The 118,733-nt window shown below is 40.7% G+C and overlaps 5 protein-coding genes across 5 annotated transcripts; 2 read left to right on the top strand and 3 right to left on the bottom strand.

The window, feature by feature from the left end:
- Positions 1-8,197: 8,197 nt before the first annotated feature.
- On the bottom strand, positions 8,198-39,581 carry SYCP2L (synaptonemal complex protein 2 like; the record flags this gene model as incomplete). The annotated part of the gene is made up of 33 exons (XM_080364165.1): positions 8,198-8,257; positions 9,452-9,521; positions 10,001-10,059; positions 10,139-10,238; positions 11,623-11,717; positions 12,950-13,146; positions 13,993-14,124; positions 15,831-15,894; positions 17,876-17,925; positions 19,013-19,169; positions 19,742-19,796; positions 20,602-20,657; positions 21,774-21,822; positions 23,481-23,545; positions 24,481-24,526; positions 25,163-25,284; positions 25,867-25,982; positions 26,199-26,218; positions 29,250-29,409; positions 29,846-29,906; positions 30,000-30,092; positions 30,974-31,019; positions 31,376-31,428; positions 31,977-32,119; positions 32,865-32,899; positions 33,002-33,090; positions 33,221-33,306; positions 34,322-34,346; positions 35,611-35,742; positions 36,930-37,040; positions 37,128-37,265; positions 37,746-37,811; positions 39,405-39,581. 33 exons carry the CDS (start codon positions 39,579-39,581, stop codon positions 8,198-8,200), a joined length of 2,928 nt encoding a protein of 975 aa, XP_080220291.1.
- On the top strand, positions 39,580-44,561 carry GCM2 (glial cells missing transcription factor 2; the record flags this gene model as incomplete). Its single annotated transcript, XM_080340611.1, has 5 exons — positions 39,580-39,621; positions 40,950-41,202; positions 41,746-41,858; positions 43,360-43,485; positions 43,680-44,561. The coding sequence occupies 5 exons, from the start codon at positions 39,580-39,582 to the stop codon at positions 44,559-44,561; spliced, it is 1,416 nt and encodes a 471-aa protein (XP_080196737.1).
- Positions 44,562-58,414: 13,853 nt separating this feature from the next.
- On the top strand, positions 58,415-80,610 carry MAK (male germ cell associated kinase; the record flags this gene model as incomplete). The annotated part of the gene is made up of 14 exons (XM_080340389.1): positions 58,415-58,515; positions 60,272-60,326; positions 61,241-61,362; positions 62,410-62,489; positions 64,268-64,400; positions 64,497-64,668; positions 66,976-67,143; positions 68,518-68,838; positions 69,892-70,082; positions 70,622-70,752; positions 72,422-72,553; positions 74,475-74,549; positions 77,298-77,426; positions 80,456-80,610. The coding sequence occupies 14 exons, from the start codon at positions 58,415-58,417 to the stop codon at positions 80,608-80,610; spliced, it is 1,965 nt and encodes a 654-aa protein (XP_080196515.1).
- Positions 80,611-84,453: 3,843 nt separating this feature from the next.
- On the bottom strand, positions 84,454-87,713 carry LOC308037657 (transmembrane protein 14C-like). Its single transcript, XM_080339588.1, has 4 exons — positions 87,508-87,713; positions 86,893-86,990; positions 85,013-85,097; positions 84,454-84,786 (listed from the first exon to the last, which is right to left on the bottom strand). The coding sequence occupies exons 1-4, from the start codon at positions 87,585-87,587 to the stop codon at positions 84,732-84,734; spliced, it is 318 nt and encodes a 105-aa protein (XP_080195714.1). The 5' UTR covers positions 87,588-87,713; the 3' UTR covers positions 84,454-84,731.
- A 6,232-nt stretch (positions 87,714-93,945) lies between these two features.
- GCNT2 (glucosaminyl (N-acetyl) transferase 2 (I blood group)) lies at positions 93,946-110,166 on the bottom strand (the record flags this gene model as incomplete). Its single annotated transcript, XM_080339744.1, has 3 exons — positions 93,946-94,136; positions 95,270-95,362; positions 109,245-110,166. 3 exons carry the CDS (start codon positions 110,164-110,166, stop codon positions 93,946-93,948), a joined length of 1,206 nt encoding a protein of 401 aa, XP_080195870.1.
- Positions 110,167-118,733: the final 8,567 nt, after the last annotated feature.

Raw genomic sequence — 118,733 nt, 5'->3', positions numbered from 1 at the left:
ACAGTGTGTCTCTCACAGGAGCCAGTCACCACCTTTGCTGCTGCTTCTAGCTGCATCTACTTCCCACTTAAATGATTAGAAGTGACTACCCAAAGTTAGCTTTGGGGATCTGCCCCTCACTCTTGTCATTTAGCCCCCTTCAAAGCCTCTACTAAAAGTGAACACAGCCTTTTTCCTCTCCCTGTTCCTAGTTCTGGTGTCTTCCAATCTGCTGTGTATAAATTCTCTCAACAGAGAATCATAGAATCATTGGGTAGTTTGGGTTGGAAGTGACCTTCAAAGGTCATCTAGTCCAACCCCCCTGCATGAGCAGGGACATCTTCAACTAGATCAGGTTGCTCAGAGCCCTGTCCAGCCTGGCCTGGAATGTCTCCAGGGATGGGGCATCTACCACCTCTCTGGGCAACCTGGGCCAGTGTCTCACCACCCTCACAATAAAAATCAACAAACTCTTCCTTATATCTAGTCTAAATCTCCCCTGTTTTACTTTAAAAGCATTGGCTCTTGTCCTATCACAACAGACCCACAAAAACACCTTTCAGAATCACCTCAGCTCATCAAGCCCCCCAGACCAAGGCAGCTCTGCAGAGGGATGATGTCCTCTCTCTCCTGTCACCCTGTGAGGTCCCAGGGTGGGAAGGGGACAAACCATATGCCCAGCCAGCACCAAGCAGCTGCAGAGGGCCCACAGGGAGAGGATGTTGTCCCAAATCCTGCTCCTCCAATTCTTCTTCTCCATCACCTCACAGCTCAGTTAACCTCTCTAGATGATCTGTCATTGGGGGGTCTTGGAGACTGCAGGTGCCAAGGCAGGAAGGTTTATCCCTGCAGGGCAGCCTGCCTCGCTGGGAGCAGCCTGAGAGACTGCTGGCACAAGGGCTGGTGCATAGAAAGGGGCTGAGGAAGTGGGACAGGACGGGGGAAGAACAGACTGGTTTGTCCAGCATAAGCAAGAGGAGAAAGAGGTACAGAGAAGGGTCCAGTTCGAATTTGTGCTTGAAAGTCTCACTGGATCCCCTCTGTCTCCAGTCAGTTCCATTTCCTGCTTCATTACAATGTAGGCAAAAGCCTTCTGCTCCGGCAGAAAACTGAAAACCACACAGTTCTGCAGCACAGGCAGGGCAATTGAGCAGCCTGGCTGCTAAACTGCATCATTGTGAACTGGGGAATCAGAATAACTGCAATATTCACATACTTTAACACCATGTCAGACCTGGTGCATATTTGCATTTACTCTCTCTTCATGAAGCCAGTCACAAAAAGAGTCAATATTTGTTTTATTTAACATTTGATAAAGAGAGAAGGCAGCAAGCAAAAAAACCCAACAAACCAACCAAAACAAACCCACAGCCACAAAGCCTGGACTCTGTGCATTTACTAGTTCTCACTGGCCCTTTCATAAAGTTTGCTTTGCAGACCTCTCTGGTTGATACTGTAAAACTCACAAGTTGTAAGAAATCAGCAGGTAGGACTAAATGTATTGTACACGGCCCCATGTAAAGGGAGATCTTCAGAGCCCTGCACCTGTCAGTTTGGTGCTGGAAACCAGAGTAAGGGCAGAAGAAATCAGAAGAGCCTACAAGGTATCACGCAAGGCAAATGTCTGAACCATTCGTCTAAGGCAGGCAATAAAGTGGTTGTGTGTCCTAGGGTGGGTTTCTGGCTGAGCAGAGTCCATAACCTTTTGTTGGCAAAACATGCATTTGACTACCAAGGTGGACAATGTCGGCGTGCTAAGTGTTGAAGTTTACTACGGCAACCAAACCCACAGATACTGTCTCTTTTGCTTTGTTGAAACCTCATTAAAAAAAAAAAAAAGAAAAAAAAAAAAGAAAGAGAAAGAAATAAATGCCTTACTTGAAACTCAAAGGGCTGGGTGGAGGAAGAAAGGGGGAAGAAAAAAAAGGCAAAAAAACCAAGATGGTCTCACCTTGCAGATCCAGATCAGCCAGGAAGGCTGGAATCAGGTATGTTTTAAATTCTTCAGATCTGTCTTAACATCTTCAAAATGCTGCAACTTCGAAGAAAGAGAAGTGTTGACTTTTTAAACTGATTTTCCTGTAATACATAACATTGTAAATAAATAAATTTTACTATCAGAGTGTCTCTCCTCCCCTTTATTTAACACATCAAACACAGAAACAGCTTGCAAAGGAATCCTTGACAACTGACTTCAGCCATTAAGGGAAACCTGGAAATTGTTAAGATACTGAAACAGACAACATTAAAGCAGAGATGCTCTGTCATTACCATATTCACTCTCAAATAGATAATGAGTCCAATGCTTCTCTCACCATCAAACCCTCAAAAAAAAACCCCAATCTCAAACTTGGCTAGAGCAGTTCTGAGCGCTGCTATAAAACCGTGTACTGCATGTTACCACACAGAGGCGGCATCTAGCGCTATAGATGGATAAAGTCAGTGTTATTCCTGGAAAGAGATAAGAGATGTAACAGCTGATAAAGGCAAAGAGAATCCAGTCTGGAGGCTGCTCCTACCAACAAATAGGCTGAGAAGGGATTTTGGCAACTACATGTTCACAGGGCACTTCAAGCTACATTCTTGGCAAGGTACAGTCTCTATATTTGACTTCTTTGCAAGACTACCAGTCCTTAAGTAGTTTAGAAGGAAATTCCACATTCTGTCAGCTGAAAATTAAGTATGTCAGGCACATTTCCAATTGGACTATTCCAGAGAAATAGGAGAGGAGGAAGCACCTCATCCAGCCCAACAGGCAAAATCACAACTGAACAATGCCTGCGTTCACTAAAGAATGTTTGTTGTGTGGAAAAAACTAACAAAGACCACAAACAAAAAAAAAGTGTTTTGCCAAACTCACCTTCCAGTGATACTCCAAACAATAAGGCAATTGCCTTTCTAATGTGCTTTCAGGGCATTGCCTTGCCTCTGAATGCATATAAGAGTTTTAAGCAGCCAGCAGTTCCCCTTTGCTACAGAGCACCCAAGCCTAGGAAAGGCACTCATACCCACAGTAAGCCTAAAGATTCTCAGATAAATAAGTCCCTTGGTTAGGTGTCAGCATGGACTAAGCAGAGATTGCAGATGAGTGAAGGGACTGGATACTGCACTCAGGTTCCCTGCAGCACTTCTAGCGTCACTCGTGATCTGCATAACAGTTTGCCACAATGGTTCTCCTAAATTTCTGTTGTTTGTGAACTGTGTTGGTGACAAGTATTGAAACCTACTCTTTTCCAAAATAAACATCAAGTCCCATGGGTGCTTTGAACATCCTTCATCCACAAATAACCAGCATAAACCACAAGTTCAGCAGCATTCCCCACCTTTGCAAATGAAGGCTGAAGCAGCCAAACCTGTACTACGACAAGATTCAAAATTACTTCCAATTCATTTACTGTGAAACAAGACACTCATCACAAGGTATATCTGCCACTGTAGTTGGCTTCAAGGCAAGATTACTCATTCAGGTAAGTCAGGCTGATAGCTAGCAGCTTTGTAAAGACTGTGGTGTCAGAAACCAATAGACAAAAAGGATAGCTCCACAGTCTAATGCCCAAATAGCTATTGTTACAAGGAGTCATTATTGTCAAGAACAAGGGCTGTTCTCTAACAGGATATTGGAGTTTTAAGGAGTTATGTTTAACTAACATTCCAATTTGCAGTTTCCAGACTTGGATATGGTGCCCATTGAAATGTCATACACATTGCATTTCATCCAACTTAAACTGGACTGAACTACCAAGTCAATTAGCAGTTTCTTCCAACCACACAGTACTGTAGCTGGGAACTGCTAGTTCTCCATACACAGCCCCACTACCTGTAAAAGTTTGTTTTTTGAATGAAGCAAAGGTTGCAATAACTTGCTTGTTCAAAGCTCGTGTTTACATAGCAGGTTATCTTTTGATTCTCAAATTGATTCTCCATTGTCTCTCTTCTCAGTTTTCTACCACCAGATCCCAACTGAAAACAATCTCAAAAATGTCATGCCTTTCATATTGAAAATACAAACACAGGGGAAGATATGTAAACACTTCACCTTGCAGTTTTGGGCTCACCAGAGGTTGTGTATGGAGGACAGAGAAGTAAAGCAGAAGTGAGAAAGCTATTGAGTTTGATTCACTGGTTTTGAATATAGTTAGCCTACCAAAGAATGAAGAGAAAGGAATGAGCTTTACTACGGCCCTTCTAGGAACACAGGAATTAAAGGAGAGAAAGCAGGCTGCTTACACATGCCAAGGCTCAGCTTTAGAGTGTTTCTCTCCCAGTCTGTCTACAAGTAATGCTTTCTCAACTCTTACAATAAACAGAAAACACCCTGTAATACATGAGCAGGAGAGGCTCTGTTACTATATTTGTTTCCAAGGTACAATAACTCTCAGCTGTTCTTGGAAATGAGTCTGTTTTCCAGGGCACCACTCTTTCAGACAGCTCTACCACGTGGAGAAGGGGGACCTATCCCAGCCCACTCCAGCCTACACCAGCACACCTTGAGAGCAGGGCAAGCTGACCCCAGGTCAGGGCAAACACAACGCACAGTTCTTCTGGTGACTTTGCCTGTTTCCAGCTACAGAAGGCACCTCTTTCACTGGTGTTGTGGAGCCTTCGTGTGGCCTTGCCACTGGGTAACAGTAGCCCTCTAGACCTTGGACAGATCATTACATTGATACAGAGCATGCAGGTAAACAAGCACTTGGCACAGCATCATCCCCTGAAAGATACACGGCATAAAGATAACAGAGGTTATAACAGGGTTTAATATTAAACAGATTAAGAGCTTAAAAATGCATGAAGCGCTTGTCCTTAACTTGCACTTTGTATTTCCCATTTCATTTTCTGGGTACTGATGTATGATTTTTGCACTTCAGGACCTACATCATCTTTGCCATTCTGGATCAAAAGAACAGGCTGAAAATCAGGTTTTATCCATTCACACTGAAAGAGAAAAAATAAAAGAAATAGCTGAATAAATAACACTTTATAGAGTGTAATTCAGCAGGCAAGCGAAACCTGCCAAGGTCAACTAACTACCTTCCAAAAGGAAATGTTAGAATAACCCAGTTACAGGGCTGCACTGCCAATACATCATCTGCAAAAGCCAAATGGACTTAAGACCTTCAGGGGATTTCAGCTCAAACATGCTAAACTGACTAAACAGTGCAGGAAACAGTATAAGATAGGCTGGAAAAGTCGTTCTGACCCCAGATGTGGTCATTCCAACCACATTGGCTACTGGCCACAGATAGAAAGACCATTAGGAAAGGCTAAAACTTCCAGTATGTCCTCCCAACTTTGACAGTTCACAGGTTATCAAGCTAGAACTCACTGAGCTTTAGGTAAAACATTTTATATGAAGAGACAGAAAAAGAAGTGCAGGCGTAAAAGACATCTAAGCTGTATGTCAACTTTTTCTCCTATCCCATACCTATCACTAGAAGTAGTCTTTTAGAACTCAGACATTTTCAATAAAACAGTCACTATTAAGTGTTACTAATTGTTATTAACAGTTATTAAGTTTAAGGAGAAACTTCTTTACTTTGAGGGTGCCAGAGCACTGGAGCAGGCTGCCCAGAGACGTTGTGGAGTCTCCTTCTCTGGAGACATTCAAGACCCACCTGGACACATTCCTGAATCCTGAATTATCTTTTATCCAAACCCTCTGAAGAGCTCAATACTCACCTTCCAGGCTTCATAGTGACAGGTTACATGGGGATTCAACAGTAAGACATACAGTGTGCAGTCTTGTTTCTGTAAATCATACACTTGGATGGAAAAAGTCCCAAAATCATTTACAGTCGCAGGAGATACAAAGAGAGCATTCTGCTAGCACACACAAAGAGTGGGGAAATGTAGTGAAACAAAACTCACTGCACATCTGCTGCATTGTGCTGACAAAGCTTAAATGCTTAGTGGCTCCAACACAGAGAAATAAAGCCATCAAACATCTCAGAAGTGAAAGATGAACAATTATCACAGAATCACAGAATGTTATAGTTAAGAAAAAAAAAAAAAAAAACCTTAAACAAGCAAGCCATCACAATTCACCCTGTCTCTATTTCAAACCTTCCTTTTGGGCGGCAAGCTTATTGCAGATGCAGACAAGCAAGCCCAAACTGGCCAAGGTAACATTCACCCTAAAGGAGACAACATATGCCCCAAAGATACAGGTTAACAATGTGGTTTCTGTGGCTTTGCTGAATTCAATATACAAGAGCAGCCACAGTGTGGGAATCTCCTCTCACTTCTTATGTCTTAGGCCTGGTTGTATCCATCACGTTTGGCCAGGTCATGGGGAATAAAACCATAGGATGCAGCATTTAGCCAGAAACTACTGAAAGGTTCACCCTGGTACAGGGAGAAACACCGCTCAAAGCATCCCCTTAAACTCAGTAGCATGAACTCTGAGTTATGACGACAAGCAACAAAGCTGTTCAATCCTTCACCACAGTCCTACACCCAGAACTTCACATTACTACTGAGGGAATAAAAGCTCCAAATAGTATTCTGTTTTGGCCCTGCCACAGCCAGACAATAGGAAGGGAAGCCCAGATCACTCAGGCAGATAACTGAAAGCCTGTTTTAGTTAATGACACTGCTGATGCAATCACAACGTAACACCGCATTAGTGCGACACGAGACATGCTGAAAACTGTTACTGGACTGCAAGACTGAACAGCTTTACCAGGCACAAGCAAAGCTGTTCACAGAGGTTACAGCTTCATCTTCCAAAAGATGCAGCCACTTTGGCTTGGTGACTTGAGAGACTGGATTCAAACAGAAACTGGAAAGACCCTGAAGAGCAGCAGGAGGATGCAGCATAGCCAGATCACCAGGGCCGGCCCTCAAAGTACTAAGTGGATATAAAATCACAGCTTCAGCCTTTCACATTATGAACAGGGAAGGGCAAGCTAGTGGATCTGGAGCTTTGTGAAGGGCAGGGATGAAGATGTCTTTCCTTTTAAACCAGATAAGAAGAAAAAGAGCCAGCTGCCCCTTAATGTGGGTGAAGGTGGAGCCTCAACTCATGCCAGCTCTAGTCAGGACTACTTAAGATAACAGAATAAACATAAACTCCATAAAATTAAGTGATGGTAAGAGCAGCTTCTCACTATTCTCTATGCGGGCACAATCCTGGCATGGTCTTCTTAAGAAGGAGCAGTTTCAGCTCCCCAAAGACATTCAGTGGTGAAACAAACCCTGGCACAAGCGGGCTTTCATCATAAAGGTACGTTGTGTGCAGGGAACAATTCCCTTGACTCCACACAGTAATCTGAGGTCAGTTTTATGAATACCAGTAGATAGAAACCCAGATCTTAGGAACGTGCCACGTTCCCACAAATTCATTAAGATGCACTAGAGCATGTGAAGTCTGCCGCAGCATTAAAGGCAGCTTGTGAAGAGCAGCCGTAACTTAGGGAACTCTGTCAAAGCAGAGGATGATACTAACTAGTATGGTTTATCTTGTTCAAGAGACCTTTGACACTATTTTATCTAAACCTAACATTGTACACCATACTCTAAACTCTCCTAAAAACTAATTGTCACCGCTTGTAAAAATAATTTCTCCAGCTTCACTTGCCATTTTCTCCACAAAGTTCCAAGTTTCTTGCTCTCCACCGTCTCCAGTTTGTCATCAAGCATCTGGCCAATATCCAGTAGATGCCTTTGTGCTTTCACCTCTGCAATCCAGAATTAGGTGGCTCTGGTTTCAAGCCAGCAGTTCCCACACTGCTGCATGCACACAAGAAAGGCTACCCTTAACATGCCCCATGCAGGGTATACAGGACTCCAGAACAATTTCTGGACGTGCACCAATTTGAGAAAAAACGAGGAGACTTATCCTATGCAAACAATATTTTACTTAGAATCAGTCATTAAATGGTTTTACATTTGATAAAGGTATCAGCAGAATACCCAAAAAAAGCCAGTATATGCATCAGCTTTGGTGGCTAAATTGTGATATTTAGTTCATTTTCTATTTCTTTGATATTTAATGGACCCATTTTCCAAGTTTACAGAAAACCTTGATGTTATGAACATAGGGGTCAAAACTGGACCACTCACCAGCGTGTATAGTTTTTAGGGGGAAAAAAAAGCCTTAATAACAATGTTATTTTCTTTCATTTTTTCTTCTTTTCATTTAAAATAGATTAACATCCTTCACAGGACCATCTTCTCTATGCCACTTAATGTGCTCAGATCTTGAGAGCACAAGGGTTTGCTAGTCAGAAGGAACAACGAACACGTTGTTTTCTACTGCCTTCTTCACTGGCGGTTCATACTGCAGAGAAGGAAAAGAAAACAAGTAAAGAAAAACACTTCAAAAGTTTATACAAACATATATCACTTAAGAAATAGAGTTTTAAAGATCCTAGAAGCACATTAAGACTCAGCTTTTAATTCTCAAGCACCAAGCCTGGAACAAGGTGCTGCAGGATGAGCAGCTCCCACAATACGATTGCTCCTTCCTCAGCCCTGCCCCTCTTTAAAAATGTCATTCATTAGGAGCACCTGTGGTATGGGAAAGGCCTGGGATTCCAGACTTGACAACAAGAGGAAACAAGCCCTTGATTTTCAGTATATTTTCTAAAATCCCAGGCCTAGTCTTCCGTAGCAACGGCAGACATGGTGTCCCTTTGACCCAGGGAGCTCTCTTCAGCCCCAGGCAGTGCAGACACACAGCATAACACATATCACAGCAATCCCCCAGTCTTACTGTGGGAATGCCAAACTCCCAATGCCATGAGGTCTGTGCACAAAAGCTGGAACAGCAGCAGTAGCAAATATACACGGGCATGCACACATGATGTCATAGACAAGACAGAAACTAAGCAGTGTATCAAAGATAACAGAATATTCTGCTTAACCTGCAAATCAAAGAGGGCGTACATTAGTGATTAGACTCTGAAGAGTTTAAGAACTTAAACAGAATATTTAACTGGGATCTAAGGTAAATGAATAGATTTGGGTTTTAGAAATCAAATTTGGAGGCATCAAGGCCAGATATTGCCAGATCCAAAAAGCAGATGAGAGAAAGCATGCACAGTGTTGTTAGGGTGTAGATCTCCTAGGCACAGGATGTCACGAATAGATAACAAGGGCAAGTTGGACAAAGTGACAGAAGAGAACTGCACTAACTACACAGAAACAAGCCTCAGGATGAAGGAATCCCCAAGATATGAAAGCCAAGAGAAGTATCGCTACCTGATGGTCCTTGTCCTTACCTCCTCTATTAAGCGAGTGCTTTTTGACCACTTTCCCTGGTCCCTAGAAGGGCAAACACTGCTTTCTTGATGCTTTCCATGCATCAGGACCAGGGTTTCCACAAAAAAAAAAAAATAGCCCCACAGATCAGCTAACCAAATGTTTCCCCTTCCAGGACTTCAGTTTAATTTTCTCACTTCCAACACTTCTGAGTCAAAGCCAGAGCTTGGAATCTACCACCCATACAAAGCTGCTTGGATACTGCACGTACCGTTGTATTCTGGGTAGTGTTGGCAAAACTCTCTGCTGATTCACCCAGGGCCGAATCAACAGACTGAATTCTGGAAGAAAAGTGAGCTTCGCTAGTTTATCTGTGAAGCAGTAGTACTCACTGATAAAACTTGAACAGAGATATTTATCAATAAAAATGAACCTGAGGATTCCCCTTTTTGCAGCTTTTTGCCCAGCATTTGCACCAACGCTAGCTCTTATCTAGGACACGGTTACCTCCTTCTACCTCCTCTGACACCCTAATACAGACGTAACTGAAGGGTGCACCTTGTTGCAGATCCCAGTACACATCTCTTGAGGTATATGCCTCTCCTGCACAACTTCCCATGCAGAGAACCCATCGCTGCACTCTAGCCCCAATTCAAAAACCTCATGCATCTTCAAAAGCTCCATCAATGAACACCAAGTGAAGATGCCAGATGTTCGGAATATTTCCCAATACACCTGCAAGAATACCACCGTCCCAGCTAGTGCCCTCTTTAACTATCAGAAGACTTGTGAGCATGCAGGACAGCTGTTAGACTCATACCTTTGCTTTTGCTGGTTGCAGAATGAATTCAGTTTGAGCAACTGTGTGTTCCAGAAGTCCTAAAAAGAGCCCCAGAGAAAACTCCTATTACTTGGGAAGAGGTACCTTGTGGGCTGGCACACAAGAAGTCGTACACACCACTGCATCCTTCTCCATGTTTGTCAAGATTTGGGTTTCCTTCTCAAGATTGGCAAGCTCTTCAGCAACAATCTTCTGTAAGGTCTCCAGCTTACTGAGCCTAGTAACAGAGAACAAAAACAAGTCTGACACTTTAAGGTGCAGCAGCACAAGGTTAATGACAACCCCTTCAGCAACAAACCTACCTTTAGGCAGAAGCAAACATCCTTGTTGGACTACATGGGAAAGTTTTGGTCTCTGGTATCTCACAGAGCATGTGAATAGATGTACCAGGTCAAACTGAAGATTAATTTAGCTAAATAGCCTGCCTCAAATAATAGGCCATAATGGAGGCCCAGGACAGAGCATAGAACAGGGTTCCCAGAGCAATACTTGCCCAGTGTAGTCTCCCAGCCTGCAGGGCTTTCAGCAGAGATTTCCCAAGCTGAAGACAGCATCTTAGCAAAAATAACCTCTGATGGGTTTTCCTACCATGGGTTTTATATACACATACAGTGTTCTCACAAGATGCCAGTGATTTCTAAACCTGAACCAGCAACATTATTCACTTGGGTTAGCTACCTTTCCCCTAGCAGTAGGATGCCAAGATACCATTTGATACTGATTTTAGAAACTACCCTTTTAGGGTAGAACAGATTGGGCACAGCTCTGTCCCCACTATCCTGTAGGTCTGGTTGACTCCAGGTGACTTAGTTAATAACATCAAAGCATGGCAGCAGCTCACCACCATCAACTCTTACCTTCCACCCCCAAACATGCCCTGGTTTTGTTTTTGGAACACAAACCTCTCCATGACAAGCAAATTTTTCTCATAGATATTCTATTGATACTAGCGATTTTGTGTTTTAAAGGCTATTATTTCGTACTATGTTTGGTCTAAATCCTGCAAACTGAACATGTATGGAGAAGACCTGATAGACTTACATCTCAGGCTGTGCTTGTATTTTGCTTATAATAAATCCGTAACTATTATACTTGAGTCTTTTATTTGGCTCCCATCTGAGAAATTTGACAGCTCATAAAGCAAAATGACCCCCTTAAAGCCCTTTCTGGTAAGCTCCTGTAAAGTCTGCTATAGCTGACATTTATTTCATGCACATGGAAACAATCTACAAAAATTAGTCTGTAACAGACCCCTTACTTTTCTTCTCCCTCACTTCATTAAGTAAATCAGGGTCTGTCTTTTTTCTTAAAAAAACCTAGAAACTGAAGCTACTTAGTGTAACAAAAGGGTTGCTTGCTTTTCATTAATTAATCTATCCACTCTCCTCTTGCAGGAAAAGTGGGACAAATCACAGGAACTACACTTCTGAAACTCTTCTTACAGAAAAGCAGAAGAGACACAGATACACAAGCTATTTTGACCTACACACCAAAATAAGTGCAGTAGCTTACTGTCAGGTTTGCTTACAAAGGGGTATTCCTTTTCATATCAAAACTGACACCCAGCTGAAGCTGTTTTCAGCCAGCAGCTGACAGCTTACCTGCTCTCGAGTATCTGGTTCAGCAGGGTGGACACATTCTTCTCTGAAGCCCTCAGGGCGTTCTGCGCTGTGGTCTCCATCCTTTTGTACCGGGACTAACCACAGGAGGTACCATTAGGAATGGGAAATGGCCCAAGGCAAAACCTAGAAGTCTAGTTTGCATTTCCCTGGAAGGCAAACGCCTCTGTGGGCTGCTGTTCAGCTTAGTGTAAACCATCCTAAGTCATATTTAAAGTGAAGGGAGAAGAGACGTAGCCAAGATACTGCAAATATGAACTGATTCTGTTCAACCAGACTATTTACACCAATAGACCTCTATGTAACCCATGAGACTTCAGATCAGGGTTATGCTATCCAGCCAGCAAAGGAGTGAGTTTCACCCATACTCCACCACACTGAACCACATAAAAACAGGTCTTTGTTAGTACCACTTCAGATCAGCATTAATGCAAACTGCCTACATTTTAGTCATAACTGATTTGTAAATTCAACCACCTACAGCCTTGATTCAAGGATTTAGTGCCAAAAGTTTAGTGTGAACACCTAGCACCAACTCAAAAAAAAAAAACAAAACAGGTTTGCATGATAAAAAGTGGTGATCCAGTATAAATCTGCCCTGCTATGTTTGTTTTTTCCAAAGCTTTTAAATACAAGATTTTGTGATGGGTCAGATACTGTCCTCTAATATTAAACTTGGTTTAATGCCTACATTACTTGTTATAGCTAAATTAACAGCAGCAGCTGGTTGCTTGCACCACATCTCAAGCATGTCTATACAGTTGAGTGAACCAAGAATACACAGCTTATATATTACTAATTGTGGAACCAACACCCCCATATACGATTAATCTCAAAGATACACATGTGCCCTTATGGGTCTAAACATGTTCTAGTCAACAAGTGCAGCCTGTATTGATTTCTGGTTTTCATAATGGAAAAGTTGCATAGTCTTACATCACAGTGAAACTGCTCTGTATTCCAAAAGGGAGTTTTGGTATTTTTGATGCATGCCCATGAGGACAACAAGCCATAGCTCCAATGTAGGTACACTGTCAGTACACTGGGTTACCTTTCCCTTCCCTCTGAGTATTTAAACAGCTTAACCAAATCTGATGCTTCAACACACAGATAAGACCAAAAGGAAAAAAAAAAAAAAAAAAAAAAGAGGCAAAAAACTAATTAAAGCTTTGTTTATGCCTCGCCCATAACACTTCTTGGAGTATACAAGTTGTGCAGAATACTTCTAAGAGCTTCAGGCTAAGAGGTGCTGCAGCCAAAAAACCCTGTTATTTGGCTCAAAATATAGATGGGATATTCACACCACTACCCTGGTGATAAAAAGAATTTCATATACTGTGAGAAAATGCCACACACAGTGCACACAGACAGCACACATTACCCACAACGATTTCTTTAGTTGGCCGATAAAGTTTTCAAATACAGCAATCATCCCTGAATCAGTGAAGTCTTCATTTAGCATCTTGGAAAAAGATGCATTATCCACACTATCATCCATTTCCTGACCTAGGAGAGTATATGTCAGTTAGTGCTGTGCCAGAGGGCTTACTGGAATGTAAATGCTTCTGCTACTGAAGGATTCATCATTCACATCAATGACATTTCTTACAGAGATGGAATTTGACTCTTGCTCTTCTTGAGCTCATAAGCAGGAGGGAAACTGTCCCAAAATGCATTGAGAAAGACACGTTAGAGAGCAGCTTGGAAGAAGCAGCACAGTACTAACCAAACATGAGGAGTGACACATTTACAGATAAGGAGGCAAAAGCACAGCACAAGGAAAACAACAAAACAACCAGAAACAAACCAAACCACACCAAAACAACAAGCAAAACAAATAAAACTAACAAAAAAAGCCCACAACAAACTAAACTAGGCTACTCTTTTCCTGTTTTCTACTTATTAGTTGCAAGGAAGGCCTAACCTCCTTCTCTTCAGAGTTAGCAGTGCTTTGCAGTTACTTTGTCCATTATCTGCATACTTTTTTCAGGTTGTTTGGGGTTTTGTTTGTTTGTTTGGAGGTTTAGGGGGGATTGGGGGGCGGGGGGGTTGTTTGTTTGGCTTGGGGTTTGTTTTAATAGCACTGGACAATCACTATTCAGAGAGACTAGAAAGCGCTATTGAGCAACTTCCCAAGCAGATTGCGGTTAGGGAACCCAAATATCCTGTTCACACCTCTACATAAGTGGTCTCCAATGGGAGTGCCACAATATGTGCCTTTTGCTACATTTTAGAGAAGATATTCTCCCTACAGATACTCTTCAAGTTTCCATATGAAAGTGATTTCCTCCATCAAAACAGAAATACTAAAAGTATTTAAATACTTCACATTAATTGCCAATTTGACTTCACCTGGTTGGAGCTCCTCTTCTTTCTCTCCTGAATTAAAAATTTTCCTTGGTTTAAGGGAAATGTCAGGAGACAGATTACTTGTTTCCCAGCTGGACAGTTTAGGCTTTTTTATGATAGTGCCACTTAATATATCTAGAAAGAGAACAGATATTTCAGAACAGACCCATTCTTTTGCATGAAGTACATAGGAACACCTACCAGACACTCAAACAAGAGCCACCACTAGAGTTCTGTATGAAAGCAGGCAACTTTCTTTTAGGGCCTGGCATCACAATTATAGGACAGAACAAGACTTCCCCAAGTAAGCTTCTTCCCTCACAAAAGCAGGTAAATAGGCTGCCTAGTGCTATGCAGGTAACTGAAAAGCCATTTATCTCCATCTTAAAGACAACTTCATTTCTTACCCCACTATTCTAATCAGAAAGAAAACTCTTCCCCAGCTTCTTCCCCTTCTCTTTTCCAGCCCAAGGTCACAACCTGTTTATGCTCATTTGTTCATGAACTTATTTCAGCTGCTGCTTTAAAATATATATATATATATATATATAAAATATATAGGAGAGAGAAAACCTATTTGTAACAGCCTGTGTTTCTGCAGCTTCACTAGAGTTCCCACACAATTACTTTTAACCCAGGAAAACACTTAGGAACACAGTGAGGGAGGCTCCAGAGTATATTTTAAGAAAAACTTGCAAAAAATAATCCGTTTGTTTCACTGTTCACTTTCTTGAGCTCAGTGAGGTGCTTGTGTTTGACCAGAATGGAGAATCTCCAGATTCTCCATAGGGCAAGAAGGTGGTAGAGCCCAGGAAAAGAGGGACAGATTGACCACGAGGAACACACTGAAGTAGTTATAGGGTTCACAGAGCAAAGTGTTCAAATGCAGTCACAGACCACACCTGAAATTTCTGAACATCACCCTCCTTCTGCCTTTGCATAGTATCATCTCTCCAATTGTACAGTAAACAATGTTAAAAATTAAGTCTTCAGCACTTTTCTTTCCCCACAATTAAGCAAATGTGTTGGTGCGGTGAAGGTATATTCTGCAAATACTGGACAGGTAAGAGACGTATCAGAAATATGAACACAAGAAAGGGAATGTTTTTTTTCCCCTCAGACTAAAGCTTCGGTGACTTAGTTCATAGTCACAATAATAACTTTAAGACAGTCTCTCTCAGAACTGCATCAGCATTTGGAATATTAGGATAAAGACAGCCCATTACTGCTTGACTTTCTTGAAGTTCATTTGTTTCCAATCACAAAGAGAATGTGTTGCAGTTTTGAATTAGTTTGTGCAAGTTTTGTTCCATTAAAGAAATGTCCTTAAATGCTACTTAGCTAAAAAATCTACTGCAGTAATAAGCATCAGTACCAGTCACCATTTACCAAAAGCTTATAAAATGGTCTACCATCTGTATTGTTAGGTATAAAGAAAGTCAGCTTTCAGAGGTACTTATTTTTCAAGTTAAAGTTGTGCTGCATTTTCAAATAATTAAAAAATAGCTTTCATGTTTTTTCTCTTTTGCATAATTTATATATTTTTTTCTTAGGTCATTAGTTTGTAAATCCCCGCATCTGAATAGTTGTGCTAATAGTTCTCCCGTGACTAAGGACAGGATTTACAAGTTAGTGATGAATTCAGGAATGTATGTAAAAGCATCTTGCCATAGCCTGTCATGATATAGAAAACAGAGAAATTGAAGATATTCCTTATGCAAAAAGTATCCTTCAAATATCAAAAGTATGGTGTCTACTTGTCCTTGAAAGATCACGACAACTCTGTCAACACCCCTTTCTACTTTTCAAACAACTCTTTCATGTTATCAAGACTAACAAACCTGAGTCCTTCCGCTTAGAACTTTCTTCTTCTCTTGATGATTTGCCAGATGGATCAAGAAACTTCTAAGGAGAGAAGAACAACAAAGTAAGAAGGTACCCACCCTGCACTGTAGACAAGTTGTCAAGGACATGTCAAGTTACAGGTAGCAAAGCCAAACAATGCACTGGTCTTAGATGAGAAGTAGCCTGACAGCAGACTCTAAGGCTGTATACTGCACCTGCGTGGCCTCCGCATCACTGGAAGAGCCCTCATCAGGCACATCAAGTAATAGCGGACTTCCTTCGATCTCTGAGGGTGTTTCATCTGCATGAGAGATCAGTCAAGCGACACAGGCAATAGAGGTAGAATCCTGTATTGACTAGAAACCTCAATGTAATGACATATGGGGGGGAGGCGGGGGTGGGGGGACAGGGAGAAACAATAAACACATAAAACAAACCAAAAAAACAACAAAACCACCAGCACCACCCTTTCCTTTATTGCTTCACACAAGGAAAATATAGTGGCTCAAACTCAGTCCAAAGGCTGTTTTACTTCTGGTTGCCAGTTAAGTTCATTCCTTCACCCTCCATTAGCCAGAGCTAAGTTCTCCCTGCTCAAGAGACATTCTCTACAGACAATATCCAGTCCTCCTAGCCATTACAAGAATTATCATGAGGTAGAAGGCTTATGAAGAAAATATGAATGAAAAAAACAAAACAAAAAAACCCCAACAACAACAAACAAAACAAACTATCACACACACCCAAAACAGCCACCACCAAACACCCAAACCCACACATTCACACACATCAAAACAACTTTTCTAATGCAATGAAAAATAAAAATAAATACCAGCAAGATTCACTGTAGGCAAATTGTCTCCCTTGAAGCTGGATGTGCTTTTTTTCCCTGGCATCTCCTCCTTTTGAGCTTTTCGTCTTGATGCTCTCTGATAAAACAAAACCAAGTCTAAGTATGCATTTTATTTAAAGATTACTACACAGAAGTGGGGTTTTGAGTTGTTTGTTTGGGGGGAGGGTTTTGTTAGTTTGGTTTGGTTTTTAAACACACTAAGAGCAGAGATACACTTGAAATATGCCTAACATACTGGTAACTTCCTCCAACAAGGAAGGAGATCTGCGCTCTGAAGCTCAATGCATGCATAAGTTCTCCCTTTAGCCATTAGGGTCATATAGCATATGAAGCTTTTTATAAGCAGAATCAAAGCACTTAAGAGAAAAAACAAAAGGTTTCCAGGAGAAAACAAAAGTTTTTAATACAGGTACCAGTTGTGGAATTTTTCTCACCCAAATGTTCTGTATTTATGTGGGGAACTTTCCAAAATGTTTGATATACAGTATATAATGACTGGGCACTAGAAAAATCTGGCATTACTAAATTGTGTTTTATTTTGCTCCATGTATGCCTGGTCCACTAATTCACCCATCAGTATAATCCATAGTTAGTTATCACAGAACTATATCTGGAAGTGGAGGACAGTCCATGAACTATGACTCAGCACCAGCATAGAATTGGAATAAAAACCCTGAAAACTGCCAGCAAAATAAAAAGGAGAACATGAGCTTTTTCAAGACACCATCTAGAAGGACAGGTCAGAGGACAGTGTGGGGACACAGCTTGGTAGGACCCAACTGGGATTTCTGCAGGTATTTGAATAGGCAGCTCTAGCTCTTGGTATGGTCCCAAAGCCAAATTTGTTCCTGTTGGAGAGACATCTGCATCAGCCAAGGCAGGTGCTCCAGCAAGCACACCAATTCCTACCCAATTTTCCATCTATCGCAGGTAAATATTATGGTTTTAGAATAACTTGCTTAGGCCTCATGCACTGTTGTTTCTGTGAAGTTTCACGTTTTCCTAATATCTCCTTGTTTCCCCAGCCTCAGTAGACCAACACAGTTTCAGCAACACTTAGTACACAAATTAGTCCATCAGAACATTTAATAAGAAAGATACCAGTTTATTTAATTTGCACTCATTTGTACATGCTTTGCACATAAAATGTTTTTAAACCTGAGGCACCCAATTATGACAGCTCCTTACCTTCTTCATCTGGTCATCACTGCCACTACTTGCGGAAGACATTGGAAGCACTGCAAAGAGAAAAGCTTAACTCATTACTGACAACATGACTGCGTGCCTTACCCATTTAAGGTTTGCATTATGGCTAGCTTGGTTTACAGTTTGTTTTTCTAGGCATTTACAAGAGAAAACCCCATAAGACTTGCATTAAGCTTCAAAATCCCTTTCTAACAAAGCTAAATGATGCAAGGGTACACAACTTCCTGCATCCAGCGCAGTTGCCAAAAAAGAGGCAGGCTCAGCAGCTTGTCCAGTGGTCCCCAGGCCCCAGCTGGCATGCACAGGCTGGCACTGGAGTAAGAACTCTTCCTCCCATGGAAACAGAGTATAAAGTATAATTTCTTCCTCAAGTTTCTTTTGCTTTTTCATCACTACAGAAATCAACAGCTAACTAAGCAAGACTCATCCTCTATGAGGGGGACAGACAGATCTCAACTCTTTCAGAACAATCTAGTTTGAATTTGGAGGTCCCAGCAGCCAACACAGCCATGGACCATCACCACAGGGGAGCTTTGTTGTTGGTCAGGCATGACTAAAGAATGGTATCAGAGATCATCACATCTGATTTTGTAAATCACTCTGAGGATAACTGGCTGATCAGCATATAAAAAGTACCGTGGTGTGCACACTGTGGTTTTTCAAGGTTTATTCCTCAAGTCAATGGCATTTCTGGAGAGATGAGGAGCAGAAAGTTCCACAGGGAAAGTATAGCAGTTCCAAAGAGATCTTCCTCCTCTTGTGTTCAAGAGCACCAATGCAGCCACCAGCTCAGCACCCATGGGACCTTCAGCCACACTACACAGAGGGCTGCACCCACACAAATATTCAGATATTTAGGTGCCCAATTTCCACCTGGACATTTGAACCTCAGTATATTCACTAGAGGGAAGGGGACATGAGACATTTTTTTCTTCCAAGCGCGAGGATCTGTGATCCACCTCCTCCACTGGGCACCCCTCACTGCCGGCCTTGAGATTGGCCTCTCCCACTCAGATTAGGACTCAGCCAAATCTTCCTTCTCAAACCATCATCAGCCACTTCCTTATCTGCAGTGCAGTATGTCATGATAGCTAAGCATCAACAGGGGATCAAGCTTACCTTTTAATCTGCTTCTCACCCTGGGTCTTTTCCGGGTATAGTCAAGGGATTTCGGCAATGGCTGTTTCCGAGCATTGAGGATCCAGCTTTTTTCACTCTGACCAGTGCTTGTATTTTCATTGTTGCTTTCAGAAAAAAGATGCTTCCTGTAACTGGACTAAAGACACTATTAAGAGTGAGTCCTGCTCAGTCAGCTCCCTGTGTCCACTCAGAAGCCCACCAGCCATTCCCCTTCATTCACCACCAAATTATTCCGTTTCTTCTGCCCCACAGTGCAATACCCAAAGTATTTTGAGCTGTGAAATCTATCAAAACAGCAACAGTTAACTGTCAAACAAGCAGTATAAAAACCCCTGAGAAGCAGATGCTTGCCTTTTGCCAACATGGGGCTTGCAGCATCCTCCATCCTCATCTCCCCCTCCCTTCTGTGTCCAGATAAAAGAGCTCTTATGAGGAGGAAAGCCTCCACATGCCTGAGCTGCAGCCAAGAGCACAGCCAGAAAAAGTGAACAGAGACATTCACTCGCTGCTCTGGCAGTCCTGGCGCACCCTTGGCACTGCTTTCAGTGGCAACAAGCAGACTGTTTGGAGGGTACGAGGCTCACATTCCTCCACCTCCACACTGGGTAAGACTTAAACTTCAGCCTCTTTAAGGGTGTAACCAATTCATACAGGTGGGTACACAGAGCAATCAAAGGCTCTAGGGATGAAAAAGCACAGACAACCTACCTGCCTTCGCTCAAGCTTGCTTGATTCCTCATTCCTGTTTCTTGTTTCATCATTCCTGCCAAGTAACCCATACAGACAGAGTTAAACTCACAGAAACTCCGATAGGACATCGCAGTAGTGCAGAAGGCGCACAGCCAAATAGCAGTAGTGGAGGGGCTCCTTCAGAGATCAGGAGGAGGACTAAACCATTAATGAACAGTCAGTAGTCAAGTCTTTCTTCTTTGGTTGTTTTCTGAAAGTAGCCATCCAGGAATATCTGGAAATTAGCACCTTTTAAAAGAAAAAAATAGGCTACGTGCCTAGAGGTGGCAAGTCCCTGGCAGCTTGCTGTAACTGTAGGTGGTCAAAGCAAGGCAGAGGTTTCAAGAATTCTCAAAAATTAAATCAGTAATTTAAGCATATGATCAGAGAAGTGGGATGTTGAAGAGTTAAAGTGGATAGGAGTCATTATTCTCTCTAGTAACTTTCATTTCATATTCTCAGGTACTGTTTAAATATTGGTATTGCTAACTGCCACAGATCCTGCGGCAACGAAGCAAGGAATTACAAGGTATTTCAAAAAGATGGACCCAATTTGAAATAACTATATCTTTGCAAGCACAAACTGCCCATGAATGAAACTCTTACAGGCCATACAGCAGGTGGAGGGAACATAGCACATTCATTAAAAGGTTACTAAAACTTGATAACTCATTAAACCATTTGTACATTTTTGTGTAATTATAACATGTTGGGTCCATCTTTTCAAAACACCCTGTATTTTATTGGAAATATCACATGGCCTTTTGGCTTAAATAAGGCAAAGAACTCTTCCTTCACAGAGGGAAAGGTTCATAAATGATGAGTGTCTAGTCCTGTACCTCTGCTTTTGTGAGGAGGCTTTCTGGCCAAGAATCTTTGCTTTGGCTTCAGCAACCTAAAAGAGAAGCAAGTCCCCATAAAATAATCTACAAAATTAAAATGTATCAGAACTCAGAAGAGCTAGAGAAGGAATGAAGTACAAGTACAGCATGGAAACTCAAATTTTTAGTGGGGTGGGATTTGTTGATTGAAACAGTGTCCTAAATTATAATAGACAAGCATTTGTCATCTTAAAAAGATATACATTCCCTTTTCCTTGCTTTATGAATAATGCTCATTTTAAGCAATAACATCATAAAACCCCATCGTTTTAAGCAATGACATCACCAGAAGTAGGAGGATGTAAGCACAGCAAAAAGTACTTGGACAGCCTTTGGACAGGGCTGCTAGGACGCTGGGCAAGGTATCGTGAAGTAGGGTTTTATGCTGACACCCAGTGGCAGTAGCAGGGATTGGACGGTGTCCAGTTTAGAGCAGAAATTTGAGATGTCCCATTCAGCACCCATCATCTCTGAATTACAGTAACAGCACCCGCACCGGGGAAGAGGCTGAAAGCCAAAGAGTTTGTACAATGGAGCCACCTCGATGGAAACCATCAGGAGCAAGTTTTTCAGTTTCCAGTGAAAACCCGCACTGGTCAAAATTTCAAAGCAGGTAGAGCAACTCATTTTTATTCATTTTTTTCTAACAGTCTGCAAATATAAGTCAAGCAGAATTTCTAACTAAAGTTTCGTGAGGACTGGCTTTGACTAGGGATCCCAACATGCTAAGTGTGGCTCAAAATCAATTTCGATCTCTTCTGTACAAAGTGAAGGATGCTCAGCAATCTCCTTTAAATATTCAGTAAAATGCAAACAGAGGTTGGGCTTCAATCGCAAAGATATTCCACAGCCTCACTCCAGCAACTGCTCAAATTCCTGTTGCAGTTGGGTTTATTATACAATACACACTACAAGATTCAAGAAGTGATGAGCACTCTCCCTGCTTCTAAAAAATATTTCCTTGTATAACACCTTACAGAACCACAGAAACCCCAGATCCCCAGTTGCCTGTTTTGCTATAACAGCTACTTCTGCAGGAAGAAATATCCACTACTTCAAGTTACTACTTTTCTTTAGCTGCTGAGCTGGGATCATAATGCAGGTCCTAACAGCTACTATCTCAACTTTACCTTTTCATGACTTGCAGAGTCTGAGTTTTCAAAGTCATAGATTCCCTTCCTGCAAGACAATATTTATGTGGCAGTGACATACAATCATTAAGCATCACCCTATAGAACTACACTAAGAACACAGGGGAATAACACAGTTTGTTTCTGTCCCTCCCTACTCACCACCCTCACCTCAAACTCCATTATACAGTAAACACTCAAATACTTTTATGCCTAAAAATGTTGTTTTCTCAGTTAAAAACAAACAAACCACACACATACAAAAATAAACTTGTTCTATTCCTATTTAATCTCTATTATATTATTGTCTGTCTTGGTTCTCACTCTTCCAATTGTATTTTTTTAATTTTCAGAGAAATATTCAAGACATACAAACAAGCTACCTTATCCCTGTTTATGTAGTGGACAATTTGTTCCCACATGGCCAATAATAGCATGTGGTAAGAAAAAAATCATGAATGAAAAGATGATTCCAGAAGCACTCAAGAGGGAAAAAAAGGAAACAATCAATTTAATCTCCTCTGAAAATGGAAACATTTAATGTTTGTTCTCCAATCACTTCTCTGTATGCATCTAGATTTTGTTTTCATCTCTTTCAACATTTAATAATTTTAAATGTTAATTACTGTGCCTCTATTTCTTTCTCCAAATTGTAGCTATTTAAAAAATTCTACAATTATTGCTAAATATACATTACAGCCTCCCCTTCTTACTAGTCAAAGAATAGGAAGACTGAAGAACTGAGCTCTTCTCGTTAAAGCTTCCTGAAGTAAAGAAATGCTCCTTTTCACGTGAGACACTAGAGGGAGCAGAACGACTGAATTAAGACCGTCTGCATCTCAAACTTCAAAAGCTCTACTCCTGTTTTACCACCAGTATTTGCTGCATCAAGTCATTTGATCTTAAAACCCAAAACCTGTAGTGATTAAGTTTTGCATCATTTTTTCCTATTCTTATCTACAAGCAATAAAGAGAAAAAAAAAAGTTATCCAAACATTTGGGGTTTTTTTAGGCTAAGAGTCAGTAGACTGAAGCAGGACACCCAAAGCAGGCCTGAAACAGCCAGAACTGCAGCAGGAACCCTGGCATACAGGTCATTTACTCTCCTGCCCAGCAGCAGACACTGACTTGCCCACAACACTTGGCAGAGAACACAAGAGGAAGGCACAACAAGACAGACTTGCAGTGCCACAGGCTGCATATGGCCCACAAAACCCTCGAGTGCTTCTGTCTACAGTGTCACTGGCTTCAAACACGAGCAGGCGGATGCATAAGGGTAAGGGAGTTGGACAAACTCAGAAAAAGCCCCTCCTGAAACTCTAGAGCATGAGGCTCTGAAAAACTGGGACAATATCAGAAAAAGCTTAGGTATTTATGAATGAAGCTGCCACTCATCACTTAACTCACTGGAGGATGAGAGGATTATAGTTGGGTAAGGAAAAATGGAAAAGCCAATGTGACAATAACACAGAGGTGAGGGCATTTTGACAGACTAGAGTTAGTTTCTGAAGTCTTTATTGCTTTGGGGACCCAAAGGTTCCCAGTGAGACAAGTTACGACCCTTCATAGCCTCCTGCTTGTTTTGCTGTCTGTTCTATTTGGACAGCCCACACTGTGGGCACTACCCTCCCCCAATTAGTGCTAGAAATGGTCTAAAACCACCTGGTACATCAGACCCTGCATGGGCACAGGGCTTGTGTGTCATACCCGCCTTCAGTCTTCTGCTTGGCCAGACTTGTTCTTCTCTTTCTTGTTACCCGGGTAGCACCCTTCTGAAGAGAAGAGAGTTGCAGGATCTAAAAACCATGATACATCAAGTCAAGTCATGTTCTTATCCTAGATGCTGCTAAAAGCAGAAACAAGGAGTGCCAGGAAACTTTATTTCTCCTGTCACAACAACCATCCAGCTGCAACTGTTTCCTTCCAGATCCAAGTAGGAAAGTCCTAGGCCTGAAACTGGGTAGCCAGAAGGGGTGAGGATACAGAAGGAAGTAGTTCAAAAGCTTTGAGTTCACTGTGCAGTGAGCAAGTGTCACAAAACCCTTGAACTGTCAGTTAAAAACTAATTTAACAACAACAACAAAAAATCTATTTAAACCTAGTACCTGGAAATGTAAACCTGGACATATCAATAGAAATTTCCAAGGGTTCAAGTTGCATAAGAAATGTAACTACAGATGGGTCTCTGTTACTTGCTAGTTCATCCAGGTTGGAAGCACCTATGCCAGGAGTACAGGGAGAGATCTAATGTGAGAGGATCATTAGAGTTCAGATGCAAAGCTGTATAAGTCTGTCTGTAGACTTCCAAGATTTGTTTCCCTTCAGGAAACAAACCACTGCTCCACTGCACTTGCAGACGGTGCATAAGCCTTGTGACACGCAAGTTTGTCCCACGCAGGGCCAGGCTGGTTGCCCACAGACCATGCTCCTGGACCCAAGCACAGCACACTGCTTCCAGGGGGTATATATGCTGAACCAATTCAGCTGAGCTTGAATTACTTGGTTGGGCCACATTAGAACAAGGTTGGCAGCTGTTGCCTCTGCAGCTCACTCCTGGTGCTAAATGGCACCATGCTACCATGGGCTAAGGACACCACTCAAGGGTGGGAGTGGGTCAACACATCCTAGTTTTCTTCTGCAACTCCACCAGAGTATCTCTTCCCTGTCCCATGTCTTTTCACTCAGGTGAGCCCCAAGGCAAACATACCTTTGGCGTTGATTCCTCCATGGGTTGTTCTTCTAGTGGCTTCTCACTGGGGACAAGACGGCACATGAGGGGAATGCAGTGCTGAGGGGCTGTTCATTTAAAGCCCAAATAATCAGTTTGTGAAGTACTAAGAAGAAAAAAACCAAACACTTGCACCAATTACCATCAAACCCATGGTTTAAAAAGCTTGTAAGGATGAAAGCTAACTAGTAGCTCTACAGAAGTCCAACTCATTAATTTTAAGAAATGTTGTGCTGCAAAGCTTGGGAAAAAAAGGTATTACTAATTCCAATATGAACTCAAATTCACATGATCTTTCACAAAAGTCATGGTCCTCATTATGAGTAGCTACATATCTGGTGAGCTCCAGCTACAGAGCTGAAGTTAAAATCTTTGCCATACAGCTGTATATTCATCTTATATTTCGATTAAATCAATGATGAGGAAGAAAAGTCATGTCAGTGTAGCAGTGAAGCCAGTAACCAAACATCACTGTTTTTCAACTCCAAAGTGCTGTAACTCTGAGCAACCAGCCTTGCTAGCCAAGGTGGCAAAACAGAATCTTTTTTTCAGTTTAATAATTGATGGAATTAAACCTCAAAAACACATGCATTAAAACCCCAGGGGAGGGAAAACATGACAAAAAGAACACCTTGCAACTTTTTGTCTGCAAGACACTCACCTAGGCTTAGCTTTCATCCTTGGAGATGGAGTTTTGGACTTTTTTGCTGAAGGAGGCAAGGAAACTACAGCTTCACCCTCTGCAGCTACTATGAAACGCTTTATCTGGTTTTGCTGTAAGGCCTACAAAAGCAGAGCCTTCACCATGTCACTTGAGTGACAATTAACTGGTTCAGACTTAAGGAACTGAAGGGATCCATGCCTGACCTGAGCCTTGATTAGTATCTTCCACATCAGTCTGCTGGCTCAGTGTAACACCAGAGTTAACCATTTTCTGCTCAGAAACATGAAACCATGAACAGAACATGCATATGACTAATAAAGTAGTAGGGTTCTTTTAAAAACAGAGGCTTTCAGTGCTAGCCTATGGCAACAGCTGGATGATGAGTTCATCATTAGCCACACAAAGACATTTTAGGTTACCTGTAAATGATAGTATGACCTTCTTACTACGAGCATCCCACTATCCCTTTTTAAGAGAGACTAAGATTTTTCTCAGTTCAATTTTTCCAAAATCAAAGCTCTGTAGGAAAGCATGCATGCTGACTTCCCACTGATATAAGGCAAAGTTTGAAAACATTATCAGATCTGAGTACAAATTTGATTTCTTTGAAAACAGGTTTTAACCACACATATAAAAAAAGCAGACTAGAGGAGGGGGGGAAAGGGGCACAACAGCTGTTTCACCATACACCAAACACTTACTGCTACAGTGCCTGTTAAATGCTGGCTCTGCTGAGAGGCTTTGTCTGATAGAGTCTCTGTGTTTTCAGAGTTTGAAGGATCTTTCACCCGCTGTGGATCCGTTGACTCTGGTATCACTGCAGAAGAGCAATGGGGTGAGAATGTCATTGCAGTAACTGAACACACACACACACCCCGCCTTTCCATTCTTACACACTTGCATAAAAGCATAACAGTATAACTTATTATAATAGGTGCAACCATCTCATGTTTAATAGAACAAAAATATCAAACATCTCCAACTTACCCAGTGCAGAACTGCAATTCTAAATAAACCAGCATCTTGAGCCTACCCCTTTCTAAGCCGCTCATACTACAAGAAGATGTATAAGTTTATCATCTTCTTACTACCTTGATTCTTAGCTCTGAAGACATGAAACAACCCTTTGTTTCCAGCTAAAGCAACAGAGCAGGGGGACCTTCCGCCACTTCTGTTTCCCTACACTGAATCCCTACCAGCCACTGAAAAAGCTGTTTCACTACAGATGAACTACCTTCTGCCCTTCATACTCCTTGTGATTGCTCCATGTAGTAGTGCCCATCTTGTACTTCTGTGTATGCTTAATGGCTGACACTGATGAATGGGCTTCTCCCTCACCTGCACCTCCAGAATCTAGAGGACTTCCATTTTAGCTCCTTTTGGGCTGTAACTGGGAGGAAACGGGAAGGGCTACCAAAGAAGTTACTGTCTCAAACATCTAGAGCTGAAAGTAGCCCTTTTGGGTATTCACCTAGAGCAATATGAAACATGCAGTAACTAAGAGGAAAGTAAAAATTTGCTTTTAACACAGGCCCAGAAAGAATGCTACCTAACCTAAGGACTTCAAACCTGTGATTCATTTGCTGAGGTGGTGGGTGGTAAGAGTAGAAAGAGAGCTGTGAGTCCATTGTCTTAGAAGACCTGGAAATATCTGCTAAGCAAGTTACACTAAGCAATAATCCCTACAAAAAATAATAGCTTTAAAAACAGAAGTAGAGCAAATTTTGCAGCAAGGACGTATCCTAGCCTTCAAAGATATAAGATCACTATACAAAAAAAAAAAGCCACCTCCCAAATCATTTGATACTGAAATTGAACTGAGGAAATATTTCCTGTTTAAGACCAATTTTGATCATGCATGCCTCTTACTTTTGTTCTGAACACAACTTTTCCTCAAAATGTGGGTCACAGCCTTGGTTGGGAGAACTTCAAAGCAGGGTAGAAGGAAAGGAAGGAGCTACTTTCTCTTCCCCTGGGGTAGATGCTGGACTTGGACTTTCCTTTGTGTCACATACCCAAGTATGACACCTGTACTTCAGGGTCTGTGTTCCCTTGACATCTATAGTATTTGGAACAAAATTAAACCCAGCACAATGATCCCAGAAGGAGATGTCTTGCAGGAGATGTTCACTGGCAGCATGGGAAATGACACCATTTGATCATGGAAAATTCAATGTGCCCAACTCAAAAAAATACAGAGCATTAGCTGTAGCCCAGTGAGAAGAAGGAAATAATGGCTACTTCAGGTCCAGCTGAGAACCTTTTCTACCATAAGGCACACAGCTACATTTGTAGTTGGAGTGCACACAGACAGCCCTGTAGCACCAGGTATTTATGGCAGCACCCATGACACCCCTGCACAAGATAGCAGGTCCCCTCCTGCAGAGAGCTGCTCCTCATCTATCCCTACAAGCAGGAACTGCAGGGGAGCATTGCTGCTTCCCCAGCTGCACTTGTACAACAGCCACCATTATCTGCAGGGCATCATCCGCTCTGTGTGGGGTAATGGGACCAGACCATTCCCCATCACAGAGAATCATGTAGGTTGGAAGAGACCATCAAGATCATTGAGTCCAACCATTAACCTTACTTTGGCACTAAACCACATCCCTAAGATCCTCATCTATATGTCTTTCAAACACCTCCAGGGATGGTGGCTCAACCACTTCCCTGGGCAGCCTGTTTCAATGTCTGACAACCCTTTCCATGAAGAATTTTTTCCTAATACCCAATCTAAATCTACCCAGCACAACTTGAGGCCATTTCCTATCGTCCTATCAATTGCTGCTTGAGAGAAGAGCATATTATGTTGTCAGAAAGAAAGTCACCTCCCTGCAGGAAACCTTGGTAGAGGGTACACCACCACACACGCGCTGCGCAGAGGAGAGTGAGCACATTAAGTGCCAAGGTGGAAGCCGTGGTCCATCAGAGGACCTATGCATTCACAGATACAGATGCCACTGTCCCCTCCTGCGGGGAGTCTCCTCCACAGGCACCTGCACAGCACAGCCAGACCAGGAACCATGCATGATGATTTTAAAATGGAATAATTTAAATTTCATAAAATAAAATAATAATTACAAAAACCCACCTGCTTCATTCTGATTGGCTTGCTTCCCAGCACGGATGGACTCCTCTTCAGACACATTTATCTGTTGGTGTGAATTAATCTTACATGAAAGTGACCTTAAAAAACCTTATCCAGTAAAGCCAGGTACTTAATAATAAAACTAACAGTTGTTAATCACCAGCAACAAATCACTAACAAATCATCGGATGCTAGTTGAGTTGATCATTTGGAAATGTCTCAACTCCTACAAGGATAAATGACAGACACTACACTATGGCTATTTACTGTTATGTAAGGTTTTCTGCAAACCGTATCAGCAGTATTAAAAAAATTAACCATATTAACATTTATTTACAAAAAAACCCACAAAGAAACAAAACAAAACAAACAAAAACCCTAAACTAAACACCACACACATCCCCATGTCTTTATATTAGCTTATAAAAACCTCAAAGTTTTAAAAATACTCTACTTTTAATCTAGAAGTACTATCTACAAACTCAATCTAAGATTTGTGTCTTGCAGCATCCCTTTTCTTTTGCCCACATTCTCATGTCACAATTAGCTCATCCTGCACAATGTAACACTTTGAGCTAGCGTAAGAGCCTGTTTATACTCCAAGTTACGCAGTTACATACCATAGGCTTTATTCCCTACTTCACAGACCCAGCAAAACCACATCACACTGAATTTATTAACAAACCAGTTTAACTTCCCAGCTTCTAAACCATAAATCGGAGTCCCTTGAAACTTATTTCCTCAAGTCTCTAATCTCTCTTTCAGGCCAAAGCTAAGAACACCTATACAGAGAGTCACAAATCCTCAAGGGGAAGACAGATGCATAATAAACAGACACTTAACAAACAAAACACACACCACTGAATGTTTTTGCTAAGTGTATATTAAGTACAATATAGTTTAGGGAAAAAACAAACAAACACACACACACAAAAAATGAAAACAAAAAAAAACCACTCCAACAGAAACAAACCAACAATAAAAACAACCTTATACTAAGAGCTTACCATCATCTTTTCATCTCCCAGGACTTTTTTAAGTATATTTAAGATTTCAAACTCAGCACTAAAAGTTATTTTGATTTTTGTTGCTTCTGTTTTGTTAAAAGCAGCAGGAATTTTCATATAAATTTTAACAATCTTTTCTCCATCATCTTCTGCATTTAAAAAAAAAAAAAAAAAAAAGAAAAAAGAAAAAAACTGTTTTAGAGAAAGACATTTAGTCTGTCACTCCCAAAACACTGAAATAAGTGTTGGGTTGGTTTTTTTTTAAAGTCTCTTTTGCATCTTGCCCATGCATTTCCAACTACTCTGTTCACTCATTTCTTTCTCATTGGGCCTAGATGATTATGCTGTTTCCTGGCACATTTATAAATGACCCCTCAACATGTCCTGCTTGGGCAGGAAGGGAAGGTTATTGTGCTAAACGGGCCCACAGACAGTCAAACAAGCAGAGCTGGTGCAAGGTGACCAAAGTGCACAAAAGGGGAGACACGAGAATTCTCTGCAGCGACAGTGAGATTTTTAGGTTGACTCCATGTGTCTTGTGGACCCACAGTCAAACAAAGGATAACGCTGGTTGGAAAGCCTTACCCTTCAGGCTGTAACTGCTGACCGCATCTTTCGACAGCCGCACAGAGTCCCAAAGAGCACCCTTTAAAAACCAAAGTCACCACATCAAAAAGGGCTGAGCGAGTCTCTGCAGCATTAGATATCTAACCCAAGGCCACCTGGGCTTTGCTCTTACCTCATTACTGTCCACATAGAAAGTCACGCTCTGACTGCCCATGTTGAAGTCAATCCAGAACTCCTCCAGCTTCTCATCTGATGGCTTCTTCACCTGGGGAAGCACAAGAACGGTGCTGCCATTCACAGAACAAAAACCAAACAAACAAGCAAAAACCAACACATCAACAAAAAAGCAAAAACACAAACCATCACGAACACAAAAACACACAACCGCTGTCTCATTCTGAGTTTTCCTTAACAAGATGAAATTGGAAAAAGCTTACCCTACATATGTGTTTACACATATGCATACCTTACAGAAATAGAGTTGGGATCAAGCTGTGAGTTCCCAGCCTACCACTTACCCAACCATACCCACAAAGCCAGACATGCCTCTATGCCAGCCAAGAGAAAGGTGATACACAAATGCTCGCATGTTGTGGCAGGGAAGAGCCTGTGGAAGTTTTCTTTGTTTCTGAGCACTTGAAACAAGCAGAAGGAGTGGAACCAGCTTCCATCAACTTGGTTTTGACTCAATACAACTGCCAGGAGCAGTCCGACAACTATGTTTGCTTAAAGACCCATCATACAAACTGTAGGATCTGTAACTGTGACTATGACCTCTCCTGCACAGGCATCAGGCTAATCTTGTTTTCTCATAGTCTGGGAGCAGCTCTGCTGGAGGAATCAGAGTTGTCCTGTCCTCCTGTTTCCTTTGAGAGATCTCTCTTCTGTCATCAACAGGAAGAGAAGCTTTTCCTCTATCATTTGGCTGATACAAAAGCAAAGTCAGCAGCAGTAAGTTGGGAACTATGTGACACACAAGCAAAATTTCCAACTAGAATAAGTTGCACTCTACACCCTAGAAAATTAAGCTCTTTAATGAAAAACAATGGGTGAAAAAAAAAATATCTATATATATATACCACAGAAAAATCACATTTTAACAGCAGTAACACTGTGGGGAAGGTGTCACAGTATTAAGACTATTACCTCTTTCATGTCAGCAAAAGCAGATCTACAAGGAAATGAATAGACTCTGGAAGAAAAGCAGACTTCACATGATATATTCAACATTGGAGTCTGACTTTATGAAAGATAAAATCATTAAGATTCATTACTAATCTTATTGTTCAAAAAAGAATTAATAAATTCCTATAAGTAAATTAAGCTTGGAGAAGCTTAGAGAATATAGTATTTTAGTAGTGATGCATTGTATTCCTTGATTTCACTTTCAAAAGAACCACCATTAAAACGAATAAAATATTTCTTAATAACTTAATTATTCACATGTGATGTAACTTTTTAAAATATAACCCAAGTCAGTTTATAATCCTAATTTTTCCCCCTTCCAGTACTGATTGCACCAGTTTAGTCTGTTGGTTCACAGCTTACCTTCTGTCATCCCCAAGCCTTTCATTTAGCTGGTTAAGAAATTTTCTGCAGTCCTTCAAGACAAATGATACCTTATTAAAAAAATCAGGCTAAATTTCCTTTGCAAAGAGTTGTTCTATTGGGCTACTCCAGTTAAAAGCTTTTGACTTGTCAGTGTGATGCCAAAAGCCACAGGGTGGGGGGGAAGAAACCAGTGAAGCTGCTACAAATGTTTCAACCCAAGTTACGACCAGCAAGCCTCCAAACATAAACCACAAACATGAACTTATTAATGTTTTAGAAGTGAAACAACTTGGAAATTAGAGCTATTTTAATGATACGCTATTTTTAAATTTACCAGATTAAGAAAAAAAAACAAACCCACCAACCTGCCCCCCTCCTCCCAAAAAAAAACCCAAACAAAAAATAACCACAACACACCACACACAAAAAAACCTACCCACAACTAGCTAAATAACTTCAGGTATTTACACAATCAGTAGAAACTAATTTTTTTGTAAGGAGTAGGAACTTCTTACAAGGACATTCTGACTGAACTCAACCAAAACTTGCCCCTATACAGACTTGTCAAGTATATTGTTTTCAAAATAAGGACCCTCACCGTCTCAAATTCTCTATCCTTGATCTCTTTGAAAGCTTCAGCAAGATAGTTATCTTCAAACCAGTGGTGAACAAGGTCATCCCTCCATTTTTTTGTCATTAACCTACAAAGTGCTTCTGAAAGGGCAACCTGAAGGTCATAATCTATGTGGTAAACATAAGCACAGGATAAATATCCACCCCCAGCATAACGGACTGTTATAGCCCTGCTACTCTTGCACAAATACACTACAGAGCCATATCCATCAGGTAGCACCAGCTTCACCTAGGTCAACAGCAGAAGGTAACGGCCAAGCGTTAGCTCCAGCCACCCTCAGCTACCCCCGGCACAGTGAGGTCGAAGTGGGGAGCACTCTTAACCATGGTACACATGCATGTGTCAGGAGATGTTCCTGGGGACAAGGGAGAGGATGAGAGCAAAGCCTTATCGCCAGCTCACTAGGATTAAGTTATCCTTCATGCACCATGGCAATGCCCTAGAAAGTGTTATTGCTAGGAGAAAATGAAAAAGATTTTGCTCAAAAAGCTATAAATCTCACAACCAAAGTTTGTCCACATCGTGGCAAAGTAGTTAACATTTATTTTTTAAAGACTAACAGCTAGTGTACTTCGAAAACACATACATAAAGCTGATCTAATTACCTTTACTATACACATCAGTTTAGCTTTTCTTATTAGTTAATACAAATTATGAATACTAACAAGAAAGAACTAATGCATTGTTGCATCTAGCAATTTTTGATTAATATTTTCTTGAAGTACCATCTGATTTTCCTCTCCCAGAAATAAACTCCTGACAAGGAAATAATTTAGATTCATCTAAAATAAGCAGAGGAAACAATGCCAGAGAACCCCAGCTTCATAAGAATAACCACTAAATATTTCTTACCACCAACCTCCAGTATAGTTTTTGCAAGGTCTTTCCTGAAAAAACATAATGCAATGAATTACAGTAGAAATAACTTAAACTCTCTTTGCAGGTAAGATGGCATTTAGCTATGGGAGTTGGAGGGGAAAATCACTTACGTGAGTGAGCACATCTCTTCAGACAGAGGGAATTTCTTTCTCTCCTCCCGTGAGACACTGTCAAGTATAGAGTTGAGAGTCCTCAAAGCCTTTCTCCCCACACAGAAGGGGCAGAACAAGAAGGGAAAGGATTTAGTAATGTTTTTCACATCTTTAATCTAATTACACACACTTGTGTGCACAAGCATCTGTACTTTCTTCTCCTAGTAGGAGTCTTACCTCCTGCCGCAGAGAGCAGCAAATACCTGCTTCTGTCACTAGATTCCCTAGTTCAGGTAAAAATAAATTCACCAGTTCTTTCTTCCCTAGAAAAAAATTGTTTGAAAGGTTACACCTGGTAATGAGCTGGTCTCTGTGTAAAAGACAGGTGAAGCGACTCCAATTTGTGGTGTTGAAGGAGTAAAAATATCCCAGCTGGTGATTCATTTTAAAACACAGCTTCCAACCATCCCCTTCCCAACAAAGGGAACTGCTAACTCCTCTGTAAAAAAAAAAGGCTTCAACTATTTTAACTGCTGACCTGGCTAGCTATTTCAATAGGAACAGAAAGGAGAAGGTAGGTGCTAACCACAACACATAAATCTGTAATATACAGCTTTTGACAGAACCGACAGAGCAAACCACTAGCATATTAACCTGCAATTGCTTGTGCTCACTCTGCTCTCACTAGAATAAGCTACAAGGACAAACAAGCTCCAGTCACCCAGCCCACAGCCGTAATCCTTTTTTACATGACTTGTGAGCCTGGATGTCTGACCACACAGATATTTGTTCCTTTCAAGCACCTGCTCCCCTGCCCTAATGGAAACGCTGCTGCAGCCACAGTCAAAATCTTGCCACTGAAATGGAAGATGGACAAACATCCCTTTGCCTAGTCAGAAGGGCTGAAGAAGTTACTATGCTGCTCTGCATAGGCGGTTGCCTTCAGCAAGGGAATCACATCTGAAACTGCTAGCAATAGATGTGTAAGAGCAGACTGTCTGGCTTCACATTCCTTTCAGAAGCACCACGTACTCCGACCAAGTGAAATACTTGATGTTGACAATTTAAACAAGATATCACAGCTAGATTATTATCTTTGTTCAGCGTACTCAAAACTAGCAAGCAAAGAGAAAGAGTAAAAGGGTCTGTGCTCTGAAGTGTTAGTGAGCATTAACTGAACAGAAATTAGCAGGAAGATTTAAAGAAAACTTCAAAGAGAGGAGAAGGCAGGCAATGAAGGGGAGAAGAGAAAGCATTTCTGTTCAAGCAGAAGAAATGTGCTGCTGAAACTAAAATTCAGGAGATTGAGGAACAGAAGAAAAAAAAAAAAATACTGACCTTCATTGCTGCACTTGCAAATCACCTGATGGAAAAAGTAAAGGAAGCCTTCGTTAACACATCACAACCCAAGAACAGCAGTAGTCAAAATACTGAGGTGTTTATGCCCCCACTGTCACACCTTTCAGGGGCTAAAATAGCATTAAAAAAAATATATATATATATCATTGTACCCACATCAGAAAAAGCAGTGCCACCTGATACAAGTATGTCATGTATGGTCACCCCAATCACACAGGTTGGCATTATGCAGAAAAGGTAAAGGGAGGGAAGCACCCACTCCCCCTGGGGATTTCAGCAGTGCTCAAGAGTGCAGTGCCCTCAGGTTCCCAGGAAAACCCACATTGTGGCATTGCTTTGTTACTTTCATTACATATATGGGCCTATGCAAAAATACATTTTATGTTTACATGCTGCAGTACTAGATATCGTAACACATGGTATCTGGAGAGTGTTTAAGAAAAACATTAAAAAAAAAAAACCCACACAAAACAAAACCACACAAATAAAACAACACTTCAATTCTCCACAGTGGAGGGAAGGAAGAAATGGGCCAGGAAGACAAAGAAATCAAATCTTGACAAATAAACACTCCATAGATAATTTCATATAATTTTAATGCGGTTAGTAGGGCAAGAAGAAAATTTGATTTTGCTCACATATCTTTAATCAAGTATCTTAAAAAAAAAAAAGATAAATTCTGATGCACAAAGTTTCAGCTTGAGGAAAGCAGCTAAAAGCATTTTTCCTACTGAAAATTTACATTGCTAGGCTTCCAATACCTTTAAAGTTATGAATATTTAAAATCAAAATCTGAATTCAAATTGTGAGCAGCTCAGATTATTCCTTAAAAGTAAAACAGCTGTTTCAATCATCACATGAACAAATTGCCAGGACCACCTTGGCAAAACCATTTGCACATCAGGTGCAACTCAGTGGTGGCAGTAACTTCTGTTTTTCAACAAAGGCTTCAGCACAAAAGCTTTTGTTTACAAAATGCATCAGAACTCCTTGTACATTTTCCTACAAAAACAAACACTCTGCTTCATGTTAGAAAACACTGCAGCCCCATGGCAGCTTCTCACAGGTGCATCCAATCTCAGCCTAATGCCAGCCTGGAGAAGGCTCCTGGGCACTGCCCATCCCCACCACCTGAGCTGCAGCCCAGGCTCAGTTCTAGAGCACAAGGTCTGTGTAACTATTAATTTTTTAACAGAAAACTGTTTGTTAATAATGGCTTTCTTATCCAATAAAGGCAACCTTTCTGCCCTCTTAATGTACATACATACCAATGCAGAGTCAAAGAAGTCTTCAAGAAGTGACATCAAAAATTTATTATTTTCTGGGTCAATGATGGTCACAAATGCTCTTGCTCTTTCAAACCAAGATACCAAGTAAAAGTTAAAAGAATCAGTTAAAATCTGGGAAGAAGAGTTAATAATTCTTAAACTAGATATATCACGAGAAAACCTTATGCACATAAACCAAGGGGGTGGGGGAGCTGTCCTTGAACTTCAGATTCATGTACTATGTCAAAAGTTACATTGCTTTAAGGATTTCAGACTTTGCTAGGAGGACATGAAGAGTTCCACCCTCATACCCATTCAATAGGACTTATCCCAGGCCTCCTTACATCCTCCTTTCTCATTTCAAAGCACCTACTCCTGGTGCTCAGGACCTCCTTGACACAATACCCAGTGCTAGTGGCATCATAACTCCTGTGGAAGTTTCTAGAGGACATCAATATATTTTAAAAATTCATCAAGCTTTTTCAAAGTCATTATTTAAATACTTCATGTTATTAAACATATTTCACAGCATTATACACCTATGACTAACTGAAATTCTACGCTTCACTGGAAGTATAGAGCTGAAACTGGTGAAACTTCATTAATAATCTCTCCATATAGGAACTTTTAGCAATTATATCCCTGAAAAGCACAACTACAAGGCAGGATTACACCACTTCAGACTGAGGACTCCTTGGCACAACTCTGCTAACAGAGAACAAGCATTAATTGTTTCCTCCTAGCTCTGCTAGATCCAAGTATTACTCATCTTCAGCACAGGAGCACTTCTGCTACTATAAAGATTACCGGCTGAAATCAGTATTCTGATATTGTGCCAGAAAATAAAATGCAATTACAACTTAAACTCATCTGGTTTACCATATATCTGAAAAAGGATCTTCATAAACAGTATGTTCGTTTTAAAAATTATAAACTGACAAACAGCTCATCAGTCCTATTACTAAAATTGTATTTTGCTGGAGCACTTATAATGAATTTACAAATTTTGTATCATTTCACAAATGGAACTTGTCAAAACCCTCTCTCTCCTTCCACTTTCAGCTTAAAAAAACCCTAAACCCATGCTAATAAGTGAAGCCATGATGGTAACTGCTGTACTGAAAGTAATGCAATGAAAGTAAACCTTTTTTTTTTTTCCCCCCTCACTCAGCTCATCCGATATGTTAAAAAAAAATTTCATTTCTGCATGGCCAACAAGCCATCCTCTAGTTCTCACTTCCTCAGAATTCTTTTCCTGATGCAAGCAACCTTAAATTACGTTAGTAACTTGTATGCAGTATTATACTCATCTTTTCTACCAGTCCTTGCTCAACAAATAAGCTTGTGCCTTCTTGAAGATCACTTTTAAAGTAGAGCTGAATACATTTCAGCAGCAGAGAAACATTCTGGAATTCATTCTTGTCCAGCTCCTACAGGAACACAGAGCACTGTGCTTCAATAGTCTGATACTCACAAAGCTGGGCATTAAGATGGTTAAGATTATTTATGGTACTCACCTTTCTCAGTGCTTTGTCCAGATGGCTGAAGAGAGATTCACTGTATTTCTGGGGAGGCTCTATTTCTCTCTCTTGAAGCAGTTCACTTATTTTCTGAAATCCCTTCCCCTTAAAAGCATCAGTGAGCAGGGATTCAAGCTGCAGAGGGAGGGGAAGCAAACAATTAATGAGTAAAATAAGTGAGCATTGGAATTGTTGTAGCACTAATAATAAGAAAATATTTGCAACTCTATTTTAAAAGTTATAAGCTTTTTGTTTGTTTTCACTCTGTTTCTCTGCTTTCATTTTACTGTTACATCTGAAGGTGAAACATCAGTGTTAATCTCCAAAAGAGACAGAACTTTTAAAACTGAGTAATCTTAAAAGATACCAAGTAAGGAAATATGCAACTCACTTTAGTGCACTCGGTCTGTTATTCTTACCATGTCCCACAGCTATCACAATCATTTCTTCCTGCTTACTAAGGAAAAGATTAAGCAGTCTGCTGCACTTCCCACATTACGTTAAATTACTAAAAACTCTCTCTAGATCATCCTTTATCCACTTAAAAATATACCTTTAAATACATATATAACTATCTGTAAAATAAAGCTAAGGACACATTTAAAATATATTTACATAGTCTTCTGCTCTGGCTGTCATGTTCCCATTCACTTCTCTATTCCATTCTTCACTTTTTTCTTCCTTTAAAAAAAAAAAAAGAAAAGAAAAAAGAAAAAAAAAGAAAGAAAGAAAGAAAGAAAGAAAGAAAGAAAGAAAGAAAGAAAGAAAGAAAGAAAGAAAGAAAGAAAGAAAGAAAGAAAGAAAGAAAGAAAGAAAGAAAGAAAGAAAGAAAGAAAGAAAGAAAAATACAGGAGAAAGGAGAAGGAAAAACAAAACACGTGAGGTTTTTTGCCCCAAATCTAAAGACCGTTTACTCACCCTATCTTTCCCAAAAGGCTGTTTTTCTTTATTTATTTCCTATGAAAAGTTTAAGAATCCACACACGCTTCCAAACGTGAGGTTTACTAAAGCCGCGACCACGAGAAGCTGTAGCAGAGCCCCGGGAAGAGGGAGAACCACGCTGTGTGTCTGTCCACCCATCCTCCCCTCCATCCATCCCCCGTCTCGGCTGCCGGTTCCCCGCCGCAGGGAGCAGCGCTTACTTGGGCCATGGCACGGGCGCGACGAGGGAGAGGGAACTCCAGCTCCGTGGTTACCCGGGAGCAAGGGAGGGGAAGATGCTGAGGCTACTTCACCCCCTCCCCACGACCCTCACACAACCACTACTGGATACACACGCGTTTAGGGTGAAGAGGAGACACTCACCAGCATTTCCCACAACTTCCAGCACCCTCCCCAGCAAACCTAACACTGTACCCAGCTCTGCTAGAAGAAAAAACAACAAAACGCCGATTTTCGCACCCGCACTAAAAAGCCGCACCTGTGCGGCTGGGAAGTGTCCATCTGCACACAGGTGATGCCGTTTCACACCCCGTCCGAGCAGGCGGGTGCAAAAGAGGAGCCCAGCAGCCCGGTGTGGCTGTTTTCCGTTGGGGTTCTTCTACTACAGGCTGGATTTTATTTTGTAAAGCTAAGGGTAGCGAGCAAGCTGTCCTTCTGCTGAGGGGAAAATTCAGTAAATTTCTACAGGAGACTAGAAGTAAATACAAAATAAAAATCCTTTAGAACAGCTGGTATTATTTAAAGGGTTATAGGGGACCTGGACATTCAATGATTCGGTCTCCATAATGTGATGTGTGCTTCATTTTTCTTTCTGAGACCTAAAAAAAAAGCTTTTTTTTTTTTTCTTTTTAAGAGGGGGCGAGGGGGGGAAGAAAAAGTGTCCCCTCAGCTATTTCTTCCCAAAAGAAAGAGATAACAAAAAGGTTACCTGTAATTCTCCAGTAAGTTGATACATGCTGCTCAATAATATCACACTGATTCTAGTTTTGTGTTTAAAACCTTGTGTTATTTAGCAGAGCGTACAGGGACGACACGCTTAACTACACTTAACTTATTTACATCTGAATGTAAGGAGAGGTTTATTTGTACAGTCCCTTCGATTCCACCCAGGGGCTTCTCAACCTGAAGGCAGCTCTTAGCTCTAAGCCGCGCTTAGCCCCACACGTTAGGGTCATGGGGACGGGCTCCCCTCCAGTTCCCCACCCGCATGAGCGAGCGGCGGAGCCCGGGTACTGCCAGATCAGCCTTTCAGATCCTGCTCGAATTTGTAGAGGTCACGGTCCCCTCGTGTAAGGGGAAGATTCGAGCAAGACCCTCTGGGCTGCCTCCCACCTCCAGGTAAGGGCAGCGGAGCCCGCTTGGAGGGCAGAAGGGGGAGCAGACCCTGCCCGCCGGGGAGTGGGGTGCGGCGGCTGCCCCGCCTGCAGGGCCATCTGGGAACCCTCTCCCCGGGGCCGCCCCGACTGCATAAAAAAGCGGGAGTCGCCGCCCGCCGCTGCTCTCCGGCATGAAGCTCACCTGGGACATCAACGACCCCAAACTGCCGCAGGTACCGGGTGGGGGGCGCGGTGGAACCTCTGCAGCTGGCTGTAATGCGGGGTCAGGAGGACGGGGTGCTAGGGGAAAAAAACCTGCCCCATGAGCTTCTTTCTATGGCTGGTTTGCTTCTGCACCTTTTCAAATATAATCGTATGGCTCTTGATGGGGTGTGGTAGTCCTCACGTTACGTGTAATAAAAATATGGATTTGATACAGAGCTTTGGTTAGCTGTATATGAGCTCCTAAAACAGTCTGCAGCTCTACTGTTTGGCCAGTTTCCCTCTCTCTCATTCTTAATTTAAAGAAATGTTGAAAAGACACTTGGATTTACTATTTTCTGCTACTATAAATCAAGCTATCTAAATATTTAAGCGGTTTGTTGATGTGACATTTTGTTGTTAATGAGAATTACACTTTTTTTTTCTAGTTGTGAGCTTCAAATACATTGTTAATTTACAACTTTTTTCATCTTAGAGATTGTTTAATTTTACAGGGTACATGCAATTACGGAGTGCGTTAATGCTGTAAATGGTGGTAGTTTACCCGCATTCACTAATATTGCTCACATGTGGTATATATATATATCTCTATGTGCTAAATGAGTGTTGCAGGAACTCTTTACTTGTACTGTAAATATTTTGAGTTTAAAATCTTGGCCCTTCTTCTATTGTCCTGGTAACTATATTTCAGTAAGGATCTCCAGAAAGCCAGTGAAACCTCAAATTGAAATGGTCTTTCTCTGAACCACTGTGCATATAATGGAAGTGTATTTGCAATGGCAATTTTAAAAATTTCTATTTTTTGGCAGAAGCCTAATTCAATTCATACTAGATGCACTTTAAGAAACTATTCTTTAGCCAAAACTTCTAGTTTCCAGCCTGCAGGTTCACAGTCCCAGAACAAGAAGAACTTAATAGCATGCATGAGCAGGGTAGCTTCTGATGTGTCTGGGTGCATGGGTGGTAGTAAGTTTATTCTATAAGTAAATAAATTCAGTAAGTTCTGGCAATGAGGCTGGTATCTTACAGCTGGGTAACCCCAACGCGAAGAGGCATCTGTGACAACAGACCATGTTATTATAGATTAAGATTGAAAGGATCCCGACTTTCTTTTGAGACATGGAAACTTGGACTGACTTTCCCCTTTTATACAGCATTTCTGAATAAGTTTTTCTTTCGGTATTTTTTTCTGCTGTTTGGGTAGCCATACAAAAAGCCCTTTTTCTCGAATTATGTATTTTGTAGCAAGCCAAAACCACCAAGCTGCGATTCCCTGCTAATATTCTCTTGCTCTCTTCCTCACTGCGTTGCTCTCCCAACCCCGCTTGCCCCACCACAGGAGCCCAAGCACTTCGACACCTTCCAGGAATGGCCCGACGGCTACGTGAGGTTCATCTACTCCAGCGACGAGAAGAACGCACAGAGACACCTCAGTGGCTGGGCCATGCGCAACACCAACAACCACAACTGCCAGATCCTGAAGAAGTCCTGCCTGGGGGTGGTGGTGTGCGCCAGGAGCTGCTCCCTGCCCAGTGGAGCCCGGCTGCAGCTTCGCCCAGCCATATGCGACAAGGCTCGGCAGAAGCAGCAAAGTGAGAGGCAGCAATAGCCAAGGGGGGGCCCATTTTTCTTTCAGCTGGGCTCAGTTCCTAAACTGGGATTGCCCATGGCAATGAGTGTGATGAATATACAGGATATTTCAGAGATGGATCCGACATGTTACAATCATACAAAAATTTACATAGGGTTTAATCAGTTTTAGTGACCTTTTTAGAAATGCTCTATGATCCCTCCGCCTACTGTATTCATGGGCAGTTTTTGATTATAGAGATACAGTGATTTTGAATTGGGTCCATCTTTTTGAGATACCCTGTATTTAGTTCTGAATTTCATCAATATCTTCAATAACTTCAGGGGAAATGGATCTACAGTCCTTTCACTCACTTGCATTTATATCAAGTACACAGTGCTAGTCCAAACCACTCAGTTATGCTTGGTAGTCTATGTTGCATTTCCTTGAATATCATATTTTAATCTGAATTTCAGTGAAGGCTGCTCTTGAGTGGTGTTTACACTCAGATGACATCCTCACCTTTAACCGGTGTCTTCAGTAGTTTCTTTATCTCTGTTCACAGAGAAAGCCTGCCCAAACTGTAACTCAGCCCTTGAGCTGATTCCTTGCCGAGGACACAGTGGCTACCCAGTCACTAACTTCTGGAGGCTTGATGGCAAAGCAATATTTTTCCAGGTAAAAAGCACACATACACATCCACACACACACATATAAACAGTATATCTCTCTATATAAATGACATCTTTATATAGAGAGATATTTCTTCCTCCCTCCCAATTTTTTCTTCTCTTTGTACATAACACTGAGCATGGTGAGCACAGTGGGACTCCTGGTTCACACCCAAATTCCTCTGTAGTACAGACATGGCAAGAACAAATAAAACAATAACACTTAGCTGTCTCTTTAAAAACAGCAATTGAGTGTTAGCTATATGTAAAATTTAACCATAACATAATTATAGATGTCTAAAATTCTCATGTTCACAGTACACAGATATGAATTAAAAGGTTGTCCTGCACCCTGGTGCATCCGACAACTGAATTTCAACTAAGGACCTAATATTTATTTCCTATTAAAGTAAATAAATGAAGAAAGAAAAGCCTTATTTAAATTGCCTAAGTTGCAAACTGAAAATTATACTTCATGGGAAAATAACCTTTGAATTTTAAGAGGATTTAAAAAGCTTGCCAGAAAAAAAGGAAATATAGAAAGATATATTTTGACATTTCATATTTATTTTTTCTTTTTCAGCAAAAATTTCACAAAAAGCTGCTGTTCTATGAGATAACATTCTCTACTGGATGATTTTGGGTTTTTTGCCTGACCCACACTGCAGTGAAGTCTGTTCTCTAGTCAGTAAATGGAAGCCAACTGGCCATATACCCAAATTCTCACCTGTATTATTATTATTACTATTCAGATACTCTGTTACACACATTCAAAAACTGAAGATTTTTACCATGAAAATAGATGAGAAATCCTCCCTTAGAAGTTAATTTCTATTTGAGAAAGGACAGTGATTTAAAAGCAATTTTAAGTTTCCTACTTCATGTTAGGGACTATATGCAGGTTCATTTAGGGGAATGTTATGGGTAAGGACATACAGAATATATTGTTCCATCATAAATCAGCATAGCTTTGGATACATATATCTGTGTATCCAGAGATGTTTCAATAGCAGAGCATTTCTGGATGGCTTTTCAGGGTTTACTTTTTGGTCCTACTCAAGGTGTTTAGTGTTTTTAGAATAGAGAATATTTGTCATCTGGTAGCATTAAAGCTCTTTAAAGCCTATTTATACTGTTTAGTGGTGGCTGTTATAAAGCAGAACTGAGATCCTGGACTGCAGAAAACCAAACAAACTAACTTTATAATCTTTCTTTTCCCTTGGTTCTAATCAGCTATTCCTGAATGTCACAAACATAGGCAGCACCTTTGCTCTTTCATCAGCTCTGTAGTCCTCACTGACTTCTTCCTCACTTTTTCTTTCTATCTACATGCAAATCATGATTAATTTATTTATTTTATATTTAACTCCTCCTTGTTGTTTAGTTTCTCCTCCTCATTCTCATGTGCCAAACCACATGCCATTGCAACCTCTGATTCTCCTTATTGCATTTTCTCTTCTCTTACCCCCTTCTAATTCACATCTAATTCTCTCCTAAACCTAATTTAGGCTAAAGGAGTCCATGACCACCCCAGGCCAGAGAGCAAATTAGAGGCAGAGGCAAGACGAAGTGCAATTAAGAAACAAATGTCCTTTTCTCACCATTCCCAGAAAAAGAGACCTTTAAACTCAGAGGTAAGTCAAAATTTTGTTTAGTCAATTAAAAAGGTGCTATAAGCACATACTAGGGATCCCAGGGCAAAGACAAGCTTTACATTATGCTACATCTGTTCATCTGGGACTGAAATAAGCAACATCTCAAGTGCTGAGATGTGTGTGTGCAGGCAGTATTAATTTCCAAATCTCAAAGATCTTCTTGTCCTTGTCAGGTAGGAAGATACCATGACAGCGGTGGTTACACCAGTAACCTACAGAATCTGCTCTGCATGGATGGTCCAGAAAGGGTTGGTATCATCACAGACACCAGTTTTTCAATTCCAGCCCAGTCTAACTCTTCACTGCAAAATGCTGACCTCTACAAAGCATCTTATGACTCAGCCACTTTCCAAGAGGACCAGCTCTTGCCATACCCAAAGTGCCCCAATCCAAGGATCTACATGCCCAGGCCATGCAGCTATGAGTTCGGAGTTCCCACCTTTATGAGCTCCAGCCCTTACCCAGCATTTTACAAAGATCTGACAGGTCCTGCTATTGATGCTGATCCCCTCAGTTTGAGTGGATCTCACTACAACACTGCGACCACCCATGATAAGAGCTTTGATAACCCTGGCAGACACTACGGACTGAAAACAGCTTGGGGGAAAACTGGCGGCGGGGACTGGAGTGACTATGGACAGATGACAATAAGCACTAACCACCCTTACTATGGTGCAGACTACCCCTGCAGGTACAGTCTCAGCCCCTCTCCCATAGCCCCACCATTGCAAACTGTCATCACAACCACCACCAAGGTATCCTACCAGGCCTACAAGCCGTCCACACTGAAATACAGTGACGACCTCTGCGATATGAAAAACCTTCAGAGCTATACCCATGTGGCAGAAAATGTCTCAGGCGCTATCTATTCAGGGATGAAGATTCAGGAGGACTTTGGGATGATAAAGTCGGCATTGGTCTACCAGCATGACCCAGTTCCCACAAAGTCAGAACCAACTGAGAGTGTGGAGACCTATCGATATGGGCAACCACTGGGGAACAGCTATGATGAGCACGAAGGCCAGATCTTAAGATTTGAGAGTGCTGAATATTGACTAAATGTTGCCTAAATGGTAAATACACGCACATGGGAAAATACATTCTTGCGCTGACCACGTGCACACTAAGTCCAGTGGTTTGTGATTTAAGGAGAGGTGAGGAAGAAGTACATCACAACAACTTATCTCCCAAAAATGCCATTCTGGAGCTGTGCTGAGTGAAGCATATTTCACACAAATTTCAAATGAACCCCACTTAATCTCTAAAACGGCATAAGAAATTGAGCCCCAAACATGCCTGTGTGAAAGCAACACGGAGGGACAGCACCGTTGAAAGTCAGCAGCCTCCTCTGATGGAAGATACAAACTGCTTGTAGCCACAACTCCTGCCAGGTGCCTCTAGCTTGGAAAAAAATGCTCCATCTGTAAAAAAGAAAATGCTTAGCAGCTAATGGAAAAAAATAGATGAAGGAAGGTGGCTATAACTTATAGTCAACTGAAAGAAATAAAAGAAATTGAAGCAAGTCCATTTGCAAAATAGTTTACCTCAAGGGTCCATGCACCTGCCGTGATTCATTTAACAAATAGAAAGACCAGCTAAGTTTCTCTGAAATGAGAAATGAAAAACCTGTGTGCTAACTTCATGTTGCTTTTTGATCGCCTGCATCAGGAGTACAGACTGTCCAACCTTTCTATGCAAAAGAGGAAGCCCAGGCATAGTCCCATCACCACCACTAGGAACCCTGCAACACTTGACCTGGAGGCAAGAAGTCTCAAGTGAGCCCCACCAAGAACACCTGGCCTTGCATGGGTGTCAGGGTTGCATATTTGGTCATGAAAATCATTACCAGTTAAACTGCTTTTTGTCTAAAGGGGTCAGGCAAGATGGTCAGACCAATACTGCACAGATATTGCTGCAGAAACCTGCATCCTGTCAAAAAATGCAGCAGCCTTGCTGCTTAGCAGTACAGGTTAGTGTTGAGCACACCTTTCCGGCTTGCCTTTCTGAACTGCACCTCCATCAGATGTTTCTCCTTCCTCCAAGGTACTTCTAGCCATTTTTCACTCTGCAATCATAATTCCCCATGACAGCACTGTTCTTCTGGAAATGATGCAAGCAGCAAACTGAGAGGTCAGAAAACAAGATTTCTAGACACCCTGAGCTAAACCAAAAAAAAAAAAAAGAAAGTAAGGACTTGCATCCCCAAATTCTCAGGTAATTGAACTAATTCTCCAGTAGGCTAAGAAGAAGGAATGGAGTAGTATTGCTGGTTTAAGACTTGGGCATTTTGAAAGCTGCCTAGTACTAAGGAATGGAATCCGTAGCCAAACTGTGCATGCTAAGCAAGAGAGCTGTGTATACACCCCTAGTCAGAGTGACAGAATTTCTTATTATTAAGTTATCAAGTATTCATACCTTTTTGGACATTCAAATATTTTGGATAACCTGTTTTTTGTACATTTTTGCTATGCTTTGAGTAACAGTATGCTACTGTATCGTTTCAATAAACAAGAAATCACAGTTAAAAACAAGGCACCATGTAAACTGGTTGGCTTCGGCATATAGAACCTTGTAATGCTATTATCAAACTGCTAAACAAATCTTACTTGCAAAGCATGGTGTACAAATACCTGAGTTTTAAAAATTATTATTTCTGGTGTAGTTTATTTTATTTTTGTATTTTTATGAAAACAATGTGTGCACTCTGATAAGTGAAACTGAGCCCCACAGGAATTTAGTTAGTAGCATCCTGTTTCAGTAGTGGATTGTTCAGCATTTTAAAAATTCAAGCCACGTGAAGATGGAATTTACAAAAAGACTAACTGAATTCATTTTCAGCAAGCTTACCTTCTTTTGGGGTATTTGCTGTATACCTCACTTGCCTCTTATTAAACTCTCCTGGCAATTCTTCTACCAGGTGTTTTAAATTACTGAAGGTGTTTTAAATTACTGACAAGGATCAATTCAGGTGAGCAACATTAGTTTGATAATTAGCTCATATAGTAACCTTAAAAACAAAAAACAAACAAACAAACAAAAAAAGTTATGGCCCAGAAAGACTGATGCAAAGTTGTAGAGTTTAGGAATATATAACACTATGCCTATTCATGGAAGTGAGATTTCTCATCTGTATTCCAAATCATATGGAGACCTGTGGTGTGTTGAATAAAAATTAAGATTTACAGCTTTCTAAGTTTAAAATAAATATATTGGAGGGAAATAAGGCCAAACAAATAGACTAAAAATCTGGAAAGTTTCACAGCAAGTGCAAAAGTCAAGGAAAAATTTAAAGCTGTAAGTTGCTCCATTTTATACTGATTTTAGAGGCATTAGATAACCACAACTCAAGCTTCAAATGTATTGAAACAGTAAGACAAACTGTGGGGGGTTGTGCTGTTAAAATTACTAGTATAAAACTTGTCATTTTAGCTGTATGCTTAAATCATTGTGCTATGTTCTTAAACACAGCCATTTAAGTGTAACTTTGTACATCAGTTAAGAAAATGCAGCCAATTTTATAAGATGCTACTTTTTGGGTGCGGACTTATTTCTAATAAACATGACAGCTGCTTAAGCAAGGTAAAAAGCTACAGTAGAGATTATGTTACTGCATGATGTGTAGCACTAGAACAAATAAAACTACTCTAGGTTATTGCAGTCTTTCTTCACTCCCTTTCATGCACAAGTGACTGGGACAAGACAGCTGTACATTACCTTTTACAGATAAAAGATCAGATGGATAAAGTCTAGTGCTGTATATAGTTTTCTCTATAAAATATATAAATTTAAAGGCAATGCAAGCTTCTCTAACGAAAAAGCTGAAATTGAATGCCTCCTTGTTGGTTTATATAGCTGCAGAATTGACTTTAAAAGTGCGTTTCTCAAGCAAAGCCGTATCCTGAAGAAAAACATGCTCCCTTCAGTCCCTAAGTAAGCTGCTTCCCTTCCATTAATCACCCCATTCAAGTGCGGTTTCTGGTCCTGCCTTGAGCACATGAGAGGAACTCCTCATCCTGTGCTGTTGCAGACATCTTCATCTAACAAATTCCAGTTGTTATGGCAAAGCTACAGAGGGAAGGGGGAAAGAGATGCTTTCAAACCGTGGCCACCTGTGGTTGCAGCTTAATATGGACTACAAGGGCCCTACTGAGGTAAAGTGCCATCTGTCCCCATGCTGAGGCTGCCCTTTATACAAAAAAAAGGCAGCTTTTTAATGGTAAAGCTAAAAAGCCCAAGTGTTGAATGGCTGCCTCTCAGAGACAAGAGGCTGCTTGACAACATTTTTCAATGGCATACCCACTGAATGCAGCTGCATGTCACACACCTGATGGGTGCACTAACATGTGGGCATCATTTCGTGGTCCTGTCTCCTCTTGGGAGGACAGAGCCTGTCACATGGTCCCACTCCACAGCCACACGTGCCCACCCAGTCCTGCCAAATATCTCCAGCGAGAGCTTGAGCAATTCACTTAGCCCTTGCTCCTCTTCCAAAAGCGGGTTACCTCTGGGCTTTTCAAAATGCACTAAATGCTACAAACAAGGCATGCAGAAACTTGGCTATTTTGTGTGTAATGAGCTTGAAGTAGTTGGTCTCCTCATTTAGGGTACAGACTACCATTTTTAAATACAGAGACAAGCTTTTCTCAAAGCTCTATGGGTGGAAACCAGAGCTACTCTATGAACAGGGATGATGCAACACAGCAGAATATGATTTCTGAGCCTGGCTGGTTTTGGTTTGGTTTTGGGTTTGGGTTTTTTTTTTGGTTGGTTGTGGGTTTTTTTGTGTTTTGGGGGTTTTTGGTTTGTGTGTGTGTTTTGTTTTGTTGGGGTTTTTTGTTCAGTTGTTTTTTTCCCTGGGGGTTTTCTGGTTTGGTTTTTTTTTTTTGTTTGGTTTTGGGTTTTTTGTTTGTTCATTTATTTTTAAGTTTTTGTTTTGTTTTCTGGATTTCTAGGTGTTTTTCTTTGTGTTTTTTTTTTGGGGGGAAGCAATCTAATCCAATTGAGCTACTTCCATTCACAAAAAGTAGATCAAGTTTCCTGAGAGACACCATTTAGCAGGATGCACAATGTGGGTCTGGAGATGCATTTAGGAAGCTTGTGTCATTCCCACCCTTATCAGTAGCAGTTGCATGCAGATAAAACGGGAAAAACGGGGACATTTAATGTTGGAGTAGTTCCTCCCAACACACAGAGTGAAAAGTTAGTCCAGGCAGGTTAAAATCCCTCTACCTGGAAAGTAATGAAACTGGCATCTGGTGGTTTCCTATGTCTGGTTAACTGCCTCAGATGTTCTAGCAATATAAAGTAAATATCTGCCTGTCATTGGCAAGCAAAGGGAGAGTGAACTTGTTACCATTTATGTAGTGCTACAGCTCGGATTGTGAAAAATAGAGAGTGCATTTCAACACAAGACCTTCACAGGCTTACAAGAGTCCATAAGCAACACGCAGATCAGTGGGATGATACAGGTGTGAATAAGTAGCACACAAAAACATGACTTGTTTGGATCAAACTAATTCGAACAAACAGAAACCAAACCAAGTTAAACACAACCTCTATTAGGTTCAATATGCATGCTGGCACTTATGATGGCGTTTGGGAGAAGCTGGTTTCGGGCACTCAGGCTGGCATTTGAGCAAAGCATCGACACCTTTAAGGACCAAAACCAAAGCAGGCTCTTTCAACAGAAAATTAGCAGTGGGTCTGCTTGTGTTGTTGTGTAAAATGAGCAGGGAAGCAGGTGCACGAGGATGTTTTTGGAGGTCCTTTCACAAGGCTCACAAACATCGCTGCAGCTCCCAGGCCTCTCTATTTCAGCCTGTTGCTTTTCCTTTGGTTTCCTGGTTCATAGTATGAGCACCTCTCTCCTGTCTTTATGACAAAATGAAGTGTTAAGTGATGGGGTTGCAGTGCTCGTCCTGCAACTCCACACCATGTTGCAGTTTGCTTTAAACATTGGCAAGTTCTGTCTACGGCCTTTCTGTCTTCACACATGTGAACTGTTGGGGAGCATTACAGAAGGGACCAAAAACTGACAGACACAAGGTCCCAGTGACAGAATTCAGACTTCGGTGCTGCACCTCTGCAAAACTGATACTGGAATTATTTAAACATCAGACCCCTTGCTTGTGCCAGATCTCTTATAAATTACTGTAATTAGACTGGAAATGCTGCAGAAGCAACCAAGAGGATGTTATTTTATGGCCTTCCCAGACAAGAACATTAAAGCAGCTTACATAGTCTCATCTCTTTGGAGAGGGGTTTAGTTTCATAAACCAGACTTAAAGGCCATGTAACACTCTGGCACATGAGCCCAGGAAGATCCCAAGAAGACTCACATTAGTCCCATGGCCCTGCATGGAAAGGTGATGGAAAGTTATCTATGGAAATGGGATGACAGCACCAGAGGAGGAGGAGGAAGCCCATCACTGGGCAGGAAGGGCAGCTGTGGGACAAGGCTAAGACGAAGAGACGGAAAGGACACGAGGGTAGGGAGGGGACATCACAGGGCAACTGCTGCACTGTTTCCACTGATGGTAGAGAGGTACTTTCACACAATATATACATGTGACAGTGTTGAAACACACCCTTACAGGTGAACACATGGTTAAATTCTTTGCTATGTATGGTCAGCTCCTATTGAATCTCTGTCTGAATTCTGTCCGTATGGGTGATGGTACCTGCTCCCTTCTCACATTCAAGTCTCACCTTTGAACTTCATTTTACCTGGGAGGCACCTCTGATGTTTTATTTCAATAAAGGAAATGGGCATATTCTGTTTCAGAAAATATAATGTTGTTTTCGTTTACTTTCATTTCAGTACACTCTGCATGAGTGGTTGAATCCCTTGGATTCCAGAAAACTGATTCCCATAGCCCCACATTCCACACAGTTGACTTGAGGTAGAAGCAATTAATCTATCAACAGTGCTTCAACCGTCATAAAGCTACCACAGCAGTTAACGAGGAATGGGGGAAAGAAAAAAAAACCAAAAGTATGATTAAGACAGCTTCCCATTTTTGCTCAGCAAGCCTGAGCTGCCAGCTTGATGAAGCAGATCTGAATTTATAAATCAATTTGCAGCCTTTCCCTCCATGGTGCCACTAGTAGTTACCATGTTGAGATCATCTCCTTTTCTTACCTCTCGCTCTCAAAAACATTCAAAATCAAGAAGCTCAAACTTACGTTGAGAATTAAAGCCTAAAATGAGGCTTCAGTGCCAAAATTAATCTCTGAGACAGTAAATATGCAATTTTTATTAACCATGCCTTCTGTACACACTGGAGAAAGCTGGGTTACAAAGGACCAAGAAGAAACTTCATGACTATTTTTATAACAGAAACATATATATTTTAGAATACATATAGGATTCAAAGATTTGTCCCTGCATCAATATTAGCCATGTGCATTTTAATAAATTGGTTACAATAAATAATAATACACTAGGGGGAAAAAACCTTCAGGCTTCATTACAGCTATGAATATTACATATCAGAATTTCTTCTCGAATCCTAAGTATGCTCTGGCTTAGCTGGTGGCTTCATTTAATGAATCATTAACAATAGCAAAGACACTCTCAAGACGAACTGGTGTATTGTGGCGCCACCCTCAGGAAACAAATCGTCAGGTGCACGCAAACACCCCCGCTCGCTGCGCCCGCTCGCTGCGCCCGCTCGCTGCGCCCGCTCGCTGCGCCCGCTCGCTGCGCCCGCTCGCTGCGCCCGCTCGCTGCGCCCGCTCGCTGCGCCACCCTGACCGCGGCGAGAGGGGCGGGGCAGGGGGGCGGGGCCAGCGGCAGGCCCCTCCCATCCCCGCGGCCCCTCGCCGTCGCCTCGGCGACGAGGCAGAGCGGCCCGGCGGCGGTTGGCGGCGGTTGGCGGGCGCGCCGGGGGCTCGGTGACGGGGACGGCGGCCCGGCTGGCACCGCCCGCAGCGCCGCAGTGAGTGGGCGGCCGCGGGGAGGGGGCTGGGGCTCGGGCTCCTGCGGGGGGAACAGGCGTTTTGGGCGGTGTGGGTGTCCGCGCTCCATCTGTCCGGGAGTGGGGTGTTTGGGGTGCGAGCGGCTCCAGGGTCCCACCAGGAAGAAGGAGCTGTCGGTTTAGGCTGGAGCAGCACGGGGTCCGTCATCTGTCCGTGAACAGAACGGCCTCTCCCAGGCCGATCTGTGATAGGCCGGGTCACCAGTGGTGTTTCCCCGCGTGTACGAGGAGCCATCCCGCCCTTCAGAACAGAAACCTCTGTTCACATCAGAGCATGTGGAGATGGAGATCCTGCCGGCTTTGCAGGTCCAGGCCTTGACAGCCTGAAATCTTCATGGTTAATGAGAGGAGGCGAATTTTCCACCAGGGTGGAACTTCTAGGCCAAGTGATCTTGAGTTTCAGAGCCTGAATAAATGAGAAGAGAGTTGTGCTCCCCTTTCCATGGCAAGCATATATTAAGGGAGGCAAGTATGCGGTCTTGGAAAGACAACTGAATGTCACCAGGTGGAACTAAAACGAGCCTCTGCTCTTGTGAGACCCCAGCCTGGAGTCCTGCATCCAGCTCTGGAGCCCTCAGCACAGGAAAGACATGGACCTGTTGGAGAGGGGCCAGAGGAGGCCACAAAGCTGGAACAGCTCAGCTATGAGGACAGGCTGGGAAAGTTGAGGTTGTTCAGCTTGGAGAACACTCTGGTGAGACCTTATTGTGGCCTTTCAGCTGTTAAGAGTGGCCTATAAGAAAGATGGGGCCAGGCTGTTTAGCAGGGCCTGTTGCAATAGAACAAGGGGTAATGGTTTTAAATTAAAGGAGGGGAGATTCAGGCTAGATGTGAGGAAGAAATTTTTTACAATGAGTGTGGTGAAACACTGGCAAAGGGTGCCCAGAGAGGTTGTAGATGCCCCATCCCTGGAAACATTCAAGGCCAGGCTGGACGGGGCTCTGAGCAACCTGATCTGGTTGAAGATCTTCCTGCTCATTGCAGGGGGTTGCACTAGATGACCTTTGAAGGTCCATTCTAACCCCAGCTAGTCTGTGATTCTATGGAAATGGGTATTTATTGAAACTTACAGTGGTGCAGAGATGTCAAAAGAAGAAAGTCTGTTTGTTCTGGATGCCACCCGAGGCTGGAGACTTGAAAGTCCAGCAGCAGGTCTCACTGAAACCATTACTGTTCTGAAACTTAGAGTACTGCCCATTGCATTGCACCAAGAGGTTTCACAGAGGAGGGAAGAGGTAACCTTGCTGGCATAGGGCAGCAGCATCCAGGCAAGTAACAGTTGAAACATTCTGAAAAAGTTGGTGTGGATCAATTTGTTTTCAAACCAAAGGTGATGTGGAACAAAGTGAGGGAAAGTAGTTCCAGCAAACTGGAGTTCCTGCTTTTTTATATGCCTTGTCCTGGATGCCCAGTACAAATAAGTGAAAGAATGTATCAGACTTTTGAAGAGACTTTAAAAAAAAATTATTTAAGGTGGTATATTTGAAAATACAAACATTTATTGTCAATGTTATTAACTTCTTGCTTACAGCTGAGCAGTCATGCTTTTAAATAACCACTGGTTTTTGATTAGAGTAATGGATTTGTAGTTAATCTCCAGAACTGAATCCACTTGTCATGGGACCTGATTACTGTCAGCTTTACTAATATACAGTCAGTACAAATAAGGTTCTTACAGTAACAATTTGTTTGTTGGTTTGTGGCTGATTTTTTGTTTTTGTTTTGTTTTTTTAACTTTTAAAGTTTGTATCAGCATATAGCCTGTACAGTGCAATACTGCCAGTTTTGATCATTGAGAGTAGTACCATGCTGTGTGAATGCTTTTGGTGATTTCAGCAGCTGCTGTAAACAGGTTGGTGAAATTGGGTTATGCTTTGCTTATCTGTATAGGAGGTCTTTATTGGGTCATCTAGTTTGTATTTTGACTTGAGAGTAGCTTGTTTTTCTTTAGCATACAAACCTTATATTTTTGGTAGTGCGTAATACTTGTGCAGCAGAAATGCAGATGATTTGCTGTTATTTATTACATTATGAAGTGTAATTTAGACATCTAAAAGAATTTAAGGTTGTTGTTATTGCTTAAAATAAAATACCAGTAATATAGTAAAAGTAAGAACTTGCTTAAGTTATTTAGTACTTGTTCAGATTCTCTAAATTTATACAAATTACTAGATTCTTTCAAGCTATTGTATTTTGTCCTTTATTTGTCCCCTGCTTTAATCCCTCCTTAATACTGTGTGAAAAGATTATGAGCAATATGTCATTAAGAGTATAAGACAAGCTGTTGTTTACGGTAGGACTTACCTTTTCAGTTTGGTAGCTGACTACTATGACAATTTTACATTTTAGAGCTTCATATAACCGAGGAAATAATATCACATAAGCTTTATGATGGGGAAGGCAACTTCATAGACTGGAGTTTACCAGAAAAGGTAGATTGAGCCCTTGCTGTTCCCCAGCTTGGTACAAAAGAGAAAACTGAACCACAAATTTGAAAAAAAGTAAAGAGAAAAAGTGGCACACCTGAGCTGGGTACATGTGGTGCAAAGTACAAAGCATGCAGAAGTCTGTTGTGGTGAAAAGTAAATCTCTAGAGAATTTATATTCTAACTCATCGTGCTCTGTAATTCCAGTAACAGTGAAAGAAGCCCCTGACCCTGATGTCACACCAGACTGAAAATCTCAAATGCTTGGCAGCATTATTTGTTCTAATATTGGTAGATAGTGGTGGCTAGAATCTTGCAGGATCCAGTGCTGTGCTTCTCGGTCAGCAAACATTGTTGCCCTCCAGCATTTCTTACAGACTACTGCGTGCCATAGCAATGCTGTAAAACTGAGTCTTTAAGTTGTCCACAGAACTCTATCAATTTTTTTAGATACTTCTGTTTGAAGGATGAATTCTCAAAAAAGTTGGAGAAGAGCTTAGAGTCAAGTGTGATACCTGCTGTCCTTTTTTCACTGCCTTTGGCTAGTTTTCAGTTGATGATGTCTCACTATAACAGTTCCTTCATTTGCCTTTTCTATTAACTGTAAGTGACCAAGACAACTCTTTCCTGAGAGTCATTAGTGGAATGGCCTACCATGCATCAGTGTGGTGGTGAATGTATGCAGTATGTATGATGGTACCTAAATACTGTTGTTGGGTATGTAGTTCTCACACCTGGTTGTATGCATTTCTGTAGACCAATTTGGACACTTCCATGGAACTATTAAAGAAATGTGCTGACATTTCTGTACTTTACTTGATTAAGGAATTTAATTCCCTAAAAATTACAATATACAGCAGAAAACGGACAAAATGCACAATTATGCCTGTGATGTGTTGCTCTACATAGGACTTGCAGAGGCCGGAAACACTTTGTGTGATGCTGTTTCAAGTGCACATGCTGAAATAATAGAATTGGACAAAAAGAATAATTGTAAAAGCATGTGATTAATTTATAGTCTGCAAATTACTTGGAAAGCCAATAGGATTTAGGCACCAAAATTAGAGGTCTTACAGGTCAAAACCTGAGGTTTGTGTCCAGATCTGGGTCTATTTGTTGAAAAGACAGAGGTTTTTATCTTGATATTTTGGTTCACTTCGTTAGTGAGCAAAAGGCTGGGCATGAAACGCATGCAAGTTTTCCAAATTTTTAATGTATGTAACTCCAGGAGTCCAGGCTGGGGCTATCATTAGCAGATATTGCTGAATCCCCCTTGAAAATCATGCCTTAAACAACGTATAATGGTATTTGTTGAAACAGAGAAATATAGGCACCCAAATCCTGTTACATTTAACTTCACTTCTTGTTATATGTTTATGTATACCTATACACAAAAGGCATGCACAGCTTATCATTGGTGATGCTTTGGATGCAGATGCTGTGGTAAAAGATATGCATTACAATACTTTCAGAAAGCTTTTGGGTGTTTTTTTGTTTGTTTGTTTGTTGAGTTTTTTGGTTTTTGTTTTTTTTTTTAATATATATATATAAAACTCAAAACTGATAACTCGCAAGATATGAGTAGTTAGTATGTATCTTAACTTGGCATGAACACTTGATCATATTCTTATTACTGGGGTCAACAAGTAGTCTTAAAGAAATGGCATTATTCAGGGTATTAAAGACTAGAGTGCATGCAGTGCATGCGTTATTACAGAAAAACAACACATACTTTGGAAAATAAGATATAAAGCTGAATTCTGAGAAAAAACGTAGACTTAAATATATGAAAGTCCAATTTAAAACCCAGTCATAATTTGAATTGCCCATGACTGTTATGTTTTGTTAAATCTATTAACCAGCAGTCTTATTTTACTGTAGTGATGTTTTTTTGGGAGGATGGATGAAAACTTCTTTATATTTTTCACTGCTAAACTGGTGGTTGTCTGATGCAAAGATTATAAACTCAGATGTCCACTCAGTCACTTGCTGCTGGCATCTTGACAGCTGATGTAAGATTCCTTCCTGGTAACAGGAGCAACAGTGAGTAACAAGGTGCATGTTACACCTTCTCCAAGGAAGCAGCATTTCAAGTCATAACAGCTTAGAAACATTGCTGTATTGTCCAGGCAGATGTTTCCTTTTGTTACAGTTTAAGGCAAGGTGTCAATAAACCGTGGCAGCTGCTCCCTGTTATCCCCTCATTTCCTGCCACCCCTTCCTTTAGATCGGAAAGATGATTGGAAAGATAAGAGGAAAGGAAGAAAGACTTCAAGTTGGAGAGTTTTAAAGGGTTTTACTAATGCTACTAATAAATAGAGAATATATACAAAATATACAAAACCAATCTCAAGTGCTCAATGTGGAATTGGCGTCACTCCAGCAGCAGAGCTGGGTGTGCGGAGCTGGCGGCTCCAGCAGGTGCAGCTCAGGCCCCCAGAAGTCATGGGTGGGACTTCACAGCAAACCGGAACCTGGTTGCAGGGATGCAGGGCCTGAGGTCTGTAGATCACAGGCAGACAGGCAGGGTCCTCTCTAGATGCCAGCCATGGTCAAAGAGAGCGTGACCCTCGTGATCACCCTCTTCTACAGGGCGTATGATCATTATGGGATGGAATACTTCTGTTGGTCAGTTCTAGTCACCTGTTCCATCCACCTCTCCTCAAATACGCCCCTCTCACAATGGAACGTGGGAAAACTTATCAGTTTTTCTTGGCTACCATAGTAATAAATCTAAACATGAGCTTCTTCAGCATTCCCTTGGTCTCTTATCAGCAGTGAGTACAGCATCCTAGAAAAAACATGCAGGCTAAAACTCAGAAAAGTACAGCCACCTAGAAGAACTTAGCTGAAAGAAAAATCACTAAAAGAGAACTGGTCTTGTTGTTAACAAAACCAGGACACCTTTACACAGCAGGCTAGTCTGCTCAACAATGCTGCATTCTAGAGTCCTATTTTGTTGTTGAATTTTGCCAGGTCTGTAAATCTCAAGCCTGAGGCTTGTTGCCAGCTGAATCTGAGTTCCTTAATCTGTTTGGACAGCCTTAGCAGCCTATAGCTAATTCTGGCATAAGGATAAAGACTACATACAGAGCTGCATGCTGACTTCTGCATCTCTTATAGAGGTAGGCTGACAGTCCATGTCGGTTGATTTTAATTTCATTTTGCATTTTCAGACAGCAGGGGCAAAAGATAGAGCTGATGCTGGAGCAGTCAATGGTTTGGTTGTATTTAAGCATTTGGATTATGGTGAATAAATGGTGTGGTGGTTGATCGTTAGTTTTTCCTGGGCCTACATAAATAAGTGCATGACTATTGTGAGTTGCATAAGTGCCTTAACATCAGTTTTTAGGACTGTGTCTAGTAGGCAGCTAGTGCTAAGGTTAGAATCAGGATTTGTGCATAGCATCTATGGGAATAGGTATTCATCTTAAGCACTGGTGACAGTATTGTGTATAATGAATACTCAATTACTATACTGGTACGGTTCAGGCTCGATTTTGGATCAGGATTCAAATTAAGGTTTACATATGTTCAAAGATGAAGATTCAGCATTGTTTAATGTGAGTTCTCTTTCAAATGACAATTCAGATCTAGTCTTCTATTCCAATGCACATGAGCTTTGTACTTCTTTCTGCAGGCTTTGTAAAACTGAACAATAAACTTAACTCTTCAGCCATTACTATGCCTAATCCTAACCATAGCTACAGACTAAGAATTCTGTGACCTTCAGAGCAAGATATCCAAGTACATTTATAACTCAATTTACCTTGGCAAATAATGCAGGGTTTATCTCACTTCTCCATGTCCCTTCCTCACTAATGTTATGCATAGCAAGCCTGCTTGCACTACCAATCCAAAATACAGTATTCAGACCCTAGGTTTACTGTAGCACCCTGTGCAAAATGTGGGTTCTTTTGTCTGTTTTCTCAAATTTCAGACCTGCCCTCATTACAGATTAGAAACCTGCAGCTGTCTCCAAATTAAGAATAAGGAGTTCTATCAGAGGACACCAGCCTACTCTAGTTCTAGGGTATTATGATAGTAATCTTGAATCTCTGGTCCCTGTTTACTCTAACCTTAATCTAGACTAGTCACTTGCTGTGGTTTGAAGGATTTAAAATAACACAGTACAGTGAAGTGTCCTATTTAAAGAGCACATACAGTTCTGGGGGTTGTTAGGTACAAGTAATAGAGTTTTCTTTCCTAAAATACTGTAAAAATACTGTTTTGTTTGTTTGTTTGTTTGTTTGTTTGTTTGAAGGATCTTTGTGAGAATGACCATGTTCTTCTGTCTCTTAAACTTTATATCTGGATCACAAAGTAGCTGTAACTTGGAGGAAACTAGTGAATATCGTGCTCAGTTATGAGAAGACATTCACCAATGTAAAACAGGCTGGAAGAAGGTTTCTCTAAGAAAATAAAAGAACATAGAATCCTTTAATAAAAAGGAAGACATTTAGAATTTCATAAGGTATTGGCTATCCGGGCCTTAAAAAAAAAATGAACCGTTACACAATCATGAAACAACTAGGTGATGGCACCTATGGCAGTGTGTTGATGGGGAAGAGCAACGAGTCAGGAGAGCTTGTGGCTATCAAAAGGTATGTAATATCTAAACTTAGTAAAGGTATTTGGAAAAGCTTAAAGATTTTCACTTTTAAATTTATTGTTGTATGCCATCTTTGTAGAATAGGAAAAAATGTCCCTTTTTCAGGACACTAACTTTTTTTATTTTTTAATTAAGATGCTTAACAAGGTGATCATGGATCACCTTCACACTTCAGCTGACAGATCAATAGTGAGATACATCAAATTGCATAAATTACTGATTTATATTGGCTTATAAAATTTTATGCTGCTTTTATTTATTTCAGACATGCTTCCTTCTAAAAATATTGTTAGCTTAACACCAAAGGAAAAGCAAAATTGAATGTGCAGTTGATTAATTATGAAGTTTGTTCATTTATGTGGGTAGTAAGAATACCCATCTTGATGGGTAGATTCAAATACCTTCCAAACACCCCAAATCTTTGTAGGTACTGCATTAAGTTTCAAATATTGCTACAATGATAAATATCAAGTAACAATCTGGTCAGATAAATAAAAGCTGTCTCCTTGGAACTAGTAAAGTTGTGTTGTGTGTAACCATCAGTATTGTTGTACTTGCCTAAAAAGATTATTACAGAAAAACGAAAATTGTACTAAAGGAGTGGGGAAGTTCTCCTTGTATTCCTACAGAATTGCAAGCAGGATGTAAAGTCTAAGTTGAAATAACAGAAATTGCATGTTGCTGGATATTTTCTCCATTTATGGATTTATTGCAGAAAGAATTATAATATAATTGACTTTTTCTTAAGAATTTCTGATCATTTCAGGTTTCTCCATATACCGCTAGTAGTGTTACCTAAGTTAATACTAACATAAAGTCAAAAAATTGCAATTGAATATTTTTATTATTTTTAGGCAAAAGGAACAACATTTTGCAGAAAGTATTTTTCATTCTCATGATTTCAGGATTCCAAATTCTTTTGTGTGATTTTTAAGTTTGAGATTTAAGGGGGAACAGTTTTGGTTGAAGATGCATTTATTTTAAATTAAAATCATGGGTTTAAATGGCTTCACTCCAGGCACTAAAACTTTACAGAAATAAAGCAAATAACATGACATTCACAACCCCATCTCAAGATCTAAGCAACCCCGAATATCCATGTTTGTGTCTATGCAAGAGTTACAAACAGATGTATTGCACTGTTCTATATAATTAATAGTTTAGACACTATTGTATATATATATGAGTATTGCTTGAAAAAATGGAACCATTTTTATTCAGTGTTTAATGCCTTGGAACAGGTTTGTGGAAATGACTGATCAAGTCACATGGTTAATTATTATGTTAAGCAGTTAGGATACTTCGCAGATTTCAAAAATCTTTTTTTCTTGTTTTCTTAGCATGAATTTATGCACAAAAAGATGATATTTCTGCTTTCTAATGACCATTATTTATGTGCAGTGTCACTGTCACTTTCCTTGTTATTAAGGGCACAACTCAAATTATGCAACAGGATTTTTGTGTCCCTGGTGTTTTTAGAAACACCTTGTATCACCATGGTCTCTCTGGGTAACTACTCCTCTAAAAATATGTTTGCAGTGATTAGTCATCAAACACTGAAATTTCTAGCAAATTTAAGAGTTGAGCTTGTTTTTAAGTATGTTGATGATGGGTATTCTAGAGTGTTTTAATTTTAGCTCCAAATGCAGTTAATGCTATACTTGGAAAATAAGATGTCTAGACTTCTTTGTACTAAAACCCTTCTATACTGTTCACTGAAAATACTTTATCTTGGACTTTTATTTCAGAATGAAAAGAAAGTTCTATTCATGGGATGAATGTATGAATTTGAGAGAAGTCAAGGTAAAGTGGTGAGCATACCACATTTAAAAAAGAGTGCCTAGTTAGGTGTGCATGAAGGACAAGGGCATCTACAATTCCCAGCGTAAGGCCAAACTCCATGAATGGGGGTGACGGGCTCCACAAAACTATTGGCTGCTAACATTCCTAGAGCCACTTCTGTTTTATAGAATATCCCACTGTTCTCAACCAGTGGCCATATCTCTTAGCCAATGTCTTTGAGAGAAGATAAAGAAATTGATTTTTGTGTTTTACCAACCTGCTCCTTCATTTCACTAATAGGTTTCTAGGTGTGTATCCAGTCCTCATATCTTGTATTTGGGGTATTTGTAGAAAGCACTGGGAGTTCTGGCCAGCCAAATGGTACAATAACACTTGAAAACCTGGGTTTAATTTCCAAGTCATCCCATGTATCAGATATCTGATTTTCTGTATATACAAAACCCCCTAACAAATAAGTTGGGTATCCATAATTTAGGTTTAATTTACTGGAGGTTGCACGTAATTAGTATCTCCAAAAAGAAGACCCATAAGAGAGTGTGCTTGTTCATGAAAATTTCATAACACAAAATTGATGGGCTTTCTTATTCACTTCTCTGAGCAAGAGCTTTTACAGCTTCAGAACTGTCTTTCATTGTAGGGAATTAGGTTTTTGTGTTAATCTTCACCTTAGCTATGATGTAATCCCTTAGAAATAGAGGTTTTAAGCTACTGTTAATAACTTGGCTGCTTTTATTTTGAAATTAATTTAAAATGCTGCTTTGTTGTTCTTTGAAACAGAGATTACAAGATGAATACTGATGATCAAAAGGACATGTTTTTAAATTCTATGTTAGAAACTTTTACATGTTGAAAATTTAATGCGGGTAAGGAATCAAAGTCACTGTTATCTGAAGCCATATTTTGATATGTTACAGTCTCTGAAGAAGCTAAATCATGCCAATGTAATAAAATTGAAAGAAGTTATACGAGAAAATGACCACCTTTACTTTATATTTGAATACATGAAGGAAAATCTCTATCAGTTAATGAAGGACAGGTATGTCTCTTTCACAGAACAAGTAGTGTGCTATCATGCTTTATTTAGTGATTCTTATGCTATCTTAAATAACGCATTGGAATTTCTGGTTTTGGCTCTTCTTGCAGCCCCACTGATGTGAACAGGAGTTGCTGCACCTGCTCATCTGAGGGTACAATTCTGCATTGCTCTGCATTACAATATTACATATTGTAATGCTTTTGGAAATAACAGTTTGTTCAGTTGTTAACACAATAGTTTGCATGTCTTTGGTGTGTAGAGCCATGAGAGAAATTCCAAATATCTTTTTTTCTTTATTAGCCTTCACTTTAATGTAGGAGTATTGGATAAACACTGTTCTTTCTACTTTTGCTCATGGATTTGGCTTAAGGTGGGGATAGTCATCTGCACATATATGCATGTATGCTTAGAAGACAGACTTATATATGAACTAACTGTGTGATGTTGCAGTCTTGGATAAACAGTACCTAGCAAAGCTTGCAAGGTGGACTTTGGAGTAGGACCTGCCTTTTCAATAACATTTTTCATTGGTGAATTCTTTTGCCTTTATTGTGTGTTTCCTTCAGATATTGTTGTGTACCTTAATCTCCTAATGTGCAAAGCTCTTAGATTTGCATCCTGGGAGAGCTACTAGTGATAGTAGCACAACGTTACTCAATAGCTGAGCAGCATCACCCTGAACCAGGGTTCCCTGAAATGTAACACAGCTACCACAGTGCTGTGCAGTCTCTTCCTTGCTACATGACTGTGCATTCCATGTTCATCTGGTCAAGCACGTTACTGGCCAGCCAGCTTCTACACAAGGGTAGGATCATGAACCTTTCTGCAGAGAAGTCCATCTGCTGCACTCAGTGAGTGAAATTAGGGCCTAGCAGCAAGTGAGTTTTGAGATGAGAGCCAGTTGCATCTGTCTTACTTTGTGCGTAAGGCTTGACTGCTCTGTTTTCTTCTGTTCATGATGTGTTGTGGAAAATGAAGGAATATATATGTTCTGGAAATACATTATTTGTTCTAATTATGTGAAGCTGTTAATCTGTTTCTTCACAGAAACAAGTTGTTCCCTGAGTCAGTCATCAGAAACATGATGTATCAGATATTACAAGGGCTAGCTTTTATCCATAAACATGGTAGGTTTCGTATTAGCATTTAACTTTGTAGCACTTTTAAAGAAAATAAGATAATGCACAGTAATAACATGAATGAAAATATCTAGTAAAGGCTATTATTATCTCTAATAAAATTATTATCTGCTTCAAGTATCGTGCCTCTTTAAAGCATACCTAAAGTTGCACCTTGTTATTCTTAAATCAGATACTTCTCTTTCTTTTTGAAAGCACTGGATATTTTTCATGCACTGTTCAATACTTAGTTACCAGATGAATAAACAAACTAAAGAAACCCGTATGCTGTGCTATACTATGCGTTTCTGTTTCATCAAAAGATCTCTTTAAAGAGCATTGCTACTTCACTGGCAATTTCTGCTGTCATGAGATACTATAACTAATATGATACCCTACATCTAAAAAAAATTAAAGTATTTTGTTCATTAATAAATTCAAACAGTCTCCTTATAAAACACAACCTGAATTTAAATATTTTAAGAGATGGGTCTTTTCTAGCAATTGCAAACACAGTGTAAAGAAGGGATGCCGTGTGTTCACAACATCAACAAAAAGTTTCACAGCATTTACAAAACTTTTCTCATGTTTTATATCTCTCTGCAAACTGCATTTTAAAATATTGGTATTAAGCTCCTTTGCATTTAAAAAAGAAGTAATTTACTCTCTTGCTCAACTCTTATTTTGTACTTGTCCTTGTATATTGGTATCCCTAAAACTTTCCAAAGGCAATAAAATATTAGCTGAACATGAAATAAGAAACAATGTTCCCAGTGATCTCTGGCTCTCATTTACCCTAGAAAGGCCTTTTGATGAATTAAAATAAATAATTAGTTCTGTTCAGTATTATAAAATACTTGGAAATTGCCATTTTATGTCTTTCTGATCAAGATCATATACTTACCTCTGATTATTAGCATCGCCTTTTTGTTCCTCATTTCTACATGAAAAAATTTAAGAATTTAAGAAGAGACTGCCATTTTGAAGTTACAATATTAATACTTTGTTTCAACCATAAGTGTTTGGGAGTGAAGGGTATCATGAATTTGAACACGTACATTTCCCTAATAATTTCAGCCCATTTCTTACAGTGCTTGTCAGTATCTGCATGCAGCAATTGAATGCTTTAGTGTGGGCAAGTGAATTTCAATCAAGTTGATTCATGTTAACAAGTTATGTATACCAGTTTAACAGCAAAATTGATTTGCTTAGTAACTTAACTGCTGTCTAGGTATATAGGTGCTCAAGCCAGCAGTAAGCATTATGGAAACTTTATGTGCCTGCATTACTAATATTAGCATTCCTGAACAGAACTTTTGTATCTTTTATATGACTGTGTCTGCAAATTGTTGTCACAATGATAAATAAACTAGTTAAAAATCATTCAAGGAATTTTATAAATCAATTAAGTGTGTCAGGTGCTCAATTTTCCATTATGCAAAACTAACAAAGCAGTTGTAGTTTTTGCAAAAGATTTCATTCTGAAATTGATTTATTTTGTATTGCTGCAATAGCCAATTCATTTTCCTTAGTATGTTCATGACAGTTTGCATTCGTTAACTTAAGAACACTTGGTGTAATAATCACTGGAGGGAAAAATGTGTGTGCTTGTTTGGGGGAGGGTTGTTGTTATTAATTTAATTTAATTTTTGAATTAAAAATAAATAATTAAAGCTATATTATTCCAAAACATCCCGAAGTAAATTCTGGATTACTCTATTAGAGTTTGCTGTTTAAGAAGTGATAACACAATAATTTGCCATTCTTTTCTGTCTGGTCTTCTATAGGGTTTTTTCATAGAGATATGAAGCCTGAAAACCTTCTCTGTATTGGACCAGAACTTGTGAAAATAGCAGATTTTGGGCTGGCTAGAGAACTAAGATCTCAGCCACCTTATACAGATTATGTTTCTACCAGGTGGTAAGTATATTAAGAAATTAATAATAAAGTTATCTTGACTAATTACCTTTTTTCTTACCATTTTAATTTACCTATTAATTCTGTCCATCTGCACAGGTACCGAGCTCCTGAAGTTCTGCTAAGATCGTCTATTTATAGCTCACCTATTGACATGTGGGCAGTTGGCAGCATAATGGCTGAATTATACACACTAAGACCTCTTTTCCCAGGCACAAGCGAAGTGGATGAAATCTTCAAAATTTGCCAAGTCTTGGGGACTCCAAAAAAGGTAAGATTTCTAGAAAAATTCATACAATAGGATTGAAAACAAAGGTTAAATTATTAGAAAACATTGAATGTTATATGTTTCAGAACATACATATAAATTATTGTTTTAGTAAGTGTCCTGCAAACTTAGTTTTCTCAACTATATTTATTTTAAGCTTCCATTAAGGCATGTAATGCTAGTCTTTTGTTGTATGTTAGCATCCATTGTATATCACACTATTATGAGTTGCCTTGTTCTCCTCCATGAAAGCCAAATAAAATTAGTTATTTAAAGCTATGCATATTAGACAGAAAATCAGGTCTCCTAGGATTTCATATTGTCACAATTGAATTGCTTTCCTCTTTGAGGCTGGTACCCAGATTTTGGAGTTTATAAAGACAAATTATGCTTTTTCATTTTTAAAGCATAGAGGAAACATTTAATCTCAAACACAGAACTCATAAAATATGATTAGCTATAAAAAGTAATGGTGCAAAATATGTAGTATTTTAAAGAGGAAACAACTATTTTCTGGAAGGGCTAAATACCATTTCTAATTACAAGGAAGGTTTGGGTAGGGCATACAAAAACACATGCAATTATATTTACTTCAGTTAAGAAATTCTTCTAGCAAATGGATACATGAACATGTGACAAAATAATAAGTTTACCCTCAAAATTTGGAATAAACTGAAAAAAAACCCTGTATAATATAAACATTTTTTTTGAGGATAAGAGATGACAGATGTATATCAGTACTTTATGGACACAAACAGAACTTTGTGAAATAACTGACTGAACACAGAGTCTCCAGATCTGGAAAGCCTATAAGGGTATGAGAGAAAAACTTCCAATTTCACTGGTGTTCCACTGATGTAAAATAAAGCATATTTCTTGTCCAATAAAGGAGCTGTTATCAATAGACAAGTAAGGAACAAAACTTAAAACAGAAATAGATTAAGCTTAGCTAGGAACATGCAGAGCTTGAAGTGGTGGGAAAAGGTCCAAGAGAACATACTGAGAAGCAGGTGCAAACTCATGACAGCAGAGTAAAAGGTCAGAGGTGGAGAGTTATAGATGATATGTTGTGGAAGTGAAAACTGAGTCTGGAGGACTAAGTGGAAATTGCTATGATGTGTAAAATAGTGCTTGCTATGACAATTGTGCATCAGAAATGATGTGTCATATGAGCAGTATTTTAGGACTTGAGTTTTCAAACACAGATGTTAAGTTTCTTAAGCAGCTCACAAATCTAGAGTAGTAAGAAGAACATTTTGAGTTCTTAGGTTGATAGATAGTAGGCTGGGAGGGACTGAGTGTGTTAGGAGACAAGATTAGAACTCAGAATTTCTTATAAAATTAGAGATATAGCTTTAAAAAGAAATGTATTTAGTAGTGTGTAGAGTGCTGTACTCAGGCAGGAATCACCAGCCACATAAGTATCTGGTGATAACTATCCAGCTAACACATCTGTAGAAGAGGATGTAAGAGCTATAATTTATAGTACATTGTACTTCAACAGTATTTGGTTGCAACAAAGATCCCATACCAGTCTGTAGACAAAGGACTACTGTCCACTGACACAAAATAATTTTTTCTGTTTCACTTGTTCTATTATATCCAGTTATAAGTTTTGCCTTTCAAGAGAGTCTAGAGAAGAAGAAAAACTTACAAAGCCTAGACCCAGGAATTCAATTGTTTGAGTTTCTTTAGCCTATACAAAGGAAGACTGTAAGAAAGGAGAAGAAATACACATTGTAATGCATAAAAAAGCTGTTCTAGAGAGAAGAAGGAAATAGTTCTTGGTAGCCATGGATGGTAACACACTCAGTAACCATCTTGGATTGTTACAAGAGAAACCTACATTTTTATAATTTTGAGGAGAATTTTGCTGGAAACTAGAAGCTTTTTGACTCTAATGCCTGTCTGGAAGGGACAAGGGCATGGACTAGATGATCTCTTGAGTATGTTGAAGTTGCCTGTTTGAGCTCATTTCTGTGGTAGCTGGGATGTTCAGTACTGCTCCTGGTACGGCTGCACTCTCTCCTCCTTCAGACAGAATATGTCCAAGTGTGGTATCCACAATGACAGTTCCACCTTTAACTACAGGAGGGCTTGAGAAGGACTGCAATTGAAGACTGATGATGCGTTCACTGGTGTTGTAATAATTGTAATGGAAAATAGGAATGCCCATTTTTTTTCTATATAGGAAGGAGATATGCAAAACAAGCATGATTCAGGCTGCATAAAATTAAATTTGATCTAATACCTCAATGATACATAGTCTTTGTTCTTTTCTGGTACTCATTTTTCTTTCCTTTGAAACAGAGTGATTGGCCAGAAGGATACCACCTCGCTTCTGCCATGAATTTCCGTTTCCCACAATGTGTCCCTATAAGCCTAAAAACACTCATCCCAAATGCAAGCAATGAAGCAATACAGCTTATGAGTGATATGCTGAACTGGAATCCGAAGAAGAGACCTACAGCAAGTCAGGTCTGAACACATGAATGATTAAGCATAAGACTGAATGTTCTGGCATTGTTAAAAATTGTAGATACAGAAACCAATTGATTGCCATAATACTGATGGCCAGAGAAACATCTCATTTTTAACACATTGGTGGGATTGAGACTGCATAGTGACGAGAGAAAGTTCTAAACCTGGTTCAGCAGACATTGTGAACTCTTTATTTATTTCTGGAATGTTGTCTTCTGTATTAGCATATTATAAAACTTTCTCTGTACCAGACAGAGAAAAATCTGAGCTGCAAATTCTGTTTTCTGAATTGTTACTGTAAGTTACTTCTGCTGCCCTCTTTTTTCCTCCCCATCTGTACAAAGGGGGATATTGAAAATTAAGCTTTGCTTTTTGTGAAGCTGCAGATGGAATGCAGTATGGAAGAGCTAAGAATTATTTTTACATGAAGATGGGACGTAAACTGTACTAAGTGACAAAGAAAGAACTTTGTGAAGATCATACCAAGAGATCACAAAGGTCACAGCTTTTCTCAAGTTAATTTAAAAGAACATTTCAAGTACCAAAGATTGTTACATTCTACTGTTTGTTGTTGTGGTGTTGTTTTTTTTTTTTTTTTCTGTAGTATTCGTACCTAATGCAGTCCTATATAGAAGGTATAAAAGGGGAATACAATTGGGAATGCTGTGTGTCTAGTGGTGGATATGAAAAGGTCAGAGTAAAAGAACGAAATACACATCTGCATGAAGGCGAACACTGTAGTTTCCTGATAAACACCATGAAGGCACAGCAAACACAATGAATGTACTTCAAAGCAAAACAAAAACAGGGGAAGCTGGTGATAAGAAAATGAAGGAGAAACCTTTTTCATTAACATCCTCTAATTGGAAAAACCCATACATTAAAATTAAATGGCAGTCATCACAACTGTTTGGTTTTGTTTTTTTAATTTAAAACCAAACTGTTAATCAACTTGCCAAAACATAGTTAGCAATGGAAGCATATAATAAAGCACATGTTAAAGATAGTGGAGACAACCTGTTTTAAGATTGAAATTTGTTATTGCATGAATATAGGATGGTGTTGAATGTAAAATGCACCTCAAAACACAGATTCCACAAAACCTAGAAGTAAAGGAGAGAAAGAAAGGACATGACTGCTGTAACATGTACAAGGGGGTCAATCTTACTCAGTTATATGATGGGAGGAGTTTAAAGTACAGAACTGACAGTTATAAATACACACTGTTTACATATGATCTCATTATGCATCCATCTTGCATCTGTCCTGTAGAGCTTGCTCAAATGCTTCAGAAACCTGCTTAGATCTTTGACGAGGTTACCAAAGTCAACTTCTTGAAGTAAAATTAGCATGTTATATCTTCTTCTCCAGGCTTTGAAGTACCCTTACTTTCAAGTTGGCCAAGTTCTAGGACCTCCTCCACAGTATCTGGAGAAGCAGGCTCCTATTAAACCAGTTCAGCCAACAGAGGCAAAGCCATCTTTACCCAAACTGGAAGCTATATCCAAGCCAGAACCTCTGTCTTCACCTGATGTACCTGAAAAAACACCACCACAGCCCCTGTCAAAGGTTAACCACCAGCCTCTCCAGCAAATTCAGTTGCCTCAGAATACAGCTAACCAGCAAGTACCAAAACAGCAGCAGCCACAGGCACAACCATTTTTTCCCTCTATCAATAAAAATTCATCACCAGTAAGTTGTTTTCAATAAATGCTTAGGTGGTTTTATTAAAAGTTCTTACTATATTCAACCAGGCAAGCCCTTGAAAATTGTCATACTTTTTATTAGAGGAAATACAGATAGATAATTTGGGACTAATTAAGGCTATAACTGGCCACTTATTTTCCAGCAAATCAGAAGAACAGATTGCTTGTAACAACAACAACATATGTTCATTTATAGTAGACTTTATTGACGTGCTTATGCAGTAATGTAGTTACAACAGTTATCATTTATTGACCTGTGAGAAACAACTCACAAAAATATTGCTAGTATACAACAGAGAAGTGGAAATAGAGAACTTTGCGTGCATCAAGCAGGAACATACCTGAGATAGTTTATCCAATTCCTAAGCTTGTAAGAATTTAACGAGTAAGATTTTTAGTAACATAAATATTAAGATTTGGTTTGCAATCTTCATTTTGCTTTCTACTTATACTAACTGAACTACAATATGACGTATGTTAAAATAATAGGTATTCAGAAAATACTGGAAAGCATAGTCAGATGAAAGCACAGTTGCTAAGTCTAATAATTTCTTTGGAAGAGAATGTTAATTAAAGGCCTGACTAACTTCTTTTATTTGCTGTATTTACTTTGGGGCCACAGCAACTGGCACTCCTAAAAATTGAGCCTGATTGCCATGCATGTTCTGCACCACTGTGCTCTACTTCTTGACAGTTTATCTACTGCTGTTGAGAGCATGAGTTCAGCAAGATACCAGTACCAGAGACAGAGCACTGAACTGGGTCTGCAAATAGAACATTAACTTCACTACTTCAGGTAGATTTGAGCAGTTTAAGGATGACAGTCCAAAAAAGCTACACTCAAAATATTTGCTGGCATTATTGTTATATTTTGAGTTTAAAATCATTCTGAGACTGTGACTGAAACAGGCACAACACAATGTGAAAAATTCTCTCAAAGTTCTTAAGTGGTAGTCAGGAAGTGAACTAGCTACAAAATACAAAATTTTAGAATTGAATTCAAGTTGTTTTTTTTTTTTTCTTTTCCTATGTAAAATAGAATCAAGCAGTTAGTGGCTCTCAGAATGGTGCAGGAGGTCCTAAAAACTGCAGAAGACGATGGGGTCAGACTTTGGTAAAGGCTGTGGATAGCTGGGATGACTTAGATGACAATGAGTTTGGAATGTCATGTTCAAAGAAGCCTAGCATTGCACTGTTAAAAGAAAAGAAAAACAAGGAATGTCTTTTTAGGTAAGTCCTATAATTATAAAATCATGTTGTTTGTTGGGGTTGTTGTTGGTTTTTTTTCAGTAAACAGTGTCCAGTACATTTATAGACTGATTAAGACACCTAAATTTTAAGTCACCAAAATTTTGTAAGAATGGAAAGAGCTGTATGAGCAGCTTTGGGTGTATGTTGATACAGTGCCAGTAATATCCAAACTGAATCAAATTTGTTTTTAGGCACTCTATGGTTTAGGTGTTTGTTATTAAGAAACTGTGTGTTTTACTAAAGTCGGATATACTAACTTCATTTCCTTTGTTGGTTAAGTTTGGTACTAAGTTCTGCCGCAGTTATCCACATTTGCTTTTATTTCATAGTGCTGGATACACTTTTTGCTTTAAAGTCCCGAGTCAGACTCTCATGAGGTATGAGATTTTGCTATTCCTTTGTAGGAATTCTACTGACGAAACTAGGATAAGAAAAGAGCACTTCAAGCTAGGGTCTGTTTGTGGTATTCTGAGCTGGAGATGTTGGTCAGATGTTGTTTGAGCACATTCATTTTTCAGTGTGCCAGAACTAAAAGCTTCACGCTGCATCCAACCAGGAGGGGAAAATAAGGTTCTGATGAGAAATGATTCTGGAAGATCCAATACATCAGCAAAACAGTACTATCTAAGACAATCAAGATATCTACCTGGTAAGACTAAAAAATACATAAGGAAAGTACAAGCTGTGAGCAACCTACATGTAGTACATTTAAACTTTAGATTTCACACTGGATAATTCACAGGCTAAATGTACAAGTTTTGGTCTAAATGCCTTTCCCATAATGTCTCATCACAATCAATACAGAAGTTCCTGGCTACGTAAATGTGGAAGGAAGCTCAACACTGCTTTTACACCATAAAAGTTCACAGAGCCCCTTATGACCAGTAGCATGTAAAACCCTCAGAAATATGAATCCAGCATCTCTTGGATTCCTAGGAACATATCCTGATTGACCCATAAGCAAGTGTGCCTGAGGACTAAATAATCCATCCATATGTATAAATACATATATAGTGAATAGTTCTCAGTTTTGCAGCATCAGGAGGTTTGGGGTTGTTTTAACCTAAAGTTCTGATAAGCACAGTTACCCTTCTCGGTAGGAAGCGTTTAGGAAGAGTGTTCAGCTACTCGCACTGGTAGGAATTCAGACACTCCACTTCCCAAGGCAGTCATCCTCCTTAAAAATAGATAGATAGCTTAGTCTAAGTCTGGATGATTTTATCAGGAAAATAACATGAAATTATGTAATTGCTAGGAATAAGAATGGGAAGGAGGAGAAAGAAAAAGGAATGTTTCCTTCAGCTAGTATTCTGAATATATTCTATAATCAAATTATTTCCTTGGTATCTCATATAGTATCTTTATTACCATGATACTTTGCACAACTACAGTAAGTATATCATGACTTCTACTGTAATCCACATATGAGAATTTAGGTGACTTGCACAGAAATTCCTGATTGTCAGGCAAGGTTTGTGTCACAACGTATCACTGCTTTCTCAGGAATTCATTAGGCCAGTGATGACTTTTGAATATGAAATAAGTCCTTGAATGTTAAATAGGATGCCCAGAGACTCAACAGTTTCAGTCCAAAAGAAAAAAAAAAAAAAGAAAAAAATAGGGAGAGAGGGGAGCTTCCCTATCTAAAGGTAACATAAATGAAAAGTTCATCTATATTTCTTATCCTTTTTTAAACATGCTTCTAATATCTAACTGGTTTTAGTAGAGTTTTCAATGAGAAAGGCATATATGTAAAAAACAATTTCAGCACTTAAGAGAATAATAGCTTCAAGGAGCACATTTGTTATCCATATTACTTTAGTTCTGTTATCACTAGATCTGGGAGCTGTTTTCATGCTGGGTAATCCCATTAACTCTTGTAATACTCGTAACATGCTGAAGTAACAAAAACCTCTTTGTCCTACTTTTTAATTTATCTGTTGATGAGATAGTTTATTTTCAACCTTGAGAACCCTAGCTTTTGACAGGTATATTTAATTTGTATTATTTGTTTGTGAGTAAAAAATATCAATAATGAGATTATGATTTTATAGAAACCAAATAATTCCACTAAAAAGGCTTTTAAAAGTTCTATTGAAAGCATGAAGATAATGTTTCTTAAATTACTGTCTCTAGTTTTCATGGTTTGGCTGAAAAATATAACCTAGTCCATGGGCATTGTTCTTTTACATTAATGGTTTACACTATACCACAAATAATTCAGTACTGCTTACTGGTTTAGAAATGTCCATTTTTCAGTGGTTGCATTATGTTTGAAAATTGATATTTATAACATTTTTCACAATTTGTTCTCTAAGGTGTAAACCCTAAAAGTGTCTCTTTAGTGGCAGTCAATAAAGAAGGATCACATGGAACGTGGAACAACCAGTTGTTTTCTAAACCGCTCGCGCATACTGGAGGAGGAGTGACTTTCAACAGAAATACTACAGGTAAAAGTGAAATTAAAGTGTCACATTATGTCTCATTATACTTTATTTACTTAATTTACTTAAGACCATCTGTTGTTAGGCTTAGCTTCCAGGGTAACATTTTTTTTTCTTATTTTAATGATAGACTCTTAAAATAACTTTTTCATATGTAAACTGTGTATTTTGCTTTCAGAGCATAAAGTACAGGCCAGCCCATATTATATACTAAAGATCTGTCAAGATAAATTTTCTTCATTGTCCTCTTAGACCATTATTTTTACTGTGTTACTAATAATTTAAGCAAATAGTTTGACCTCATTACTGCCTGTTCAGTGTGCTGTGGAACACTATCGAACAGTGGTCTCATATGAAAACAAGGTGGTGGGTGGTGTGCTCATGTAATAACAGTACTGCCTAATATTCTAAAGATGCCTTTAACAATCTATTAGCCTTGTCCTAAATACTCTGCTGCATGAAAACTCCCCTTATTTTCAGCAAGGAACTAGAAATAAGGTCCCTTTTCGTACAACGTTTTGTGAAGAACACTATTATCAGCATTTTATAGAGTGAAGACTAAAAGTAGTTAAATGACTTATCTAAGATTTCACTGAGAAAGCATCAGACTCAAGGCCTAAAATCTTTTTTCTGACCACCAACCCCTATAGTTTAAGTACACAGTCCCATGACCCTGTTATGGGAGGTTACCATGTTAACAACTTTGCAGTCATTGTCTAGCTAGCATGAGTCATTCCCAAATACTTTAGTGTCAGTAAACCACCTTTGCCTTACATGCTTGGACAGAAAGAATTTTAGGTTTGCTTACATGCAGATGCTGCACCCCTTTTTAAGAGAACTTTAGTAGCCATTCTGCATTGTCAACAAACCTGATTTTTCACTCTGAATGTCAGGTGAGCTGTAAGTTGTTCATGTGAAATTATGTGAAAGATTTATGTGCAAGATTTTAGGAAGTGGAAAAATAACAGCACCTACTAGAATTTCGATGGGATAGAACAGACTTATTTAATGAATCATCATATGTACCTTTTTGTTTTCCAAAATACAGTATCTAGGTGCCTCAGAATTAATAATATATTCATAAAGTAATCTTGCAAGAGAATTAGGCAAAAAAAGGCAAAGAGCTGTTTCCAAAAGTATGCATCAGTATACATCTACCTACTGAATTGCACTGAAAATAAGATGAATGCTAATGGTAAAAATCCTGCTTTTGTCTTACTGGCTTGCTTGGGGTATGTACCAAATGTTTACAGAAAAAAAGCCCTAAAACTGATTATTTTGTATGTTTGAAAATACTTGGCATTATTTCCTTCAGTATCTTAAATTGAATGATGTTTTATATAGCAGGAAGGCAACAACATTTAAGACAGACATGAAACCAGGATAGCTGGAGCACTGATCACAGAAATACAACACATGTAGATTATGCATGTTTTCTTTTTTCGTATTGATGGAATTGAAAGTTGACACTGTGCTGTTTACTGTTCAAATAACTATGGTTAGTTTATTTAAGTGCCTTTTTTTCTTCCTCATCCACATCGTCACCCTAAGGTGAAATAAGAGCAAATAGTTACAAATGCTTTATGAAGAACTGTAAGGTTATGATCAGTCAACTTTGTAGATACACCTGAGTGCTTAAACTTGTGATTTATGTATTTGTGTGGCTGGAATGTGATTGCATTGTTGCTAAATCACATTTGTATTCCATTATTAGGCAGGGCCTTGTAAGGTAATTAGTTAGAGTAACATTTCCTGCTTGAGAAAACATAGGAATTAGACATTATGGTTATAAAAATGTCAGATATTTATTCGTTCTTGCTTTATTTACCCTCATTTCTTTCACATCACCTAGCTGGCTTCTGAGCATGCTTTTTCTAAACTTCTGTCTTTCCATCTTTTTTCTTCCTTTCATTTTCCTTGTCTACAGATGAGAACTTAATTATACCTATTGAAAAGCTATCATGCAAAGAAAGATTGAATGAAAAATTAGAGGATCCAAAAGGTAATTTGTAGCAATTATAGCCTGGTTCTTTGCACATTTCATATTTATGTTTTACATTTTCTTGTAAAAGTTGCACTTACAATGCAGATTCTGGATGATCATACACTTCAATTTCACTTGGAATCAATTTTGTCAAACCTTGCTCTCCTCATTGTGACTTCTTCTGGACTTTTGGCACTTACTGTGCTTTAAAAGACAGAAAATATTGTATTACCCTAATAATAATTTACAGCATGTTACTGCAGTGTTGCTGGATAATGATGAAGAAGTGATCCTAAAGCAGCAGCATATGCATCTCTCCTAAAGGGCTGCTCGTTCATAACAGGACTTGGGACTTGCAGCATTGACTGCATTGAGATTCTCCATCTGTTACACTGATTTTACCGCACTGTGACTGCACAGATTTTGGTGGAGTTACTGTAGTATAAGAGGTTGGAAACTCAGGTCTAAACACACAGTTCGCTGTGAATATTGTAAAGCTGCTGGAATGTTTCACCTCTGCCCCACTTTCTGTTCCCTCTGGCGTGTACTGCCTGTGTGATATGTCTCACGGCAACTCTTCATAGGGTTGTTTGAATTCTCTACGCAGCTCAAAGAATTCAGCGACTTTATCAAGAATCAGGTCTGTGTTGTTTGAGGTAGGGGATACAGCTTGGGCCATGGTTACACTTGCTGACATCATGGCCATGAGTGCTTGCCTGTACACCTGCTGCAAGACCTCCTGGATGCCTGATGGATGAATACTTCTATAGCAAGAACCACTTATTTTGGACAGTAGTGGCTAGAGGTAAGGAACTGTGTTCTGCAAAAGTTGTTTGTTTTTTTTTTTTATTATTTTATTTGTAGTTATTATTGTATAGTGAAATTCTTTTTCCTCCTTCCCTTATTCTCATCCAACAAAAGACCAGCTCTCCAGACCCCCGTTTCGCTCAGTCTGTTCCTCCTGGCTGCACTCTTCCATTTCCTGCAGAAGGGGTCCTAAAGGACATTGGACATTGAGAGGTAAGGAGAACCAAAAATGGCTTGGTGATTTTTGACAGATAGGCAGCTTTGCTGAGCTGTGGATAACACGTAGACAGAAGTAGTCTTTTTGAGGTTGTATTCATTGAGGCCTGTTATGTTCTTATTTTCAGACCTCAGAATTTTAAGGTATACTACTGAGCTGTTAGACCTATGAACCACTGCCAGTGAAATGAATAGGAACTGGGGCAATAAGAGAATGTGTGTATGTGCACAGGCAGGTGAACGAACCACTAAAACTGTGTTGCTTTTGTTTTTCAGGGAAATTCCTGAAAAGGAAGAACAAGTTAAAGACTACAAGAAAGTTAAATCTTATTAGAATACTTTATTAAAGATGTATCTTACACCAGGACTTTTGTGTCTTTCTTTGCTGGAGGCTGGCATGAAATGGACACGGGGAAGCCACATAGAGACCCAACTATTTGTGGGACTGATAGAAGTGACAGTTTGGGGAGACTGGCAAAACTGAGTTGACGGAATGTTTTTTGTTAATGCTCCCGGACAGCAAGGTGTGCAATGACCTGACATAGCTGAAATTAGCTGAGGATACTTTCGGGGGTTTGTAGATGACCAGTTTTGAAGCTTATAGATCCACTGCTCTGAGCTCTAAAAGTATCACAGAGGACTGGGAGTGCTTGTGGGAAGAGGAACATTTTGGGACTGCACTGAGGACAGAGATTTAGGAGACAGAAAAAAGGTTGATCGAGATATTGCATGTTTTACTGCAACTGTCATTGAAACCATACTGAATATTAATATTATAAAAATGTTCACACTTTATAAAGGTCAATTTAAAACTACTGTATATGGCCTTGTAGTTCACAAATGTACTACTACTGAATACAGAACCACACCACTAGAGAAAAGCATTTATCTCTGGACGCTGTGCCAGCACAGTCTTAACAGTCTCAAGTGATGACAGACATGGAGGAGGTAAGAAATTTTCTTGGTGCAGGGAGTCTAAAGTATTGTGACAGATCTCTCTACCATTTGGATGATAATTTCAGTGATAATTTTGTGTGTAAATGCACATTGTTTCTTAGCTTCCAAATGAGAATGGTTATGGCAGCCTTTCCAAGGTAGCACTGCTTTAAAGAAAGATCTAGATCAAAACTATGCACAATAAAATTATAACCAGGGTTAAAGAAAGAGGGTAATTTGGTCTGACTTTTGTAGCAGACCTTTAACACTGGAACTAGCAAGGTGAACTTCAAGTGGTACACCACTTCCCACAGAAGTTTGGTTCCATTATTTTAGATAGATGTCGGCCGAACACTTTGAGCACAAGAATACTGTTGAGTGCTAGTTTTCAAACACTGAAATGCTTTAACCATCTTCCAATAAAGCAAGTAGCTGTAAGTAAAGGTAAGATCATGTATTTCTCTAAAACTCAGTGTAAACCTTTCTGTGTGGTCCGTGTGGTCTAAGTTTAATGTAAGTACTAATGAAATGTCCATCCTGCTATGTTGTCTTTATTCCTGCTAAATTGCAGTTCAGATGTACTGGAAATGCAACTTAGGGAGCCTGTTAGTTGTGTAAAAGGTCCAACCAATATACAAAGCAAAGAATTAATATATACTTTTTAAAAACAGACAAGCAGAACAGAGTTTTTATAGAACACTCATACTTACTATTGTGGTTCTGCAAATGTATTTTGAAGTGACTATAATAAGCAGGCAAGGTTTTCTGAATGCAACTGAAAATACTAAAACTCTCTAATGTCAACAGGAAATCCTGGCTTTGCAAGTGGTGCTGCTTACAACCCATCAGGAGTATATATCCCCTCCTTTCATAAAAAAGAAGTTGGATCAGCTGGACAACGGATACAGCTAGCTCCTCTTGGTGCACCTGTCTCAGGTAAGACACATCCTTTTACCATATTTATCTGAGACAAAGAGAAATGTCCATTTCCCATGCTTCCTGAAAGATTTATTAGCCCTTTCTTCAAGGTTTTTGAATAAAATTTTGGGGCATAAATTGTTCTTAATGTAAGTCAATTTAATGTAGGTGTCTAGAGGCAGTCCTGATAACCTGAGAAACTATCGCTACTATTATTTGTTAGGTAAAAAAGAAAATAAAACTGCAAATAATTTGTAATTCTAGAAGGTTTGGACCACTTGCTAAACTACTGTTCATTAGTGGTGAAGGGCTAAGCAAAATTGTAAAAATATTTAACTTCACAACTCTGTAGTAAATTGTCATGTAGATTGGACACAAAAATAAATCTACGATTTATGTAGCTAGTAGGAATCGGTACAGTCACCAACTGTAAAGTATACAAAATTTCAAATTAAAAAAAAAAGCCTTATATTTGTGTGGATTGAGAGGAACTTTCATGACAGTGATTTTCATGTAGCTTGGGGCTGTCTTGGGTGGATCTTTAATGTCAGTTAATGCAATTGAATGATACTGATCCAGGCTTACAGTGGCCTCAACAATTTCAAAAAAGGCAAAGATCTTTATCAAATTACTTAGTAAATTCAGAAATAATGTTGCAGATCTGGCACATGACACTACTCTTGTACCCCTGAAATATCACAAGAGTGCTTTGTGAAATGAAACTTTCAATGTTGCTACATTACAGAAGGTAAAAGCCAAACAAGAGAATGCAAATTACCAGTTTTTAATAGTTATGATACAGTAATGGTGTAGCTGTACATTGCATTAACAAACACTTTAAAAGACTCTTCTATTCATCCATTAAAAACGTGAAATCTGTTCTGAATGTAACCGTTCCCGTCGTATGGATGACATTCTGAGCATCTTCTTTGTCTGTATGTTTGTGATTCAGAGAAGATGAACAGAAGTGCTCAGGACATAGGAGAAACTGTTTTGTGAGTGAAGACTTAGAGCTGTTGTCCAAATGCAAAAGCACACTTCAGAGAAAAGAGCAAGGCCCTAACTAATTGTGAATTGTTTAACTAAAGGGCCTATGGCAGACCAATCTAATATGGTCCTGCTTAATAATGTTGTCTTTTTGCTGACTTGCTCTTTTTAATTACTTGTTCCCCTTAGGAACTTCTAAGTGACTTCTGAGAAGGAGAGAGGGAGGGAGGGAAGAAAGCATATACAACATATACTTAGACGTATGCATATTCTGAGTCGATCAGAAACCCACCAGGGAAGGCTGGAGCTGCACTTAGTTGCGAGAGTCTTAATTTGTCACAGTGTGTAGATCAAGAAGTTCACAAGAAGACAAAATCTGCAACTATCTCTAGACTGCTGTGAATAGTGAGAATGAAAAGGAATTACTTGCAGTGATCCAAAGGGAAATAAATGCACTGTTAATCTGTAATTAGAAATGGAAAATGTGTAGTAAAACTCAGACAGGCTGGCAGATGGGAGGTCAATTAAGAGACTCTTCCATGTCCTGGAGAAGAGCAAGAATCCTATTGCTAAACCCCTCATATTTAGCCTAAATTCTGTAGACTTGCATGGGAAGAGAGATAAGGTTGAAGGCAAATGGCAGGTTTTTTCTCTCTCATCTGACAATATTTAAACATTAACATTTTTTGTGACCCTTTGCTTTGTATTATCCAAACATTTGAAATAAGTTATGCTCTCAATTGTTTTTGCTCTCTTCATTTGTTCCGTTAAGTATTTTAATGCCATAATTTAAATAACTTAATGTAGTATAAAAGATCATTTTCTCTGAGGAAAATGCAATGGCAAGACCTGAGAAAAGTGACCTTCATTGCCAAGAGAGATTAGGCTGGAATTGTACTTACTGATGAAAGATAAGGAATGCCAGCCTACAATAAAAAGGAACAGTATTAGTTTTCAAAGAGGCGGAGACCTGACCCCCAATTTCAGTTCCTTGAGATTCCTTCTTTTTAAATGTCTTGATCTTCACCTGTTCCTGAGTGGGTTCAACTCACTGTTGAAAAATGCCACCAAAAGTAGGTCATTTTCCATAAGAAACAGAATGATACATAGGCATGAAATTAAAAAATCCATAACATGTTAATAATAAAAAAACCCAACCAAACAATCAGTAATACCTGATAAAAGAAGACTAAAGTTAAGAAAGTAGGAATGGAAGGGACAGGACATACTTTAGGAAACAATGGTAAGGTATTAGCAGGTATATATATTTCTTATATATACAAATCCTAATAGGATTTTTTCTTATATACAAGAGAGGTCCCAAATGATTGACCTTAAAGGCCTGAGAGAATAGCAGAATTAGTGATGAACATGGAACTTAAATAACATGAAGCTTGAGGAAGCTGTGAGTGTCTGAAATGCAGAAAGGAGAAGTCTGAGAAAAAAAGGCTGGGAATATAGTAGCTCACTACTACCAGGTGGATGCCAATATAAGGGGCTTGCAACAAATCCTATGAAATTGATAGAGAAACGTGAAACGGAGATGAAAATGACTCATGACCAGGTAAGGTACACCAGGAGTTCTCAGCCAAGCAGGAGGGCACTAAAAGACATAAAGTCTTTAAAGGAACAAGAGCGTCTCCAGAAGCTGTTCATGCATCTAGGCTTTCTGAGTTTTTAGTTAAGTTTAGTGATGTTATAATTATATGCTTTTTCAAATATTTGAGATAGAGGAAAGAACGTTTCCATGCTGTAGCCATTTTGTAATAGAAGATGCACAGTTTTAGACATACACACTGAATTTCAGTCTCCATGTCTCCTCAGGGGATTGCAGCAAAGCAAGTATCCAGTGGATGAGAATTACTAATAAGATACATGAACTATGGGAAACATTCACCTTATCGGAAAACAAACATAGAGAGCATATCAGAGACCAAAGCATCCTGCTGCATTAGCATCCTTGAGTACCCCAAGTAATCTTTAAGCTCTCATTCTTGTATTTGTAAAAGAGTGAAATACCTCTTGAGTCATAACTAATTCTCAGTTCTTGTTCCTTTCAGATTATTCCTGGAAAACCAAAGCTGTTCATGCTCAGTTACCAGGTCCTACTTTCAATCCAGCAGCAAAAAACATGACTATTTTAAATCGCCCACCGACTATTCAGTCAGTACATGGAAGAACAGACTGGGTGGCCAAATATGGAGGAAATAGATAGAAAATGCCATCCTATATAGATACTATGTGAGCTGTGTTCAGTTCTCCTGCACTGGAAAACTATTTGCTCAAACTTCTCCTAAGACTATGCAATAGTAAAGAAGAAAAAAAGACCTTGTGTTCTGTTACCTGTGGAAGAATAATACAATACCATGTAAAATATTTGCTATAAAGTAGGATTTGTTTAAGTATTGTATAAAGCATATTGCCAAAACTGCTGAGAAGTAGATTTTACTCGACATACTTTTCTAGATGGATCTCCTACCATCACACTCCTAAAACAAGTTATGGATGTTTGCCCAATTCAACGTCCACTATTGGCTTATGTTTGCTTTCATGTACACAAGCAGCTAGAAGCAGGGCTAAAGCAGAGCAGCACCAACCTTTCGGGTATTAGGCCGCTTCCTCACCAAAAAGATGAGAGTGAAAGCACAGATGGGGCTTCGTGAAGACCACCACACTCTCATACAAGAATTCAGAACTCACTTGTACTTACGAGTTACTTAGGGTCTGCAATGTCCAAATATTCATAATAGCAATGAAAACTTAGCTCCTTGTAGCGGGACACAAGCAATCCACTGATAAATACTACACAAGTCTAAAAACTTGGCTCATGTAAGGCTATAGAATGATGTAGCAATATTGGAAAATAGCTAAACAAGTATTAAGTGGTAGACTTGCCTCACCAAGCTGTAGTGAAGCCTAAAAATTAGCTGCTACTGTTATAATTAACTTATGACCATTTTTGCTTGAAGATCTGTGGAGATTTATATCTGCCCTGTCAAGGGAGTGTCACAGTGACATTTTAAGGAGCCTGAATCACTGCAGTCTATCAGTCATTTTAAGGGTGAATTAGCCAAAAAGGCCTAAATTATCAGTAAACTCATCTTTCTACATGTCGTTATTGAGTGATCAAACTAAAGTACAGCATTTGAATAAGCTGCATGAGGAACAATATTGGGCTGTTCTTCTGCTTTCTGGTTTAGACCTTAAAGGCCAACTTAGGTACCTGAAAACAGACACAAACTTTAATAATGCAATACCTCACTGTTTATATGCTCATTAAGTACTTTGTCTGGTTTCTATGCTAAGTTTTATAGTAATATCCCACAAAAGACCTCACACTGTACAATAAATTGTTTTTAGGATGTTGAACTAGGCTACTTCTTTTAACAGCCGCATTTAGAATAGATGCTTTAGATTTCGTAGTTACATTAAACCTGCCATTTTAAGTACAAAATGAGTATGTTATTTAAAGATGTAAAGCTGTTAATGATTAAGCATTGTAAAAAATAAATGTATTTGTATGGCTTTTATAACTGCATATAAAAATTTAAATGCCTGTTGTTGACCCAGTGTGCCGTAATATATGGGTTACGTTAATTTACATCAATTTAATCTAAACCATTTGTATAAAAAAGTCAAGTATGTTGTTACAAAAACTGCACCTTACGAAAATTTGGCTTCAGTACTGGAAGAGCTACATTAAGGATAGGGATATCTGGTTGGTAATGCACCAGTGACTAATTCAATTGCCATTGGTCTAGGCTTAAGTATGTAATTTCCTTAGTACTAACAGATGTCCCTATGCTATTTAATTTATCTGTAGAATATATGTGTAACTTACTATGGCAATGAAGGACAACCTCAGACTTCCTGTAACAGGCATAAATGCACTAATTTTATAATTAAAAAAAAAAAAAAAATCACTCATCTCTAGTACAAGATGCCAGTGATTTAGTTAAATCACAGTCTGGTCAAGGAATTAACTAATAATGTGTCCATAAGGCACCTAGAGCAGAAAAACAAATAGGTACTATTTTTGGCACTAAATATGGCAAGAAGAAACCATATGCTAATGAACATTGGAATGGCTTTGACATAACCATAATAGCCTTTACCTGTCCATAATCAAAGCATGGTGTTAAATTCTTCTTGCAAAGAGCAAGAAAAAACAGTAATAAGAGGCTAATAGGCTTTGTACAGTCATTTTAACTCAGAGCCATTAACATACACTGACCTGTTAGTGCAGAAATGCCATGTAATGCTTAAGAAATGTAGTATATGCTGATGAAGTTCCAAGGGGCTAAAAACTATGTGAGACTCAAGCTTTTCTCTCCTCCATTTGTCTACTACTGTTTCTCCTGAACATGAAAAGTGGTAACAGGAGTTCTACCAGCAATTCTCAATTCAAGCTACAGGCTTCCCAAAGCTCATGGAACAGCAGCAAGCCTTAACATTTTGGTCTAAGAGCTTAAAAGTGCATCAGTCCAATTTCCTGTTTTCTGTTGTCATTATTCTATTAAAGGACAGTTGCAGCCCAGATTCGCAAGTTACCTGATATGAGACCATTATACGATTAGGAAACTGCTGGATCGTGGCTGGTCTTATTTTATTGCAGGAGATGCGTGTATGTTTGCACATTACCTCCACAGAAGATAACTGCTTCACAAGCAATATGAAGAGGCAATATAATAACTTGTACAGCAGTTTAAAGAGAAGTGTCTTAAATGCTAGTGTCTGTCTTATTCACCTTTTCAAGACAGAGCAGAGACATCCAAATACCTGCCTACCAATGCTGGGGCCAGGGCCTGGGATTAGACACTTAAAAGGAGGATTTATAAACACATCACCTCCTATCCCACACACGCTGTGTTTCTGTGTAGGGAGGTAAGAGGAAAAAGTAAATACGGCTGCTGCCACCAGACTCCCTCTGCACCTTCTGCTGAGGCAGTGCAAGGGCACCATCCTGCCTGTTCTGATGTGACCAGGAAGGAGGGAAGGAAAACCACAAGAACTCTGAGCGACGCCAGTCTCGCCAATCTAACAGATCAACCCCACTGATCCATCTCGCCCAGTACCAGCCACCAAAGAAGAAAGGTTGAGGAAATAGAAGCTCAGGATCTGTGCAGAAAGGGACATCGGTTAAAGGAGCCCAGAAAAGGGATACATTACCATCCATGTGTAGCTCACAGGATTACTTCTGTGTGGCAGGTTTATATTTAGACTGATTTCAGGCATCAAGGGAATCAACTGAGGACAGAGACTGATCAACTGAGCCCTTCAGTCTTTCAGCTTTCATGGAGCATTTTTCAAATTAGAAATAGATGATTCCTCTCAAAAAATATTAATCTAACTCTTGTCTGAAAATATGGTGTGTATGCTTTTGTTCTCTATGCTTCCTCCCAGTTCATGGGATTTTTATATTTACAATTCACAAGATTTGGGAATGGAATAGAGATAATTTATACAATCTACGTTGACAACTATATTCAGACACCTGCCAGAAAGGCACTAAACTGTATCAACCCAGATGAACAACCAAAGAAAAAAGAATAGTTGTGTAAAACACAAGTGTTTGTAATAATAATCTGTAGGTTTATTTATAATAACATTTTAATTCTTGTGAAATGCAAGAGCTATGCCTACAATTCAGCATTATCTAATAAAGCATATTTTTGATTTATGAATAATAATCTGTAAAAGTGAAATTAATGACATTTGGCTGGGCACTTTTGCTTACAAGTAACTGCAAGTAACAGGTTTGCATTCATTGTATTACAGCAGAACCTTGATAGCTTGCTCTGTGATTGTGTTTCTTGAAACCAGGTTCTAATGCACAGTACTGGGAGAACAAAGTCCCTGACTAACAAACATGATAGATAAACTGACAGGGAAGCAGAAGGGGAGAGGTAACATAATAAGCATGTTTGTTTTATTAATTACTAGTGAAAAACTGGCAACTCCTCTCTCCTTGTTTTAGAGGTACAGATTATTTTAGAATGACAGGTCCAGATGTACATTTAAGCTTCAATCCTGCAACTATCTGTATGCAAGTGCAGAGGTCATTGCCTACAGCAAGTTGCAGGACCAGAAGCTAAACTAATGCTATACTCATATTTTCTTGCTTCACAGAGCAGAAAACATTAAGGAAAATACTATTTTGGAAGATGTAACAAGGGTTCTCAATGTCAGTCTTTTAAAACAAAACCCACTTGCATTAAGATATGAAAAATACAATATACAGACAGCAGTGCCTTTTCCACTTTTGTATAGAACATTTAGGCAGTTGCATTTTCGATCTTCTCAATCACATATCTTCAGTGACTTCACGCAGACTTATCATTTAAGAGGCTTTTCCATTATCTGCAATCCAAGCCGTCCAACCATCAGTAAACTGTTGAACAGAACAATCATTATTAAAAAAAAAAAAAGGGAGGCAAAAATCCCATAAAGAAGAAGGAAGGAAATATTGACATGTTTTCATTTAGCTGAACTCCACCGTAAGATTTCATTTTTCACAGAACTTACCACATAACATTTTTAAAACAATATAATCCACAAATAAGTTAAATAAAATGCCTACTTGAAAATACAGACAAGAACAAAAGACAAGTGGCTACCTGGCACCAGCAATTATCCCAGGCATTGCTTTTCTGGAGTTGTAAAACCTCATTCCCATAACAGCAGACAAGGTTCCAGACGCCACTGTTGAAAAGAAGCCCAGTCAGAACCATTTGGAATAGAAATACCAGCGCAGCGCTGCAATGCTTGGACATTTAGCAGGGCCAGCCAAACAGCCCTATGGCTATGGACAGGAACGCAGGGAACTGTACACAAACATGTCACTTATTTTTGCTAAACACTAGAGCTGTTGCAAGCTTCTCAGCAGCTTTGGCAAGTGTGTTCCACTGCTCGTAAGAAGCGAGTAGATCTCATCATGGTTGAGACTGCTGCCTCATTGCCCACAACCTCCAATCCTCTAGGCAGATCAGTAACTCTCCCTGACTTTCTCTTTGTTTGCAGAAGGATTATTTCCTTCAATACAGATAGGCTTAAAACTCCCAGAAAGGTCAGACAGTGACAAAGTTCCCTATGTGGGAGGTAAATATTACAGTTTCTCTGTGACATTCTGAACTGGGAAGTGGCACTAAATACTGCAACTAAAAATAAAACACCACTATCAGAAAATATGAATTAGCAAACAGAAAGCGATCTAAGGGATCAAACTGAAAGAGCGACTAACATTTTAAACATTACTCCAAATTATTTAATCTCCAAGTCCAGAAAAATAATCCTACTGATAATCACATAAAAGTTACAAGGCCATTGTTTCCTCAAAAGGCAGGTAGAGGTGTTGTATACCTTCCTCCAAAGCTTCAAGTTTGTTTGCATCAGACAGGGCAAAAGATATTCTAAAGATATTCTGTCAAGATTCTTTTTCTGTGTTTCTACCTTGAGGTACTGTGACCAACCTAAAGCTTAGTGGGAGCCACAAACTCAAGCTGGCGATACACAGCCGCTCCCACAGCACACCAGAATGGAGGAGAAAATCCAGAAGTGGAAAGTTTGCTTCACATTAAGATATGTTTTACATTTAATTCCTTACTTACAAGGTAGTCTGGTCCTCTGCAGTATCTACCAGGGGCTTCATGAAGCCTTTCAGCACATTACATGATCAAGTCTTATTGGTTTGAAATAGTCTTAAATCACTATAATGCTCTAGTATTATAACACTAATAATACTATAGCATAGTTACAGAACTAGAAGGAACCTCAAGAGGTCATCTAGGCTAACCTAGTGCCCAAAGGCGAGATGTATTTCTGATGGATACTGATCTAACCAGTTATTAAAGTCCTGCAGTGGTGGAAGTACCTGAGGTTCACCTGATTTCTTCCAGTGCTTCATAGTACTTCCCACTGTCATTTTATCCTTCTGCTTCACTCAAAGGGTTAAGTGCAAGCTAAGCCCACATCTTCTTGTCCCATCTACCACAAGCAAGGAGAATATATAATTCCCTCCTTTCTTCTACATACTTCATACTGTTTCTTCCACAGCATATGATGCGTTACAACCTATACTGCTCTTCTTATGAGATGCTTGTGCAAACCAATATTCCATAAAGCCACATACTGCTTGTCACAGTGCTGTCACTGTTGCTAAAATGCCTATTCCATGACCATAAATTAAAAATGCTGCATCACAACCAAACATTGTTCATATACTTCTCCTGTGCCTACATTAGTTTAACATGGTTATCTTGTCTGACAGAGGAGATGGTTGTTTCTCACCAACTCTGGCTTCCAGGACAACCTAGGTTTTGGAACCAGGCTCTGTGTTCTTACATAAATACCTCTTGACTATGAGCAGGAGGCCTTGCCACTGCTTAAAACATTTGTATAAATAAAAGGGCACAGACAGGCTGAAATGTGCTAGAAAAAAGAAGTTACTGCTCCCACTGCTACCAGCAATGCTTAGTCCTTGCGTGCTGAGTAAACTTACCAAGGGAAAGCCAGACATTCTTTGGATCTTTGGACTGCTGGTAGGCACCTAGTCCTGCTAAGCCACCAAAGAGAAGACCAGCTGCGAGAGAAGGAGTGCTGCCTTGAATAAAACGGAAGATAAAGCAGTTAGTGAAAGAGCACTTACACAGCGACTCTGCAAAACAAACAAAACCACTTGCAAGTTCACATTCACTACTAAAAAAATAAAAATAATAAAAATAATAATAAAAGAACATAAACCACAAAGCAAATCTAAACCAAACAGAACATACCAAGTTGTTTTTATTAGCATGGCACTTCGCGGGCCTCGGCCGAGCACCGTTTCCATGCAACAAGGATTTCGCGCAGTTTGCCGGGTGACTCCCCGCGGAGGACCGAGCCCCGGCACCCGAACTCGCCGCAGCCCCGGCTGAGGCGGCAGCCCCAGCCCCCCGCGGGGCCGGCAGACACCCCGCCAGCTCCCAAGGCGGGATTTCAGCCCCGGACGCCGGCCCGACAGCGACACAGCCCTTTCCCCCGAAGTGCCGGGACACCCCGCGGCGGTCCGGGCGAAGCAGAGCGAGGCGCTGCCTGCGGGCAAGGCCGGGATCCGGGACGCCGCCGCTGCCGGCACCTACCTGCCTTGGCGTAGCCCACGACGCCGCCCGCCGCCACCAGCGCCGCGTAGCCGAATCCCAGCCAGTCGTACTCCATCTGCGGGCAGCGCAGGCCGCAGGCAGCGCCCGGCCTCGCCCCTCCAGCCCCGCTCCGACCTTGGGCCGCCCTCCCCGCTGCGGTGCCGCCTCTGCCGGAGGTCCCTCCCGCCGGCCGTGACGGGCACCCGGGGGCAGGTCGCTCGCCTGAGCGGGCGGCAGCTGCGTGGACAGGGCCAGGGACCGGGACCGGGACAGGGGCTAGTGCGGGGGCAGCAGTGTCGGGGCTCCTGCGAGCTTGGGTGGTGCGTGGGCTACGGTGCGGTCCGGCCCTGAGGTTCCGCGGGAGTAAAGATCCCGCACCGGATACTGACATGGGCCAAACAGACTCGGTTTAGGAGCTTAAATTTATTGCCAGTTAATAACAGAGTAGGAAAGTGAGAAATAAAACAAGATAAAACCTCCCTCTCCCCATCTTCCCAGGCTCAACATCACTCTAGACTCCTCGGAGAAAGGGGAGCGGGGCTTGCAGTCAGTCCCGTTCCTCATCTCCACTGCTCCTTCCTCCTCATGCTCTTCCCTTGCTCCAACGCGGGTCATTCCCACGGGCTGCAGTTCACGAACTGCTCCAGCGTGGGTCCTTTCTGCAGGGTGCCGTCCTTCAGGAACAGACTTCTCCAGCCTGGGTCCCCCACAGGGTCACAGCTCCTGGCAACAAACCTGCTCCTGCCTGTCTTCTCTCCACTCGTGTGGGGTCCTCCACGGGCTGCAGGTGGATTTCTGCTCCACCATGGACCTCCATGGGCTGCAGGGACACAGTCGGCCTCACCACAGGCTGCAAGGGAATCTCTGCTCCTGTGTCTGGTGCATTCCTCCCTTCTTTCTGCTCTGACCTTGGTGTGTGTAGGGCTGTTCTCTAACATTTTCTCGCTCCACTCTCTCAGTTTCTACTGTGCAGCATTTTTACCCTTTCTGAAACATGTACCACAGAGGCACCACCAGCATCAATGATGGGCTCAGCTTTGGCCAGCGGCAGATCTGTCTAGGAGATGGGTAGAGCTGTCTCTGTCTGATACAGGGGCATCTCCTGGTGTCTTAGAATCATAGAATCATTTCAGTTGGAAGAGACCCTCAGGATCATCGAGTCCAACCATAACCTAACTCTAGCACTAAACCATGTCCCTAAGAATCTCATCTGAATGCCTTTTAAACACCTCTAGGGATGGTGACTCCACCACTTCCCTGGGCAGCCTGTTCCAATGCCTGACAGCCCTTTCTGGGAAGATTTTTTTCCTAATATCCAATCTGAACCTCCCCTGGTACAACTTGAGGCCATTTCCTCCTGTCCTATCACTTGTCACTTGGGAGAAGAGACACCTCCATGCTACAACCTCCTTTCAGGTAGCTGTAGACAGCGATCAGGTCTCCCCTCAGCCTCCTTTTCTCCAGGCTGAACAGCCGCAGTTCCCTCAGATGCTCCTCAACACACTTGTGCTTCAGACCCCTCACCAGCTTCACCGCCCTCCTCTGCACTCTCTCTAGTATTTCAATGTCCTTCTTATGAGGGGCCCAAAACTAAACACAGTATTCAAGGTGGGGCCTCACCAGCACGGTGGACAGTGGCACAATCACTTCTCTAGTCCTGCTGGCAACATTATTCCTGACACAAGCCATCTGTCTTCTCACAGAAGGCACCCCTGCAGCCCCTCACTACCACAACCTTGCTACATAAGCCCAATATAGATGTCAAAAGAAGGCCTGTGGATTCCCCGGAAATACTGCTGACAGTGTGCACGTGCTGAGCAATGGTGGTGATGTGGTACAGGGCACAATCTCCAGCACTACATGGAGCAGCCGCCCTGGCACTGCACTGGACGCAGCCCCAGATCCCAAGGGAGGGTGCAGCTCTCCCGGACTGGGACTGCAGAGGTGCCTGGGACTGCTCAGCTGGACATTAGCTTTGCATGAAAGGCCTTGGGCACCCCAGGGTGTCACAAGAAGCTGCACATGAGGCAGCAATGTGCCATTGCAGCAAAGGTAGATGGCACCCTGAGTTGCATTAGGCAGGTGAAGGGAGGTGGTACTTCCCCTCTGCTCTGTGGTGAGACACAGCTGGAGTGCTGGGTCCAGTTCTAGGCTCACTGGTGCAAGGCAGAGATGGACATACTGAAGCAGGTCCAGCAAAGGGCTATGAAAATCATTAACAGCCTGGAGTATCATTCACACAAGAAGTGGCTGAGAAAGCTCTGACTGTTTTAGCTTGGAGAACAGGAGGCTTAGGGTTATCTTATCAATGTGTATAAATACCTGATGGGGAAGAATAAAGAAGATGGAGCCAGGGACTTCTCAGTGGTACCCAGTGACAGGACAAGGGGCAGTAAACACAAGTTGAAATACAGGAAATTATATTTCCAAGTAAGTAACATATTTGCACTGTGAAAGTGGCCAAACACTGGACGAGACACTCAGGGAAGCTGTGAAATATCTATCCATGGAGATATTAATAACCCAACTGGACATAGCCCTGACCAAGTTGACCTTGCTCTGAGAAAGGAAGGTTGGACTCAATGATCTTCAGAGGTCCCTTCCAACCACAGCAGCTCCGTGATTCTGTGTGACACAAGTTCCATAAGATTGGTGAAGTTTCCCAGCTGACCTCTACCTCCTCCTTTCCCATCTGTGCTTTGAGAACTGAGCACTGAGGTCTGTGCTTGTGACAAGATGTTTTATGTATGTTACAGAAAGGAAAATATCATGAGGTCCACCTGACACAATAAGCAAATTACCTTCTGACCCCTGGCAGAGCTTGTTCATTAATGTGTACCCATAGGTTTACTGAACTTGGCAAGTTTCAAGGCATTCCTGTCTGACAACACAAATGACCTGTCAATCATGCATTCTGCTTTGTGGGCTTTTTCCCCCCAGCTGCGCTACTGATGATAGCTATGCTTGGGCCTGGATATATTTGCAGAGAAAAAAAATGGAAGATCTGAAGCTTGCATGATGACACCAAACAAGGGGTGAAGCAAAGGGGTTGTCTCTTCCCTGCCACTGACAGAAGGTGCAATGCTAGCTCCTCCAAATGTCTTCTCCTACCTACATCATATATAAAGTGACAAAAGAGGAATGCCTCCTCCTTCTCTTGCTCATTTTTAATGTATTGGACATCTTAGATGATAGGGAATGAAGAAAAAATGTTGCAGTATCTAAAACAGGCGCAGAGGTTTGCAGGGTCTTGGAGCTGCTCGTAGGTTTGTGATGTCTTGGAGCAAATGTATCATATGATACGTAAAAAAGTCCTTAATGTTAGGAATGACAAAAGGGAACATCTGGTTCTCATTCATAGGCATGAATCCTAACCTGTGATCCCAAAGAGGTGATAGCCTGTGCACGTGCACTTGTCAGGAGTTCAGAGCTTTGTCCATTGGGGTTCTGAACCCCTACAAGGAGGGAGACTGCACAGCCGCCCTGCACAGCCTGCTCCTGTGCTCGTCTGACTGTCCTTGAAGACAAAAGGCTGCAGCTGCATGTGCCTTAAATCTTACAGTGATATTTTGTCTCCTTGGGTGAGGTGTATAAAAGTCTGCAGGAGCTCAATAAGCAGGAAGGCATCTGGTGGGTCGTCTAAGCAAGTCAAACTCACTTCAGTGGGAAGTCTGACCTGCTTGGGAATCCCGCTAGAGAGAGTAAGTTCTTTACGTGCCCCATCCCAGTCAGCTTCTCAGTGAGCAACTGAGCAGAACTGAAAACTTACCTCCACCGTTCATACTGATTTGGAAAGACAGCTACAAGTTGCATTTGGAAAGATTTTACATTTTTTCTCCCCTTGCCTTAATTGTGAAAAACAAGGAGGTACAGATGAGAGTTACTCAAAAAGAAGCTCCCTCTATGGACATGTGCTGTAGTTGCTTTACTGAATCACTGTTGTTACTGTTGCTCACAGGAGTATAACCCTCCCCAACATCGTTTCTACCAGCCACCTCCTCTAGTTTTTCAGCTCTCCCTGTCTTTTACTACCATCACAAGCACTGCTGATACTGTTAAGTCGCATTGGTTCAGATGTATTTGTGGAACTCAGCTGCCAGAAGTTGTTCTGTTCTCTCTTTTGTTTCCACATCACAAATGGTGTTTAACTGTAATGTTATTTCTTTGAAAAAAAAAATAAAAGGCTGGTGAGACAGGTGTTGTACCTCAAAACCAGGCACACATTGAAAAATTGACTTCCAGTCAAATGGAACAAGCTGTAGTATTCCTGAAATAAACAACCCCCTGAATCATTGCTGGACAGAAATCTAGGTCTCTCAGTAGACTAACCAGCTGTGATGTTTTTCTGGGTTCTTACTTAAACAGATACAACCCAATCTTAAAACACCTATATTTGTTCAGGCTCAGAGTATACCACCTTTTTAATATCCACAGTTTCAAACTGCCAAGTTTACTGCTTCTGCTGTTGGGTGATATTTTGCCATTTGCCTGGGGAGTCTAAGCAATGAAATGCAATCCTATTTATACTCAGGCTATTTTAAATATTCACATAAAATTGTGAGAATGCCCTTATTGTATTTGGGACATTTGAGCCTGTGGAATATTCAGCATGATAAAACAAAGTGGGGGCTGGTTCCAGACCTCTCAGGTTGGACACCCTAAAACTCCCTCTTTAAAAGAACAACTCTCAGATGCACTTCTCTCTTCAGCTGCCACCACGACAGCAAATGAGCTCTTCGCCTCCTCTCCCCCAAAAACTGAATGGGGTTTCCACCGAAGTTCTGCTCTGGAGATAAATTCTTGGTGCCTTTCTGCAGGGATCTGCATTATGAGGTGTTGGCAGCTATAAATGCAGAATCAGCTGACTGAAGCAGATCCTGCCTGTTCAGACCCTTCCCTGGGGGTTACCCTCTGTGCTTCAGGATGTCTCAATATGATGTGCTGTCATTTCTGAACTGCTGCAAGTTACAATCCAGTTTGCTAAAAGACCCTGAAATTAGCAATGGGTTGATAAAGTTGATGGTAAATTGCTGTTGTTCAAGAGGCGCTCTTTGAGCCGTCTTATTCAGAAGAGAGACGGGAGAGCAGCACATACTCTACTTATATTCAGGCATCCTGATTTATACTACCTCTGTGATGCTGACTAGGTCGCTCAACAGTGCTGCTAAAATGCCACATAAATACAACCATCATAGCCACAGGAAGAAGCATTCATAGTTTTGCTTCCTTGCTTCGATTTTTAGGACATGATGACTGGTACTCACAACTTTTACCTTCTGCTTGCCATACTAAAATATTCCCAAGCACTGATTTGTTCTCTGCAGTATGTCTAGTCTGTTGAGGTTTTATGTGCTTTGAAGAGTTGTGCATACTTAGAAGGGAAAATCTGCTCAGATATTTTATGACCTCCCTCTAGTGGCTGTTACTGGGGAATAAAAATAGGGCTGTGATGAAGTGAACCCCAAGGTTAAGTAGGTGCATTAACCATTGTATTAAGATGAAAGGAAGTAAACATGGGCAGAAGGCTTATGCTATAGCAAAACATGACACAGAATTACTGAGTTATTGCCAAAGCTCAGTTACTGCTCTTTCAGTCCTGAAAATATTTGCCTTGCTACTTCCTTTCCCACTTCCCATCTCTCTCTCTGTGTCCCTACAGATGATGATCTAAGGACACCAGTGGGCCAAAATCTGTGTATAGAGATTTTTTTTTTCCCAGCTCTGCTAGTTGGCCAAGTAAGACAAATATGCAAATTCCTATTTTTCAGACATGGAGAAGGGCTCCTGCGCCTGAAAGCCTATCTGATTTTTCTAGCCACACCCACTGACCTAGTAAAAGACCCTGTTTTCTCTTACAAACCTTGTCCCAACAGATACTTAAAAAACCAGGTAAGATCTGGGAAGTGCAGCAACTTTATTACATTTTCAGTACTTTTCTGTCAATTCTCTGCAGTAAATATTGGTATCTTTGACAAAATGACATCTGAATGTATAGCCATCAGTTGTGTTCCTGCTGACTGTGAGTCCTCACCTTTTTGATTACCAAGTGTGCACAGCTGTCTTTCAGACATAAGAAGTGCTAGGGATGCGTGACTCTTTATATTTTTATAGAAAAAGATAGCAATGTCAGTGTAGCAAGATAAAAGCTGGAGCTGGAAAACAGCCCATTAAAAGTGGCAAAACTGCAAAGCTTTTCCAGCTGCAAAAGGAGCTTTGCCCTGGTGTCTCTTTTTGGATCTCTTGCATTTTGGCCTCCAGGTGTTAAGCTGAAGGTGAGGTTGGCAGTGTGAGACAAGCCAACCCAAGATGTATCTGCAGAACATCCTAAAGAAAATCATCTCGCGAGTTTATGCTTCTGGCACAGCAGAAACTAAGATTGCTGCTGCTGTCCTCTTGAGAGCTTTTACTGATGTTGTAGCCTGGGGTTTTGCTTGCTAAAAATACCAGCTGGGTTCCACCTCAACCTCACTCTGGGACAAGGTTCTCTGCCGATGTCTCAGCTCCAGGCACTCCACAGTCAGGGGGTATGTTCTGAGCTCAAACTTATTTGCAAACATACAGCTGGAGTTAAAAAGCCACTTGAGGTCACCTGTTCCATAGATGCAAATGCCTCTAACGTAGTGGCCTGCCAAAAGAAAAAGACAAGACAGCAATGTCAAAATCAAGGATCCAAATCATTCTTTTTGAGAAGTTTTATCTGCAAAGCCATAATAAATAATCTCCTACACAATAAACATGTTAAAAAGCCTACTGGACATGCAATGAGATGAAGTGAAGAAAGTTACTTCAGAATAAATAATGAGCTAAATAAGGAGAAAGTTCAGAAAAGAAGTGTTACTGCTTGAGACTCTTCGTCAGAAAAGACTAAAACACAGGTGGATTTTTCTTCTGTCAGTGAAGAGGAATTGATACTTACACTAAATTTTCCACTGGCTAATTCTGGGTGGTGTAATTTCACTGATTTCAGTGCAGTTATGCTGATGTGAAACTGCTGAAACTGAAGCTCACTGAAGTTCTCAATATTTTTCTCCTCAATACAAACAACTCTGTTGCAGATTAAGAATTCTTGAAATAAAATGCATATTATCAGCATTTTGTTATTCCCTTTCTTGTCCTGCTTAGATATGTCAGAAGTAGCAGCAGTATGCAACATACAAACCAGTGACTGAAAAATTAAGTGTGCCATATGGAAGATTATCTACTGCTAATGTCATGTCATGATATAATGTGACATAGGAAAACCCAAAGCTCAACCATCATTGTCAGCCCGTGGCTCCTCAGGCTCCTGGTCAGCTGTGGCTCTGGCAGCATCGGTGCCCAGCTGGGAGTTGTTTCAGTTCCCACAGGGTACCTGCCTTGCACACTGCTGCCCAGTCTAGCACATCTCCCAGCCTGGGATATACACATGGGCTACTCCCACCCACCTGCAAGAAAATTCCCCCAAGGCCTTCAAGAAAAGAGTCAGCTAACTCATGTGAGCCCTAAGTGCCACCAAATACCCCCCTTTCCAAGGCTGATATATTCTATAAAATTCCTGATGCAGAAGCAATTGTTCAAGCTTTCTCACTATTTATACGGCTACTATCACTCACGTACGGACTATGAAGATGAGCCCTTTTTAATATCTTCTCTCCTATGAAGTGCTATCTAAAGATTGTCTCACATTATGGTTAGAGGCTGCAAGAGTACAGGAACAATAGCCAAGTGTTTTTCACTGTATGAACAGGAAGAAGAAATGGAGAAAAATGTACACATTACCATGACAACCTCCATGGGTCTTTTCCATATCAATCCACTTCACCGCCTTCAGGTCACCTTCCCATGATGCGTTTGGCATAGAGCCTGGGACACCTGCAATTAGATAACAGAAAATCAAATAATTAGTCCTTTTAACAAGCATGTGTTCAGGTTTATGTCCATATTCTGGGACCTCTCTCTACAGAACTGGGATGAAATACTTAGGAATATGCAACAACAGATACCTGACTGCTAATCTTTTTGTCTAGTTTCTTCACTGAAAGCAGCTTTCATGACATAAGCATGATGTCGGTGCAAGAGACCTAAACATTTCGCTTGAGCAATAAAATCCCTCTTTTGCAACAGCCTCAGTATGATACTGTGTGCATGTATAATCACTCGTGTAACCTTCCCAACCAGCACTGCCCTCTAAAGGTTATTTGAACACTGGGCCACTGACACATAATGCCTTCACATTAATTTAGTGGTAAATACTGTCTATATTGTTTGTTTGTTTGTTTGTTTTAAGAAGAGAGACTGACAGAACAAATTCAAGCATTATACAACTGGATGAAACTGTCGAACCTCAGTTATAGACTGTAATATAATAATATGCACAAGTCTAGGCAGATCACAAGATCTGCCTAAGAGATAAGCTGGTAAGGGGCCCTCTCCTTATCAGTAAGTGATCTAGTCCTGCTATAACCTGGCAACTGTGCATTTTAAGTAATTAAGGGGGAAATGCTTAACAGTCAGTAGTTGGTATTTGCTGAAATGTAAACAGACAACATGCAGGCAACATGTAGGAAATTGCTGTGCGTCAAGGGAATTCCAGTATCTTCAGCGCAAAGCAGTAGCTATAACAGCCCATTGCCATGGGATGAAGTCCTTGCCTTTGAAAGCAAGAGCTGATCAGATAAATACAACTATGGAAACCTCCTTGCCTGACCTGTACTGCAGTATCAGATTCAGCTCAGTGAAAGAAGTTTCTTGAAGTACTTCCTAAAACTGTCTCTAGAACACAGAAATAAAAAAAAAAAAAGGCATAAAATAGTATAATAAAAGCTTTCGATGAACTTATCCCTTTCAGTGAATTTTATCTTTCTTATTGGTTCATTCAGTTGTTGGAGAAAAAAACAATGATACAGACTGTGTAACTGCCACCCCATGTACAAACCACTTACCTGAGAAAAGCTGGAAAAGACCCAGATTCTCACTGCAGCACAAACACTTGTGTGTAACTTATTTCCCTGCTTGGAAGAAACTAACCATCTCTTATTCTTTCCTGCCCAGATAGCAATGACCATAGTGCTGCCCCCAAGCTATCAAATGGCAGAAGAGGCAACACGTGGGGAGCCAGCGTGCATGCCAGCAGGCACAAAAATGCAAACATTATTTCTGCTTTCTCCTAATGAAGCTGAAAGCAAAGGAAAAAGACGGACTTGTGATTTGCTTGAATGCAAAGAATTACTGCAGCATTACTGCTGAGGAGTACCCGGGACTCACGCTTTTTAACAAACACAGCAGAAGTGCCAGCACTGATGGGTGTCAGATCCTGGGGAAGAGTGGATTTGTACCAACCCAGGTGCTCACCCTGCACTCCTAAAGCTCAGTACCAACCCCAGAGCCATCCATAGCGAATAGCCCTTGTCCCTCACAAAACTCTGGGATTTTTGTCAACCTCTGTTGTTCACACAGCAGGTAGGGAGACTGATAGTGAAGCCAGTTTTAAGCATTATTACTATTAATCAATACTACTAAACCCTGATAATAATCCAGTCATAGTTGAAGCAAATGTTTAAACAGCTAAACCTTTTCAAGTGGTTTTCTTCCAGATTTTTAATAGGGATATTTAAAGCCTGTTATTTCTACTTCCTCCTATTTTCCTTTGAAAGGAAACAATTACATGAATGGCATGGAGAGAATCATGCAGCCTTTTTATGAAAACATCCTCATAACTTTTGTATTATTCTAAAAATTAAAGTTGAAAGCAGAGGAAGATTCTGTTACGATTTTGTTTTCCCTTCCTGGATGGCAACAAGTATAGTACCGTTACAGTTACTGTAACCCAACAACTATTTCGTTTGTGAAGAACAAACCAGAATGTAAATGCACTCTACAATGTCAAGGAGGTTTGGTTTTGGTGGGTTGTTTTTTTGGGTTGGTTGGGGGTTTTTTTTGAGAAATTCAATGCAATTAGGTTAAACGTTGTTTGTTTTTTTTCCTGTTAGCTTGCTTTGCTCTGTGTTTTTAAGGATAGCTTGTTCCTGGTAAGTAAGGTTGGGGTTTTTTTTGCAAATACCAAGTCATGACTTTTATATCAGATGCAAAAAGGAATGTATGCACCAACAGCAGAACCACCATAGCACTTTGCCATAAACAGAGATATGTGGCAGGTATAACCAGAACTTCACAACCTTATTTCTTCCCCATTGTATATTAGGCCATTATCAAATAATTTAAAAAAAAAAAAAAAAAAAAAAAAAAAAAGTGGCTTTGTCCTGGGGAAAATTCAGAAAACATTACTCTTTCACAGAAAGCATTAATCTAAATTAGATGAGACTTTATAAAAGACAAAAAAGAGGCAGTGATGGCAAGGAATAAACACTTTAAACAACCTGAAATGTGCATTAGCATCCCAAATTAAAAATCTGTTCACAACAGATGGCACTAAATGTGATCTGTGGAAAGACTTGGAAAATGCTGACAGGGTGGGAAAGCAGAAAGATGATGGACAAAACAGGAACAACCCCAGGACATCCACAAAAACACTGGAAGGCTCTGTCTTCCAGGAATACAAAACTACTGACTTCACATTATTCACCATCTCCTAAATTGAGTAGATGAGGCATTTTTGTAAGTTAATTAAAGACTGGGGGAAAATGTAGCTCAGCACTGGAAAAAAAAAAAAACAAAAAAAACAAAAAAAAAACAAAAAAAAAACCAAAAACAAACAAAAAAAAACCCAAAAAACCCCACATTATGCTCTGATCTGAGATTTGGAAGCTGTTCTGGAGTCCTGTTCTTATAAATATGATTTGTCTGAAAAGTGGTGCTGATGGTGAAAGTTAAGTTGAGTTGCTTACTCTACTTTTATCCGGTTCTTGTGTCCCACTCCATCGAGATTAACAGTTTTGTCTCCAGAAACAATGAGGAGTGACGAACCACCTCGTGGGCAGCGGTACTGAAACTGCCCTGAAAACAAGTTGGCCACCACCAGGTCTTAGCAACAGCTGCCACCAGAACAGCACCACTCGAGTGTGAAAACAATCACAAGTGACTGGGAAGAAATGCCAGCCCCTCCGATGCCTTTTATTTCATATCTTCCATTGGTGCAGAGGTTTGGAGGCAGGAGAGACACTGTTTCAGAGCCTGGACCTCATCCACAGGACACAGGCAACACAGCCTCTTTCTCTTCTAAGCCCTTCCTGGTTTTTTTGCCATTGCAATTCCAGTGAGAGTCGATCTCCATGTCTTGGCTCCAAGAGTCAGCCCAGTCCCATCACTCCTTGCATCACTACCATGTATTATAAGACAATCATCTGCAGCTCACACAAAATGAGCCACTGTGTTGGTATTTCTGCAACATGCACATAAACTGACATTCAGATGGAAATCTTGCAGCAAATTTGCCTTGACCTTCCATGTTCTGTATCTGAGATTCCAAGATCAAAACAACACATCGGTTAAAACCTTGCTGCGCTCCTCACCCCAGCATCCTCACCTTGGAACACCAAGGCCATACATCATTGTACAAGTCCTGTCATCCACACTGTGGGGCCGTAAGAGACTGGATCCCTCACTCCTTTCTTCCTTTCTCTCTGCTCTTTCCTTCTCTCCTTTTTTTCTATACCCCCATTTCTTTGTCTCTCCTTCTGTATATATAGTACTCTCTTTCTCTCTCCCTTATACCTTAGTTTTCCTTCCCCCTCTACCACTCTTTTTCCCTTTTTGAACATATAAGGATAACGCCGTCTTTAAGCTCTGCTGTTGGATTCTGGTTAAATTTCGTATTATAACTACTGATGGTTGCCAATACACTGCTCGTAGTAGGACTTTCGCTGTTAATATGTTGATAAGTTCTGTTATACTTTTGCCAAGTCACCATTCGCTGTAACCAATATTCCAACAAGTACTTTTAGTAAAACTCACAATTGAATTGGACCCCAGGGGTGATTGTCTGTCATTCACTTCACATAACCGTGCAGAATTAACCCAGAGTTAACTCACACCTAGTCTCATCTGTTGAGTCAGGGCGCATGTCGCATCTAGAGTTAACTCATCCGTCATCCCATCTGTTGGGATAGGACAGTGGATAGGATGGAAACAGTCACCTCTTAACCCTGTACAGCAACAACAATTCATCTGACCAGGCTCCTAAGACAGTATGGAAGAATTATTTGCTTTGAAATCGTGGTTTGTCTGTTTTCTTGTTTGTCCCGTGAGACAAGTTCTCCCACCTGTCCATTGGAGGCAGGTGGCTGGTAAAGATATGAGGGAGTCCTCAGATGAAGAGATTTTTCTTTCAATATGAGACTGAAACACTGGAGGAAAAAAACCCACCATCTCTCCTTAGAAATGTACAAAGGCTCAATTTTGTGTTTTGCCACCATATATTTTATTTTCAGTGGGGCATGTGAATCAAAAAATGTGTGGGTGGAAGGGTAAAGAGCTAACTAAAATAAACTCAAGATTGTCAAGCTTTAAAGCAAACCTCAGAACCTGGAAAGAATTAAATAAAGCTCAGGGGGAAAAAATAATTAAAAAAAAAAGAGAGAGGAAGTCTACTTAAAACTACTTCTTTCAAGATGGCAGTCTAAACTAAGACAATGCACACCATCTCCTTGACCCATCAGACTGTTGACAGTCATGAAAGGGCTAAACTGCACCTCCAGTGTTGAATCATCTGATGGATAATAAGGAAAGAGTCTCAGTTCTAGAAGCTTCATTTGATGATATGTTTTGAAGGAGGTATTTCTGAGCTGTTATTGACCCATAAATTAACTCTAATGTCTTTGACAGGGTTGCAGTCCTCCATCAGAGGAACTGAACTCTACAGGGCTGTTCAGGAAACACTTGCTTCCCGGAATGGGAGTGGGCTGGACCTGTGGGGACATGCTAGACACTGGGGACTTTCACCCTGGCTGCCCAGGCAAGTGCTGGTGTTAGGCTTTGTTTCTCAACATGCTTAATGAAGCTTTAGGTGTGGTCAGATGAATTTGTTTGTAGGTGAAAGGAGGGAACAGGTTCAGGTGGCCTGACTGGAGTTCCCCCTTAGCAAAAACAAAGGCTGTTGGGAGCTCGGCATCTGGGAACATCACGAAAAGTCTCTGTTGCTGCAACTAGACTGAAGTTTAGTTGGTTACATGCATGAGTTGTGATATACATTACCTGATGCCAGAGTTCAGAAAGAAAAACCTTATTTCTTAAATTACTGTCATCTGATTCTTTTCTTCAAGGAGTTGTGCTGTCTGAAGCCTATTACACCAATGTCTGATAGTTGTGAAGATCAAGGAGAATAAAGTGAAGGAGTGCCAGTCCATTTGTTAGCTGTGGCTTTTGAAATAGACTTCTTGAAGACATACCCTTCCTTATCCCATCATCACTAAATTGGTTGTGAAGCAAAGTATTGCTCCTGTTGAAAGCAGTACTTAAATTCCAATGACTGCTGATTGCACAGACTAAATCCTATTTTAAGCTACATCTTCTCAGATGAATTGTAATATCTGGATGGTGGATAGAGAACAAGAATAATTTTTCAGGAAATTCTACCATGAAGAAGGTGTATTTGCGATTGTGGTGACTGTGTTGCCACACCTTCCCTTAAGCAGGTTTTGCAAAAAGAGGCTTTGATGATGAGACTACAAAAACTTTGTGGGCATGAGACTCAATAACAGTCACAGGAAAATCCCTATTTTTTAATAACTTATTCCTATGAGAAGTTCTCGCTCAATAAGGAGGTCTCATCAAAATAATGAAGAATAGCAAGAAGAGAACAAGGATTAGTAATGTGAGTAATAATGCAGACATAGGTATAAAGTACTTTTTTTCTAGAACAAGGAAAAGGAACAATTTTAGCAGGCAGAACAGAAATGCATTGGTACATATTAATATAATGCATGTGTTGCACAGAAGGTTGTTCCAAGAGGCTGTCTACAAATGACAGTGGGATGGAGAGTTTCTAAAGTAGTTATGAATTATTAAGTTGCTATAGTGAGTTCAGTGCAAGCTAAAACATTTGAAACAAATGAACAAACAAACACACAAAAATGGTTCTGTTTGTACAAGCAAATGGCCATATAAAAATGTAAAAATAAGGAATTGGCTAATGTGATTGATTAATGTGCTAGCAATGCTACTTAGAATTTCCTGGTATTACTCTTGTATCTCAGATCCACATCTAAGGCATGTGAACGAGATGTTCCCTGAGAGACTCCAGCTCTCATTTGAATGTGAAACTAGTGCTTCAAATAAACTGCAGTGAAATTTTAACAAGGAGAACTAATATGTTAGGAGTCTTCATCCTGCTTTGGGAGAGATGAGGAGATTCTGTCTTTGCATCAAGACAGACACAATATGCAACTGTTCCAAAAACACTTAAAATTGTGGTAGGCACCCAGCTGGGTGAATCCTTGGAACAGCAGGCATGAGCTAGAATGCAAAATCATCTTCTCTGGATGGGTTTCCAATTTCCATGTCAGACTGACAGCCACGGCAGAAAGAACCTCACTCAAAGAGGCTGAGGTTGCTGATGTCCCCAGGTGCCTGTGATCGATAGGAAGTTGCTTAAGGTCCTGTGGTTCTGTGATCTGCCCATTCACATCCAAGAATGGTCTGGGTTTCCAGTCTTGCACAGGACACTGTGGGCCACACCTTCTGGCAATCAGCTACCTTGTGTTCACGTTGATGCAAAAGTTTGCCTAGTTTTGCAGCAGGCAGTGATGGCACGTGGTGTGCCCAGTGTCCATTTCAGGCTGGCACAAGAGCAAAAGTGGCATGGTTCTCCTTTTCCCGCTCCCCCTCTCTGGGACACACAACCCACAGCTAGTTCCCATTCTACAGGCTTCTTGAAGAAACCAGGAACAAAAATGATTCTGCCCTGGCACTCTCCCTGCAAACCCCCAGCTTCCCTTACACTAAATGACTGCCAAATGCCACTCATTATCTCTGTGGAGGGATGTGCATGACCAAGGCACGTCCCAGAGGCAGGACCATACTGTCTGCGGGTGGACAGGTGAATTTTGTGCTGGCCAGAATGAAAACAAGGAAGAGAGGTGCATTACTGTGGCTAACAACAGCATGGCTGCTAACCACCCTGCACTCTGTGTAAGGGCAAAGCACCCCAGAATTGTTGCTGTTGCATTCTGCAGTGATAGGAAACAAAGAATTACTGAGCATGGCACCATTGCTACATTGCCAGCATTTGTGGGGAGAGAAAGGAACCACGTGTTAGAATCTTTTAATGGAAGCTTAGAAGGGCAGCTCTAGCATGGCAGGATGCATCTGCAGCCTTGCTTAGTTGCTGGAATGTAACTGAGTACAGTACAGGTCAGGGAATTATTAGGTGATTTCTACACACAAACTTTCTCTCACAGCTCATAGTCTGAGGGGGTTGCTAAAGATTTAACAGGTCTGGCAGTACTCATTGCATCTGTACTAAGTGGAGACCAGTGCCCTGGACAAAGTGATCCCCCAGCAGCCCAGTGTGTCCCTACTCTCACCTGCCATACGTGTAACTGAGTTGGAGACATTGGTACAGAGGCTGGGGTGTGTGCCTGGATGTGCATGTTCTCCTGCAGGAGTTTTTTGGTGATATTCAGGACCAAGGATCCTGGATGAGTGCCAGAACCTGCAGTCTCCTGCACTTACCATAAAATAAGGAAAACAATAGGAAAGGGAACACTGAAAAACAAATGAGAGCTGAACAAAGAAGTTCAGCCCAGTTCAGGTGAAAGATGGAGAGCAAGGAAAGAGTACTGAGGCAGAAGAAATGTTATAGAGATAAGAAAGGACCAACCAGACTGTGGAACAACTGTTGTCCAGCAACTGTAGAAGCCCAGGCATCACCTGGCTGCTTATGCAACTTGAGCCCTTGGCATTTTGGAGTCTTCTACTGGCACAAACTTGCCAATGTGCACTTTAGGATCAGCACTGTGCTTGGCAGTGGTGCAAGGCTGTTCCCTAATTCAGATCCCTCTGCCCCCCTTAGATGCTGCAGTGCACTGGATGTGCTGCTAATACACAACTTCTGGTTTGATTCCACCAGAGAAGGGATCCAGCCTTCGTCCACTAAGATCACTATCTGAGTAACAAAGCAAGTGCACAGTCAGAGGGAACTACTGGAGAGAAATCACTTCAGAAACACATTTCTGCTCTCGACTAAAATGTTAATTGTGTAACTACAATCAACAAAGGAAACATGTCTGTCCAAAGCCTGTGTTCAAAGTGCTATGTCCTGTCTGTGCAGTAATGCAGTGCCTTTCAAAGGCACACCAAACAGTTGCATGATGGCGATTCCTCAATGGTTTCCCTCAGTGACAATGCCAGAGGAAGCATATTCCTGAAATTCTCACTCCCCACGTTCATGGCTCTGCACAGGCCTCTCAGTTGTGTTAATGTGAATTCCATGGAGCCACACAGTGAAACCTGGGGGCACAGCACCCTGCTAGGAATAATTCTTCCCCAAAAGCATCAGAGTGCAAGTGCAAAACCCATTTTCTCCTAGTGATAGCTGGGTTTTCTGTTATGCCTTAGACTGCTTGTAGTATTTGGCCAGCTTGGATATTGCAATGCAACACTCCACTGTACCTTTCCAGTGTGTTCCCAGAAGAGTTGTTCCCAAACTTCTGTGCTTCTTCACCCAACTTCTTGACTTTTGACTGCAGTTCTCTCCTAAATCCAGCTGTAGCTGTGGCCTTAGATATAGCAACTCCTGCTCCTGGGAACAGAGAGGTCCTTCGTATCTGCTAGCAAACAGAGCGAAGGGCACATCAGGCCTGGCTCTTTTCAGAGGTGCTAGAGAAGAGGATGCTCTGCATCTGTTGATGACTAAATACCTAAGACCTCATTTGCTTTTCAGTGGTACAGAATTTCCATGCATGTTGATTAAGTTTTGAAGCTAGAGATGGTGACTTAAACCATTGCTGTCAGCATCACAAGGCAGAAGCTGTTGCACGTACGCCAGTAAAGCAAGTCACCCTGAGTACAGCTGCCACCCAGAGCAGCTGGACAAGGGAAGGATAAAAAAGGTAAAAAAGGCAACGCCAGGGGTGGGCTTACCAGGTTGCAGTAACAATTCTACTCTCTTTTTAACAAGGCAAAGAGGACAGAGGCAAACTTGCCAGGAGGCTGTCAAAAAGGACTGTGGTAAAAGCCTCATGTAGTAACAGCAGCGTGATGAACCGTCTGGTCTGGATAAAATAGGACCTTCTTGGCACACCTGAATTTGGAAGAAATTCCCTAAAATGAAACCTGAACAAGAAACTTGAAAAACAGGTGTAGGGAGGTAGGAAAGAAGCTTGCTTTGCAGGTGCACAAGTACGTTCAGTCACAGGGTTGAGAGAAGGAATGAGGATGGTGCTTGAAGTGCTCTGGGAGATAAGCCTCTTACCTAAGTACATATTGCTGACCTCTGGAGATTTATTCCCTGTCCCTGAAACACCCTGGCTCTTCATTTCCATAACCACCAAGCCCTTTCAGTCCTGCCAGCACAGCCATTTGTAGGACTATGTAGTGATCCAGGGCAAGGACTGATTGCAAATAAACTCTTTTACATTTTCCAGACTAGTGTTAACACAGATAATTTAAGACAGAAGAATCATCTATATAAATGAACCTGGTACCAGCAGCACCTAGTTGAAAGGCCAAAGTAGAAAACAAATGCTATTTTTACAGGATATTGCAGTAAGCTACCTGTGGCACACAGATGACATTTGTTCTTCAGACTATGGGCTATCCCTTTTAACATATTTATTTTGGCTTTGATGATGCACTCTTGAATGTTTCCTTAAAGCTTACTTGTCAGTTGGAGCGTGTGAATGGTATAAACTTTAAGATTAAAGCAGACAAAGCTGTGACTTGTTTCACTGTGGTCAATGTGAGAGAACTTCTCATAGGTAAAAGCCTTCGCACAAAGACCTGGGCATGTGAGGTTTAGACAGGCAACATTTGTAAGAATGCTATAGGCTAGGGGACTTTAAACTTAAAAGTTTGTAGCTCCATACCCGCATTTCCTAGAAATATGTCTTAAATGCAATAACAAAAATCTGTTGTGGTACTACAGTGGATCCATGCATTCCCTGATGGAGGGCATGGGAACAGAAATTAGCCTTGAAGATATTAAGGCCTACCTGTGAGAAAGACGGAAGTAAAGGAGTATCCGGAGATGTTAAGGATGTACCCATGAGAGAGACAGGAGTAAAAGAGTAACATTGATGATAGTAAAAATAGCCAGAGATGTTACTGCTGCAACTTGCAACCAATAGTGAAGAGACACATGAATTGGTAAAATATAAAAATGCACCTGTGGCAATAAATGGCATCTGCTACTTTCATCCTGGAAGAACTTGGTCTATGTCGTTTGTCCATCTCAACCATGACAATCTGTTCAACTAGCAGTGTTGGATTCTCCAAATACATTTCTTGTTTGTATTGGGACGAAAATTGTACAGAAACTGTTGATTCTTATAAAACATCGGTAATGCCTATAAATATTTCTGTCCTACTCTTCCAAGCTCAGATATTAAAAAATGCCTGCATGCAGGTGATGTTGTAGAAGGTGGCTTAAGCCAGGCTCATGGCTCATGATCACTGCAAGGAGAAGGTCTGGCTCCTGTTCCTCCTCTTCTGCCCATTTTCCTCTCATTTTTACTCACATCTGCACCTTCACCCTCAGCTTTTTTTTTTTGTGCTGACCTCTGTGCTGGCCAGATTCTTCAGCATGTCCATTCAGTTCACAGAATCAGAAAAAAAGTAGATTGTTTTTCTTCAGATATAGTGAGTTGAACTGGCAAAGCTATCTGGCACAGGGTTTCTGGACAGGAGGGGTGGGAAGGAATCAGAAGGAAATGGGAGAAAATTTCCTATTTTGGCAACAATGAGCTTTTAGAGGTCAGCTGTCTTGTGTACCCTTTAGTGAAGGAACGGGGCTAGTACAGAAATGACAGTGCAACCACACTCCCTTATTCTGCAGGAAGCTAATTCTGAAAAAGCAGTTTGGTGCAGTGGATTAGACTGGGAGTCATGTGTCAGCAGTCCAGTGCTGGGTTTGACCATGGTCTGGTGTAAGAAACTAGGAACATAATTTTGCCATGTTCTGCCTGCTCCTGTGAATGGGATATAATAGCACTGATTGCCCTTGTAAAGTGTGTCGGTGTCTCTGAACGAGAAGTGTTGCTATTACTTCTCCTGACTTTATTTTCCCACTTGAACAATGCCTAAGTTACTAGTGGACCAATGTATGTTTATGTCAATGTACATATCGCTATGTACATATCAGGGTTTATCACCTGAGACTGCCTCTATCCTGAGTCATGCATATAGTGTGACCCTATCCCATGCAAGTAAGGACAGGACTTTGGCTTGGAAGAGGATTCAGTGAGGCCGCCCTGAAGGACTCAGTAGCATGGACTGACGATGCACACTCCTTCTGTGAGGACCAGAACCTCCTTTCTGCTCTACGTGAGCAGAGAGGGTAAAGGTGGCCCAGTGGTTATGCTGCTGGCCTGGAACATGGCCACTAACCAGCACTGTGGTGGTGTATCCTTCTTGTGCAACCTGAGGGAAGTGATTTAGGGCCAGTCACTTCAGGCCTACATACTTTGCAAATACTTTCCCTTAATTTCCCCATGCTTCTCTTCCTTATCTGAAAAGTGACTTTCAAGAATTTTCTGTCACACAGGAGTCATGTGGGAGATAAGTGACCTGAGATAAACACCAAAGATAAGTTAAGACTGTAATTTGAAAACCAACAGAATGACAGTTGGAAGTCTCTAACCTTTAGGGGGCTAAAGAAAATCTTGGTTTTCATTGCATGGCTCTGGGTAATCAGCATGTCATTTTAAGATTTGGGGACCAAATAGTGTTTTTTGATATTTTGAATGAACTGTCATAGGTCTCTGAAGCTACAAATATCTGTTTGGCTTAATTCTTTCGTGTTATGGCCCTTAAATAATCTCTGTGCTTGCCTGGAGACCTTCAGCTATTTGTTCTAACAGCTGGACCACTGCTTTGATACTATTATCTCCCTTTGTACACATGAAAAGCTAAAAGGAAGTGGCTTGGCTGAACTTGGACAAAAGATTCTTGCTAGAGCCAAGAATGAAGTCCCAGGCTAACACTCCATGCACTGAGAGGGAATTATCACACCAGAGTTGCTCAGAACTCTGGATCTGACTCAGATACACTCAGATGAAACACTCCATGCTATGCTTACAAATTTGGATTCAAAATTGTGGACAACAGCAGCCCTGTATCCTGAGTACATTTGTCAGAGCTGCATGGCCACTTTTGTTAACCCTGAAGTGATGGCATGGAATAAAGGAAGAGGAAGGAAACATGTCTGCTGTGGAAATGTTTCATCTTTTTTTTTGATTCCTCTTTTGAATACAGAGAAAACAAACACAAAAAAAATGCTACACCAATGTGCAACACTGGAAAGTGTACAATGATGATCATGGAGATAAACAATGAAGTACAAAGCCTACATAAGCTACACAGTGCAGCACAACAAATGACATCCATCTAAAGCTTTCTGACTGTGGAGAATGTATCTCGTCTCAGGTTTATTGCTTCTGAGGCAATGAACTACAGTAAGATCACAGCAATGAGCTTTCTGGAAAAGTCAGCTAGCTACAAACGATATATGCTGATGATTATACCATAAATCTCTCGGTCGGTAACCATTTGTACATCTTGTGCATACTGGTTGGAAAATATAGTTAGCAGAAGAGCAAGCACTATTCTCAGAGAGAGTTATGTGATAATTTGAAAGCAGATTGGCCTTGCAAAATGGACCCACAGTCTGCTGCTTAGGTTAAAGCAGACATGCTCTGCTTCTCTGTTACTTCTCCCTGTTTTTTCATTCCCCACATATTACAGCAGGGAAAGGATGGGAAGGGGAAAGAAAAAAAAAAAAAAAAAAAAGAGAAGATATTTATCCTCACTTCCATTCTTCATATCCCTGCTTTGGGCTGCTGTGAAGCTCTATGGGTTCAGAAGCACTAAAGTCCTACCAAGTGCTTCTAAAAGCAATGTACATGGGAGAGAAGTCCTGTGCATCTTCTGACTTTTTTCCAGTTGTATGAACAGGGTAAAATTACTTGTAAGTACATAAGGTAAAGCTGAAAATACCGGCTCTGATTCTGTTTCTCTGAACAAATCCTTGATCCTATACAATGGAGTTTAGGCAGCCATCATGAGTACAAGTTTTTTTTCAGGTGTTACAGGAGAGCTGATGTGTATGCATGTGTTTGTGCCCACAGAAATGCACATGAAGACCAGAAGCCTGAACTCAAATTTTCTGGCTCTGTAGCAACAAATAGAGAAGGAGGAATTAACTGCTACTTGTGGAAAAATAAAATTCCCCCCAGCAAAATGAAGGTCTTGTAGAAAACACCTTCACTACAATGCTTACATAGCTTACCTATTTTAATTTTTATTCCTTCCCTTTCTTCATCTCAATTTTTACAAGTCAAAAGTTTGAATCAGCTGAAATCTCCAAGGATTTCAGTTTGAACTTAGATGCCCTGGGCTTCTTCCTGCTCAGACGCAGAATGATAATGCACATCCTGCATAGCACACTCATCCCTCCCTTAAGTGGTGAGAAATGGCAAGTAAGTTTCTTTGATAGATCAGCCTTTTCTATCACTTATGATACAATTAAATTTTTCATCTAGGCTTTGTCAAAATCAGCCTCAGATATATGCCTCTCTGTGTATGTGTGTGCGTGCACGTGTGCAGCTACCCGAAATGAAAGTGAAGGTGAAGGTACACTCACCCGGGATCCTGTTGAGTGTCACCCAAAAGTGCTCGTCGGGGCTGTAGGTGTCCTCGGACCAGGCCAGCAGATCAATGGCGCGCTGGTCCCGCAGCACAAATTCCACAAAGGGGCGGGTGAGGGCCACGTACGCGGAGCCGAAGTAGATGGTCATGTTGTGTGGCGGGGGTGACTTGCGCACAAATGTCCACAGCATGAAAGAAAAGAAAGAGTATAATTGCTCCCTGTGCGCGTACTTGGTACGTGTGGTGATGTGGGGGGGCGGTAGCCCCCCAGGGGTGATGTTCTTCCCCGCAAAGCCCTTCAGCAGCCGGACGATCTCCCGGTTGGTCTTCAAGGGGAAGTCCTGGCCGCAGGTGTTGAGCAAGTAGCGCCAGGGCACGGAGGAGGCCAGCAGGTCTCTCATGCAGTGGAGGTCGGCCCGCAGGCGGGAGATGCCAGCGTAGACCACCCGCTCCACCCGGGAGGCAAGGAAGGCATTGGGGAAGCAGCTCACCAGGCGCTGCACTGCCTGCTGAAAAGTGGCCGGCGCCTTGGCGTCCACGTGGATGCAGTAGATGTTTTGGGGCATGTACACCGCCCTGAAGAGCCGCTCAAAGGTTTCAAACTCCTTGTGCAGAGTCATGATGTAGGCGATGGGGAAGGCAGCCTCCTCAGCCGATAGGGCATGAGTGATGTAGTGGTTCTGTGTGATGTACTCCGTGCAACTGGATTCTCCAAATGATGTCTTTAAAGCGTTTTCCTTCAGAAAGTACACCTTGTCTTCAACAAGTGCTTTACAGGCTTCTTCTAAAGTTGAACTCACCGAGAAGTTCAGCCTCTGAAGAGATTTTTGTGCATGCAAATTAACAGCATAGAAAACAAAAGAAAGTGAAACACAGAGAATCAGGAGAGCAAAGAAGCAATATCTGAGTGCATACATTGCTGCTCGGAAAAAGAGTCTCACTTGAAATATTGCAAAGTCAGATCAGACAGTGCAATCAGCTTGCTTTGATGGCTGTGCTTGCTTTCTGCTGGAGAACGCATGCGTCCGTCTGACGCATAGTATGCAGCTGCTGTCCTTACTTTCAATATTAATAGCTTTGTAGTCATCATTGATGTGAAAGCAGCATAAGTAGTGAAAAACTTGCAGATGGATGCTCTCCACAGCACCTTGGAGATTAAACAGGCACATTGCATAATTACTGGCTTAGCAATGAACAATAAATTAAATTTATGGGTATCTTCTTAACTGCTCCCTCCCCATTCTTCCTGTGTGTATCATATAGCTGTAAAACTTCCTGTTTGTGTGTATGGTGGAAAACCTCATATTTAACTCTTGTATTGTTCTAGTTTGTTTTTACTTATAGGAACTCTTTGGAACCACCCAAGTGCATCAGTCATCACTGCTTCAGAATTAAAAAAGGCTTGTTCAGCACACCATGCTACTGTGCAAGGCCACCAACACTCACATGTAAGAAGAAGGAGATTCATTTTTCCTCTGTGTAGAATTATATCAGAGCCATCAGGTTTTTGCAGCAATGTTTTCTTTATTTGTAAATTTGAAATCTGCCTAATAGTTTCTGCTCAGTGCCATGGATGAGTTGTGATGAGCTCTAGGCTTACATCCATCACAAGGAACTGGGTTAGCAAAACCTGTTATTTAAACTACTTAATATTAGTTTTTCTGATCAGACATTCTTGTTCCTAAGAACCATGCATAAATTTGGTATAACAACATATTTATGCAATGAGAGCTTTTGGCGTGGCTCTGACTAAAGTGGAATACTTGGTAACTCTCCCTCTTCCAACTCTAATTCTTTTCATGTGGACCTGCTGCCATAAGACAGCATGTTCAAAGCATATAAACTTTGTCCAACATCATGTCATTTTGCTTCAACATGAAGTAATGCTGAGGCAATATCAGGTGATCAGAGATTACACCAATAAATATTTTGACTAGGCAGTCCAGCACACTACAAAAGCAGAAATACCATCACCTACCTCTCAGCTCATGCAGACAAACCACCTCAGGCACTGGCAGGTCCTTCCCAGGAGCTGCACTTCCCTCCCGTCCTGGCCCCAAACACTCTCTGGGAGTTTCAGTTCAAACAAATCAAAGGCTGAAAGCAGTGGTTTCAACTCACTGGGTACAGTCACAAGTTGTAATAAGGAGAGGAGCAGTGGAGAAACTTTTTAAGAGCTTGGGGCTAGATTGTCCTCCAAATGGGGCCCTTGTGCAGGACAGACCTGGCAGTCAAGCTTACCTGTTGGTGGCAAGCAGCAAAGCAGCTTCTCACCAGAGTGCCGTTAGGGATGGATAGGACAGCTGTGGTCACACTGGAGATCCTGTGCAGCCTTCTTTGTGGACACCAGTGCCTTCAGAGGGAGAAGAGCTTCTGTGGAGCCAAGGGGCTGGAACAGAGGTGTGGAGGGTCCAAGGGAGTAACAGAGACTTGCATGATACCGCTGAGAAATCATCTGGAAAATGTTGCCACAGCCCAATAGTACAGCTTGTTAAAAGGGGATTCAGAGAGATGAGCAGGTGCTGAGCAGAGACCGCTGTCCAAGTCCAGCAAAGAAATACACAGTGAACACCACCATGAAGGGAGAATATGTCCTGACTCAGTGACTGGTGAATGCTGTCATGAGGTGCACAGATCTGCCTGCAGTGCTTCAAACCACTACTCCTTCCTAATTTGACTGTTATAGTGAATTATATCCAGAAGTGAACAACAGTCAACTGCCTGACACCTAAGTAATACAAACTGCCATCACCACAGATGATGATAAAGCCAGCAGCCTCTGGCTTTCCACAGACCATTTTGTTCAAGATCTTCCCACCTGCTCACTGGGCTAGCCGGCTGCAAGACCGCTTTTTCCCCTGTGACATGGTCTTAACATGAGACCTCCATCCAGCTAGAGTTAGGAAAATGCAGGAGAAGGAAAACTGGGAGTGGATGCCAGCATTCCTGCAGGAGCCAGGATTTCCTTGGGGAAATCTCTGCTAGGGGAAGAGAACACAGGTAGTTTTTCCAAAGTGTCAAAGGCTGAGATCCTCCAAGGCATTTGGATGTCTTTGAAACTGTCTGCCCAGATGCTTTCAAAACTCTAATTTAGGCACTCTGTAACCTACTACACAGCCAGGCAGACTTTTTAGAACTTAAAAAATATACATTTATACGTGTGCGCATTTATGGAGACTGATTTATCTTAGGTGTTGAAGATTGCGTTACTACTGTAGCCCATAGCAAACAAGTAAGCTATGTGCAGAAAACAAGAGATAGGCCTGCTCATCATAGGAGTGAAATACAGGTCCTAAATCAGCACCATATTCTGGCAAATGTCATTGAAAAAGCAGCAAGCTAGCAGGAGATCTGTGAGGGACTATGGTGGGTCCTTGGATTCCCTGACGGATGGCAGGGCAACAGAAATTAGCCTTGAAGATATTGAGGCCTACCCATGAGAAAGATGGGAATAAAGGAGTATCCGGAGATGTTAAGGATGTACCTGTGCAAGAGAAGGGAATAAAAGAGTATCGTTGATGATAGCAAAAATAGCCAATGAGATGTTACTGCTGTAACTTGTAACCAATAGTGAAGAGACACATGAATTAGTAAAACTGTATAAAAATGCACTTATGGCAATAGATGGCATCTGCTACTTTCATCCTGGAAGAACTTGGTCTATGTCGTTTGTCCGTCTCAAGCGCAACATATGGTGACCCCGATGTGATCCTGCCTGAAGAGGATCTTGCATGAAGAAGAGACAGTGGTGAAGCTGTGACAGCCAAAGACGAGCTGTGGAGACAGCCCGGTACAGCTGATAGAGCAGCAGGGGGGAGCTGCCAAAGATCCGGATCCTTGAAAAGACACCACGCCAAGAGTTGGTGAGCTACTGGGAACGGCGAGGGGGGAAGCTTATCTAAAGAAGAGTGTATCATATTATCTACATGGAGATTGCTTCTGAAGAAACAGCATATTAGCCTTCTGGAACTGACTTTATGAGGGATGTTACTATGGGGCAAAGCACTAGAGAAAGATGCAAAGAAACAACTGAACTGTTAACGACATGGCCCTTGTTGCTAGAGACCTTGAGAGGATTAAAAGAGCAATGGGAACATGCAGAGACAGCAGAGAGGGGTGGTGGCTTCCATGGACGAGATTTGGGAAAAAAAAATAAAAATAGGTGCACTGTTCCGAACCTCGAACCCCCCTGTTACTAATGATTCTCCAGCACTGTTCAAGTCTGCATTATCTGATAACTCGGATGAGGGTGAAGGTCTGCAGCATTTTCTTGGAAAGTTAAAAGGAAAAGGAGTATGTGTATGTGTTGCCCCGAGATCAGGTAAACACCGTGAAAGACTCAAGCAAAATTAGACCTATGCAATGTAAGAGCTATAGATCATTCAGGACAGAATGATGGGGATGCATTGAAAGGGGTGGGTATCCCCCAGTTCTTGGAAGAGACACTAATTGACACACCACAATTACAGGCGCTATTAGTTTCTGAAATCTTGAGGCAGTCAACAGACTTCGCATATCAAGCTATGATAAAGGTACCTGAAACCAACAAAGCAGCCAAATCATTTGCAACTATAAATCAGGGTCTCGATGAGAATTACATGCAATTTATTGACTACCTTCAAGAGGCCATCAATAAGCAGGTTGAAAACTTAGAAGCTAAGGATGCACTTGTGTTGAAATTAGCAGTAGAGAATGCTAATGTTTGCTATCAACATGTTATCTACAAGTTTTACAGTACATATTACATGCTTCTGTGTATTGCCCCTCTGAAAACCAAGCAGCTTGTCAGGAATGTGAGTTAATTGTTTTACTGTTTTTTGTTAGAATTGTTTCTTTGTGGTATAAGTATGCCGTAAAACCTTCTCTCCACTTTTCCCACTTCTGCTGTAAGCAGCCCTGTGCTTCCTCTCCCTCCCTCCCTCTTCTCATGGTTTTTACTTACGAGATGAGGTTGGAAACTTGGTTTTCAGTCATGTTTCTAAGAAATGGGTATTGAGAGTTGTTTTAAAACATAGGAAAGCACTTGGAAATATGAGGAAGGAAGATCTTGTGAAATATTATGATCAACGGTGGCTGCTGTGTAAGTTAGATGAATGGGAAAAGCGGATGGAGGATAGAACCTTGAAGTATAATACTTTGTTGCTATTAATGTTGTTTTTAAGGTGAGAAGAGCAGAACAAAATAAATCTCTACAGCGATCATTAGATCATTACAGCCAGTTTTACAGGTGGAATGGTTTGAACTTCAACAAGCTGAGAGATAGTTAACTGATAACACACAGGTCACAGTAAACTTGCTGAAGTCTGCAATATGCTTTCCTCCTTAACCTGTTTTCTTTGCAGGTATCTGTTTAAGCATGTTGCAGTTTTAGTAGGTCTTTGTTGTGTGGTACGGTGAGTTCACAAACTGTTAAATAATGAGAATCCATGGACTCAAATGTGTGTTTTGTGATAATACAGAAAATAATGAGTACTTCAGTTCTTTACTGCTTGAATGTGGTGGTAAAATTTTGTGTGTAGTAGCTGTTATTTTTCATTCTATCATGCTAGCTTTATTCTGACATTCAGACTTGCGCAACTCTGTGATAGGCTGTGTCTCATCTTGGTGTACTAAATTTGGCTCTTTTGTATGCACAGTAGGTAAAGAATCCTGGTACTGGGATAACAGTTGTAGCAAACCAGATGAGATGCTAATATAAGCCTTGCCCAGTCCAGCTTGGTGCGGCAGCGGGGGGAAGGTGCCGATTGGGCCCCAGTGTGCACTGACCTGTTTTGTCAGGGAGACCCAGTGGTGCCTCCACCTGGCTGAGGAATAAGGAGTTCAAAGGTGCAATGCTAAAATCGAGATATTGTGTTGAATAAGTGTAACTGTGATCCACCTGCATATTTGAACTGGGTATTTGGTTTTCATATCTGAGCTCAGTATTTTACTTTGCATATATATTTATGTATTTGGTACCAAAAGAATTTTGTTTGGGGAGATAATTACAAAATGGGAACCGGTTCTGCTGCTAAAATACCACCTTGCTGCCCCTTAGGATGCATCCTTACACATTAGAGTAACTTTTGAGGAAATATTCTGATAAAACTTGATACGACACCATACTCAAATGTGGCTTAAATGTGGAACTCTGGGTTTTAGTGCTGTATTGCAATTAATGTTGTTCTGTAGAACTTTGGAAATAATTGGGTGAAGTATGGTACTGTAAGTTAATCTGCTAATTTTGAGACCAGAAAAGAATTTAAATTGTTAAACTCTGATTCGCATTGAAAAAAAAAATAAACAAATAAACAACAAAAAAACCCAACAATGACAACAAAACACACCAAAACCAAAAACAGAATCAAAACAAACCCTAAATGCTATGATGGATGTGAACTTGGTATTGTATGAGGTTGTGTTTAAAAGTTGCTAGAATATGAACTGATTTGGATCTAAGAAAATGGAATAATGGATTGATGTTTAATATGCTGGTTTTTGACATCTGTAAATTGCAAAAGGTAAATGGAGCTAAGGAATGTAACTATTGCTGAGCTACTTAGAATTGCATATAAGTATATTATTGTTGGAATGAAATGGGAAAACAAAAAAGCAAAATATCCCAGGCCTGTGTTGTACAGTTTGAATATAAATTTCAGGCTTGTGTCAAGCTGCAAGATAAACTCAGCTCATTGTAACCAAGGAATTTGACAGAGCCTCCCACTGCATACCAGCGATTACACCACCTGCATGGCCTTGGCTATATCCAAACTGCAGCAAGACAACAAAGAAAAAAAACAAAACAAAACAAAACCAACAACGAAAAACCTGTTTTCCTGCTGCTAAGCAGCGAAAGGGGGGCTTTATTCCCCCCGCTCTGTCTCTTTTTTTCCTGAAGTGTTGTCATCCATCCTTATTGTGACACTGCGTTGCTTCTTGGCTGTCAGGGTGATTGTTATCAGTAGTGAAAATGGGACTGGTTGTCTTGATGATTGCTGTGGTTGTGTTACTAATGTTGCCGTGCATGATTTCTCTTCTGCAAAGGGCCCTGCAGCAGACAATGAGGGCAATTTTTTAAGCACAAATACAAAAAGGGGGAATTGTGGGACTACGGTGGGTCCGTGAATTCCCTGATGGAGGGCATGAGAACAGGAATTAGCCTTGAAGATATTAAGGCCTACCCATGAGAAAGATGGGAGTAAAGGAGTATCCAGAGATGTTAAGGATGTTCCCATGAGAGAGAAGGGAGTGAAAGAGTAACATTGATGACAGCAAAAATAGCCAATGAGATGTTACTGCTGTAACTTGTAACCAGTAGTGAAGAGACACATGAATTGGTAAAACTGTATAAAAATGCACTTGTGGCAACAAATAGCATCTGCTACTTTCATCCTGGAAGAACCTGGTCTATGTCTTTTGCCCGTCTCAACCCCAGCAACACAGTCCCCAGTAAGATTAGCAATTGAAATGCCTTCCCGGTGGGTAAATGGGAACAGACCTTTCCAGACACAGAGGATATTACCTTTGGAATATAGTTAGTGTGAGGACGAAAAATCATGGACTCCACACAATCCAATTTGAATTCAAGAGAAGCCATTTATTACAGAAACAAGCCTCCTTACATATGCAGTTATTTCCTGATCATGCATCCACGCTCCAAGCATGCATTAGCTGATTGGATATTGTCCATGTTCACAAGCTGTCCATGCGCCCCAGTCTCACTGCTAATAGGTCTTGTTAATTTACATCTTGTTGAGGCCCTGTTATTATAGAATTGCCTCACTCCCATAGCAGGTGTTGTTTTTCAGCCTTTGCGCTGGCCTTGAGATTCCTTTGGCTAGTTCAGAAATAAATCTCCATCTAATAGAAACCCATCCACACAACAACCTCAAGAAAATTCCTCAAATCTCCCACAAGTTAGTACTCAGTAAACTGCTCCTGGCCTTAATCAATATAGATAATTGGTTTCAGCTGATTTGTCAGCTAATTAAAAGGCAAAATGCACAGGCTTTGTGCATAAAGTTTTGAATTCCTGTTTGGCCTCCGTCAGTAGTGAAAAACATTACACATTTCATGTCTATTCGGAGTCACTTGGCATTTTCTGTTCTATTGTTAGGACAAAAACATCTGTATCATGACATTCCTTTTCGTGACCCTCACATGCAAAGCTGTCAGTCTGAATTGGCAGCATTGTTAAAATAACAGTGAGACCATGGTGAACAGACCATTTCTGCCCAGTGTGGTTTTTCTGGTTAGGAAATGCAGGTAGCCACAATTCCACTGTTCTGTGCCCAAGTAAAGAATCTCCTTCTCCCTCACACCTTTTTGCACTAAGATTAATTTTCCCTGGCCTTATGCTGCTCTGGGATGCCATGCAATGAGCACAGTCTGTCCAAAACACCCCTCTTGGAGCAGCCCTGCCTGGAAGCTATTTTTTCTAACATGTGCATTACTCACATGTCCTGCCTGAGCTGAAAGCTATAGACATACTGTGGAACACAGGGAAAGAGAAAGCAGCCACAGCACAAGAACAGTTAAAGTTTATTCCTATCTCTTCTGCCCTCCCTTTTTTCATATTCAGAGCAGCCCCTGGCATTCCTGCACTTCCAAGCCAGCCACAACCTGACTATTCAAAGAGAAGAAAATACAAGCATACCTGAAACAGGAGCTCCCAGGCAGACACACTGACACCGGACAGTCACAACGCAGCAGCACTTGCAGCGAGTGGGAGGAGAGATGAACTGACAAATCAAGGCAAACGCTGTCTCAGCTCACATGGTCCAATGAAAGAATGGAGTAATCTAATCATACGCAGTCAGTGAGCACATCTGTCTGCACAAACAGCAGCGCCCGGACAAGGCACCATCCCGTCCGCTTTTGTATTGCCGTGCTCTCAAGCTCCAGAGGCAGAGCCTCTTACACTGCAGCAACTTCACTGCTTGTCTGAATTTGCATTAGACTTTTAGATATAAATGTTTCAGGCATAGATAAGCCGCCTAGTCTCTAGCAGAGTGCATTTTGCAAGTCAGACTTGCAACTGGTCCAAAGCAAAGCACTCTGCTCCTCCCTTCTCCAATTAATTTCCAACGGGGACACGTACTCACCTCTGTGCAAACTACTCCTCATCAGATACTCGGAAGCAACAGCATGGCATTCTCTTCCCTGCTCATTTATCCTTCTGCACAGAGAAAGCAAGACATAATTAAACCTGTCCTAATAGAGGACAGGCAAGCTGTGGTGGTAAAGCTGTTTTTCTTCTATTAAATGTGACTGGATTTTATAGGTGGCACTGGTGTAGTCAAGGCATGGAGAAAGATCTGTTTTCTTGTTGCAGACAAATGTACAGGACAGCATACAGTAAAGTACCAATCATAGAATAATTTTAGTTATAAGAAACCCTTAAGATAATCTAGTCCAATTATAAACTAGCTCTAGCACTAAACCATGTCCCTAAGAGCCTCATCTATACGTCTTTTAAACACCTCCAGGGATGGTGACTCAACAG

The sequence above is a fragment of the Nesoenas mayeri genome (assembly GCF_963082525.1).
Source record: "Nesoenas mayeri genome assembly, chromosome: 2".
Classification (NCBI taxonomy): Eukaryota; Metazoa; Chordata; class Aves; order Columbiformes; family Columbidae; genus Nesoenas; species Nesoenas mayeri.
The sequence above is the reverse complement of the archived record's forward strand: the minus strand, read 5'-3'. Positions and strand labels throughout refer to the sequence as shown.

Excerpts from the sequence above, each read along its gene's own strand:
- LOC308037657 (XM_080339588.1), bottom strand. The coding sequence starts at position 87,587 with ATGGAGTACGACTGGCTGGGATTCGGCTACGCGGCGCTGGTGGCGGCG. Across the intron at positions 85,098-86,892 it reads GAATGTCTGGCTTTCCCTTG|TGGCGTCTGGAACCTTGTCT; the intron begins GTAAGTTTACTC and ends TCTTTTCAACAG. Across the intron at positions 84,787-85,012 it reads GGGATAATTGCTGGTGCCAG|TTTACTGATGGTTGGACGGC; the intron begins GTAGCCACTTGT and ends TCTGTTCAACAG.